Here is a 121,896-nt window from a genome sequence, read left to right on the forward strand (position 1 = left end):
GCCATGGAAGCAGTTCCCTTTGCGCAGTTTCATCTGCGCCCACTTCAATGGGACATTCTCCGCCAATGGGACGGGAAGTCAACGTCCCTGGACAGGAAAGTCTCGCTTTCCCAGACGGCCAAGGACTCTCTACAATGGTGGCTCCTTCCCACCTCATTATCTCAGGGAAGATCCTTCCTGCCCCCATCCTGGGCAGTAGTTACGACAGATGCGAGTCTGTCGGGGTGGGGAGCAGTGTTTCTCCACCACAGGGCTCAGGGGACGTGGACTCCGCAGGAGTCCACCCTTCAGATCAATGTTCTGGAAATCAGAGCAGTGTATCTTGCCCTACTAGCCTTCCAGCAGTGGCTGGAAGGAAAGCAGATCCGAATTCAGTCGGACAACTCCACAGCGGTGGCATACATCAACCACCAAGGAGGGACGCGCAGTCGGCAAGCCTTCCAAGAAGTCCGGCGCATTCTAATGTGGGTGGAGGACAGAGCATCCACCATATCCGCGGTTCACATCCCAGGCGTAGAAAACTGGGAAGCAGACTTCCTCAGTCGCCAGGGCATGGACGCAGGGGAATGGTCCCTTCACCCGGACGTGTTTCAGGAAATCTGTCGCCGCTGGGGAGTGCCGGACGTCGACCTAATGGCATCCCGGCACAACAACAAGGTCCCGGCATTCATGGCGAGGTTGCGCGATCAAAGAGCTCTGGCGGCAGACGCCTTGGTTCAAGATTGGTCGCAGTTTCAGCTCCCTTACGTGTTTCCGCCTCTGGCGCTCTTGCCCAGAGTGCTACGCAAGATCAGATCCGAGTGCAGCCGCATCATACTCGTCGCCCCAGACTGGCCGAGGAGGTCGTGGTACCCGGATCTGTGGCATCTCACGATCGGTCGACCGTGGTCACTGCCAGACCGACCAGACTTACTGTCCCAAGGGCCGTTTTTCCATCAGAATTCTGCGGCCCTGAACCTGACTGTGTGGCCATTGAGTCCTGGATCCTAGCATCTGCAGGATTATCTCAAGGAGTGATTGCCACAATGAGACAAGCTAGAAAGTCGAATTCTGCTAAGATCTACCACAGAACGTGGAAGATTTTCTTATCCTGGTGCTCGGCCCAGGGAGTGTCTCCCTGGCCATTTGCATTACCCAAGTTTCTTTCTTTCCTGCAATCGGGGTTAGAAAAGGGCTTGTCGCTCAGCTCCCTTAAAGGGCAAGTTTCGGCACTTTCCGTGTTTTTTCAGAAGCGTCTAGCACGTCTTCCTAAGGTGCGCACGTTCCTGCAGGGGGTCTGTCATATTGTGCCCCCGTACAAGCGACCGTTAGATCCATGGGATCTGAACAGGGTACTAGTTGCTCTCCAGAAGCCGCCCTTCGAGCCTCTGAAGGAAGTTTCCTTTTCTCGGCTGTCGCAGAAAGTGGCGTTTCTTGTTGCCATCACATCGCTTCGGCGAGTGTCTGAGCTGGCAGCTCTGTCATCCAAGGCTCCCTTCCTGGTGTTCCACCAGGACAAGGTTGTGCTGCGCCCCATTCCGGAGTTTCTTCCTAAGGTCGTATCCTCTTTTCATCTCAATCAGGATATTTCCTTGCCTTCTTTTTGCCCTCATCCGGTTCACCGGTATGAAAAGGACTTACGTTTGCTAGATCTGGTGAGAGCACTCAGAATCTACATTTCCCGCACGGCGCCCATACGCCGTTCCGATGCACTTTTTGTCCTTGTCGCTGGTCCGCGCAAGGGGTTGCAGGCTTCTAAAGCCACCCTGGCTCGATGGATCAAAGAACCAATTCTTGAAGCCTACCGTTCTGCGGGGCTTCCGGTTCCTTCAGGGCTAAAAGCCCACTCAACCAGAGCCGTGGGTGCGTCCTGGGCATTACGTCACCAGGCTTCGGCTCAACAGGTGTGCCAGGCAGCTACCTGGTCCAGTCTGCACACTTTCACCAAGCATTATCAGGTGCATACCTATGCTTCGGCGGATGCCAGCTTAGGTAGAAGAGTCCTGCAGGCGGCAGTGACACCCCCATAGGGGAGGGCTGTTTTGCAGCTCTAACATGAGGTATTTATTTACCCACCCAGGGACAGCTTTTGGACGTCCCAATCGTCTGGGTCTCCCAATAGAGCGCTGAAGAAGAAGGGAATTTTGTTACTTACCGTAAATTCCTTTTCTTCTAGCTCTTATTGGGAGACCCAGCACCCGCCCTGTTGTCCTTCGGGATGTTTTTTTGTTGTTTGCGGGTACACATGTTGTTCATGTTGAACGGTTTTTCAGTTCTCCGATGTTATTCGGAGTTAATTTGTTTAAACCAGTTATTGGCTTCCTCCTTCTTGCTTTGGCACTAAAACTGGAGAACCCGTGATACCACGGGGGGGTATAGCCAGAGGGGGAGGGGCCTTGCACTTTTAATGTAGTGCTTTGTGTGGCCTCCAGAGGGCAGTAGCTATACCCCAATCGTCTGGGTCTCCCAATAAGAGCTAGAAGAAAAGGAATTTACGGTAAGTAACAAAATTCCCTTCTTTTTACTCAACGATTTTGTCAAATATTTGGCATCCAAAACGGTGCCTAAGGCCTCTTTCACACGTCCTTGTCTCCGGTACTTGTTTGGTCCTTTTCCTCACGTACCGAGACACGGGCACACGTAGACCCTTTAAAATCAATGGGTCTGCGCTCATGTGCGTGTTCTGCCATGGACCGTGTATACGTGTGGAGCATTTGTGTGTCCGTGTGCTCCACACGTCAACATGTCCGTTTTTCCCCGGCATCACGGGTGTCACACAGAACGCAAACGGACCACACGGAGGTGTTCTGTGTGACACGCGCCGGAGAAAACCCACGTGTCTCAGAAAAAAAAACTTGACTCACCTTCTCCAGCCCTCCTGTCTCTGCTGCTGCTGTCACTTGCTTCCGACTGCCGCTCATTATGCTCATTGCATATTCACTTCACTGCGGCCGGAAGCTGCAGCAGCGGGGAGGCGGCAGGACCAGAGACCGAAGATCAGCACCACGGACAGCGATGCCAGGGACAGGTGAGCAGAAAGTTCCCGTTCTCCGTGTGTTATCACGGATAACACACGGAGAACACACGTATGCCATAAACACGGTTCACGGAGGGGAAAACGCACCTTTCGCACGTCCGTGAAAAACGTGCGTGATTTTCACAAACGTATGAAAGAGGCCTAAAAAAAAGCAACGTGCGCATGGAATTTGCTGACTTCTCATAGACTTTGCTGGGGAAGCAAAACACATGCATTTTGTCAATGACAGTGCAGTTTTAAACGCAGCCAAAATGCAGGAAAAAATGCAACGTGCGCACACAACCTTACTGTTTCCCTATAATAGTTTACTTTATGTTTACGCCTCCTTGCCATGGCGACCGGCCACTGCTGCTAGAAGTTGTCCAGGATCACTGGATCAGGCTGTTACTACGTTTTCCTGGCCAGCTTCAGCGCAGTAATTGCAAGCTAAACAACCGCGGTGGTCAGCCTCCTAGGCAAAAGAAGTGTTAATATCTCATGAATAGCTCCCAATCTTAATAAGTAAAGTGCTCATTATTACAAGCACTATTTGACAATAGCCATCTTGTATCTGTTCATTTCAATAGACTCCTGACAGTAAGAAAATGGATGGAGTTCCTTTCAAAACACGTCTGGAAAGAAGCCAGCACAACTTTCACATACGAATGATGGCCATATATGAGAAGGTTAGTATTTTTTTTTCCCTCATACCACAAATGCAGGCCTCAAAAATTAAATTCTTTGTTTTAGAAACTATGAAAAAGGGGAGAAAAAGATGTTACACAAGCACAAGACAGTATAATGTGATAATACAAAAACCATTATTGAACAACAGTAAAATCAATTAAAATACAAGACTACACACCCTGTAACCCATGGTCTCAAATAACCTCATATGGTAATATTATCACGGTGCAAAACAATCAAGTGTTAATAATAGATCACAGAAGTATCGAACCCCAGTATGACACATCTATGACCGGCAATTATATTATTCAACCCTGTAGCCAAATGACAATACAATCACAATTCGAATAACGAGACAAAAGCTATGCTGGTCATTAGTACCTACATAAATGGTAGTGCAATCATAAGATTAGAGCAAAACTAGAGAATAGAAGATTGAAATAACAGAAGGCTCTGGGAATTACCCGCAAACCTGGAGGAAAAAGTGGCCAACCAGGAACTCTGCATAAGAATTGATAGGGACACAGGGACGCCTGGACGGCTGCAGAGCGAGATGGAGAGAAAGCCTGGTAAGAACACCGATGCAAGAGCAGAGCGGCCAGGGGAGGGAGCTCCTGTGTCATGAGACCAAGGTGGGTAAGCGGGTGTGCAGCCAAGCCCCATGCGTATCGCTGTTGCTGCAGCTTCGTCAGGGAAAGTGTGGGGATGTAAGGTTCAAGAGGCTTATATATATGTTTATAACAAAAGATAATATTATAATCACCTGTTTGTGGACGCTGGCACAGCCCGAGCCATGGAACAGGAAGTGCGGGCACGTGCGCAGTAGCAGGTGGACGGAGAGCAGGATAGGACAAAAGCATGGGATCACAGCGACCGTAATGGCACAGGGCAGGATGCAGGCACAACTACCGCATATACACAAGGGAAAGTGTCAGTGTGTATGGCAGAGGTCAGCTTGGTGCTGAAAGATGTAGGAGTGTGTAGCTCATTAGATGCCATAAGAAACAAATAAGGCAATATATTGCATAAGTGTTGGTAGATAAAAAATTGAACACTAGCAACATATTACAACCATCCTAAGATGGACAATAATTAAGATGGTTGTAAATTGGAGGATAGTGAGCATATTCCCACACGTGCAGAGTAGCATTGATCTGCACATGAAGGAAATGCACAAAAAACAAGAAAGCCCCGGGGCGGAAGACATTGGAAAAAGCAATGGAACATAAGGGGGTACACATGATTACTACCCCTGTATATGTTGAGGAAACTTATGCATCTGAGAACTGTGAGAAACTGTGCCTAGGTGGTCAAAAGGACAATGGAAAAGGTACACCAAGGTTCACTCAGAAGTCAAGTAGAACCCATATGTATAACCGGGAGGAAAATGCAAACCCTAGAGAAACCATGTGTGGCCGCACATCACAAGGGTACACAAAACAATAAAGGGGATTGAACTCTGAAAGGTTCAGAATGCGGAACCAACACCACACAACATGGAGAGAAAAAAAACACAAAGGGTAAACACAAAACCGGTTAAGGATGAACATTATGTTAGAAAATGTATTTATCAAAACATAAAAGAACCGGAATAGGGCATACAGTTGAAGGGAAGTCCTAAAGAGGACATGAAATCATAGGGGCATCCAAATGGGTGAGCAGGGCTAGCTGAAATCCAAGCAGGAAGCAGGGCACAGATGAACAGGCACAGTCCATAGCATGTAGTTTCCAAGGCAAAAGGATCCGACGACAACAGATCCAATGTTGATAATACGACACGGCATAATTCATATTTGTTGATGAGACAAGATATCTTCTAAATTAAGAAATCATTTTCTTTAGAACACCGAGGGTAACTTGATGCCAGGAAAGGTGCAGAGACCTAGGGATGGCAAAAAAGTGGTCTTTATTAATATTATAGTAATAAGAGATCAGTACCAAAAGTCAAAGAGCCAGGTTATCCAAGGAATCCTGTGAGCAAAAGTTCTTTGTTTAAACTGCAGGGGCAACCGTGCGTAAAAGCAAAATCCATTTGGATTCATGTTGCTGTAGCCACTTATGGCATGAGCCTCCCCTGCCATTCCCGACAAACTTCTGTAGGCCAAACACCCGAATGTCACGTGTGCTTCCCTGGTGGTGAACTAAGAAATGGGTAGCCACCGAAGTAACAAACTTGCCTTTTTTCAGGTCAGACGCAGCCAAATTGATGTTAGAAAAGTGTTTCTGAATCCTTTTGCGACATTCTTGCATTGTTTGTCCCACGTAGACCTTATCACAAGGACATAAGAAACAGTAAATCATATCCCTGGTCTTACAATTTATGTAGCTGATAATGGCGTAATCCTTGGAGTCTTGTGGGTTTCTAAAGACATTGGGTGTAGGGTGCATGAAACTGCACACATTACATTCCCCACAGGGAAAAGACCCTCTGAGGACAATGCCCCGATGAAGTCTGGTCAGCGGCCTAACAAAGTGACTTCTAGTAATGAGGTCTCTTAAATTGGGTGCCCTGCGTGCTGTAATCTGGGGATATGAGCATACCACATCTGATGTTTGTATATCCGTGGTCAGAACCGGCCACCGATTGTGTAGTATGTTCTTAATTCTGTTCCACTGATCATTAAAAGTGATGATGAATCTGGCCTTACCGTCAGTCCACCCAGTAGTACCAACAGCAAGAGAAGCCTGTGTCTCCAAAGAAGCACGTTGATAAGCTTTAGACAAAACCCTTTTAGGGTATCCATGGGCAAGAAACCTGTTGGTAAGCAATTTGGCCTCTTGACGAAAGTCACTATCTTCGGAACAGTTACGTCTGATACGAAGAAACTGACCTGTGGGGACCCCGTTCTTAATATGCTGTGGATGAAAACTGTTATATTCCAGGAGGTTATTAGTTGCTGTCTTTTTCTGGAACAGGGTAGTAGACAAACCATCTTCCTTCACCTAGACTTGTAAATCCAAATAGGACACACTGATGCGTGAACTGTTGTGGGTCAAAAAGATGTTAATTACGTTATTATTGAGGGATGAAATAAAGTCCCCACATTCATCTTCCGTCCCAAGCCAGATAAAGAAAATGTCGTCGATATATATCGACACCAGTGGCGAACCAGACTTTGCAACCGTTCAGAGGGGAACACAACAGTAGCCTCCCACCATCCTAAGAACAGGTTGGCGAAGGCAGGCGCACATCGCATACCCATCGCCACGCCTGAAGTTTGTCTATAGAACTCTCTGTCAAACAGGAAATAATTATGATTGAGCATGGAGTCCAGAATGTCAATCAGAAAGGAATCGTGCATTCGGTCAGAGTGTCCCTGTGCATCCAAAAAGTACGTGACCGCATGCATTCCCTCATCGTGCCTAATGTTGGAATATAAAGACTCCAGGACGTTGCTTCGGCCTCGCGCCTTGTTTGTAATGTGTATATTTCCGATTTCTGGTGGTTCTTCCTGCGGAAGCCCCTATTGCGTCCCCCTCGTCTGGTCCTGTGTCTGGATCGCTGCCGGTTGTAGACAAAAAAAATCACTGGAACTGGCATCCCTGGAGATGGCGTGTCCCTGGGAATTTGCCAGATAGGTCCTAGCGGGTTTAGTCTGACGATTGTTCCCCTTATTTCTTCGGCGCTCCATTGGGAGACCCAGACGATTGGGTGTATAGCACTGCCCTCCGGAGGCCACACAAAGCATTACACTAAAAAGTGTAAGGCCCCTCCCCTTCTGGCTATACACCCCCAGTGGGATCACTGGCTCACCAGTTTTCTGCTTTGTGCGAAGGAGGTCAGACATCCACGCATAGCTCCACTGTTTAGTCAGCAGTAGCTGCTGACTATATCGGATGGAAGAAAAGAGGGCCCATACTAGGGCCCCCAGCATGCTCCCTTCTCACCCCACTTTATGTCGGCGGTGTTTGTTAAGGTTGAGGTACCCATTGCGGGTACGGAGGCTGGAGCCCACATGCTGTTTTCCTTCCCCATCCCCCTGAGGGGCTCTGAGGAAGTGGGATCTTACAGGTCTCCAGGCACTGAGACCGGGCTCTATCCACAGACCCAGAGACCCTGCTGGATACGGAGCTGAGTATCGTCAGGGACAGGACCCTGCTACATTAAGGTACTCTGTGTCCCCGTACACATCGCGCACACACACACCAGCATTGCTGGGAGTGCTAGTGCGCCGGGGACAACAGCGCGGAGCGCTCGTGCTATTATTCACGGCAGCTTTGCTGTGTGAATTTATGTTTTGGGAACTGCCGCGCCGGGCCGCTGCTGGGTGTTTTTACACTGTGGCGCGGCTGGGACTTGTGGTGCGCCGGGGACTCCGCGCTGGCCGTGCACATAGGACGGCCGCGCTTATTACTCGAGTCCCCGGCTTTGCGGCCTAGTTTCCGTTTCGTTCCCGCCCCCAGCCCTGCCAGTCAGGGGAGAGGCGGGACGCTGTACAGAAAGTCAGCGCCGAGGGCTGGAGTCTGCTTTGCATTCTCCAGCCCCCTTCACTGGACACAGTGGGACGCCGGTTTCCCGCTCTTGCCTTGGGCACGCCCACGGCCCGCCCCTCGTCACACGAGCTGGAGAAGGACGCCGGCAGCCATTCCTGCAGTCCGAGCTGGAGAACGGAGACAAGCTCTGGGCAACCAGTCACAGGACTCTGGCGACCACACACCCGCCTATAGGCGGGCGGTAAGCAGCACCTGAAGTGCTGACCCCACTAAATACCGCTGTGTCCATTTGTATTTTAGCTTACACTGCACTGTAGGTCGCTATTTTTGGCTATATGCCCTCTTAGATGGCGAGACAACAGCAGCAAAAAGCAGGGGTGCTAAGGCACAGGCTTTCTATGCTGCTTGTATTGCATGTGCTGAAGTGTTCATTTGTACTTATGCTTGTATGCTATACATTGCACTGTACGGTCGCTATTCTTGGCTTTATTCTCCTAGAATGGCTAGACTACAGCAGCAAAAAAGCAAAGGTGCTAAAGCACAGGCTTTCTATGCTGCTTGTATTGCATGTGCTGAAGTGTTCATTTGTACTTATGCTTGTATGCTATACATTGCACTGTACGGTCGCTATTCTTAGCTATATTCTCCTAGAATGGCTAGACTACAGCAGCAAAAAAGCAAAGGTGCTAAGGCACAGTTTTTCTAGGCTGCTTGTATTGCATGTGCTGCAGTGTTCATTTGTACTTATGCTTGTATGCTATACATTGCACTGTACGGTCGCTACTCTTGGAGATATTCTCCTGGATGGCTAGTCTACAGCAGCAAAAACGCAAGGGTGCCAAGGCACAGGCTTTCTAAGCTGCTCATATTGCATGTGCTGAAGGGCTCATTTGTACTTTATGCTTGTATGCTATACATTGCACTGTACGGTCGCTATTCTCGGCTATATGCTCCTAGCTGGCTAGACTACAGCAGCAAAAAAGCAACACAGGCTTTCTATGCTGCTTTTACTGCATGTGATACTGTTCCACCGACAAGTTCCACTGGCCCCCGTTGTGTGCAATGCTCCTCTGTAGCACTTGGTCAGCCGGGGTCTCTACTAGAGGTGGCCAAAGGAACCACCTGTGAATCCTGTCCATGGACAGGGACGGTGTTGCAGTTTCGGCTTGTGAATTGCAGTCCAGACAGGCCATGGGCAATCTTGCCAGGGTGAAGGCTCTGACACGGACGACAGTCCCAGACAGCCTAAGCGAGCTCGCTGGGAGCGGCACTCGGCCTCATCACTAGTCAGGGTCACAGCAGAGGACTCTCTGTATGATGAGGCAGACGTAGCTGATCAGGACTTTGATCCTGACACCGCTCTCAATCCGGATACACCGGATGGTGACGCCATGGGGAATGATCTTATAGCGTCCAGCAATGGCATGTTGGATATCTCTCCCCCAGCTACTTCAGTGGAGGAGTCAGCTTCCCAGCAGGAGAAATCCCATTTCAGTATCTCAAGCGTACATTGAGTACTTTTCTGGCCACGCTGACTTCAGAGAAGCAGTTCAGGATCACCACGCTTACCAGATAAGCGTTTCTCCAAATGTATTAAGGATACATGTTATCCCTTTCCCCCTGACGTGGTCAGGCGCTGGACCCAGGGTCCAAAGGTGGATCCCCCAATCTCCAGGCTTGCGGCTAGATCCATAGTTGCAGTGGAGATGGGACTTCACTTAAAGATGCCATTGACAGACAGATGGACCTCTGGTTGAAATCTGTCTATGAAGCTATCGGCGTGTCGGTTGCTCCGGCATTCGCAGCCGTATGGGCACTCTAAGCTATGTCAGCTGGTCTTGCGCAGCTGGTCTTGAGCACAGGTACATCTGTGCCGCAGGTAGCGTCCTTATCCTCGCAATGTCTGCATTGCGAAGTACCCTATTAATGCTGTCCGAGAGAGACAGTCGAGGTTTCGGTCCTTCCCAGGCTCGGGCAGGTCCAAATTGTCCTAGTCCAAAAGGGCTCAAAAGGCTCAGAGGGGCTCAAATTCCAGGCGGGCTCAATAACTCCCAAGGAAGGCAGCCAGAGGAACCGCTTCCAAGGCGGTCTCCTCATGACTTTAAGCTCTCTCTCTCCGCATCCGCGGTTGGTGGCAGACTCTCCCGCTTTGGCGACATTTAGCTGCCACAGGTCACAGACCGGTGGGTGAGAGACATCGTGTCTCACGTGTACAGGATAGAGTTCTGTTCTCGGCCTCCGGCTCGATTCTTCAGAACTTCCCCACCTACCCACCGAGCCGATGCTCTTCTGCAGGCAGAATGAGTGGTAATTCCTGTTCCTCTTCAGGAACAAGACACAGTTTTTCCTCCAATCTGATTGTGGGGGACCTAAAACTGCTCAACAAGCACGTGAAGGCCAGGCGGTTCCGGAGGGCATCCCTCCGCTCCGTCATTGCCTCAATGTCTCAAGGAGATTTCCTAGCATCAATAGACATCAGGATGCTTATCTCCACGTGCCGATTGCTCCAGAGCACCAACGTTTGCTACGTTTCGTTATTCAAGACGAGCCTCTTCAGTTCGTAACCCTGCCCTTCGGTCTGGCGACAGCCCTACGGAGTTTGAACATGTTCAGGGCAGCAGTGGGAGCAGTCCCGCACTCTCAGGGTCACTCGGTGATCTTTCCTTGGACGGTCGATTTGTCAAGGCATCCTCTCAAGAGGCATGCCAACACAGCCTGAGCGTAGCGCTGGAGACTCTCCAGAGTTTCGGGTGGATCATCAACTTCTCAAGGTTAAATCTGACACCGACCCAATCGCTGACATATCTGGGCACGGAGTGTCACGCTCCCTCAGCGATAGTGAAGCTTCCGCTGGACAAACAGCGTTCACTACAGACGGGGGTGCAGTCTCTCCTTCACGGCCAGTCACACTCCTTAACACGCCTCATGCAGAGGCAGTCAATTTCGCGCAGTTTCATCTGCGTCCACTCCAATGTGGCATTCTTGGCCAATGGGATGGGAAGTCGACGTCCCTAGAAGAAACGTCCCCCTTCTCAGACGGTCAAGGACTCTCCTCAGAGGAGTCCATCCTTCAAATCAATGTGCTGGAAATCAGGGCAGTGTATCTAGCCCTACTAGCCTTCCAGCAGTGGCTGGAAGGAAAGCAGATCCGAATTCAGTCGGACAACTCCACAGCGGTGGCATACATCTACCACCAAGGAGGGACACGCAGTCGGCAAGCCTACCAGGCAATCCGGCGGATTCTGATGTGGGTAGAGGAAAGAGCATCCACCATATCAGCAGTTCACATCCCGGGCGTAGAAAACTGGGAAGCAGACTTCCTCAGTCGCCAGGGCATGGACGCAGGGGAATGGTCCCTTCACCCGGACGTGTTTCAGGAAATCTGCCGCCGCTGGGGGGTGCCGGACGTCGACCTAATGGCGTCTCGGCACAACAACAAGGTCCCGACCTTCATAGCGCGGTCTCGCGATCAAAGAGCTCTGGCGGCAGACGCCTTAGTGCAAGATTGGTCGCAGTTCCGGCTCCCTTATGTGTTTCCACCTCTGGCACTCTTGCCCAGAGTGTTACGCAAGATCAGATCCGATTGCGGCCGCGTCATACTCGTCGCCCCAGACTGGCCGAGGAGGTCGTGGTACCCGGATCTGTGGCATCTCACGGTCGGCCAACCGTGGGCACTACCAGACCGTCCAGACTTACTGTCCCAAGGGCCGTTTTTCCATCGGAATTCTGCGGCCCTGAACCTGACTGTGTGGCCATTGAGTCCTGGATCCTAGCGTCTTCAGGATTACCCCAAGGGGTCGTGGCCACCATGAGGCAGGCTAGGAAGTCCACTTCTGCTAAGATCTACCACAGAACGTGGAAGATTTTCTTATCCTGGTGCTCTGCACAAGGAGTATCCCCCTGGCCATTCGCGTTACCTGTCGTTCTTTCCTTCCTGCAATCTGGGTTGGAAAAGGGCTTGTCGCTCGGCTCCCTTAAAGGGCAAGTCTCGGCACTATCTGTGTTTTTTCAGAAGCGTCTAGCGCGACTTTCTCAGGTGCGCACGTTCCTGCAGGGGGTGTGTCATATCGTACCTCCGTACAGGAGACCGTTAGATCCGTGGGATCTAAACAAGGTCCTTGTTGCTCTCCAGCAGCCGCCTTTCGAGCCCCTGAGGGATGTGTCACTTTCTCGACTCTCACAGAAAGTGGCCTTTCTGGTAGCGGTCACGTCTCTTCGGAGAGTGTCTGAACTAGCAGCGCTGTCATGCAAAGCTTCTTTCCTGGTGTTCCACCAGGACAAGGTAGTGCTGCGTCCCATTCAGGAGTTTCTCCCTAAGGTGGTGTCCTCTTTTCACCTTAATCAGGATATCTCCTTGCCTTCCTTTTATCCGCATGCAGTGCATCGGTATGAAAAGGATCTACATTTGTTGGATCTGGTGAGAGCACTCAGAATCTACATTTCCCGCACGGCGCCCCTGCGCCGCTCGGATGCACTCTTTGTCCTTGTCGCTGGTAAGCGCAAAGGGTCGCAGGCTTCCAAAGCCACCCTGGCTCGATGGATCAAAGAACCGATTCTTGAAGCCTACCGTTCTGCTGGGCTTCCGGTTCCATCAGGGCTGAAGGCCCATTCTCCAGAGCCGTGGGTGCGTCCTGGGCATTACGACACCAGGCTACGGCTCAACAGGTGTGCCAGGCAGCTACCTGGTCGAGTCTGCACACTTTCACCAAACATTATCAGGTGCATACCTATGCTTCGGCGGACGCCAGCCTAGGTAGAAGAGTCCTGCAGGCGGCAGTTGCCTTCCCGTAGGGGAGGGCTGTCTTTGCAGCTCTAACATGAGGTATTTCTTTACCCACCCAGGGACAGCTTTTGGACGTCCCAATCGTCTGGGTCTCCCAATGGAGCGCCGAAGAAGAAGGGAATTTTGTTACTTACCGTAAATTCCTTTTCTTCTAGCTCCTATTGGGAGACCCAGCACCCGCCCTGTTGTCCTTCGGGATTTTTGGTGGTTTTTCGGGTACACATGTTGTTCATGTTGAATGGTTTTCAGTTCTCCGATGTTACTTCGGAGTGAATTTGTTTAAACCAGTTATTGGCTTTCCTCCTTCTTGCTTTTGCACTAAAACTGGTGAGCCAGTGATCCCACTGGGGGTGTATAGCCAGAAGGGGAGGGGCCTTACACTTTTTAGTGTAATGCTTTGTGTGGCCTCCGGAGGGCAGTGCTATACACCCAATCGTCTGGGTCTCCCAATAGGAGCTAGAAGAAAAGGAATTTACGGTAAGTAACAAAATTCCCTTCGTTTCCATCTAAAGATGGTTTTGAAGTCAAAATCAGAACGGTCCCTCTGGAATTATTTACGCTTTTTGTCAATAATATCATGCTCATAGCGATCAACAGACTCATTAAGTTTGCTCTGAAAAGCTGAAACCATTGATTGATCATCCAATTTACTAAGCTTGGCTTCCAGATCTTTAATATTGGTCTTGGTGGTGGCAAGGAGCGTCCGATCATGTTTGATTACTATGTTGGAGCATCTGAGGAGGCCCTGTTCCCAAGCCGGAAAGATGGAAACTCTTAACCCCTGTGGTAGAATACCAGCCCTTAGGTACTCCTCAAGGCTGCATGTATTCCACCATAATCTCACGCCTGTTTTGTGAGCCGTAGTCAAATCTTATGTAAGTATGGAGAACTCATCAGATGCATGGGAGGGCGTACTCCCTGATAAAAACACGCTACCTGATTCCTCGATTGCTGATTCCTGATACCCGAGGGTTAAGAGTTTCCATCTTTCCGGCTTGGGAACCCTCGGTTGCGTTTCAAGACACTTGGGAACAGGGCCTCCTCAGATGCTCCAACATATTAATCATGAAAACGGTACGAGAGAGAAAAATAGTGAATTTAGAAATTATAGGGCATCATCAATTCATTACGAATCGACACCTTGCATACAGAAATGCTATGATATGAAACCTATGACCCGCCCCTAAAACATTGAATGCTGGTCACGCATATGGCGCTCATTTAACTTTGATGCTCAAAGTGGCCGCCGTCAGCTACAATGCACATCTGGACAGCATACTGTATCTTGCTGCACGTTGTGCAATATGGTAGGTGACACGTTTGTACAAGCATCTATGATACGTTGTCTTAGGTCCTGCAATGTTGGTGGAGGGGTCGCATACACCTGCTGTTTCATGTGACCTCACAGAAAAAGTCCAATGTGGTTAGTTCAGGTGAGCGTGGAGGCCACTCCACGCAGCCACCATACCCAATGACATGTAGGAAGGTCTCCATGAGGTATCGCTTCACGTCCGCAGCCTTTTGAGTTTTACATGTTCTAATCATAGCATTTCTGTATGCAAGGTGTCGATTAGTATTGAATTGATGATGCCATACAACTTTGTAATTCACTTTTTTCCTCTATCTCGTTCCATTTTCGAGATAAAAATGCTAACTCCGGAGTTTTTCTTCGGCGCTCCATTGGGAGACCCAGACGATTGGGTGTATAGCACTGCCTCCGGAGGCCACACAAAGCATTACACTAAAAAGTGTAAGGCCCCTCCCCTTCTGGCTATACACCCCCAGTGGGATCACTGGCTGCTCAGTTTTCAAGCTTTGTGCGAAGGAGGTCAGACATCCACGCATAGCTCCACTGTTTAGTCAGCAGTAGCTGCTGACTATGTCGGATGGAAGAAAAGAGGGCCCATACTAGGGCCCCCAGCATGCTCCCTTCTCACCCCAGTATATTGGTGGTGTTTGTTAAGGTTGAGGTACCCATTGTGGGTACGGAGGCTGGAGCCCACATGCTGCTTTCCTTCCACATCCCCCTGAGGGGCTCTGAGGAAGTGGGATCTTACCGGCCCCCAAGCCCTGAGGCCGGGCTCCATCCACAGACCCGTAGAACCTGCTGGATACGGAGCTGGGTACCGTTCAGGGACAAGGCCCTGCAACATTCAGGTACTCTGTGTCCCCGTATGTACAGGCCGCGCACACTCCAGACTTGCTGGGTGTGCTAGTGCGCCGGGGACAGTAGCGCTGCGCGCTGGGGTTACAGTCTCTGCAGTTTCTCTGAGGGACTTTATGTGTTGGGGACTGCCGCGCCGGCCGCCCCTGGAGCGGCGGCGCGGCTGAGACTTGTAGTGCGCCGGGGACTTAGCGCCGACCGTGCTTTTACGACGGCGGCGCTTATAAATCTAGTCCCCGGCTTTTGCGGCCTAGCTCCGCTTCGTTCCCGCCCCCACCCTGTCAATCAGGGCAAGGGAGAGACGCTGTACGATAGTCAGCGCAGAGGGCTGGAGTCTTTTTTACATACTCCAGCCCCCTCACTGAGCACAGTGGGACGCCAGTTCCCGCTCTTTGTCTGCAGCACGCCCAGGGCCCGCCCCTCTCCACAGGACGCCGGCAGCCATTCCTACATGCAATCTGGCTGGAGAACGGACACAGGCTCTGGGAGACCCAGACAAGGGATTTCTGGCGACCACACACCCGCGTTAAGCGGGCGGTAAGCAGCACATTAGTGCTGGCCCCACTAGTGCCACAGTGTTATATTGGTGTATTTTTTTCTCTATACCATATATATCGATATATTGCACTGTAAGGTCGCTTCTTGGCTGTATACCCTATATTGCTCTGAGGAGACGACAACATGTCATCCGCAAAACGCAAGGGTGCCAAGACACAGGCTGTATATGCTGCTTGTGCCGCTTGTGGGGCTGATTTACCGGCAGGTTCCAAAGACCCCCATTGTGTGCAATGTTCGGTCCCTGTGCCACTTCGTCAGCCGGAGTCTATGGTGGTAGTGGCCCAGGCAGAGTCACCGGTGAACCCTGTCCCGGTGACGGGGACAGAGTTTGCAGTTTTTGCTGACAGGATGTCTGTCACTATGACAAAAATCCTAGAGACCTTGCAGGCCAGGCCAGTTACTCAGTCCATGGACACTGCTGCGTCAATGTTCCCAGGTCCCCCTCAGTTGGAGTTAATCCGTGCTTCAGGGGGGTCCCAGGCATCTCAGGCTGAAGGCTCTGACTCAGATGACAGTCCCAGGCAGCCTAAGCGAGCTCGCTGGGAGAGACCCTCCACGTCATCACGTGGATCAGGGTCTCAGCGAGAAGAGTCTCTGCGGGATGAGACAGAGGAGGGTGATCAGGAGTCTAATCCTGAGACCGCTCTCAATCTGGATACTCCTGATGGTGACGCCATGGTAAATGACCTTATAGCGGCCATCAATAGACTGTTGGATATTTCTCCCCCAGCCCCTTCAGCAGAAGAGGCAGCTGCACAGCAGGAGAAGTTCCATTTCAGGTATCCCAAGCGTAAACTGAGTACTTTTCTGGACCACGCTGACTTCAGAGAATCAGTCCAGAAACACCATGCTTATCCAGACAAGCGTTTCTCCAAACGTCTTAAGGATACACGTTATCCCTTTCCCCCTGACGTGGTCAAACGCTGGACCCAGTGTCCAAAGGTGGATCCCCCAATCTCCAGGCTTGCGGCTAGATCCATAGTTGCAGTGGAGGATGGGGCTTCACTTAAGGATGCCAATGACAGACAGATGGACCTTTGGTTGAAATCTGTCTATGAAGCTATCGGCGCGTCGTTTGCTCCAGCATTCGCGGTTGTGTGGGCACTCCAAGCTATTTCAGCTGGTCTGGCACAGGTGGACTCTATCATACGTCCAGCAGTGCCGCAAGTGGAGTCCTTAATTTCGCAAATGTCTGCGTTTGCGACCTATGCTATCAATACTGTCCTGGACTCTACGAGCCGTACCTCAATGGCGTCGGCCAACTCGGTGGTTTTGCGCAGAGCCTTGTGGTTAAAAGAATGGAAAGCGGATTCTGCTTCCAAAAAATGTTTAACCAGCTTGCCACTATCTGTAGACAGACTGTTTGGTGAGCAATTGGCTGAAATCATTAAACAGTCCAAGGGTAAAGACTCCTCCTTACCCCAGCCCAGATCAAGCAAACCTCAACAAAAGAGGTGGCAGTCGAGGTTTCGGTCCTTTCGAGGCTCAGGCAAGGCCCAATTCTCCTCGTCCAAAGGGACTCAGAAGGAGCAAAGGGGCTCAGATTCCTGGCGGACTCACTCACGCCCCAAGAAAGCAACCGGAGGAACCGCTTCCAAGGCGGCTGCCTCATGACTTTCGGCCTCCTCCCTCCGCATCCTCGGTCGGTGGCAGGCTCTCCCGCTTTGGCGACATTTGGCTGCCACAGGTCAAAGACCGGTGGGTAACAGACATTTTGTCTCACGGGTACAGGATAGAGTTTAATTCTCGTCCTCCGCCTCGGTTCTTCAGAACTTCCCCACATCCCGACCGAGCAGATGCCCTTCTGCAGGCGGTGGGCTCTCTAAGAGCAGAAGGAGTGGTGATCCCTGTTCCTCCTCAGGAACAAGGGCAAGGTTTTTACTCCAATCTCTTCGTGGTTCCAAAAAAGGACGGCTCGTTCCGTCCTGTTCTGGACCTAAAGCTGCTCAACAAGCATGTGAACGCCAGGCGGTTCCGGATGGAATCCCTCCGCTCCGTCATTGCCTCAATGTCTCAAGGAGATTTCCTCGCATCAATAGACATCAAAGATGCTTATCTCCACGTGCCGATTGCTACGGAGCACCAACGTTTTCTACGTTTTGTGATAGGAGACGAACATCTCCAGTTCGTAGCTCTGCCATTTGGTCTGGCGACAGCCCCACGGGTTTTCACCAAGGTCATGGCGGCAGTGGTAGCAGTCTTGCACTCCCAGGGACACTCGGTGATCCCTTACTTGGACGATCTACTGGTCAGAGCACCCTCTCAAGAGGCATGCCAACACAGCCTGAATGTTGCGCTGGAGACTCTCCAGACTTTCGGGTGGATCATCAACTTTTCAAAGTCAAATCTGTCACCGACTCAATCACTAACGTATCTTGGCATGGAGTTTCATACTCTCTCAGCGATAGTGAAGCTTCCGCTGGACAAGCAGCGGTCACTACAGACAGGGGTACAGTCTCTCCTTCATGGTCAGTCGCACTCCTTAAGGCGCCTCATGCACTTCCTAGGGAAGATGGTGGCAGCAATGGAGGCAGTCCCGTTTGCACAGTTTCATCTGCGCCCACTTCAATGGGACATTCTCCGCCAATGGGACGGGAAGTCTACTTCCCTGGACAGGAAAGTCTCCCTTTCCCAGACGGCCAAGGACTCTCTGCAATGGTGGCTCCTTCCCAACTCATTATCACAGGGAAGATCATTCCTGCCCCCATCCTGGGCAGTGGTCACGACGGACGCGAGCCTGTCAGGGTGGGGAGCAGTTTTTTCTCCACCACAGGGCTCAAGGGACGTGGACTCAGCAGGAGTCCACCCTTCAGATCAATGTTCTGGAAATCAGGGCAGTGTATCTAGCCCTACTAGCCTTCCAGCAGTGGCTGGAAGGAAAGCAGATCCGAATTCAGTCGGACAACTCCACAGCGGTGGCATACATCAACCACCAGGGAGGGACACGCAGTCGGCAAGCCTTCCAGGAAGTCCGGCGGATTCTATTGTGGGTGGAGGACAGAGCATCCACCATATCAGCGGTTCACATCCCGGGCGTAGAAAACTGGGAAGCAGACTTCCTCAGTCGCCAGGGTATGGACGCAGGGGAATGGTCCCTTCACCCGGACGTGTTTCAGGAAATCTGTCGCCGCTGGGGGGTGCCGGACGTCGACCTAATGGCGTCACGGCACAACAACAAGGTCCCGACGTTCATGGCACGGTCTCGCGATCAAAGAGCTCTGGCGGCAGACGCCTTAGTGCAAGATTGGTCGCAGTTCCGGCTCCCTTATGTGTTCCCACCTCTGGCGCTCTTGCCCAGAGTGCTACGCAAGATCAGATCCGATTGCAGCCGCGTCATACTCGTCGCCCCAGACTGGCCGAGGAGGTCGTGGTACCCGGATCTGTGGCATCTCACGGTCGGCCAACCGTGGGCACTACCAGACCGACCAGACTTACTGTCCCAAGGGCCGTTTTTCCATCGGAATTCTGCGGCCCTGAACCTGACTGTGTGGCCCTTGAGTCCTGGATCCTAGTGTCTTCAGGATTATCCCAAGGAGTCGTTGCCACCATGAGACAGGCTAGGAAGCCCACTTCTGCTAAGATCTACCACAGAACGTGGAGGATTTTCTTATCCTGGTGCTCTGCACAAGGAGTATCCCCCTGGCCATTCGCGTTACCTACTTTTCTTTCCTTCCTGCAATCTGGATTGGAAAAGGGCTTGTCGCTCGGCTCCCTTAAAGGGCAAGTCTCGGCTCTATCCGTGTTTTTTCAGAAGCGTCTAGCACGACTTTCTCAGGTGCGCACGTTCCTGCAGGGGGTTTGTCATATCGTCCCTCCGTACAGACGGCCGTTAGATCCATGGGATCTAAACAGGGTACTAGTGGCTCTTCAGAAAACGCCTTTCGAGCCTCTGAAGGATGTTTCACTTTCACGACTCTCACAGAAAGTGGCCTTTCTGGTAGCGGTCACGTCTCTTCGGAGAGTGTCTGAGCTAGCAGCGCTGTCGTCCAAGGCTCCCTTCCTGGTTTTCCACCAGGACAAGGTAGTGCTGCGTCCCATTCAGGAGTTTCTCCCTAAGGTGGTATCCTCTTTTCATCTTAATCAGGATATTTCCTTACCTTCCTTTTATCCTCATCCACTTCATCGGTATGAAAAGGATTTGCATTTGCTAGATCTGGTGAGAGCACTCAGAATCTACATTTCCCGCACGGCGCCCCTGCGCCGCTCGGATGCACTCTTTGTCCTTGTCGCTGGTAAGCGCAAAGGGTCGCAGGCTTCAAAAGCCACCCTGGCTCGATGGATCAAAGAACCAATTCTTGAAGCCTACCGTTCTGCTGGGCTTCCGGTTCCATCTGGGCTGAAGGCCCACTCTACCAGAGCCGTGGGTGCGTCCTGGGCATTACGACATCAGGCTACGGCTCAACAGGTGTGCCAGGCAGCTACCTGGTCGAGTCTGCACACTTTCACCAAACATTATCAGGTGCATACCTATGCTTCGGCGGACGCCAGCCTAGGTAGAAGAGTCCTGCAGGCGGCAGTTACCTCCCCGTAGGGGAAAGCTGTCTTTGCAGCTCTAACATGAGGTATTTCTTTACCCACCCAGGGACTGCTTTTGGACGTCCCAATCGTCTGGGTCTCCCAATGGAGCGCCGAAGAAGAAGGGAATTTTGTTACTTACCGTAAATTCCTTTTCTTCTAGCTCCTATTGGGAGACCCAGCACCCGCCCTGTTGTCCTTCGGGATTGTTGGTTTTGTTCGGGTACACATGTTGTTCATGTTGAACGGTTTTCAGTTCTCCGATGTTACTTCGGAGTGAATTTGTTTAAACCAGTTATTGGCTTTCCTCCTTCTTGCTTTAGCACTAAAACTGAGCAGCCAGTGATCCCACTGGGGGTGTATAGCCAGAAGGGGAGGGGCCTTACACTTTTTAGTGTAATGCTTTGTGTGGCCTCTGGAGGCAGTGCTATACACCCAATCGTCTGGGTCTCCCAATAGGAGCTAGAAGAAAAGGAATTTACGGTAAGTAACAAAATTCCCTTCTTCACCAGGTGGCGAAATAGGTGGTTTCATTGCGTAGCGCATGGCTACTTTACTATACCTAGACACCACTTTTATGCTTATAGCAGCCGCCATTCTCAAGTTAATGGCGGTGAACAGGATATGGGTGGACACACTGTGTGCGTGAATGTATGTATGTATGTATGTATATATATATATATATATATATATATACAAACACTATGTAATAAACTATGTGGCAAAAAAACCAGTTTTTAACAAAATATCCTAAATAATATTGTGCAGTCTATGAATTTGTTCTAAGAAATAGAATAGCCTCCATCAGATCCTCCTTCATAGATGACCTCAAATCTGACCTGATAATTTTAAGGCTAGAGAACAACCTCTTTACACTAACTTGGGTTGGAGGCAAAAGGCAAAGCCGTAACCACATGGGCAACATCTCTTAACAATTTCCGAGTATAAAGGAATTGCCTCATGCAGTCAGTTTTGATGAACGGTTGAATTTTTCTATTATTTGAGAGCAAGTGAAAAATGTTGCTGAAATATGGTCAATGTGCTTGCTATAGGAGACGGAATTAAATATTTTTCCTTGTGGCAACGCTTTGCCTGCTCCTTGTCCAAATAGTTGTCAAAGTTAAACTCCTCATCTGATGAGGATGAAAATATGGCAGCAGTAGCACTGTCAGGACCCAAGTCCTCTTGCGCCTGGGACTCCTGTAGGCCACTCATGCTAACTGCTACCTCAGTCAGAGCTTCTTTTCCTTTAGTAAGCTGTTGATCATTAAGCAGTAAACGATGACTTGGGTCTACATAAACAGCTGCCAGAAGAGTATTATTTTCCAATAGCTGTGTCTCTCCATTTCATTAAAGCAGAAATGCCATCTGGGATTAAATCTCTTTGGGACAGGCAAAATAGCAAGTTCTTCCACTGCCTTATAAAAATGCCAGGAGTTAAATCCTCGGCTTGTAATTTTTAGTCACAGTAAATGGGTGGTTAAGCAATTCCTTCAATTCAGCCACCTGTGTCCATTGACCTTCATTTAGTGTTACCTGAAGGTTCGCCATATCTATAAGAAACGGTTTTAGTTCAAGCAATCACTCAATCATTAAATAAGTGCTGCCCCACCGTGTGGCTTGATCAACAATTGCCCCTTTCCCAGCACGTCTCTTCAAAATGGAATCAATTTTAGGGGTTCTGGCGGCAATAACCAATTTCCTCACTTTTCCAATCAGATTTCCAGCATTACCCTCTTGCAGACTATGGGGTACTTTGCACGCTGCTACATCGCTAGCGTTCTCGTTAGCGATGTGAAATGCTAGATCGCAAGTGCGATCTTTCGAGATCGCACATGCGTAAAATGACCTATGTGCGATCTCGAAAGATCGCACTTGCGATCTAGCATTTCACATCGCTAACGAGATCGCTAGCGATGTCGCAGCGTGCAAAGTACCCCTATCTCTTATTGCCAGCTGCAGTGTGTGAACAACACAGCGCATGTGATGAATATGAAAGTGTTTTGAAGCAGCTTCAACAAGATCATCTAATTCTAAAGTATAATTTTGCTGTTCTTCTGTTGTAATATCTGTTTGTTCCTCAGTTACATGAACAGCACTGTGGCCTTCCGTCTCAAACATTCTGAATCCTACATTTTCTTCTAGCTGTTGTTCATTACTCTCATTCATTAGTTTAATTGTACTGATCATGTTTGAAGCATTGTTTTGTGAGGATCCGTTTTTGGGCTCATAAATGGATCCTCACGAAGAATGAGCATGTAGGTTTGTGTATCGTTTTTCTAATCTGCTTTTGCTATTGAAAACAATATCTATTAGCTCAAAAATCTTTCAGGTGATGCGGTTTTTTAAAAAAAACGCTGTGTGTGAAAGTACCCTTATTGGCACTTTACACGCAGCGATATCGCTAGCGAGCATACCCGCCCCCGTCAGTTGTGCGTCACGGGCAAATCGCTGCCCATGGCGCACAACATTGCTAACACCTGTCACACTACTTACCTGCCTAGCGACGTCACTGTGGCCGGCGAACCGCCTCCTTTCTAAGGGGGCGGTTCGTGCGGCGTCACTAAGCGGGCGCCCAATAGAAGCGGAGGGGCGGAGATGAGCGGGACAAACATCCCACCCACCTCCTTTCTTCCTCATTGCAGGCGGCCGCAGGTAAGGTGATGTTCCTCGTTCATGCGGTGTCACACATAGCGATGTGTGCTGCCGCAGGAACGACGAACAACATCATACCTGCAGCAGCAACGATAATCGAGAATGGAACGACGCGTCAACGATTAGGTAAGTAATTTTGATCATTAACGGTCGTTCGTGCGTTTCACACGCAACGACGTCGCTAACGAGGCCGGATGTGCGTCACAAATTCCGTGAACCCAACGACGTCTCGTTAGCGATGTCGTTGCGTGTAAAGCGGCCTTTAGATCAGGCATAGAACAGCCATTTATAGGACATTTCATAACTTTCCCAAATTCCTATGAAAAAATATTCCGCACATTCTGCATTGAATTACTGTACGCAATTCTGGCCAATGCCAGATTTGCCAGTCCCTGTGGTGGGCCGGAGCCTGTAGTGGGCCGCTGTATCTGCAGTCACCGCCACGCTCCTCAACAGTCTGTGCATGCCGGGCACACTAGCTGCAGCAGGACCAGGAGGCAGCGCTGCGCTTTCCCTGCTGTGTGCCCGGCATGCACACACTGCTGAGGAGCTCGCCGGTGCCGGTGACCGCAGATACAGCGGTCCACCACAGGGACCGGCCCATCTTTCAGACGTAAATACATTTGAACAGTGCACCGGGACTGGGCCCCGCCCCTGACGTGCAGCAACGTGATGAGATCAGCATCTTGCTGACATCATCACAGTGCTGCGGGCGCCACACAGGAGACATCAGGGAGCGGTAAGCGCTCCATGGAGGAGCCGAAAATGGCAGGTTTAATTATTGAGGATGAGTGGGGAGGGACTGAGGACACATAATGGGGAACATTTGTGAAGGAACACAGCTTTGTGACAGGCAGAGGGGGAGTGCTGTATTCCGAGGGAGGGGGGAGGCAGGAGTGTGTAGTGATGGGGTAGTGTAATTTGTGTGTGTAAGGGGTGATGGGGGGTGCATTGTATTATGTCTGGGGAGGGGGTAATGGAGGGTGCATTGTATTGTGTGTGGGGCGGAGGGATAATGGGGGCTGCATTGTAGTGTCTGTGTGTGTGTGTGTGTGTGTAGAGGGTGATGGGGGGTGTATTGTATTGTATGTGGGGGGAGGGGTAATGGAGCGTGCATTGTATTGTGTGTGTGAGTGAGGGTAATGGGGGTGCATTGTATTGTGTGTGTGGGTAATGGGGGTGCATTGTATTGTGTGTGGGGAGGGGTAATGGAGGTGCATTGTATTGTGTGTGTGTGTGTGTGTGTGTGTGAGGGTAATGGGGGTGCATTGTATTGTAGGTGTGTGTGTGTGTGAGGAGTGGTAATGGGGGTGCATTGTATTGTGTGTGTGTGTGTGTGTTGGAGAGTGGTAAGTACTCACATAATGCCATACGGTGCTCACTTAATGCCATATAGTACTCGCATAGTGTCATACAGTACTCACATAGTGCAATACAGTACTTACAATGCCATACAGTACTCACATAATGCCATACAGTACTCAGTGCCATACAGTACTCACATAATGCCATACAGTACTCACATAATGCCATACAGTGTCAAATAATGCCATACAGTGCTCACATAGTGCCATACAGTACTCACATAGTGCCATACAGTGTCACATAGTGCCATACAGTGTCACATAATGCCATACAGTGCTCACATAGTGCCATACAGTGCTCACATAGTGCCATACAGTACTCACGTAATGCCATACAGTACTCACATAGTGCCATACAGTGTCACATAGTGCCATATAGTGTCACATAGTGCCATACAGTGTCACATAATGCCATACAGTACTCACATATTGCCATACAGTGTCACATAATGCCATACAGTACTCACAGTGCCATACCGTACTCACATGCCATACAGTGTCACATAATGCCATACAGTGCTCACTTAGTGCCATACAGTGCTCACATAATGCCATACAGTACTCACATAATGCCATACAGTACTCACATAGTGCCATACAGTACTCACATAGTGCCATACAGTACTCACATAGTGCCATACAGTGTCACATAGTGCTATACAGTGACACATAGTGCCATACAATGCTCATATAATGCCATACAGTACTCACATATACAAGTGCAGAAATATATCACACATTCACCATGCGAAAAGTGGGCCTGTGCACCCCCAAATGCCTGGACTGAATTTTAGTCCCAGTCCGGCACTGACCCAATTTATTATATATTTTAGGAGTCGGACCATTTTATACCGACTCCGACTCCAAAGCCCTGGTTCTAACAGGCCAAGTGTCAGTGTAAAATGGAGAGGTCTTGTGTCCTTCCCTGAGGTTTTCCTGCAGTAGGCAAAGCCACCTGTCTTTTTCTTAAAAGTTTTTTATGGTGGTCTTGCCATAGTTTTTACAGCGTCTCCACCGCTGGCAACTTATAGGCTAAATTGTAAACAAAAAATATCTAGCAGCTTCCTAACAGAAGTCACCTGGAAGGTTAGCACGCTACTATTAGGCTGCTTTCACACTACGTTTTTCTTAACATTTTTTTTAACGCAAAAACGGATCCAGTGCAAATGCATTTTCATTTCAATGCATTTGCAATGGACTCGCGTCAACATGCGTTCACATGCGTTTGCGTGCGTTATAGTGAGGATCCAGCGACTTGCAGTTTTTTAACTTTTTTCAAAACCGCTACTTGTAGCATTTTTGAGCTGCGTCCAAATACTGTTTTTCACTGGATCCTGACTATACTGCACGCAAACGTATGTGAACGCTGGCATGCTGATAGACAGGATCCTGCTTGCTCTACTGAGCATGCCCAGAAACCAGCCTGGCGTGATCAGTCTCTCTCTCTCTCCCCCTCCCTCTCTCTCTCCCACCTCTCTCTCCTGAGAGCGGCGGACGCTCGTAACCAAGGTAAATATCGGGTAACCAAGCAAAGCGCTTCGCTTAGTTACCCGATCTTTACCTTGGTTACGTGTGCAGGGAGCAGGCAGCCCGGCTCCTAGCAGCTGCGGACGCTGGTAACCAAGGTAAATATCGGGTATCCAAGCAAAGCACTTCGCTTAGTTACCCGATGTTTACCTTGGTTACCAGCGTCCGCAGCTGTCAGATGCCGGCTCCCAGTCTATCACGTTCAGTTCCCCCCCTCCCGATCATATGACTCCAATGCCCGCCCATAAACTTCAAGTGACAGGATCCTGCAAAATAACACATGCGTTTGCATGTGTTTTTCTTTGTAAAAACAGGATCCACTTTTACAACAAAAAAACGTTCTAGACGCATGTTAAAAAAACGTAGTGTGAAAGCAGCCTTAGAAGTTTCTCAGTTTCCAAACAGAAGCGATTAAAAAGTAAGTTACAAATGCTGAACTTGCGCACGCAATGTTGTTTTTACATTGCTGTGCATTATTTCTTTTTTGCTGAGCATTTTCACCTGAAAGACATGCACACATCTATCCTGTGCTCTACCCTGAGCACCTACATCTGGGTTACGTTCCAAATCCCCTTAAAAAATTGATTCATACAAAACCCCTGATTGAGCCATTTATTATAATGCGGCAGATGGTGTCACTTTGGACTCCCTCAGGCCTCTATATCATTAGTGTGACCTCTTTTTACTGTATTTTTGCATGCACCTAAAATAGATGGGAAAACACCTGGAAACAGAGACCAGACAGTCCAAATTGATTACCAGTCTTATTATAGTGATTTGTTCTGTCTGGGGTTTTATATGAATCGCATTTTTTGGGGGGATTAAGACAGTCCGATGTAAGCGCTCAGCAGGGAGCACAGTATGTATACCGTAAATATGGACTAAGCCTTATACTGATATTTATTCCAAAACTGTGGGTTTCCACTTTACTGGTAGTCCAAAGTCTGCATAAAAGCAATATAAACTCCACTCCCCCAAAAAATAAATAAAAAATTATTCTGTAGAATTGTGCTCCCAAATGCCCAACTCCCATCTGATCTTCCCAATGAGCCTAATCCACCATTAACTCCATATTTCTGCCATAAAGAACCCACCTGACTATATACATGATGCATGTTTCTAAAAGCACAAGCTGGGCACAATGTATGGGTAGTAAGCTGGCATATATGCAATTATATCTCTGAAATGTCACATCATGAGTAGTGATGGGTGGACCCGAACTGTAAAGTTCGGGGTCCGTACCGGATACCTAGTGTCCGTGCACAGACCCCGAACAATGACTTCTCAGGGAAATCTGTGTAGCTGTTCAAGTTCAGCTACCCAAATAATGATAGAAATTTAAAAAAGAAAATCAAAATAAGGAATAAAGCAGGAGCGTTATACTTACCCACTTTCCCCACAGCTGTCACAGTGCTTCTGGGTCTGCTCATTAGCCCTCAGACATAGCCACTGCTTCCACCACGCGTCTCTGATTGGTTGCAGTCAGACTGCGCCAACACCCTGTGTGACAGCGTCTGGTCGGTTGGAATCCTACACGCTGTCTGCTTTGTGTTTGCTAAGAAATGCAGATTTGTGCTGAAATTATACACCAAATTCCTGCACCAAATGTCCACCTCCTGGCAAAAAAGTCACTTCAAAACTGCATCGCATTGTTTAGATATATATCTATATATTATAAAAAAAAATAGGTATTTGATTCTTCCCAGCCTAAAAATAGCAGCCCACAAATGCCCCAGAGGTGGCACATGTATTAGATGCGCCAAATCTGGCTCTGTACTTTTCTCTTCCCATAGCCCTGGTGCGGTGGACATCTATAATAAATGGGGTTGATGCTAGTTGTGACTTGCCATCTGGCATCAAGCTTTTGTATTAGTAGAAATATTAAACATTTTCTTTCCGCCTTCTAACTCACATCCAGTTGAGCAAGGCAGGGACTGGGGTACCACGGCGATCTCCCGCTCCTGTCTTCATCTCACGGAGCGCTTACCTTTCCCCTCCTAGCTGCTGCGTCCTCACCACCTCCATGGCTTTGCGTTGCCTTTAGCAGTGTGATGAGATTGCAAAGTGATAATCTCATCACACTGCTGAACATTGGGCCACGAGATGGCACAATGCTCTGCTCCACTGACCTTGCCTCCTCCACATGGCTAATTTGCATGTGATGCCCCTGAAGTGCTTTGCATACAAATTAGCCACTGTAGTGACCAAAGCAAAATGGCCGGGCCCCTCTACTGTGACGAGGGTCCTGTAAAGAGGGGAGCCTGCGGCTTAATAAAACTAAGGAATTACCCCAGTCCCCCCTCTTCACCATATACCAGTCATGGTTGTCATGCCCTGGTTTTGAGGTACTGTGAAAAACTCCAGCTGTGACCACACATAAACTCAATGACGTCACAGCTACGGCTCAGTCAGTCTCTGCCTGCAGCCACAACGGGCGGTCATGTTTTGTGCCTGTTCGCTATGACTTCAGGATGTAGCAGAGCTTTGTCAGACCTGTGTGTTTTGGGAATTAATAAAGGGGTGAAAGAGTGGTGTTTAATCTTTTATTTCAAATAAAGGATTTTTTCTACAGGATTAGTAATGGGGGGAGGAGGGTCTCATAGACCCTACTCATTACTATTCTAGAGCTTATTGGCATCTGTGAGCTGTCATTAACCCTTTTATATTAACCGAATTGCCACATCACCAGGGCAATCTGGATGAGCCTGGATTGTCCCATCTAATGGATGTTACATTTCTGTGTGGCTGCAGGCTGCTATTTTTGGGCTAGGGGGCCCAATAACCATGGGTCTCCCAAGCTTAATAACACCAGCCCGCAGCTGTCGGCTTTATCTTGGTGAGTATCAAAATTGAGGTGGAAGGGGGCTGCATGCCGGTTTTAATTTATTTAAATAATTAAAAAAAAAAACAACAACCCGCCTAGGGTCCCTCTTATTTTGATAACACAGCCAAGATAAGCACACGGCTGGGGGCTGCAGCCTGTAGCCTTATGCTTTATCTGTGCTGGGTGTTATAATATGGGGGAACCCTACGCATGACAGCGCGATCAAAATGGTTAACAGGCGCAAGTCACCCTCACTTGTTAGCTACACATGTGGACTGATCTGATTAGAACATGTCGACTGATCCCCGTGTCAATGGGAGGGAGGCAACCTACGATGTCTATTTACATCCTAGGTCGTTAAGGGGCTTTCCAATGAACAATGTCAATTTTAAAATTTTATTTAAATCTGTGGATCTTGGCATAGTAAATTCCATAATTGGATATTTAAAAAAAAATTCCTGTACTGAGATTATTATGATTTCCTACTATGCTGTGTAATGGATGTGTCTGACTGAGCAGGGATATGGTCTGATCATACCACAGCTCCTGAGCAGGGGAGGACAGAAATCAAGAGTATTCAGACAGCACAACAGAGGATCATAGCTGATTCTGTTTGTGATGCAAACCATTTCCCTGTGTGGAGTGGGGTTTGTTTTTTTTTGTTTTGTTTTTTTTTCTTTCTTTTTACATAAAATCGCAAATATTTTTTTTTTATGCTGTAATGTCTGTATACATTAAGTTATAATTAAGTTATAAGTTCCTCCCTGGTCCAGGAGATGTGGTATGATCAGATTTTGTCAGTGTACGGTCAGACACAGCCATTACACAGTACATGGCAGGGACACATTTATGAGATTACCTCAACACAGGAACATTTTATTTATTTATTTGTAAAACACATTCAACTGTGGAACTTATTATTCCTAGATTTATTGATTAAAATGAACTTTGTTCGTGAGAAAACCTCTTTTTAAAGGCATCAGTCAGTAGGTTTTTGCAATGTAAGCTGAAGACAGCACGCTGCAAGGGTTACAGCATAGAATTCAAGGATTCGTGTCTTGTCATGTTCCGTCCCATTGTTTATTTGCTTAAGGCCCCGTTACACGGGACGATATATCGTGCGATTGCAAAAGCGATCGCAACCGTCATTTGTGCGTCATGGGCAATTAGTTGCCCGTAGCGCACAAAGTCGGTAACACTCGTCACACGTACTTACCTCCCGGACAACGTGTCTGTGGGCGGCGAACATCCTCTTTCTGATGGGGGAGGGACGTTCGGCGTCACAGCGACGTCACACAGCGGCCGGCTAATAGAAGCGGAGGGGCAGAGATGAGCGGGACATAACATCCCACCCACCTCCTTCCTTCCGCATAGCCAGCGAGACGCAGGTAAGGAGATGTTCGTCGTTCCCGGGGTGTCTCACGTAGCGATGTGTGCTGCCTCGGGAACGATGAACAAATGACGCACAGAAGGAGGGACGATATGAAAATGAACAACGTGTCAACGAGCAACGATAAGGTGAGTATTTTTGCTCGTTCACAGTCGTTCGGTGGTGTCACACGCTACGATATCTCTAAAGATGTCGAATGTGCGTCACGAATTTTGTGACCCCCAACGACATATCGTTAGATATATCGTCCCGTATAACGGGGCCTTTAAACATCAGGATTGATTGTTGCTCGGACCACACTGTCATGCACGTGGCAGTCTGCACTTCCCCTCTTCTGACTGAGCATTGACTTTCAAGATGTCAATCTGTATAGAGTCTGGTATGAGCGGGGGCAGCTTTCTCAGCTCAGCTACATGGCTAAATCTAAAATTTGCACCCAATAATCTAATTGATATATTGTTGGATTCAGGGTGTCTGCTATCTCATCTGAGAGCAGCATGATGTAGACAAAAAGCTGCTGACAGATTTTAATTGGGGTCCTGGTGCTGAGACCCCCACAGATCACGAATACTGCACAGTGGAACTATTCACTACTCTCCTCATAGACTGACGACTGCTTCCCTAGAATCCTCTTCAGTCTGGGAGGAGAGACTGAGACTGTTCCTCAGTTTTAGTGATCACTGGAGGTCTCTGTACCACAACCCAAAGCAAACATGACTTCCCTGTGGTTGCCCTTTTAAAGGGATTGTTTGTGCCATGTCCCCTAAGTTATGGTGTTGTTTTGGTAAAGTTTGGGTAACTCAAAGATTCCTTTTATTAATTTGGGACTTAAAACCTTTTATGCTTATGACCAACTCTACAGCCTTCTGTGCTGGAGCTAGATAATGCACATTCTGCCCATCTGTTCTATACTGGTTTTCACTGAATGTCATATCTGATAATGAGTGTTATGCCACTTACATACAATGTTAATTTGTTCTTATGTTTCCTAAATTTAGTACGACCGACCCTTTGAGGATGATATTGTTGTGAGCATGGAAGATCTGGCTTATGACACCCCCAGAGGTAAGCAAAGTTTTTGTGCTTTAAAAAAAATAAATAAATGAAAAAAAGTTTTATTTTGGGGGGGTCCAATTTCATCTTTACCATTTTTCACTATGTTTATAATTGATGCAACATTTATTGATATGTAATAACATTATAGGATTGCATTTTAAAGGGAACCTGTCACCAGAACGTTCGCTATTAAACTAAAAGAATCCTCTTCTGCAGCTCCTGGGCTGCATTCTAGAAAGGTTCATCTTGCTACTGGCCCCCCTTTCAGACCTAATAACAACTTTATAAAATATTACCTTTTGCTATGGTAATGAGGTTTGCTGGCCCCGTGGGCGGGCTGTATTTTACCTGTTATCCCACCTCCTGCCACTGTTTGCCGTCCCCCAGTGTTCATTTACATAGATGAGGCCGCCGCCCTCATGTTCCGCACAGTACTCCTGGAGTCTCACGCATGCGCAGCAGGACTGAGCACTGTTTTCAAATCGCGAGCGCCGTTGATGTTATTGCGCAGGCTCGAGATTATAGGTGGGTACTTGGATGACGCTGGTGATGACATTCACAGCGCCGCCCATAATCTCGCGCCTGCACAATAACATCACCGGCGCTCGCGATTTGAAAACAGTGCTCAGTCCCGCGATAGTGCCACTGCGCATGCGCGAGACTCCAGGAGCACTGTGCGGAACATGAGGGCGGCGGCCTCATCTGTGGAAATGAACACTGGGGGACGGCAAACAGCAGCAGGAGGGGGGATAACAGACAAAATACAACCCACCCACGGGGCCAGCAAACTTCATTACCATAGCAAAAAGGTAATTTCTCTATCGCTTTCATTGGGGGACACAGGACCATGGGTGTATGCTGCTGTGACTAGGAGGCTGACACTAAGTAGAGATAAAAAAAAGTTAGCTCCTCCCTAGCAGTGTACACCCTGAGCCGGAGGCGGATCTATGCCAGTTTTTTGCAGTGTCGTAGGAGGCTGAATTGGGCCCATATCTCTGTGGGCCAACCTCAGCCTAGGCTATTCCTATTCGTTTTTTTTGTGCTATACGGCGCCGCTCAGCCTTCTCATCTTTCTAGGTTTTCTTTGTCGCTCCATTGGGAGACCCAGACAATTGACAATTGGGTGTATAGGCTATGCCTCCGGAGGCCGCACAAAGTATTACACTTAAAAGTGTTAAGCCCCTCCCCTTCTGCCTATACACCCCCCGTGCTCCCACGGGCTCCTCAGTTTTTTGCTTTGTGCGAAGGAGGTCAGACACGCACGCACAGCTCCACAGATTGGTCAGCAGCAGCTGCTGACTATATCGGATGGAAGAAAAGTGGGCCCATATAGGGCCCCCAGCATGCTCCCTTCTCACCCCACTCTTGTCGGCGGTGTAGTTAAGGTTGAGGTATCCATTGCGGGTACGGAGGCTGGAGCCCACATGCTGCTTTCCTTCCCCATCCCCCTCAGGGCTCTGGTGAAGTGGGATCCTATCGGTCTCCAGGCACTGAGACCGTGCTTCATCCACAACTCCTGGGAGACTGCTGGATAGGAGCCGGGTATCGTTCAGGGACATGGCCCTGCTACTTGGAGGTACTCTGTGTCCCCGTGGGGACCGCGCACAGCAACACTCCAGCATTGCTGGGTGTGCTAGTGCACCGGGGACCGCGGCGCTGACCGGGTTAATATGTGCCATTACACACTCAGCGCTGCTGAGTGTGTTTATGTATAGGGACTGCCGCACTAACCGCCGCTGCCAGGGAAACACTGCGGCGCGGCTGGGACTTGTAGTGCGCCGGGGACTTTCGCGCCGGCCGCGCTTTTACAGCGGCCGCGTTTATTACTAGAGTCCCCGGCTTTTTGCGGCCTAGTTTCCTTTCCTCCCGCCCACAGCCCTGACAGGCAGGGGAAGGGCGGGACGCTGCACAGAACGAGCAGCACTGAGGGCTGGAGCATGCTTTGCATACTCCCCTCCCCTCACTGTGCACAGTGCAGGCACCAGCTCCCGCACTTTCTGAGCCACGCCCACGGCTCCCACCTCTCCTCAGGACGCCGGCAGCCATTCCTGTCAGCTCCTTGGACGCTACAGAGGGGGACAAAGTCTGGGAGACTCAGGCAGGGACTCTGGTGGCCTCACAACCGCTTTAAGCGGGTGGTAAGCAGCACCTGTGGTGCTAGCCCCATTGTGCAGTAGTGTAACATTATATGTTTATGGTATACATATTTTACACTGTATGGTGCACAGTTGATTTCTGGCTATATACCCTATTGTGTTACTCAGGGAAGATAATAGCATGGCGCCCACGAAAGGCAGGGGTGCCAAAACACAGGCTTATTATGCTGCCTGCGCCGCATGTATGACCCCGCTACCGGCAGGTTCCACTGACCCTCATTGTGTGCACTGTTCGGCCCCTGTGGCACTTACTCAGCTAGAGCCTCTGTTAAGGGGGGCCCAGGGGGAGCCACCTGCTGACACTGTTCAGGTGACGGGGACAGAGTTTGCAAAACTCTCTGAGACTATGGCTAAGATACTAGAAGCCTTGCAGTCCAGGCCGGTATCTCAGCACAGGGACTCTGTTGAATCTTTGTCCCCTGGCCCACCTCAGTTGGACCAACAATGTCCTCCTGGGGTGTCTCATGGATCCCAGGCTGAGGGTTCTGACACAGACCCCGGCCCCAGACCGACTAAGCGAGCTCGCTTGACAATTCCCTTGACATCCTCATATTGTTCAGGGTCTCAGCGGGGGGAATCTCTAGTTGATGATGCGGACACAGCTGATCAGGATTCTGATCCTGAGGCCGCTCTCAATCTTGATACTCCGGACGGGGACGCCATAGTGAACGACCTTATTGCGTCCATCAATCGTATGTTGGATATTTCTCCCTCAGCTCCTCCGGTGGAGGAGTCAGCTTCACAGCAGGAGAAATTCCGTTTCAGGTTTCCCAAGCGTACACCGAGTATGTTTCTGGACCACTCTGATTTCAGAGAGGCAGTCCAGAATCACCATGCTTGTCCAGATAAGCGTTTTTCTAAGCGCCTTAAGGATACACGTTATCCCTTTCCCCCTGACGTGGTCAAAAGTTGGACTCAGTGTCCCAAAGTGGATCCTCCAATCTCCAGACTGGCAGCTAGATCCATACTTGCAGTGGAAGACGGGGCTTCACTCAAAGATGCCACTGACAGGCAGATGGAGCTCTGGTTGAAATCCATCTATGAAGCTATCGGCGCTTCTTTTGCCCCAGCATTCGCAGCCGTATGGGCGCTGTAAGCTATCTCAGCAGGTCAAGCGCAAATCGACGCACCCACACGCACGTCCGCGCCACAGGTGGCGTCCATAACCACACAGACTTCGGCATTTGCGTCTTACGCTATTAATGCTGTTCTGGACTCTGCGAGCCGTACGGCGGTTGCAGCCGCCAATTCGGTGGTACTCCGCAGGGCCTTGTGGCTACGGGAATGGAAGGCAGATTCTGTTTCCAAAAAGCGCTTAACCAGTTTGCCAATTTCTGCCAACCGATTGTTTGGCGAGCGTTTGGATGAAATCATCAAACAATCCAAGGGAAAGGATACATCCTTACCCCAGCCCAAACCGAAAATACCCCAACAGAGGAGGGGGCAGTCGAGTTTTCGGTCCTTTCGGGGCGTGGGCAGGTCCCAATTCTCCTCGTCCACAAGGCCTCAGAAAGATCAAAGGAACTCTGATGCATGGCGGTCTAAGTCACGTCCTAAAAAGGCCACCGGAGGTGCCGCTACCAAAGCGGTTTCCTCATGACTTTCGGCCTCCCCACTCCGCATCTTCGGTCGGTGGCAGGCTCTCCCGCTTTTGCGACACCTGGCTGCCACGGGTAAAAGACCGTTGGGTGAGAGACATTCTGTCTCACGGTTACAAGATAGAGTTCACCTCTCGTCCCCCGACTCAATTCTTCAGGTCATCCCCGCCTCCCGAGCGAGCCGAGGCTCTTCTGCAGGCGCTGGGCACTCTGAAGGCAGAAGGAGTGGTGGTCCCTGTTCCTATTCAGCAACAGGGTCACGGTTTTTACTCCAACTTGTTTGTGGTCCCAAAGAAGGACGGGTCTTTCCGTCCTGTCCTGGACCTGAAACTTCTCAACAAACACGTAAAGACCAGGCGGTTCCGGATGGAATCCCTCCGCTCCGTCATCGCCTCAATGTCCCAAGGAGATTTCCTTGCATCGATCGATATCAAGGATGCATATCTCCACGTACCGATTGCTCCAGAGCACCAGCGCTTCTTGCGCTTCGCCATAGAAAACGAACACCTGCAGTTCGTGGCACTGCCGTTCGGCCTGGCAACAGCCCCACGGGTTTTCACCAAGGTGATGGCTACTGTAGTAGCGGTCCTCCACTCTCAGGGTCACTCGGTGATCCCGTACTTGGACGATCTGTTGATCAAGGCACCCTCTCTAGAGGCATGCCAACACAGCCTCGACGCTACCCTGGAGACTCTCCAGAGTTTCGGGTGGATCATCAATTTTCCAAAGTCAAATCTGACACCGGCCCAATCGCTGACATATCTTGGCATGGAGTTTCATACCCTCTCAGCGATAGTGAAGCTTCCACTGATCAAGCAGCGGTCACTACAGACAGGGGTACAATCTCTCCTTCAAGGCCAGTCACACCTCTTGAGGCGCCTCATGCACTTCCTGGGGAAGATGGTGGCAGCAATGGAGGCAGTTCCGTTCGCGCAGTTTCACCTGCGTCCACTTCAATGGGACATCCTACGCAAATGGGACAGGAAGCCGACGTCCCTCGACAGGAACGTCTCCCTCTCTCAGGCGACCAAAGCTTCCCTTCGGTGGTGGCTTCTTCCCACTTCATTATCGAAGGGGAAATCCTTCCTACCCCCATCCTGGGAAGTGGTCACGACGGACGCGAGTCTGTCAGGGTGGGGAGCGGTTTTTCTCCACCACAGGGCTCAGGGTACGTGGACCCAGCAAGAGTCCTCGCTTCAGATCAATGTTCTGGAAATACGGGCAGTGTATCTTGCCCTGAAGGCGTTCCAGCAGTGGCTGGAAGGCAAGCAGATCAGAATTCAGTCGGACAATTCCACAGCGGTGGCATACATCAATCACCAAGGCGGCACACGCAGTCGGCAAGCCTTCCAGGAAGTCCGGCGGATTTTGATGTGGGTGGAAGCCACGGCCTCCACCATCTCTGCAGTTCACATTCCAGGCGTGGAAAACTGGGAAGCAGACTATCTCAGTCGCCAGGGCATGGACACAGGGGAATGGTCCCTTCACCCGGACGTGTTTCAGGAGATCTGTTGCCGCTGGGGGGTGCCGGACGTCGACCTCATGGCGTCCCGGCACAACAACAAGGTACCGGTGTTCATGGCACGGTCTCAAGATCCCAGAGCTCTAGCGGCAGACGCCTTAGTTCAGGATTGGTCGCAGTTTCAGCTCCCTTATGTGTTTCCTCCGCTGGCACTGTTGCCCAGAGTGTTACGCAAGATCAGGGCCGACTGCCGCCGCGTCATCCTCGTCGCTCCAGACTGGCCGAGGCGGTCGTGGTACCCGGATCTGTGGCATCTCACGGTCGGCCAACCGTGGGCACTACCAGACCGACCAGACTTGCTATCTCAAGGGCCGTTTTTCCATCTGAATTCTGCGGCCCTCAACCTGACTGTGTGGCCATTGAGTCCTGGATCCTAGCGTCTTCAGGGTTATCTCAAGACGTCATTGCCACTATGAGACAGGCTAGGAAACCAACGTCCGCCAAGATCTACCACAGGACGTGGAAAATTTTCCTGTCGTGGTGCTCTGCTCAGGGTTTTTCTCCCTGGCCTTTTGCCTTGCCCACTTTTCTGTCCTTCCTTCAATCTGGACTGGAAAAGGGTTTGTCGCTCGGCTCCCTTAAGGGACAAGTCTCAGTGCTCTCTGTGTTTTTCCAGAAGCGCCTAGCCAGACTTCCACAGGTACGCACGTTCCTGCAGGGGGTTTGTCACATCGTTCCTCCTTACAAGCGGCCGTTAGAACCCTGGGATCTGAACAGGGTGCTGCTGGTTCTTCAGAAACCACCATTCGAGCCAATGAGAGATATTTCTCTCTCACGCCTTTCGCAGAAAGTGGTTTTTCTAGTAGCAGTCACTTCACTTCGGAGAGTGTCTGAGCTAGCAGCGCTGTCATGCAAAGCTCCTTTCCTGGTTTTTCACCAGGACAAGGTGGTTCTGCGTCCGGTTCCGGAATTTCTCCCTAAGGTGGTATCCCCCTTTCATCTCAATCAGGATATCTCCTTACCTTCTTTTTGTCCTCATCCAGTTCACCAATGTGAAAAGGATTTGCACTTGTTAGATCTGGTGAGAGCACTCAGACTCTACATTTCTCGTACGGCGCCCCTGCGCCGCTCGGATGCACTCTTTGTCCTTGTCGCTGGCCAGCGTAAAGGGTCACAGGCTTCCAAATCAACCTTGGCTCGGTGGATCAAGGAGCCAATTCTCGAAGCCTACCGTTCGGCTGGGCTTCCGGTTCCCTCAGGGCTGAAGGCCCATTCTACCAGAGCCGTGGGCGCGTCCTGGGCTTTGAGGCACCAGGCTACGGCTCAGCAGGTGTAAATAATTCACAAGTTTTGCCTACTGTAACATACTTCCACCACCGAGGTGGTAAAGCTTCTATTACAATTAAATCACACAAAAATCTGTTATGGGTATACAGATATTAAAGAAGCTCAAAGAAGCCAATAATAATAAAAATACTTTTTATTTATTATTTATTAAAAATACATATATGAAAAAACTCCACTATATAGTACCCAAGGACTAGGTTAACAGGTCAGAAGGTTTAATTAATAGTCCCACATTAACATATGGATTCAAGGCTTCATAGTGCCCTATAGTTGATTATATATAAGGCTAAAATAAAATTCAGACCTCCGTTTTCCCAAATGCAGAACCAATTGCATAAACCATAATCATAGCAGCATACTGTGTGGTGACCAATAGCTGGGTGCAAAGTACCAAATACCAATTCTCTAGGTCACTAAGGGATTCTCAGTTAGCATTAATGTGTATCCTGCTATGTGGGCATACAACCGGAGCACCATTCCAATAAGGTTACCCCATAATGCACCGCATAGCTAATCAGTAAGGATAGTAACCCTTAATCCCCCAGGGAGACCACTAGCATGCATTACCTGTTAGAAGACCTGATATCCACGTCCTGCGACCCCATTTCTTCATGCAGCGCAGGAGCGCTCTGCAGCGTTCCCCAAGCTCCCCAGCGCTTCCCCCCTGGTGTCTCCCAGAGGCAGACTGGACTCACCGGCAGCCGCAGCATCAGAGGATGGGGCCGTGGATCAGAGCGACGCCGCCAGGACGCAGGTAGGATCTTCTCCGCGCGCAGCGCTGCGCTCCCGGCGGCCGCTCAGTAATTTAGCCCCCGGCTTCGGGCCTACCTCAGGCTGGAGCGACCGCCCCCCTGTTTGCGCGCGCGCTTTTCCGGCCACCCCCCCCTCTCCTTCTGCCCGGAGACAGCCAGCTCAGTCCTGCAGCACGCCCCCCCATTCCTCCCAGCGTCCCCTACGATGCAGGATCCATGGGGAGGATCACAGCTGCAGCGCAGGAGCGCTCAGCAAATCCAGGCTTCCCCAGCGTTTACTTTTTCCCTGGGCCCAGGCAGGGGATCGTGGTGACCACAGCACAGTAGCGCTCGGCAGTTCTCCCCAGGCACCTTTCCGGCAGGCAGGATGGGGCCGAGGATCACAGCGACGCCGGCACAACGCAGGTAAGACTCCTCTGCGCTGCGCTCCCGGCGGGCCGCCCACTACTCTAGCCTCCTGTTTCGGCCTGCCTCAGGCCTTCAGTCCTCCGCCTCCCCGTTTACGCGCGCGTCTTTTTTTCCCAAGCTGTACCCCTGCATTTCCTGCCCGGTCCTAAGCCGGCCTGCCCCCCCTACTGTAAAAAAAAAAAATGAATGAAGGGCTGCGTTTTTTCTCCAGCAATGCTGTCCCCGCAGTTTCTGAGACCTCTGCTGACCTTAACCCTAGCCTCTCCATCCAAACCGGGGCCCCTTTATAGTTTCTTATGCATGCACAGCCTGCTAGGTAAATTCCTCCCAAGCCAGGCTACGCCCCCCGCTCGGCTTGCACCCCAAACCATCCTGTCACCTCCAGCACCCGAGCTCCGCTGCGCTCCCTTACCCCGAGTGGTAGACCCCCTATCCCAGTCTGTGGACTCTCTGCCAAGGGCGTCTATGACCATCGCGCAGGCGTTGCAGTCGCTCCCTCCGCCCGGGACATGCTCCCCCGGTCCAGCTGGCTCTGGACTGTAGTCGGTCTGATCCAGACCTACTACTGGAGCGCAGAAGGGGACCGGCTGGGCCTCCTCTCAACCCCTCCCAGAGATCTCTATCACCTCCAGGCCCCGAGTGCTCCTCGTCTCCGCGACCGGCCGACCTTTTCTCAGGAGAAGAGTCGGATGCAGCCTCGATGCTGATTCCAGATCAGAGGGCTGATGTCAGAGGTAGGGTGGATAGTCCGGTCAAAGTGGTAAGTCATACACAAAAGCCCCAGACGGGCTCCGTGACTACCCAGTGCTTGCATGTCTCCTTCTAACTGGTTAAACGGGCACACAGGCAATTCGGTAACCATTCAGACTTTGCTGAAATTCTATACAAGTACAGATGACAACCGGTCAAGATATTCAACAATGGTAGGTCGTTTGATTTACTTTTCCCCTTCCCTGAGGCTCCCAGGAAGTAATGGGCAGGCTCGCCTATGGTCGTCCTTCGTTTTTTTTCCGTCTGTCATCTTCCAGTACTATCTTCCCCGCACGGGGCATCGTTCCAAGACGCCACGGATCAAAACACCGAGAGAGTTGCCTGTTCAGTTTTTTCTTCACACGGCAGGCACGGTTCCCCTACCGCCTTCGCCGCCATCCGGCTGGCAGCATCCATGATGTCCTGGGACGATAACCTCCACAACGGTCTTCGCGCGGGATCGAGCAATCCGAAGTTCACAACATGGCTACACAGATTGCTCTAGTGGATGAGTACATACTCATCGCAGCTCTGTCAGCAACCAACTGCGCACTGCAGTCGGCTAGCAGCAAGGGGGGCCATCTGTCGGGCGATCTGGCTCAGCCTGGTATGCGGACGCGGCTTCTAGGATATCACTTACAGCCCCTCCCCTTTACAAAAGGTCGTCTGTTTGGGGACTGGCTGGATCAGATTATCGACGAGATCACAGGAGCTTCGGTTCCACACACACAAGAAAACCAGGTCCCCGCAGAGGAACAGGAAGATTCTGTCCCTCAATACATACCTTTTCGGGCATGTCTCAGCCACGCCAGCCGTCAAAGACGACGTCCGGATCACAGCGCTATCCCGCTAGATGACTCTTGTCGTCGTGCGCGGGCGCAGACCTGGTTGAGGTGGGCCTGTATCATCTCAATCAAGTCTGGCGGACTTGGATCACGGACGCCTGGGTCGGAGAGATGCTGGTCGCAGGGTACACAATAGAGTTGTTCCGCAAGTCTATCGTCGGACATACGGGGCACACCTAATTTGCCAACAGAACAGATGTTTCCTGCGTTTCGCAATAGCAGACGATCATTTTTGGTGATTCCGTACCTGGACACCTTGCCGATCAGGGGTTCTTCTTTTTGGCGACTGTCTCCTAAGTGTTCAGGTCACCATCGATATCCTGTCCCGACTCGGCTAGCTCATCAATCAGAAGAAGCCCTCTCTGACCCCGGCCAGCAGGATTACCTGTCTAGGCATGGAGTTCGATACCATCCAAGGATGCGTGTCCCTCCAAAGAGACCTCCAGATCCTCCGTCACTCCAAGCTGGAGAGTCCTCAGTCGGATGGTGGCGGCAATAGAGGCGGTTCCGTTTACCGCTTCCACCTTCGTCTCCTGCAGCTGACTTGGTCGAACAGATGGGACAATTCTCTATTCACCTTGAATCGCAGGATCCAATTGTCTCCGGGAACCCGCTGCTCGCTTCTATGGTGGGCCAGCGGCCCTCATCGGTCCAGAGGAATGTTCTTCATACCAGTACACTGGCAGGCAGTCACCACGCTGACTGGGGAGCGGTGTTCCGAACCACACGGCTCACGGTCGGTGGTCCTCCCAGGAGAGCCGTCTGCCTATCAATTCTTTTTTAGGGATCAGAGTTTTTTCTCCGAGCCCTACAGATTTTTCAGCCCTTCATACAAGAATCGCCATCCAGGATCCAGTCGGACATCACCTGGGCGGAACAAGGAGCGTCATGGCGATGACATAGGTGAATAAGATCTTACAGTGGGCATGACCTCACCTCTCCAGAATTTGTCCGCAATCATTTTTCCGCCGTGGAGAATTGGACAGCAGACAATATCAGCAAGGTCTGGCGGCAGGCCGAATGACCCCTCAACAGAGAGGCTTTCGAATGGATCTGCCTAAGATGAGGTATTCCGAATGTGGACCTGATGCCCTCTCGATTCAACAATCAAGTCACACAGGTCATCTCCCTTTACCACGACCGGCAAGCGCCAGGAGTCGACGCTTGCATACCTCTGGGGAATCAGTTTTCAGGTTTCCCTTCATTCTTCTTCCGCTTCCACTGATCCCAAGAGTCCTCAGGAAACTCAGGGGGGTATCCCAGTGTCTCTCATTGCCATGGATTGACCCAGGCAAGCGTTGTTCGCAGAGCTCACGCAGCTTATCAGACACCCCATGGTAGCTTCCAGATCGTCTGAACTTCCTGTTGTAAAGTCCTCTTTTCCATCAATGTTTAGGGGGTTCTCGTTTCCACCGCATGGCTGTGGAACCATGACTACTAGCCCAGGCAGGCTTTATCCCACAGGTGATACAGACTATGGTCAGAACTCAGAAGTCTCCATCTTCAAACAGCTACTACCACACCAGAAAGGCCTTCTTTCAAGAGTGTGAGTTCAACGTCAGCTCATCTCCACTGGTTCTGTCACTCCCAGCGTTACTGGCCTTCCCACAGTCAGGCTTACAGGCGGGCTCTCGCTAGCAACCTTCAAAGGGCAGGTGGCGGCTCGATCTGTCTTTCCAGAGAAATCTTGCATCTCGGCCGCAAGTCAGGCCGTTCATCCAAGGAATCGAGCATCTGGCACCTCTAGATCGTTTCCCGCTAGAACCATGAGACCTCCAGCTGGCTGTAGTGTCTCTTCAATTAGCCCTGTTCGATCCTCAATCTCACGCCTATCTGGGAAGGTGGTTTTTGTTGATGGCAGTCACTTCAATCAGTGGAAGGTCTGAACGGTCAGCCCTCTCATGCGGGTCTCTTTTTTCTTGTTTCCACCAAGACAAGGTTGTTTGGCACCCATCTCAGGTTTTTTCCTAACGAAAGTAGTATCTGAATGTGGTGATCGTGCTTCCATCCTTCGGTCCAGCCTCCATTCGATCCTCGGAGAGGTCACGGCTTACATCGGATCTAGTGCGAGCTCGGAGGAGTTACGTTTCGAGATCCGCGCCCTTCTGCAACTCAGACGACCTATTCGTCCTGCCTACTGGGCCCAGGAGGGGCATGCCGGCGTCCAGGGCTACCATTGCAAGTTGGATCAGGCCGACCATATCAGAGGCCTGCAGGATTAGAGTCAGGTTTTTCTCCGAGGGGTGTAAAAGCCTTTCCTCCTGTACAATTGTGGCGTCTAGGACAATCAGACGCAGGCGTCAGCCGAGCAAGTCTACAGAGCCGCCGCGTGGTCAAGCTTTTCATACCTTTCTTTGTCGCTCCATTGGGAGACCCAGACAATTGAGTGTATAGGCTATGCCTCCGGAGGCCGCACAAAGTATTACACTAAAAGTGTAAAGCCCCTCCCCTTCTGCCTATACACCCCCCGTGCTCCCACGGGCTCCTCAGTTTTTTGCTTTGTGCGAAGGAGGCAGACATGCACGCATAGCTCCACAGATTAGTCAGCAGCAGCTGCTGACTATGTCGGATGGAAGAAAAGAGGGCCCTTAACAGGGCCCCCAGCATGCTCCCTTCTCACCCCACTGTGTCGGCGGTGTTGTTAAGGTTGAGGTATCCATTGCGGGTACGGAGGCTGGAGCCCACATGCTGTTTTCCTTCCCCATCCCCCTTAGGGCTCTGGGTGAAGTGGGATCCTATCGGTCTCCAGGCACTGAGTCCGTGCTCCATCCACAGCCCCTGGGGATTCTGCTGGATAAGGAGCCGAGTATCGTCAGGGACATGGCCCTGCTACTTTGAGGTACTCTGTGTCCCCGTGGGGACCGCGCACAGAAACACTCCAGCATTGCTGGGTGTGTTAGTGCGCCGGGGACCGCGGCGCTGACCGCACTTGTGCCATCACACGCTGCAGCGTGGCTGGGTGTGTAGTGTATTGGGGACTACCGCGCTGACCGCCGCTGCCATTGTTATACATGCGGCGCGGCTGGGACTGTTAGTGCGCCGGGGACATCCGCGCCGACCGCGCTTATACGGCGGCCGCGCTTATAACTATAGTCCCCGGCTTCTGCGGCCTAGTCTCATTCTCTTCCCGCCCCCAGGCCTGCCAGTCAGGGGAAGGGCGGGACGCTGTACAGAATGTCAGCACTGAGGGCTGGAGCATGCTTTGCATACTCCTCCCCCCTCACTGTGCACAGTGGGGCACCAGTTTCCCGCACTTTCTAGGGCACGCCCACGGCCCCCTCCTCTCCTCAGGACGCCGGCAGCCATTCCTGTCAGCTCTTCTGACGCTGGAGAGGGGAGACAAGCTCTGGGAGACCCAGGCAGGGATTCTGGTGGCCACACAACCGCTTTGAGCGGCCGGTAAGCAGCACCTCAGGTGCTGGCCCCACTTGTGCAGAAGTGTACTTATAGATTATATGATTATAGGCTATACTTTACACTGTATAGTGCACGGTTGATTTTTGGCTATATACCCTCCTGGGTTGCTCAGGGGAGACAACAGCATGGCGCCCACAAGAAGCAGGGGTGCCAAAACACAGGCTTACTATGCTGCCTGCGCCGCATGTACGGCTTCACTACCGGCAGGTTCCACTGACCCTCATTGTGTGCACTGCTCGGCCCCTGTGGCACTTACTCAGCCGGAGCCTCTGCTAAGGGTGGCCCAGGGGGAACCACCTGCTAACACTGTCCAGGTGACAGGGACGGAGTTTACAGTTTTTACTGAAAGGCTTTCTGAGACTATGGCTAAGATACTAGAAGATTTGCAGTCCAGACCGGTATCTCAGACCATGGGCACTGTGGAATCATTGCCCCCTGGTTCCCCTCAGTTGGAACAACCATGTCCTCCCGGGGTGTCTCATAGATCCCAGGGTGAGGTCTCTGACACGGACCGCAGTCCCAGACCGCCTAAGCGAGCTCGCTGGGAAATTCCCTCGACATCATCACATTGTTCAGGGTCTCAGCGGGAGGACTCTCTGTATGGTGAAGCGGAGGTAGCTGATCAGGATTCTGATCCTGAGGCTGCTCTCAACCTTGATACTCCTGATGGGGACGCCATAGTGAATGATCTTATCGCGTCCATAAATCAAATGTTGGATATTTCTCCCTCAGCTCCTCCAGTAGAGGAGTCAGCTTCTCAGCAGGAGAAATTCCGTTTCAGGTTCCCCAAGCGAACAACGAGTATGTTTCTGGACCACTCTGACTTCAGAGAGGCAGTCCAGAAACACCGGGCTTGTCCAGATAAGCGTTTTTCTAAGCGCCTTAAGGATACACGTTATCCCTTCCCCCCTGACGTGGTCAAGGGCTGGACTCAGTGTCCCAAGGTGGATCCTCCAATCTCCAGACTGGCGGCTAGATCCATAGTTGCAGTTGAAGATGGGGCTTCACTCAAGGATGCCACTGACAGACAGATGGAGCTCTGGTTGAAATCCATCTATGAAGCTATCGGCGCGTCTTTTGCTCCAGCATTCGCAGCCGTATGGGCACTCCAAGCTATCTCAGCGGGTCAAGCGCAAATTGACGCACTCACACGTACGTCTGCGCCGCAAGTGGCTTCCATAACATTTCAAACGTCGGCATTTGCGTCCTACGCTATTAATGCTGTCCTGGACTCTGCGAGCCGTACGGCGGTTGCAGCCGACAATTCGGTGGCAATACGCAGGGCCTTGTGGCTACGGGAATGGAAGGCAGATTCGGCTTCCAAAAAAGTGCTTAACCGCTTTGCCATTTTCTGGCGACCGTTTGTTTGGTGAGAGATTGGATGAAATCATCAAGCATTGCAAGGGAAAGGAAACATCCTTACCCCAGGCCAAACCAAACTTACCCCAACAGAGGAGGGGACAGTCGAGGTTTCGGTCCTTTCGGGGTGCGGGCAGGTCCCAATTCTCCTCGTCCAAAAGGCCTCAGAAGGATCAGAGGAACTCCGATTCATGGCGGTCTAAGTCACGCCCTAAAAAGACCGCCGGAGGTGCCGCTACCAAGGCGGCTTCCTCATGACTTACGGCCACTTCACACCGCATCCTCGGTCGGTGGCAGGCTCGCCCGCTTTTGCGACACCTGGCTGCCACAGGTAAAAGACCGTTGGGTGAGAGACATTCTGTCTCACGGTTACAGGATAGAGTTCAGCTCTCATCCTCCGACTCGATTCTTCAGGACATCTCCGCCTCCCGAGCGAGCCGATGCTCTTTTGCAGGCGCTGGACACTCTGAAGGCAGAAGGAGTGGTGGTCCCTGTTCCTCTTCAGCAACAGGGTCACGGTTTTTACTCCAACTTGTTTGTGGTTCCAAAGAAGGACGGGTCTTTCCGTCCTGTCCTGGACCTAAAACTGCTCAACAAACACGTAAAGACCAGGCGGTTCCGGATGGAATCCCTCCGCTCCGTCATCGCCTCAATGTCTCAAGGAGATTTCCTTGCATCGATCGATATCAAAGATGCTTATCTCCACGTTCCGATTGCTCCAGAGCATCAGCGCTTTCTGCGCTTCGCCATAGGAGACGAACACCTTCAGTTCGTGGCACTGCCGTTCGGCCTGGCGACAGCCCCACGGGTTTTCACCAAGGTCATGGCTACAGTAGTCGCGGTCCTCCACTCTCATGGTCACTCGGTGATCCCTTACTTAGACGATCTGCTGGTCAAGGCTCCCTCTCAAGAGGCATGCCAGCACAGCCTCACCGCTACTCTGGAGACTCTCCAGAGTTTCGGGTGGATCATCAATTTTCCAAAGTCAAATCTGACACCGGCCCAATCGCTGACGTATCTTGGCATGGAGTTTCATACCCTCTCAGCGATAGTGAAGCTTCCGCTGAACAAGCAGCGTTCACTACAGACGGGGGTGCAATCTCTCCTTCAAGGTCAGTCACACCCCTTGAGGCGCCTCATGCACTTCCTGGGGAAGATGGTGGCAGCAATGGAGGCAGTTCCTTTCGCGCAGTTTCACCTGCGTCCTCTTCAATGGGACATCCTACGCAAATGGGACAGGAAGCCGACGTCCCTCGACAGGAACGTCTCCCTCTCTCAGGCAACCAAAGCTTCCCTTCGGTGGTGGCTTCTTCCCACTTCATTATCGAAGGGGAAATCCTTCCTACCCCCATCCTGGGCGGTGGTCACGACGGACGCGAGTCTGTCAGGGTGGGGAGCAGTCTTTCTCCACCACAGGGCTCAGGGTACGTGGACCCAGCAAGAGTCCTCACTTCAGATCAATGTTCTGGAGATCAGGGCAGTGTATCTTGCCCTGAAAGCGTTCCAGCAGTGGCTGGAAGGCAAGCAGATCCGAATTCAGTCGGACAACTCCACAGCGGTGGCTTACATCAACCACCAAGGAGGAACACGCAGTCGGCAAGCCTTCCAGGAAGTCCGGCGGATTTTGATGTGGGTGGAAGCCACGGCCTCCACCATCTCCGCAGTTCACATCCCAGGCGTGGAAAACTGGGAAGCAGATTTTCTCAGTCGCCAGGGCATGGACGCAGGGGAATGGTCCCTTCACCCGGACGTGTTTCAGGAGATCTGTTGCCGCTGGGGGATGCCGGACGTCGACCTAATGGCGTCCCGGCACAACAACAAGGTCACGGCATTCATGGCACGTTCTCACGATCACAGAGCTCTGGCGGCAGACGCCTTAGTTCAAGATTGGTCGCAGTTTCAACTCCCTTATGTGTTTCCACCTCTGGCACTGTTGCCCAGAGTGTTACGCAAGATCAGGGCCGACTGCCGCCGCGCCATCCTCGTCGCTCCAGACTGGCCAAGGAGGTCGTGGTACCCGGATCTGTGGCATCTCACGGTCGGCCAACCGTGGGCACTACCAGACCGACCAGACTTGCTGTCTCAAGGGCCGTTTTTCCATCTGAATTCTGCGGCCCTCAACCTGACTGTGTGGCCATTGAGTCCTGGATCCTAGCGTCTTCAGGATTATCCCAGGAGGTCATTGCCACTATGAGACAGGCTAGGAAACCAACGTCCGCCAGGATCTACCACAGGACGTGGAAAATATTCCTGTCATGGTGCTCTGCTCAGGGTTTTTCTCCCTGGCCATTTGCCTTGCCCACTTTCCTGTCCTTTCTTCAGTCCGGATTGGAAAAGGGTTTGTCACTCGGCTCCCTTAAGGGACAAGTCTCTGCGCTCTCTGTGTTTTTTCAGAAGCGCCTGGCCAGACTTCCACAGGTACGCACGTTCCTGCAGGGGGTTTGTCACATCGTTCCTCCTTACAAACGTCCGTTGGAACCCTGGGATCTGAACAGGGTGCTGATGGTTCTTCAGAAACCACCGTTCGAGCCAATGAGGGATATTTCTCTCGCACGCCTTTCGCAGAAAGTGGTTTTCCTAGTAGCAGTCACTTCACTTCGGAGAGTGTCTGAGCTGGCAGCTCTGTCATGCAAAGCCCCCTTCCTGGTGTTTCACCAGGACAAGGTGGTTCTGCGTCCGGTTCCGGAATTTCTCCCTAAGGTGGTATCCCCCTTTCATCTCAATCAGGATATCTCCTTACCCTCTTTTTGTCCTCATCCAGTTCACCAATGTGAAAAGGATTTGCACTTGTTAGATCTGGTGAGAGCACTCAGACTCTACATTTCTCGTACGGCGCCCCTGCGCCGCTCGGATGCACTCTTTGTCCTTGTCGCTGGCCAGCGTAAAGGGTCACAGGCTTCCAAATCAACCCTGGCTCGGTGGATCAAGGAACCAATTCTCGAAGCTTACCGTTCTGCTGGGCTTCCGGTTCCCTCAGGGCTGAAGGCCCATTCTACCAGAGCCGTGGGTGCGTCCTGGGCTTTGAGGCACCAGGCTACGGCTCAGCAGGTGTGTCAGGCGGCTACCTGGTCGAGCCTGCACACTTTCACGAAACACTATCAGGTGCATACCTATGCTTCGGCAGATGCCAGCCTAGGTAGGCGAGTCCTTCAGGCGGCAGTTGCCCACCTGTAGGACGGAGCCGTTACGGCTCTATTATGAGGTATTATTTACCCACCCAGGGACTGCTTTTGGACGTCCCAATTGTCTGGGTCTCCCAATGGAGCGACAAAGAAGAAGGGAATTTTGTTTACTTACCGTAAATTCCTTTTCTTCTAGCTCCAATTGGGAGACCCAGCACCCGCCCCTGTTTTTTTGTGTACACATGTTGTTCATGTTGAATGGTTTCAGTTCTCCGATATTCCTTCGGATTGAATTTACTTTAAACCAGTTTATAATTTTTTTCCTCCTTCTTGCTTTTGCACCAAAACTGAGGAGCCCGTGGGAGCACGGGGGGTGTATAGGCAGAAGGGGAGGGGCTTTACACTTTTAGTGTAATACTTTGTGCGGCCTCCGGAGGCATAGCCTATACACCCAATTGTCTGGGTCTCCCAATTGGAGCTAGAAGAAAAGGAATTTACGGTAAGTAAACAAAATTCCCTTCTTTCCAGGGTTTCCAGGATACAGCAAGCGGCTGTCGCACACCTATGATAAGTCGGTATACTTTTGCACCGAGCATTCTTACAGAGTTTTGGATATGTTTTGAATCTGTATGATTGCTCCTGTTCCCACCCAGGGACTGCTTTTGGACGTCCCATGGTCCTGTGTCCCCCAATGAAAGCGATAGAGAAAGAAGGATTTTTGTGTACTCACCGTAAAATCTGTTTCTCTGAGTCTTCATTGGGGGACACAGCACCCACCCTGTTTGGATATTGGGTTGCTCTTAGTTTGCCGGATGTTACTGGTTCTTTATGGGAACACGTTCTTCTGTACCCGGCTTATTTATGTCTTTATATATATATATATTTATATACAGTATAGGTTTAGATAAGATACTGTGTGTTTCTTGTTATTACCTTGATTAGTTATGGTTGTTCAGGTTTCTCCTACTACTGCTTGTACACTAAAATGGCATAGATCCGCCTCCAGCTCAGGGTGTACACTGCTAGGGAGGAGCTAACTTTTTTTATGTCTACTTAGTGTCAGCCTCCTAATCACAGCAGCATACACCCATGGTCCTGTGTCCCCCAATGAAGACTCGGAGAAAGAGATTTTACGGTGAGTACACAAAAATCCTTGTATTTTATAAAGTTATTTAGGTCTGAAAGGGGGGCCACTAGTTCACACTGTACTTGTTCTTTATCTTGTGTCAGTGAAAAGCTGCATCCTCTTCTAAGTGTGACAGAAGACAGAATGAATGAATTATTTTGCTACTGTACCATGATCATTTACTGAAGCTGAAATCCTTATTGTCTCTGCCTCCTTCCAGGGGAAATTTTGCATTGGATTTAGTGAATTATCAGTTCAATGGGAACGATTGTGGGGAGACGAGTATAAAATGATGAGATGTGGAGAAATTAGTAAAAAAAAAATTCTCTGATATACCTCCAAGTTTTTTATACTTTTGAGTATTATTTAACCTCTTTAAAGCAGTGATCCCCAACCTTTCTGACCTTGAGAGCCACATTCATATCTGAAGGAAGGTCACGAGCCACATCTAGCTGCCGCCCCTCACAGAAGTGACACCAGAGCCCTGAGAACCAGTATAATGAGAGCCATAGCTTTACCACAGATATCGCCACACACAGTATACAAGTATCCAGGGGTTCTTACCTCCATTCCGATTTGTTCTTCAGTGTATGGCTACTCACATGTCACCATCTGGAGGCTGCTCTAAATAGCTGTCTGCAAGATCTGGTGCTAATGCAATAGCTGACAGCCGGGAGCCACACATCATGGGCCCGCAAGTAACGTGACTCCTGAGCCTCAGGTTGGGGACTCCTGCCTTAAAGGGAACCAACTAGCAGAATTTTGCTACATAAAGTAAAGCCATTGCCACACTGGTGCTAGGAAGCTGAATGCAATGATACCATTACTTCACAGATTGCTGAAATATCTTTAATCCAAGTCCCAGAAATGCACTGCTCGTTTGTTTGGGGTGGGACTATGTGGGTCTATTCATGCTTTCTCTTTGCCTGGACTTTCTTCCCTGTCGCCGACATTTCCTACGTTGGCAGTATCATTGTGAAGTATTTTAATCAACTTCACTAAGATGGAGTCTGCGCCTGCGCATAGCACTATCCCCTGCACCATCTTATTGAAGATGTCTCCTCCCGCTTCGTACTCCTCTGATGCTGTTGCCAAGGACAGCACATGCTCCCTCGCCTCCTTTTCCCTCTTCAAGACCCCTTGAGTGCATGTGGTCACAATAGAAGAGGAGCCATTACCACAACTAAAGCCAACAGGATGGCAACAGTCTTGAAGAGGGAAAAGGAGGCGAAGGCGCGTGTGCTGCCCTCAGCAACAGCATCAGATAAGTAGGAAGCCGGAGGAGACGTCTTCAATAAGATGGCGCTATGCACAGGGGCTGACTCTAACTCCATCTTAGTAAAGAGTTGATTAAATACTTCACGATGATATTGTGTGTGTGCACAGGAAATAAATGAAATGGCAACGATGGGGGAGAAAGACCAGGCAAAGAAAATGGGGCTGATTAAGAATGCTGGACCCGACCCACGTAGTCCTGCCCCGATGCACACGCCAAACAAACGAGCAGTGCATTTTTGGGACTTGATAAGATATTTCAGCAATCAAGCATGGAATCTGTGAAGTGAAGGTATCATTGCATTCAGCTTCCTAGCACCATTGTGGCACTGGCTGTACTCTATACAGCAAAATTCTGCTGGTTGGCTCCCTGTAAGGACTGGGAGTTTTTTGGGGGGATTTTTTGCTCGTTTTTTTTTTCCCCTCCCCTTATTCCAACAGGATTTGTTTATTTACATGATGAGTTCTACCTCTGAATGTCACAATACATTTCTTTGTCACTCCATTGGGAGACCCAGACAATTGGGTGTATATCTTCTGCCTCCGGAGGCCACACAAAGTATTACACTTTAAAAAGTGTAACCCCTCCCCTCTGCCTATACACCCTCCCGTGGACCACGGGCTCCTCAGTTTTATGCTTTGTGTGGAAGGAGGCACACATCCACTCATGCATTCTCATAACTTAGTTGTCGGTTGGAAGAAAAGAGGACCCCCACGGGGCATGCTCCCTTCTCACCCCACTAAGTCGGCGGTGTTGTTAAGGTTGAGGTACCCATTGCGGGTACAAAGGCTGGAGCCACATGCCGTCTCCTTCACCATCCCTTATGCGGCTCTGGGAGAAGTGGGATCTTGAACGGTCATCCATTTACTGGGACCGTGCTCCATCCGCAGCCCCTGGTGGAACCTGCCGGACCGGAGCCTTTTCAACCCCAGGGACCGGGCCCTGCTACTTAAAGGTACTCTGTGTCCCCATTGGGGACTGTACAGGGAGCGCACCTTCTTCCCGGAAGCCGCGGTAGTCGTATAACTGAGGAGGCAGATGGACTTCCGCGCCGACCGGGCCTGCTTGTCGGGCGCGGCCTCAACTTTAGCCCCCGGCTTCACCGCGGCCTAGTCGCGAAAATCCTGCCCCGGGGCCTGCCTGTCAGGGGTAAGGGCGGGATTACCGACATGATGTCGGATGTGACGGCTGGAGCATCTTGCATGTCTTCCTCCCCCCTCACTGGCCACTGTGGAGGCCCCAGATGGTACCCATTGCGGGTACGGAGGCTGGAGCCACAGGCCGTCTCCTTCACCACCCCTTATGCGGCTGGGAGAAGTGGGACCTGAGCGGTCATCCATTTGCTGGGACCGTGCTCCATCCGCAGCCCCTGGTGGAACCTGCCGGACCGGAGCCTCTTCAACCCCAGGGACCGTGCCCTGCTACTTAAAGGTACTCTGTGTCCCCATTGGGGACTGTACAGGGAGCGCACCTTCTTCCCGGAAGCCGTGGTAGTTGTAAAACTGAGGAGGCAGGTGGACTTCCGCGCCGACCGGGCCTGCTGGTCGGGTGCGACCTCAAATTTAGTCCCCGGCTTCACCGCGGCCTAGTCGCGAAAATCCCGCCCCCGGGCCTGCCTGTCAGGGCTAAGGGCGGGATTACCGACATGACGTCGGATGTGAGGGCTGGAACATCCTGCATGTCTTCCTCCCCCCTCACTGACCACTGTGGGGAACCCAGACTCCCGCTCTTTGCTGGCGCCGCCCTCGGCCCCGCTCCTCCCCTGAGAGCTCCGGCGGCCATTTTCTGGCATTCTGCCGGTGGGTGCTTCTCAGGGGAGCTCAGGGTGAAACAGCACCCAGTGCTGGTCCCCCTAGGGTGCCGGATACATATGTATATATTATATATATTTCGGTTCGGACAGACTGTATACCTTTTGTTCACATTTAACCTTCAGTGGTCACTCTCCTAGGAGACAACAGGCACAGGTTTTTCTCGCGGTCTGTACCTCTTGTGGGGCTATGTTACCGGCGGGATACACCTACCCTCACTGTGAGCAATGCTCGACTCCTGCCTCGCTTGCTCAGCCGGAGCCTCGGGCACTGGTGGGCCCCTCGGCTCATGTAGACCCCCCTGCTCCCCCTGAGCAGGCTGCAGGGACAGAGTCACCGGTGTTGTCCCTCAGTCGTTTTCATATGATCAAATGGTCTTCTAGGCTCCTTGAGACATTGCAGTCCAGACCGGACCTTTCACAGGCCCTGGCCCTGTTAGCTTGTCTCATCCAGGCCCCGCTTGGTTAGCGCCGCAGCGCGCTCCCAGGTTGAGCCCTAGGTCTCAGGCGGAGGACTCCTGCCCGGACCGCAGTCCAAGACCGGCTAAGCGGTCTCGCTGGGACTCTTCCCCGACTTCCTCACGCTGCTAGGGATCCCAGCTTGAGGACTCTCAGGAAGACGAGGCAGACGGGGGAGCTCAGGGCTCTGGCCCTGACTTCACCCTTAACCTTGATACTCCTGAGGGGGACGCCTTAGTAAATGATCTTATCTCGTCCATCATCCAGGTGCTGGTTCGCTCTCCTCCTGTAGAGGAGTCGGCTTCTCAGCAGGAGAAACACCAGTTTCGGTTCCCCAAACGTACACGCAATACGTTTTTTGATCACTCTAACTTCAGGGATGCTGTCCAGAAACCCGGAGCGGTCCCGGACAAGCGCTGGGTTAAACGTCACACTGACACGCGTTACCCCTTTCCATCTGAAGTCGTTAAGAGTTGGGCTCGTTCTCCCAAGATGGATCCTCCAGTCTCCAAATTGGCTGCTAGGTCCGTGGTGTCTGTTGCAAATAGCTCATCCCTGAAGGATGCAGCTGACAGACAGATAGAGCTCTTGGTGAAGTCCATCTATGAGGCCACGGGCACGTCTTTCGCCCCGGCCTTTGCAGCCGTGTGGGCTCTCCAAGCAATCTAGGCTTGTCTGAAGGAGTTTAATGCTGTCACACGGAATTTTGCTCTGCATGTCCCGTCTTTGACTCTCGGGCATCAGCCTTTTCGTCCTGCGCCATGAACGCCGTCCTGGACTCCACTAGCCGCACGGCTGTAGCATATGCTAACTCCGTGGCAGTTCGCAGGGCCATGTGGCTGCGCGAATGGGAACCAGACTCGGCTTCAAAAAGGTTCTTAACTGGTTTGCCTTTTTCTGGCGACCGTTTATTTGGCGAACGATTGGATGATATTATTAAGGTATCCAAGGGAAAGGTCTCCTCCTTACCCCAGTCCAAACCTAAGAGACCTCAGCAAAGAAAAATCCAATCGAAGTTTCGGTCCTTTCGTCCCTCCGCCAAGCCACATTCTTCTTCGTCCAACAGGCCGGAGAAAGGCCAGAGGAACTCATATGCGAGGCGGCCCACGTCACGACCCCAAAAGGCCGCAGGGGCACTGCCTCCAAAACGGCCTCCTCATGGCTCTCAGCCTACCCTAGCCGCATCCCCGGTCGGTGGCAGGCTCTCCCGCTTTAGCGGCGCCTGGTGGCCACAAGTTCAAGATCGATGGGTGAGAGACAGTCTGTCTCATGGTTACAGGATAGAGTTCAGTTCTCGTCCTGCGGCTCGTTTCTTCACCTCTGGGCCCCTTCTCAGGTGGCGTGTCAACAAAGCCTTGCCGTCGCTCTGGCGACTCTCGAGGGACAAACAGCTTTCTCTGCAAGCGGGGGTGCAATCACTTCTTCGGAGTCAGTCACACCCCTTAAGGCGCCTCATGCACTTCCTGGGGAAGATGGTTGCAGCTATGGAGGCAGTGCCATTCGCGAACCAAGGCGGCACTCGCAGTCGTCAAGCCTTCCAGGAAGTCCGGTGGATTCTGCAGTGGGTGGAAACCACAGGCTCCACCATCTCTGCAGTTCACATCCCGGGCGTAGAAAACTGGGAAGCAGTTTTTTTCAGTCATCAGGGCATGGACGCGGGGGAATGGTCTCTGCACCCAGAAGTGCTTCGAGAGATCCATCGCCCCTGAGGAACGCAGGACGTTGATCTCTCAAGGTCCCGGCCTTCATGGCACGGTCTCAGGATCACAGACCTCTAGCAGCGGACGCTTTAGTCCAGGATTGGTCGCAGTTTCGACTGCCTTATGTGTTTCCCCCTCTGGCGATGCTGCCCAGGGTACTACGCAGGATCAGGTCCGACTGCCGTCGCACCATTCTCGTCGCTCCAGACTGGCCGAGACGGTCGTGGTATCCGGATCTGTGGCATCTCACGGTGGGTCAACCGTGGGCACTTCCAGACCGCCCAGACTTGCTGTCACAAGGCCCGTTTTTTCCATCTGAATTCTGTGGCCCTCAACTTGACTAGGTGGCCATTGGTCCCTGACTCCTAGAGTCTTCAGGGTTATCTCAGGATGTCATTGCCACCACGAGACAAGCCAGGAAGCCAACGTCCGCCAAGATCTATTACAGGTCTTGGCAAGTCTTTCTATCCTGGTGCGCTGATAACGGCTTTCCTCCATGGCCGTTTGCCTTACCCACATTCCTTTCATTCCTACAATTTGGAATGGACAAGGGTTTGTCCCTCGACTCTCTCTCTAGGGCCAAGTATCCACGCTCTCCGTGTTTTTCTTTCAAAAGCGTCTAGCCAGGCTTCCGCAGGTCCGCACGTTCCTGCAGGGGGTCTGCTACATGGTCCCACCTTGCAAACGTCCGTTGGAACCCTGGGATCTTAGCAGAGTCCTGACGGCTCTTCAAAAGCCGCCTTTTGAGCTGCTGCGGGATGTCTCTCTCTCCCGTCTTTCGCAGAAGGTGGCCTTCCTGGTGGCAGTCACATCACTTCAGAGAGTGTCTGAGCTTGCAGCGCTGCCATGCAAGGCTCCCTTCCTGGTTTTCCACCAGGATAAGGTGGTTCTTCGTCCTGTCCCAGAATTTCTCTCTAAGGTGGTATCTCCTTTTCATCTAAATCAGGATATCTCCTTGCCTTCCTGTTGCCCTAATCCAATTCACCAGTGTGAAAAGGTTTTGCACTCTTTGGATCTAGTGAGAGCACTCCGGCTCTACGTGTCTCGCACGGCGCCCCTGCGCCGTTCAGATGCGCTTTTTGTCCTTGTCGCTGGCCAGCGTATGGACTCTCAGGCCTCCAAGTCGACCTTGGCTCGGTGGATCAAGGAACCGATTCTTGAGGCCTACCGTTCTTCGTGCCTTCCGCTCCCTTCAGGGCTGAAAGGCCATTCTACCAGAACTGTAGGTGCGTCCTGGGCATTGCGGCACCGGGCAACGGTTCAGCAGGTGTGTCAGGCAGCTATGTGGTCTAGTCTGCACACTTTCACGAAGCACTATCAAGTGCATACCTATGCTTTGGCAGACGCCAGTCTAGGTAGGCGAGTCCTTCAGACGGCGGTTGTCCACCTGTAAGAGAAGGCCGTTTTCGGCTCTTCTTATTGAGGTATTCTTTTACCCACCCAGGGACTGCTCTTGGACGTCCCAATTGTCTGGGTCTCCCAATGGAGCGACAAAGAAGAAGGGAATTTTGTTTACTTACCGTAAATTCCTTTTCTTCTAGCTCCTATTGGGAGACCCAGCACCCACCCCTGTGCCCTTTGGGCTGGTTGTTCTTTCGGGTTATGGTCTTCAGTTCTCCGAACATCCTTCGGATTGAATTTACCCTAGACCAATTTATAAGTTTCCTCCTTCCTGCTTTTGCACCAAAACTGAGGAGCCCGTGGTCCACGGGAGGGTGTATAGGCAGAGGGGAGGGGTTACACTTTTTAAAGTGTAATACTTTGTGTGGCCTCCGGAGGCAGAAGCTATACACCCAATTGTCTGGGTCTCCCAATAGGAGCTAGAAGAAAAGGAATTTACGGTAAGTAAACAAAATTCCCTTCTTTATCATATGATGTAATGGTAAGCGGGGAAAAAAATCCAAATGTGGCAAAATGGCAAAAGTGAATTTCTGCAGTTTAAGTGGTGAAAAAATATAAATTTTGAAAAAAAAAAAATCTTGCTTGTCATGACTTTCTGAGAGCTTTAACATGTTCAATTTTTGTCATATGGAGCTCTGTGAAGGCTTATTTTTCGTGCCCCGAGCTGATGTTTTAAATTTATTATTTTCGAGTATATCCATGGAATGTTTGATCTTATTGTAGTTTTTATTTTTTTTCTGTTGTAGTTGTCAAAAAACTGAAATTCTGTCATTTTTTTTCTTGTTACTGTTTACCGTTTACTGATCAGATTAATTTATTTTATATTTTGATACATCATACTTATACGAACACAGTTATACCACATGTGTACATTTTTTTTACTTTTAATGTGGTAAAAAGTGTACTGTGTTTAATTTTGAACCTGCAATAGTTTCATCACTTGTCCTATATTGGTGTGTGTGTGTGTGTGTGTGTGTGTGTGTGTGTGTGTGTGTGACACAAGGGTTGTCACAGAAGACAACACATCGGCGTCATGGGCACACGATGAGGGGTCAGAACAGTGCACCCTCTGTCAGTGTCATGTTAAATGCTGCTCTCAGAGATTGACAGCTGGATTTAACATCTTAAGAGCTGTGTGCAGGGAGGCAGTTGAAGGCTGAATCATTCAGCCATCATCTGCAGGGAAAGATGTGGGCTTGGCCTGCGAGCCCGCATCAATGGCTGGGAAACGACATATGATGTGTATAGCACGTCATGGGTCCTTAAGGGCGTTAAAGTAGTCATGTCAAAAACAGTGCATATACAGAATTAAGTACTAAGTATAATTTTTATCATTTTTATTCCAGGTCGACGACGGTCATGGATAGGTGAAAGATTGAAGTCAAAAAAAGTGGTACATGTTCTTTATTCATATAACTGTAAAATGTTTTAGCTTTCACACACATAAATGCAGCTAACACATTATTTTTCATTAGTAAGACAATAAAAACTGTTTTCATTGAGACATTTTAACTCAATATGTGCTCTTCTATTTCTGAATATCTTATGCACTATAACTTCGCCACCAAAACTTGGGATTGGAATCTACCCTTTCTTCGTCGCTCCATTGGGAGACCCAGACGATTGGGTGTATAGCTACTGCCTCCGGAGGCCACACAAAGCATTACACTAAAAAGTGTAAGGCCCCTCTCCTTCTGGCTATACACCCCCAGTGGGATCACTGGCTCACCAGTTTTCGGCTTTGTGCGAAGGAGGTCAGACATCCACGCATAGCTCCACTGTTTAGTCAGCAGTAGCTGCTGACTATATCGGATGGAAGAAAAGAGGGCCCATATAGGGCCCCCAGCATGCTCCCTTCTCACCCCACTGGTGGTTTGTAAGGTTGAGGTACCTATTGCTGGTACGGCGGCTGGAGCCCACATGCTGTTTTCCTTCCCCATCCCCCTGAGGGGCTCTGAGGAAGTGGGATCTTACCGGCCCCAAAGCCCTGAGGCCGGGCTCCATCCACAGACCCATTGAACCTGCTGGATGTGGAGCGGGAGTGCCGTTCAGGGACATGGCCCTGCACCATTCAGGTACTCTGTGTCCCCGTACACACAGGCACAGCACACTCCAGACTTGCTGGGTGTGCTAGTGCGCCGGGGACAGTAAAGGGTTACAGTCACTGCAGCCTAGCTGAGTGACTTTATTTATTGGGAACTACCGCGCCGGACGCTCCGGGAGCGGCGGCGCGGCTGGGACTTGTAGTGCGCCGGGGACTTAGCGCCGACCGCGCTTTTACGGCGGCGGCGCTTATAAATCCAGTCCCCGGCTTTTGCGGCCTAGCTCAGCTTCGTTCCCGCCCCCACCCTGTCAATCAGGGTAGGGGAGAGACGCTGTACAATCAGCAGCGCCGAGGGCTGGAGCCTTATTTACATGCTCCAGCCCTCTCACTAGACACTGTGGGACGCCGGTTTCCCGCTCTGACTTGGGGCACGCCCACGGCCCGCCCCTACTCATACGAGCTGGAGAAGGACGCCGGCAGCCATTCCTGCAGCCCGAGCTGAGAGAACGGACTCTGGGCAAACAACAGGACTAGGGCGACCACACACCCGCTTATAGGCGGGCGGTAAGCGGCACCTGGGGTGCTGACACTAAATACCGCAGTTTGTCTATTTGTATTTTAAGTACACTGCATAGGTCGCTATTTTGGGCTATATGCCCTCTTAGATGGCGACACATCAGCAGCAGGAAAGCATGGGTGCTAAGGCACAGGCTTTCTATGCTGCTTGTATTACACGTACTGAAGTGTTCATGTGTATTTATGCTTGTATGCTATACACTGCACTGTACGGTCGCTAGTCTTGGCTATATTCGCCATAGAATGGCTAGACTACAGCAGCAGAAAAGCAAGGGTGCTGAGGCACAGGTTTTTTTCTATGCTGCTTGTATTGCAGGTGTTGCAGTGTTCATTTGTACTTATGCCTGTATGCTATACATTGCACTGTATGGTCGCTATTCTGGGCTATATTCCCCTAGATGGCTAGTCTACAGCAGCAGAAAAGCAGGCTTTCTATGCTGCTTGTATTGCATGTGCTGCAGTGTTCATTTGTACTTTATGCTTGTATGATATACATTGCACTGTACGGTCGCCATTCTTGGCTCTATAAGTCGGCAGCAGCATATAAGCAACACAGGCTTTCGATGCTGTTTTTGCTGCATGTGATACTGTTCCACGGCACTGCTCCCCATTGGGTGCAATGCTCCCCTGTAGCACTTGGTCAGCCGGGGTCTCTACTTGACGTGGCCAAAAGAACCACCTCTCAACCCTGTCCAAGGACAGGGACGGAGTTGCAAGGGGATAGAGACTTGCAGTCCGGACAGGCCATGGGCAATCTGGATCATTGCTCCCTGGCCACCCTCACTTGGAATAAAATCGGTGCTCCGGGGGGGGTCCCAGGAGGCTCTCTGTATGATGAGGCAGACGTAGCTCATCAGGACTTTGATCCTGACACCGCTCTCACTCCGGATACACCGGATGGTGACGCCATAAGGCATGATCCTATAGCGTCCATCAATGGAATGTTGGATCTTTCTCCCTCAGCTCCCCCAGCGGAGGAGTCAGCTTCACAGCAGGAGAAGTCCCATTTCAGTAGCTCAAACGTATATTGAGTATTGTTCTGGCCACGCTGACTTCAGAGAAGCAGTCCAGGAACACCACGCTTCCCAGATAAGCGTTTTCTCCAAACGTATTACGGATACACGTTATCACTTTCCCCCTGACGTGGTCAGGCGTTGGACCCAGGGTCCAAAGGTGGATTCTCCAATCTCCAGGCTTGCGGCTAGAGCCATAGTTGCAGTGGAGATGGGACTTCACTTACAGATGCCATTGACAGACAGATGGACTCTGGTTGAAATCTGTCTATGAGGCTATCGGCGTGTCGGTTGCTCCGGCATTCACAGCCGTATGGGCACCCTAAGCTTTTCAGCTGTTCTTGCGCAGCTGGTCTTGAGCACAGGTACATCTGTGCCGCAGGGGCGTCCGTAACCTCGCAATGTCTGCATTGCGACTTACCCTATTAATGCTGTCCTGGAAGGACAGTCGAGGTTTCGGTCCTTCCCAGGCTCGGGCAGGTCCCAATTGTCCTCGTCCAAAAGGGCTGAAAAGCCTCAGAGGGGCTCAGCTGCCGGCCGGGCTCAATCACGCCCAAGGAAGGCAGCCGGAGGAACCGCTACCAAGGCGGTCTCCTCATGACTCTCAGCTCTCTCATCTTTCCGCATCCGCGGTTGATGGCAGACTCGCTCGCCTTTGGCGACATTTAGCTGCCACAGGTCACAGACCGGTGGGTGAGGGACAGTGTGCACAGGACAGAGTTCTGTTCTCGTCCTCCGACTCGATTCTTCAGAACGTCCCCACCTCCCCACCGAGCCGATGCTCTTCTGCAGGCATAAGGAGTGGTTATCCCGGTTCCTCTTCAGGAACAAGACACGGTTTTCCTCCAATCTGGTTGTGGTGCCAAACAAGGATGGCTCTTTCCGTTCCGTTCTGGACCTAAAACTGCTCAACAAGCACGTGGAGGCCAGGCGGTTCCGGATGATACCTTCCGCTCCGTCATTGCCTCAATGTCTCAAGGAAATTTCCTAGCATCAATAGACATCAAAGATGCTTATCTCCACGTGCCGATTGCTACAGAGCACCAATGTTTTTCTACATTTCGTGATAGGAAACGACCATCTTCAGTTCGTAGCTCTGCCATTCGGGCTGGCGACAGCCCCACGGGTGTTCGCCAAGGTCATGACGGCAGTGGTAGCAGTCTTGCACTCACAGGGACACTCTGTGATCCCTTACTTGGACGATCTACTTGTCAAGGCACCCTCTCAAGAGGCATGCCAACTCAGCCTGAATGTTGCGCTGGAGACTCTCCAGACGTTCGGGTGGATCATCGACTTTTCAAAGTCAAACCTGTCACCGACCCAATCACTAACGTAGCTTGGCATGGAGTTTTCATACCCTGTCAGCGCTAGTGAAGCTTCCGCTGGACAAGCAGCGGTCACTACAGACTGGGGTGCAGACTCTCCGTCTAGGTCAGTCGCACTCCTTAAGACGCCTCATGCACTTCCTCGGGAAGATGGTGGCGGCAATGGAGGCGGTTCCGTTTGCGCAGTTTCATCTGCGTCCTCTTATTGGGACATTCTCCGCCAATGGGACGGGAAGTCAACATCCCTGAACAGGAAAGTATCCTTTTCGGAAGGACTCTCTGCAATGGTGGCTTCTTCCCACCTCATTATCACAGGGAAGATCCTTCCTACCACCGTCTTGGGCGGTAGTCACGACAGACGCGAGTCTGTCAGGGTGGGGAGCAGTTTTTCTCCACAGGGCTCAGGGTACGTGGACTCAGCAGGAGTCCACCCTTCAGATCCATGTTCTGGAAATCAGAGCAGTGTATCTTGCCCTACTAGCCTTCCAGCAGTGGCTGGAAGGAAAGCAGATCCGAATTCAGTCGGACAACTCCACAGCGGTGACATACATCAATCACCAAGGAAGGACACGCAGTCGGCAAGCCTTCCAGGAAGTCCGGCGGATTCTGACGTGGGTGGAAGCCACGGCCTCCACCGTATTCGCAGTTCACATCCCCGGCGTAGAAAACTGGGAAGCAGACTTCCTCAGCCGCCAGGGCATGGACGCAGGGGAATGGTCCCTTCACCCGGACGTGTTTCAGGAAATCTGTAGCCGCTGGGGAAGGCCGGACGTCGTCCTAATGGCGTCCAGGCACAACAACAAGGTCCCAACCTTCATAGCACGGTCTCGCGATCACAGAACTCTGGCGGCAGACGCCTTAGTGCAAGATTGGTCGCAGTTCCGGTTCCCTTATGTGTTTCCACCTCTCGCACTCTTGCCCAGAGTGCTACGCAAGATCAGATCCGACTACAGCCGCGTCATACTCGTCGCCCCAGACTGGCCAAGGAGGGCGTGGTATCCGGATCTGTGGCATCTCACGGTCGGCCAACCGTCGGCACTACCAGACCGACCGGACTTACTGTCCCAAGGGCCGTTTTTCCATCGGAATTCTGCGGCCCTGAACCTGACTGTGTGGCCATTGAGTCCTGGATCCTAGGGTCTTCAGGATTATCCCAAGGGGTCGTTGCCACCATGAGACAGGCTAGGAAGCCCACGTCCGCTAAGATCTACCACAGAACGTGGAAGATATTCTTATCCTGGTGCTCTGCTCAGGGAGTGTCTCCCTGGCCTTTGGCATTGCCTACCTTTCTTTCTTTCCTGCAATCTGGGTTAGAAAAAGGTTTGTCGCTCGGCTCCCTTAAAGGGCAAGTCTCGGCGCTATCCGTCTTTTTTCAAAAGCGTCTAGCACGGCTTCCTAAGGTGCGCACGTTCCTGCAGGGGGTTTGTCATATTGTACCCCCGTACAAGCGGCCGTTAGATCCATGGGATCTGAACAGGGTACTAGTTGCCCTCCAGAAGCCGCCCTTCGAGCCTCTGAGGGAGGTTTCACTTTCTAGACTATCACAGAAAGTGGCTTTACTAGTAGCGATCACATCTCTTCGGAGAGTGTCTGAGCTAGCAGCGCTGTCATCCAAGGCTCCTTTCCTGGTCTTCCACCAGGACAAGGTAGTGCTGCGCCCCATTCAGGAGTTTCTCCCGAAGGTGGTATCCTCTTTTCATCTTAATCAGGATATCTCTTTGCCTTCTTTTTGTCCTCATGCAGTTCATCGGTATGAGATGAATTTACATTTGTTAGATCTGGTGAGAGCACTCAGAATCTACATTTCCCGCACGGCGCCCCTGCGCCGTTCCGATGCACTCTTTGTCCTTGTCGCTGGTAAGCGCAAAGGGTCGCAGGCTTCCAAAGCCACCCTGGCTCGATGGATCAAAGAACCAATTCTTGAAGCCTACCGTTCTGCTGGGCTTCCGGTTCCATCAGGGCTGAAGGCCCATTCTACCAGAGCCGTGGGTGCGTCCTGGGCATTACGACACCAGGCTACGGCTCAACAGGTGTGCCAGGCAGCTACCTGGTCGAGTCTGCACACTTTCACCAAACATTATCAGGTGCATACCTATGCTTCGGCAGACGCCAGCCTAGGTAGAGGAGTCCTGCAGGCGGCGGTTGCCTCCTCGTAGGGGAGAGCTGTTTTGCAGCTCTAACTTGAGGTATTAATTTACCCACCCAGGGACAGCTTTTGGACGTCCCAATCGTCTGGGTCTCCCAATGGAGCGACGAAGAAGAAGGGAATTTTGTTACTTACCGTAAATTCCTTTTCTTCTAGCTCCTATTGGGAGACCCAGCACCCGCCCTGTTGTCCTTCGGGATTTTTGGTTTTTTTCGGGTACACATGTTGTTCATGTTGAACGGTTTTTCAGTTCTCCGATGTTACTCGGAGTGAATTTGTTTAACCAGTTATTGGCTTTCCTCCTTCTTGCTTTTGCACTAAAACTGGTGAGCCAGTGATCCCACTGGGGGTGTATAGCCAGAAGGGGAGGGGCCTTACACTTTTTAGTGTAATGCTTTGTGTGGCCTCCGGAGGCAGTAGCTATACACCCAATCGTCTGGGTCTCCCAATAGGAGCTAGAAGAAAAGGAATTTACGGTAAGTAACAAAATTCCCTTCTTTTCTTAAATGGGTTGGCCACTTTATCATTACTGTAACTGATGTGTTAGGGGACATGATTGATTTATTAATTTTTTAAGCACTTACTAAAATAGAGAGGCATAGGAGCATTTTCCTTACGAGATGGGTGGTCTTATGTCAAAGTAACTTTCCTCCTAAAGTGTTATCAGGGGCAGAGGTTGCATCCTGTGCCACCTCCCCTCTAACAAAGCATCATCAGTGAAGCTCTTTTCAGGAACTGGTTTAGTTCCACCTGGCTGTGCACATTGACCATGCGCTCTTCTTTTTTTTTTTTTTATTATTATAATATTGTGGGCTCAGCTCAGTCGTAGAGAGCCAGCAACAGAGCTGTGTCAGAATAACCGGCGTGCACAGATCAGAGCCGCCTCCACAAGTGACATCACTAGTCTCTGCACACTAGGTAACCAAACACCGCTCTGTTGCCCGATTGTTTCTCCTGATCTGATCCAACAACAGAGTGTGCGCTGGTATCGTAGACCAGCCCCAGAAACGATCACCACTGAAGACGCCTAGTCTCAGAGAGGGGGCAGTGGCTGCAGCAGTGACCAGTCTATGGCCCCTGATGACCGCTCTTTTGCGTATCCCAGCATGCACTGAAATTCTTAAAAGAAACCTAATCAAAAAGGGGAAAAAAAATACAATAGCAGATTTTTAGTTAGGGAATTTTTAATGGTACAGTAATGGCTGAAACTGTTGGCACCCTTGAAATTGTTCCAGAAAATGATGTATTTATCTGAAAATTATTGAAATGACACGTTTGTTTCCTTTGTGTGTATTGGAATAACACAAAAAGCTGAAGAGGGGGAAAAGCCAAATTAAACATAATTTTACACACAACTCCAAAAGTTGGCCAGACAAAATGGTTGGCACCGTTCCAAATTTGTGCGTAAACAACTTTGTTTCAAGCATGTGATGCTCTTTCAAACTCACCTGTGGCAAGTAATAGGTGTGGGCAATATCAAAATCACACCTGAAACTAAATAAAAAAGGCAGAAGTTGACAGTCTTTGCATTGTTTGTGTGCCACACTAAGCATGGAATTCTGAAAGAGAAGACAACTGTCTGGGGACTTAAGAACTAAAATTGTTGGAAAATAAATCGGCAATCTCAAGAGTACAGAGCCACTTCTGGAGAGCTTGATGTTCTTTTGTCCATGGTTCGCAACTTGAATTTTACAACCCATGACACTATAGCTAATCTCCGTGGATGTGGACAACAGAGAAAAATTGAAAGGTTGGAACGCAGGATAGTCTGGATGGTGGATAAGCAGCCCCAATTAAATTCCAAAGAAATTAAATGAAGGTCACCATATGTTCGTCAGAACCACAAATTTTCAGCAGGTGCACGGATCCTTGTAGCTGATGTCCGGAGGAGCAGAGAAGAAAAATTGGTAGAGGATCTGGCACTTTATTTTCAACTAGAAGGTGGCCCGATTCTACGCATCGGGTATTCTAGAATTTACGTATTGTGTAGTTCATGTATGATTTTTGTTATATATAGATAGATATATATATATATATATATATATATATATATATATATAGATGTTGTTGTGTGTAGTTACCAAGTGTTTGTGTAGGGCGCTGTACATGTTCTGGGTGTTGTCTGGGTGTGGCGGGGGGTGAGAGCGGTGTTGTATGTGTGTTGCGTTGTTTGTGGAGCGCTGTGTGTCTGTAGCGTTGTGTGTGTGTGTTGCGCGGTTTGTGTGGGTGTGGTGTGTTTTGGGGGGAGGTATGTTTTGTGCAATGTGTGTGTTGTGCGGTATGTGCGTATATTTATGTATGCCGCGGTATTTGTGTGTTGAGTGTTGTGTGTGTGCGGCGTTGTCTGTGTATGGCGGTGTTTGTGGTTCCCAGTGTGTGTGTTGTGTGTGTTGGAGGGAAGTGTGCACCTCCCATCGCGCTCCATCCCCCATGCTGCGCATCCCCCATCGTGCTCCATCCCCTATGCTGCGCATTCCCCATTGTGCTCCATCCCCGATGCTGCGCACCCCCCATCGTGCTCCATCCCCCATGCTGCGCACTCCCCATCGTGCTCCATCCTCCATGCTGCGCACTCCCCATCGTGCTCCATCCCCCATGCTGCGCACCCCCCATCGTGCTACATCCCCCTTGCTGCGTACCCCATCGTGCTCCATCCCCCATGCTATAATAGTTCTCCTATTATACTCAGAGAGGAGTATAATAGGAGGACTATAATAGGAGGAGTAGTCCTGGGGGGAGAGGAGTATAATGCCGGCTCCCTGCACATGTGTACCGGGAGCCGGTGTACGCTGGTAACTATGATACACATCGGGTAACTAAGGGACCTTAGTTACCTGATGTGTATAATGGTTACCAGCGTTCACCGGCTCCGTCAAGATCCCAGCATCGCAAGGTTATGTCTGGCGCTGCTGGGATCGTGACGGAGCCGGTGTACACTGGTAACTATGATACACATCGGGTAACTAAGGGACCTTAGTTACCCGATGTGTATAATGGTTACCAGCGTTCACCGGCTCCGTCAAGATCCCAGCATCGCAAGGTTATGTCTGGCGCTGCTGGGATCGTGACAGAGCCGGTGTACACTGGTAACTATGATACACATCGGGTAACTAAGGGACCTTAGTTACCCGATGTGTATAATGGTTACCAGCGTTCACCGGCTCCGTCAAGATCCAAGCATCGCAAGGTTATGTCTGGCGCTGCTGGGATCGTGACGGAGCCGGTGTACACTGGTAACTATGATACACATCGGGTAATTAAGGGACCTTAGATACCCGATGTGTATAATGGTTACCAGCGTTCACCGGCTCCGTCACGATCCCAGCAGCGCAAGGTTATGTCTGGCGATGCGTGCGGAGGGCCGGGGCGAGTGGCCAATCCATGCGGAGGGCGGGGCCAGGCCGAGGCGAGCGACCAATCCGTGGGGGGGGCGGAGGCGAGGCGAGCGGCTAATCCGTGCGGGGGGGCGGGGCCATGGCGAGCCCAGCGGCCAATCAGCTTTGTGTCACCGTAAGGACACAATTTTGGAGCAAGACATACAGACAGAATAAGGCAATTGTATATATAGATAAAATAATTTCTTTTATTGGAACTTCTTAAAAACAGTGACTTAAAATCACATGTGCATGAGCCGCTGAAATCTCCTGCCTCATGTGTTTCGGACATATGTCCTTACTGATAGGCATGGTATAATAAAAGAAACATATACAAAATCATAGTGACATGCCCCAATGGAGACTGATAATAAATTCATTATATTGCACGAGACAGAACCTATATGGCAAGGTGTTGAATGGGCTGCATTTTGAACACGCCCCTCTATCACGTGACAAATGACGTCATACCTGGAAGGAGCTCGTACATTCTAGCATCTACCATACCAGGATGGGGACATATATATTTATATATAAATTTGGCTTTTATGTTTTGTATCAATAAAAGCCATGTTTAGATCTAAATTGCTGGGTGTGCACATTTTTTTTTTCTATCCAGGTTTTTTCCTCATGTTCCAATCCTTTTTTTTTTTTGTGTAGCTTTTGCTAGCACCCTTTGTTTATATTCACTACCCTGTGATGCCCACTACTTTCTTAACAAAGTGCTGTGAGGAGCAGTGTGTGTGGAATAGTATACAGAAGGGCAGTGTGTGTGGGAGGATATTGTAAAGAGGGGCGATGTATTATCATGTCTGAGGGAAATGCTTCCTTTTCTAGAACAACTTCAAGGGTGCTAACACCTTCAGCCGTGCGTGTGTGTACACACATCCTCTATTACATATACTGTATATATATATATATATATATATATATATATATATATATATATATATATATATATATATATATATATATATATATATATATACAGCCAGCAGATGGTGTTTGATGTAAACTGTTAATGTGTGATTTGGTGAGTATGTAGTGCAGAAATTGAGTTTTTCCAAGAGTGGCGGTTGGAGTCGGTACTGTGAAAGGTTTGAGGGGTGGAGGCTGGGCTGAGTCTCAAGGGGGCCAGTGTGGTGTTCTGAAATTCCTGGTGGCAGCCCTGCCAGAAGCCCAATGATTTTAGGACACTGGGTCACAGTACATCATAGTCCATCAGTATCACACTTCTCTCTGTTTTAGAGCCAAGTGCCGAGTGGTATACATGGACAAGGCCTTAAAGTATAGCGGCACCGAAAACTTCTATGGCCCCAACAGCAACACACACATTTTCTTGTCACGGCACTAATCCTGTGTTCTCTGCTGGAACCAGAGAGATCACGCTGCTCAGGGCAGATGGATCACTTCTGTAATGAGGATCCTCTAGGCATGCTGGGAGCTTCCATTCCAGATGCCTTACTTCAACTGTCAGTAAATAATCATTACTTTGCATACCATTTTATTCAAATGCCTTTAACTAATGATTTTTTGTTTCATTTATGTTTAGAAAAAATATTTTTTCTAAACATAAATGAAACAAAAATTTATATTACTCATTACTATTCAGAGCCTAAATAAATCAGTTAGCGACACTACTGCCCCTTCTGTTGTTATATCTTGCACATTGTGTAGATGGAAAGCTGGGGGTATGGAGGAGGTGGCTTCTGTTCTAAACGGTTTACAAAATTTATTAACCCCTTTAACCCCCATGCGATTTTTCGTTGTTTTTTTGCTCCCCTTCTTCAGAGAGGCGTAAATTTTATTTTTCCGTCAATCTTGCCATATGAAGGCTTTGCTTTTTGCCGGACGAGTTGTACTTTTAAGTGAAACCATGAGTTTTACCATATAATGTACTGGAAAACAGCAGAAAAATTCCGAGTGCAGAAAAATTGCAAATAAAGTGAGATTGCACAATTTGGTTTTGTGATATTTTATTCACTGTTTACTATATGGTAAAACTGATGTTGATGTGATTGAGGTCAGTACAAGTTTGTAGACAACAAACATGTATAGGTTTACTTTTATCTACAGGGTTAAAAAAAATTCAAAGTTTGTCCCAGAAAAGTGGCACACTTTTTGCGCCATTTTCCACCACCAGTAGCGTTTTCATTTTTCAGGCTATGGGACTCAGTGATGGCTTATTTTTTTGCGTCTTGGGCTAACTTTTTTAATGGTATTATTTTTGCGCAGATGCTACATTTTGATCGCTTGTTATTGCATTTTGCACAAAATTTGCGACAATTGAAAAAACATAATTTTGGCTTTTGGAACATTTTTGCTGCTACGCCGTTTTCTGATCAGATTAATTAATTTTTATACTTTGATAGTTCAGGCATTGCTGAACGCGGTGATACTAAATGTGTGTGTTTTTGTTTTTTTAACCCTTTAGTTTTCAATGGGGGGTGATTTGAACTTTAGGTTTTTTGTTTTTTCTTTATCGTTCCTTTGGGAGACCCAGACCTTGGGTGTATAGCTTCTGCCTCCGGAGGACACACAAAGTACTACACCTAAAAGGTGTAGCTCCTCCCTCTGAGCCTATACACCCCCTGGTGAACCAGTCACAACCAGTTTTTCGCTTTGTGTTCAGGAGGCATACATCCACACATGCGTTCTCATATGATTTTTTTTTTTTTCCTTTTTTTGGAAGAAGATTGAAGAAATGCGGGTCCACGTCTGGACTCCCGGCATGTCCCTTCTCACCCCACTGTGTCGGCGGTGTTGTAAGGTTGATTTCCAAGGCTGGAGCCTTACATGCCGTGCTCCTTCACCATCCCTCCTGGGCTCTGGATTGAAGTGGGAGCCAGCGTGGTCTCCATGCTTGGCAGGAGACCGGTCTCCGGCCACAGCCCCTTGAGGACCCTGCTGGACCGGAGCACTCACCCCCAGGGACCTGGCCCTGCGTCTCAGCAGCTAAGTACCTTGAGACGTTCATATGTTGGGGATCCCTGTCATTTATTGTGGGGGGAGAGTGTGTTTACTGTGTTTTTTAGCATTTCCGGCCGGTCCTCTGGCTTTTCGCTCGAGAACCGCGCCGATGGTGCCTGCGCGTCGGCCTCGCTGCTTAAATTTAGGCCTCGTCGGAGGCCTAGTTTCTGTTACCTGCCCTCGCATGTCACTCATGCTGAGGGACAGGCATGGCCCCTCCCGGTGGCCGTCCTGCACAGGGGAGGGATCCTCCTCACTGCTTGTGTGTGACTCCCCCCCTGCAGGCCTCTATGGCCCTCCAGATTCCGCCCTTCCTACAGGGACGCCCAAGGTTCCGCCCCGTCTCTTCGCTCCGGCGGCAGGTTTCACTCTGTTCTGGCCCGTCCTGCACTCTGCATCCCTGCTGAGGTGCTGTGCATTGGGGGTCCGGGCTTCGGGATCTGGAGGGCACACAACACCGCTTCCAGCGGTCTGGTAAGCCACAGCCGGTCTCCGGTTGTGGACCTCTGCTATATTCTCCCTGAGATTCCCTTTATAGAAGCTGTTTCCCCCCACTCAGGCAGCATGTCTCACACAAGGAGCAAGGCTCCAAAGCTTCCGCTGCCTGAAGCGAGCACCTATCCACATTGTGAGGTCTGCTCTAACTTGGAGGTGCCACGGCCTGGGGTCTCGGCCCCAGTGGTCTCTCAGGCTGCTCCTGCACATGTGGCTGAACCCCCGGCCTGGGTAGAGTCCTTTTCTAGGTCTATCTCCCAGTCATTTGCTGAGTCCATGGGACTTCTGTCCAGGACTTTGATGAATATGCATCAGCCCCCTTCACAGGGTGCCTCTAATGCTCTTGCTAAGGGGCTTTTAGGACTGGAGCTCACAGAGGATTCATCATCAGGGCATGGACCCCGTCCGTCTAAGAGGCTCCGCACGGTTCCCTCTCCCTCCTCATCGCGTGGCTGTGATTCAAGGGCTGAGGACTCGCAGGATGAGGAGGATGCCTATACAGGGGGCACGGAGACTAACTCCATGTTCCCCATTGCTCCTTCCAAGGGTGACTCAGAATTTAGTGACTTGATTGCTTCCATTAATTCTGTACTGGATCTCAATCCGCCAGTATCAGAGGAGCAACCCTCTCTGGCAGAAAAGCACCAGTTTACCTCGCCTAAGAGAGTAAAGAGTGTGTTCTTTAACCACTCCAGTTTTCAGGCCGCTGTGACCAAACCCAGGGCCTGTCCTGACAAACGCTTCCCAAAGCGTGGTTCTGATGACCGTTTTCCCTTTCCACCTGAGGTGGTCAAGGAGTGGGCTCACTCCCCAAAGGTAGACCCTCCGGTGTCTAGGCTCTCAGCCCGGACCGTTGTGTCGGTGGCTGATGGCACTTCCCTTAAGGATGCCACTGACCGTCAGATTGACCTTCTGGCCAAATCCGTGTATGAAGCGGTGGGGGCGCGTTTTCTCCAACTTTTGCAGCAGTGTGGGCCCTCAAAGCCATCTCTGCTAGTCTGGAGGAGATGCATTCCCTCACCAGGGAATCTATGCCCGAGATTGTTGCCTTAACTTCTAAAGCTTCAGCTTTTTCTTCTTATGCCATGTCTGCCATGCTGGAGGCTTCTCACCGCGCTGCGGTGGCTTCGACTAATTCCCTCGTTATCCGCAGGACCTTGTGGCTTCGAGAGTGGAAGGCAGATGCTTCTTCAAAGAAGTACCTTGCTGGGCTCCCTTTTGCTGGTTCCCGTCTGTTCGGTGAACAGCTGGATGAAATTATTAAAGAGGCTACTGGCGGGAAGAGTACTTCCATGCCACAAACCAAGACCAGGAAACCTGCCCAGGGTAGGATTCAGTCGAGGTTTCGCTCCTTTCGTTCCTCCAACTGGTCGTCCTCTAAGCCCTCCGCCTCGTCCGCTAACTCAGCCAAGGACCAGAAATCCAGCTGGCGCTCCAGAGCGCGTCCGCAGAAGACCGCAGGAGGTCCTGCCACTAAGGCAGCCTCCTCGTGAATCTCTGTCCGATCCAGCCACGTCCTTAGTCGGTGGCAGGCTCTCCCACTTTGGCGACGCTTGGTTTCAACAAGTCTCCGATCAGTGGGTGAGAGATATCATCTCTCACGGCTACAGGATAGAATTTTCTTCCAGCCCGCCAAACAGATTTTTTCTCTCAACTCCCCCCTGCTCCAGGGCCGCCGCCTTTTCACAGGCCGTGGCAGCCTTGCAGGCCAACGGAGTAATTGTACCAGTTCCCGCCCGGGAACGGTTCAGAGGTTTCTACTCAAACCTCTTCCTAGTTCCCAAAAAGAACGGTACCTTCAGGCCCATCCTGGATCTCAAGCTTCTCAACAAGCATGTTCGGGTACGGCACTTTCGCATGGAGTCCCTGCGATCAGTCATTGCCTCAATGACCCAAGGGGATTTCCTGGCATCCATCAACATCAGAGATGCCTATCTGCATGTGCCCATTGCGGTTTCACACCAGCGTTGGCTACGCTTTCAAATAGGAGACGATCATTTCCAATTCGTGGCTCTCCCCTTCGGGTTAGCCACGGCCCCTCGGGTATTCACCAAGGTCATGGCAGCCGTGATTGCGGTTCTGCATCTTCAGGGGTTGGCAGTGCTCCCCTACCTGGACGACCTTCTAGTCAAAGCGCCATCCAGCGCAGACTGTCAGCGGAGTGTCTCGCTCACTCTCAGCACTCTAGCCCAATTCGGGTGGCTTGTCAATCTTCCCAAATCCACTCTGACTCCGACCCAGAGTCTCACGTACCTAGGGATGCAGTTCGAGACTCTGCCGGCCGGCACTTGTGAAGTTGCCCTTAGACAAACAGCTGTCACTCCAGTTGGCGGTGCGCTCTCTCCTGAGGCCCCACCGTTATACCCTCAGGCGTCTGATGCAGGTACTGGGTCAAATGGTGGCGTCCATGGAGGCTGTTCCCTTTGCCCAGTTCCATCTGCGCCCCCTGCAGCTTGACATTCTCCGCTGTTGGGACAAGCGGCCTTCCTCCTTACACAAGTTAGTGACTCTGCCGCCACGGACCAGGAGCTCTCTTCAGTGGTGGCTTCGGCCCCTCTCCCTGTCCCAAGGGCGCTCCTTCCTGGCCCCGTCCTGGGTGATTCTCACCACGGATGCCAGTCTATCCGGCTGGGGAGCGGTATGTCTTTACCACAGAGCACAGGGCACTTGGACTCCGTCCGAGTCAGCCCTTTCAATCAATGTGCTGGAAATCAGAGCCACACTTCTAGCTCTCCTAGCATTTCACCATCTGCTGGCCGGCAGGCACATTCGAGTCCAGTCAGACAACGCGACAGCGGTTGCCTACATCAACCATCAAGGCAGGACACGCAGCCGCCTAGCAATGATGGATGTACAACGCATTCTTCAATGGGCGGAGGACTCCAGGTCCACCATATCCGCAGTCCACATCCCAGGCGTGGACAACTGGGAGGCAGATTATCTAAGCCGTCAAAGCGTGGACGGTGGCGAGTGGTCCCTGCACCCGGCAGTATTTCAGTCGATCTGCCGCAAATGGGGCACTCCGGACGTGTACCTAATGGCATCCCGTCACAACAACAAAGTTCCTGTCTACGTGGCTCGCTCCCACGATCCTCAGGCCTTCGCCGCGGACGCTCTGGTTCAGGACTGGTCCCAGTTTCGTCTGTCCTACGTGTTTCCCCCTCTAGCCCTCTTGCCCAGAGTCCTGCGCAAGATCAGAATGGAGGGTCGTCGAGTCATCCTCATTGCACCGGACTGGCCCAGGCAAGCTTGGTATCCGGACCTGCTCCAACTGTCCGTAGAGATGCCGTGGCCTCTCCCGGACCGTCCAGACCTACTCTCGCAAGGCCCTTTTGATAAAGCGTGGCGAAACGTACGTCAGGGGTGGAGGGACGCATGGCCAGATAATCTAACGTACAATGTAAGTACTTCTGCCTTTGTGATGTTAATGATGTCAACTATTTTATAATTGGCGGTATTGGATTACTGTGCTTAATTCCATAGACAGTGTTATAAATTGCCATAACCGGATGATGTTTTTTCTGGTGCTAAATGAAGGTGACATGATGGGATTAATTATCAAGGGTGATGGAGGATGGCGTGGTATATAGGATGATGGCATTGGCTAAACACTATATAATATGTAATATGCTTGTGCTGAGGATTCACAAGTAATAGGTAGCTGATTTAGCCATATGTTTGTAATCTTAGGCCACATATCATTGCCCTGGATATAAATAGACCTTTTATCCCATGTTGTGTCACACTGCAGTAACTGGATAGTAGATGGTGTAATATATGGTATATGTCACTGGTCTGTACGATAATTTAAACATCTGTTATAAGGGATAGGAAGGATATTTAAATTCTGGAACCATGTGCCCCCCCCCAGGTGGCTCTCTTGTTTGATAATTAAATGTATTTATTGAAAATAAAATAAGAATTTACAGTAAATTGTATTGATTCACTTCATTCTTGGTCGGTATTCCGATGTCAAGTTGTGTTAGTTAAGCTTGGTATCCGGACCTGCTCCAACTGTCCGTAGAGATGCCGTGGCCTCTCCCGGACCGTCCAGACCTACTCTCGCAAGGTCCGTTCTTCCGCCCGAATTCTGCGACCCTCAAATTGACGGCGTGGCTCTTGAGTCCTGGATTTTGACGGCTTCTGGTATTCCCCCTGAAGTCATCTCCACTATGACTCGGGCCCGTAAGTCTTCGTCCGCTAAGATCTATCACAGGACTTGGAAAATTTTCCTGTCCTGGTGTCGCTCTACCGGCCATTCTCCTTGGCCATTCTCCTTGCCGACCCTTCTGTCTTTTCTACAGTCCGGTCTGCAGCTAGGTCTGTCCCTCAACTCTCTCAAGGGACAGGTTTCGGCCCTGTCAGTCCTGTTCCAGCGGCGTCTCGCTCGGCTGGCTCAGGTCCGCACCTTCATGCAGGGCGCGTCTCACATCATCCCGCCTTACCGGCGGCCCTTGGACCCCTGGGACCTTAACTTGGTTCTCACGGTCTTGCAGAAACCCCCCTTTGAGCCCCTTAGGGAGGTTTCTTTGTATCGTCTCTCACAGAAAGTGGCCTTTCTGGTTGCTATAACTTCTCTCAGGAGAGTTTCTGATTTGGCTGCGCTCTCCTCGCAGTCACCCTTTTTAGTCTTTCATCAAGACAAGGTGGTTCTCCGTCCGACTCCGGACTTCCTTCCTAAGGTGGTCTCTCCTTTCCATCTTAACCAGGACATTACCTTACCTTCCTTCTGTCCGGCCCCTGTTCATCGCTTTGAAAAAGCTCTACATACTCTAGATCTGGTGCGTGCTCTCCGGATCTATGTGTCTCGCACCGCTGCGCTTAGGCGGTGTACCTCTCTTTTTGTGCTAACCACAGGTCGGCGCAAGGGCCTCCCTGTTTCTAAGCCGACCTTAGCGTTGGATTAGGTCGACCATTTCGGACGCCTACCAAAGTTCGCAGGCTCCTCCCCCGCCGGGGATCAAAGCGCACTCGACCAGGGCTGTCGGTGCCTCTTGGGCTTTTCGGCACCAGGCTACGGCTCAGCAAGTCTGTCAGGCTGCCACTTGGGCTAGCCTGCATACCTTCTCGAAGCACTACCAAGTGCATGCTCATGCTTCGGCAGATGCGAGCTTGGGCAGACGCATCCTTCAGGCGGTGGTCGCCCATTTGTGAAGTTAGGTTTCTGCCTACTTCTTAGTTTTTTTGTTTATTTCCCACCCAGGGACTGCTTTGGAACGTCCCAAGGTCTGGGTCTCCCAAAGGAACGATAAAGAAAAAGAGAATTTTGTTTACTTACCGTAAATTCTTTTTCTTATAGTTCCGTCTTGGGAGACCCAGCACCCTCCCTGTTGCCTGTTGGCTATTTCCTTATTCCGTGTGTTTTCACATGCTGTTGTCGTGGACAGAGTCTCCGGTTGTTCCGGCTCTTGCTCTGTTCTACTTGTGGGTGGCTATTCTCCTTCAGCTTTTGCACTAAACTGGTTGTGACTGGTTCACCAGGGGGTGTATAGGCTCAGAGGGAGGAGCTACACCTTTTAGGTGTAGTACTTTGTGTGTCCTCCGGAGGCAGAAGCTATACACCCAAGGTCTGGGTCTCCCAAGACGGAACTATAAGAAAAAGAATTTACGGTAAGTAAACAAAATTCTCTTTTTTTACTTAGTTCCCCTAGGAGCCTTTAACCCCTTCACGACCATGGATGGAAAGATCCGTCATGATGCCCTGGGCCTTAAAGACCAAGGACGGATCTTTCCGTCATGGCGGAATCGCGGCACCGGAGCCCCCAGTGACTGCGATCGGTTAACACAAAGCGCAGATTCGGGGAGGAAGGGACCTGTACCTGACCTCAGGAGGGGTGGTGCCCCCTCCCCGGACCTACGGAGGCTGTGATTGGCTGACGAACGCCGCTCAACCAATCACAGCCACTGTAATGTTCCAGCCATTTAAAGTGACTGAAACATTGAAATCCAGCCATGATCAGTGCAGCTGTAGCACTGGCAATTGGCTGGAGCTGGGTGACCTCACTGCATCACCCTCCCCCAGCTCCAGTAGCTCTGATTGGAGAGATCGGCCTTGTGACCGATCTCTCTAATCACAGTGGACCTGTTGCCGGTGACCTCCCCCATCAGCTTCACTTGTCGGTCCCTGCAGCACGCCAGCACAGTGAGTGTATACAGTGCAATGGCAGGGCGACAAGCTCCAGTCTCATGCTGTTATGTGACGGGAGCATGGGACCCGGAAGTTGCCGCGCTGCCATTGCACTGTATGAAACTGGAGAAAAGCCTCCCAATCCGCCGCCGCCCTCCATCTGCCACAGTGCTACCGCTCCCCCCGATCTGCTGCCCGACCCCTCCCCCTCGTGATCGGTGCCCGCCCACTCTCCTCCGTTATGTGCTGCGCGCTCCCTCTCCTCCGTTATGTGCTGCCCGGCCCCTCCCCCTCGTAATCGGTGCCCGCCCCCGCTCCTCCGTTATGTGCTGCTCGCCCCCTCCTCTCCGTGATGTGCTGCACGCTCCCCCCCACCTCTCACCCCCGTGATCGCCTACCCGCCCCCTCCCCTGTCACCCCCGTGATCTGTGCTCCCTCTCCTGTCACCCCCGTGATCTGTGCTCCCTCCCCTGTCACCCCCGTGATGTGTGCTCCCTCCCCTGTCACCCCCGTGATGTGTGCTCCCTCCCCTGTCACCCCCGTGATGTGTGCTCCCTCCCCTGTCACCCCCGTGATGTGTGCTCCCTCCCCTGTCACCCCCGTGATGTGTGCTCCCTCCCCTGTCACCCCCGTGATGTGTGCTCCCTCCCCTGTCACCCCCGTGATGTGTGCTCCCTCCCCTGTCACCCCCGTGATGTGTGCTCCCTCCCCTGTCACCCCCGTGATGTGTGCTCCCTCCCCTGTCACCCCCGTGATGTGTGCTCCCTCCCCTGTCACCCCCGTGATGTGTGCTCCCTCCCCTGTCACCCCCGTGATGTGTGCTCCCTCCCCTGTCACCCCCGTGATGTGTGCTCCCTCCCCTGTCACCCCCGTGATGTGTGCTCCCTCCCCTGTCACCCCCGTGATGTGTGCTCCCTCCCCTGTCACCCCCGTGATGTGTGCTCCCTCCCCTGTCACCCCCCGTGATGTATGCTCCCTCCCCTGTCACCCCCCGTGATGTGTGCTCGCTCCCCTGTCACCCCTCGTGATGTGTGCTCCCTCGCCTGTCGCCCCCGTGATCTGTGCTCCCTCACCTGTCGCCCCCGTGATCTGTGCTCCCTCACCTGTCGCCCCCGTGATGTGTGCTCCCTCCCCTGTCACCCCCGTGATGTGTGCTCCCTCCCCTGTCACCCCGTGATGTGTGCTCCCTCCCGTGTCACCCCCGTGATGTGTGCTCCCTCCCGTGTCACCCCCGTGATGTGTGCTCCCTCCCCTGTCACCACGTGATGTGTGCTCCCTCCCCTGTCACTCCCGTGATGTGTGCTCCCTCCCCTGTCACCCCCGTGATGTGTGCTCCCTCCCCTGTCACCCCCGTGATGTGTGCTCCCTCCCCTGTCACCCCCCGTGATGTGTGCTCCCTCCCCTGTCGCCCCCGTGATCTGTGCTCCCTCACCTGTCGCCCCCGTGATCTGTGCTCCCTCACCTGTCGCCCCCGTGATGTGTGCTCCCTCCCCTGTCACCCCCGTGATGTGTGCTCCCTCCCCTGTCACCCCGTGATGTGTGCTCCCTCCCCTGTCACCCCCGTGATGTGTGCTCCCTCCTCTGTCACCCCCGTGATGTGTGCTCCCTCCCCTGTCACTCCCGTGATGTGTGCTCCCTCCCCTGTCACTCCCGTGATGTGTGCTCCCTCCCCTGTCACCCCCGTGATGTGTGCTCCCTCCCCTGTCACCCCCGTGATGTGTGCTCCCTCCCCTGTCACCCCCGTGATGTGTGCTCCCTCCCCTGTCACCCCCGTGATGTGTGCTCCCTCCCCTGTCACCCCCGTGATGTGTGCTCCCTCCCCTGTCACCCCCGTGATGTGTGCTCCCTCCCCTGTCACCCCCGTGATGTGTGCTCCCTCCCCTGTCACCCCCGTGATGTGTGCTCCCTCCCCTGTCACCCCCGTGATGTGTGCTCCCTCACCTGTCACCCCCGTGATCTGTGCTCCCTCACCTGTCCCCCCCGTGATCTGCTGTCCGCTCTCCCTCCACCTCTCACCCCCGTGATCTGTGCTCTGCTCACCTGTCACCCCCGTGATCTGCTGTCCGCTCTCCCTCCATCTCCCACCCCCGTGATCTGTGCTCTGCTCACCTGTCTCCCCCGTGATCTGCGCTGCGCTCCCTCTCCCACCTCTCACCCTCCCCGATCTGCTGCCTCCTTCATCTCCTGTGATCCTGCTGCCTAGATCCATCCTGTAGGGTAACTATCCCCAATCTCACCTCCCACTCCCCTTCCCTCCCATCCCCCCTTCCCCCCATCCTCTGCCGCTCCTGCATCCACTGCGCCCTCTCCCATCTGCCCCACCCTATCCCAGCCGCCGCCGTCTCACATTCACAGATGCTCCCTTTATATGCCGCTGCCCCCCCATCTGCCGCCCCCCCATCTGCCGCAGTTCTGATCCATCCTGTAAGTATTCTTCGTGGCTCTTTTCTAACTATCTCCAATCGCATCTCCCACTCCGTCTCCCCCCCTCCTCCCCCACCTGCTTGCCACCAAGTGCTGATCAGCTACGTGATTGGCTGATCAGGTACGTAATTGTTGCTCTAGTTTTTGCTTTTTTTGTGCACCCCAAATAAAAAAAAACAAACAAAACAAAACTTGAACAATTATGTACCTGATCAGCAATCGTCCTGCAGTCATACTCGACTTTGGACAGGACTTCTTTTTTCCATCCCACCTAGTCCCCCCCTTTTTTTGCAGAACATTTGTGCATGCGCCCTATTTTTTTTCTCTATGCCATGGGGGTCTAGTTTCCAAAATGGGGGCACATGTGGGGGTGCTCCACTGTTTCGGCACCTCGGGGGGTCTCCAAACACAACATGGAATACGCTAATTATCCCAGACAATTTTGCGTTTGAAATGTCAAATGACACTCCTTGTATTCTGAGCCCTGCTGTGCGCCCAAACATTTGATCTCCACCACATATGAGGTGTCTGTGTACTCAGGAGAAATTGCACAATACATTTTATGGTGCAATTTTTCCTGATACTCTTGTGAAAAAAAAGCTACCTGGTTGAAGTAACAATTTTGTGGAAAAAAAATTTTTATTTTCACGGCTCAACTCTATTAACTTTTGTGAAGTCCCCAGAGGTTCAAAGTGCTCAATAAACATCTAGATAAATTCCATGAGGGGTCTAGTTTCCAAAATGGGGTCACATGTGGGGGAGCTCCACGGTTTCGGCACCTCAGGGGCTCTCCAAACGCAACATGGTGCGGTTAACGATTCCAGCTAATTTTCTGTTCAAAAAGTCAAATGACGCTCCTTCCCTTCCGAGTCCTGCCGTGCGCCCAAACAGTGGTTTTTCGCCACATATGAGGTATCTACATGCTCAGAAGAAATTGCCCAAGAAATTTTGGGGGTTCATTTAATCCTGTTACCCTTGTGAATATGCAAAATTTGAGGCTAAATTAACATTTTTGTTGCAAAAAGTAAAATGTTCATTTTTTCCTTCCACATTGCTTTAGTTACTGTGAAGCACCTGAAGGGTTAATAACCTTCTTGAATGTGGTTTTGAGTAGCCTGAGGGGTGCCGTTTTTGGAATGGTGTCACTTTTGGGTGTTTTGTGTCATGTAGATCTTTCAAAATTGCTTCAAATGTGATCTGGTCCCTAAAAATAGTGGCTTTGTAAATTTTGTTGTAAAAATGAGAAATTGCTCATAAACTTTGAACCCCTCTAACTTCCTTAAATTTTATTTTTTTTCCCCCAAAATTGTTCTGATGTAAAGTAGACATGTGGGAAATGTTATTTATTAATTATTTTGTGCCATATGTCTCGTTAGTTTTAGAGCATAAAAATTAAAAGTTTGAAAATTACAAAATTTTCACAATTTTTGCGAAATTTCCATTTTTTTTACAAAGAAACGCAAAAAATATCGGCCTAAGTTTACCACTAACATGAAGCCCAATATGACACGAGAAAACAATCTCAGAATCACCGGGATCCGTTGAAGCGTTCCAGAGTTATAACCTCATAAAGTGACACTGGTCAAAATTGCAAAAAATGCCTTGGTCTTTAGGGTCAAAATAGGCTTGGGGCTGAAGGGGTTAAGGTTCAGTAGTCTAATCTCTCATTCATTTCTCCTTATCAGAGCTGCACAGCTCAGAACAGGCAAAATACTCGCCTTCTGTTACAGCTGCTGCTCTGCCGGCTGTAACAGAAAGTGAGTTATGATAGCGACAAGAGTTACCACATGATCCTGTGCTACCATGGCAACCATAGGCTCCCCGTTATCACGTCACGGGGCCCCCGATGGCGGCGGGTAAGTGCGTATTTTCCACTGCGGCCATTTAAATCATGTCACATTTTGACAGCGCTATTTAAGGGGTTAACAGGTCCAGGTGGATCGCAGATCCACCCGCACCTGTAAGCCACACGTCTGCTCTACAAATCCTCAGACATGTGCTGGAATCACTACCGGCTCACCCCTTCATGATTTAGGACGTACCGGTACATCCTCGGTCGTGAAGGGGTTAAGTAAAATATAATGGTTATATACTTCTTGGAACTTAAAGCAAATTAAGAAATAAAGTCTCACTGACAACCCATGCAACTTAGGGACGACCACTTACGATGATTCAATAAATAATCTGAATTATGTAAATTGTACAAATAGTCACAGCAGCGGCTCTGCCTCTGTGCACAGCTGCAGAACATGCTGATGCTATACAAGCAATGGGAAATATATCTAGCTGCTGTGTGTAAATGGACTTTTAGCTTCCTGATCAATATGTGATACTGATTGTAAAATTCTATGCAATTCTCTAACTTTCTACAACGTTCCTTTCGTTACTTGTTTTTGTAACTTGTGTTTTATTTTTTTTCAAGAAATCAGAAGTTGTCGATGACAATATCAGTGGTAATGATTATTTATTTTATTTATTTTTGCGCCATAAACCTAAGTATTTAGGGCTAGTTCTACATCAATGCTTTTTGCTCTTGCAACATCCGGTTGTAAACAGTGTATGGAGATGGGACAACACCGCTCCAATTACTAGTGGTGTAGTGGCTTTTCCATACTATTTCTTTCCTATGTACTGCAGCTTGGCTCTTATAAATGACATTTGCTACTCTGGCTCTGTATACTGTTTACATCCGCCTGCTACCAGCACTACAAACTGTTAGTCTGTGAGGGTGTCTGTCCCCACGTATCCTAAAGATAGGTTGTCAATATATCAGTGGTGGATTATCCCTTTTTAAACTAACTCCAGATTGTAATTTATTTTTCTCTTGTCAGTAGTCCTATCTGAAAATTTGTGGATATTTTCTGATCAGGTCCACTGCGATCACAGTTACTTATGTTGATTAAACAGCTCCTTTGAGAAAGTTATGACAGCTCAATCTCAATAACTGTATATTTATACTCCTTTATCCTACTTAAGGGATTATAGAAAGGATAATAATAATTCTATATCACAGCATGAAGAAATGGCACAGTCCATGTAATTTGTGATGTCCAAAAATCATCAGTCATTAATTTTTAAAACTATCTTGTGTATTGTGCTGGTTAAGATGTCAGTATCCAAAATTCATAGCGTACTATTCAATTTATAGCTTTGTTTAGTAAAGATAAAGTGTTGAATATATTAGGTTTTCAGTAGTTTTTATGAAAGTCGTTATCCACTACTTAAACAATCGTCCCGAAATGAAACTGTTCCATGTCAATTAAAAATTGTATATACTGATCTGGACCGTTACTGTCACTGTAGTGTTGGAGTCTTGTCTATGGGTGTTGTTACCAGGGCTGTGGAGTTGGAGTCGGTATAAAATGGACCGACTCCTATAAAATATATAATAAATTGGGTACAGCGGTCCAATGCAGAATGTGCTTAATATTGTTTCACAAGAGTTTGGGAAAATTATAAAATGTCCTATTAATTTCTGTTCTATTCCTGATGAAAGAATCTCTCTTTTTTGGTTGAGATGAATCTGTGCTGCACTTTAGCTACATTATATAAGTAGTGATGTTACCATTTTACTACAGTAAATTTATCACAAACATGAGTCATGTATACACTATAAAGACACATCTGCATGTTTTTCTAACTATCTGACATGAAATCAGAATGAACCTTTCCCGTTTTAGGTCAATTAGGAACCAAAATTATTTCTATTTGCCAAATGCCAGAATGAGAGGGCATGTTTTAAGACATTTTTATTATTTTCTGCAAAGTCAAAAGTTTACATACACTAATAGTACTATACCTTTAAACAATATGGAACAGCCCATATGATGATGTCATGTCTTTGGAAGCTTCAGAGTTAGAGACATACATGTGGATGTATTTTACTGCACACCTGAAACACACTGCTTCCTTGTGTAGTATCATGGGAAAGTCAAAAGAAATCAGCCAAGATATCATGAAGAGAATTGTGGACTTGCACAAGTCTGGTTCATCCTTGGGTGCCATGTTCATCTAGAAAAAATTATACCATTAAACAAGATGGGAATGTCCAGCCATTATACGAAGGAGACCAGAGATGAACATGCTTTGCTCAGACATGTGCCTATTAACCCAAGAACAAAAGTAAATTACCTTGTGGAGATGCTGGCGGAAGCTGGTAAGCTTTTGTCATTATCCACAGTGAAACGAGTACTATATCAACATGGGCTTAAAGGACACTCTGCCAGGAAGAAGCCATTACTCCAAAAGAAACATAAAAAAGACAGATTAATGTGTGGACAGGAACAAAAACCTTAATTTTTGGAGACATGTCCTGTGGTCTGATGAAACTAAAATTGAACTATTTGGCCATAATGACCATCGTTATGTTTGGAGGAAAAAGGGAGAAGCTTTTAAGTCTAAGAACAGCATCCCAACTGTGAAATAGGGGTGGCAGCATCATGCTGTGGAGTTGTATTGCTGCAGGAGGGACTGCACTTCACAAAATAGATGGCATCATGAGGAAAGAAGATTATGTGGCAATACTAAAGCAATATCTCAAGACATCAGCTGGGAACTTAAATCTTGGGCGGAAATGGGTCTTCCAAATGGACAATGACCCAAAGCATACTGCCAAACTGGTTACAAAGTGGCTTGTGGATAATAGTCCGTGTTTTGGAGAGGCCGTCACAAAGCCCTGATTACTGATGTGTGGAAAGCGCTATGGAATTAATAGCGCTATATAAGTGAATAATTATTATATAATATTATTTCAACTCTATTGAAAATTTATGGGCAAAGCTGAAAAGGTCGGTGCGAGCAAGGCGACATACAAACATGGCTCAGTAACACCACTTCTTTCAGGAGGAATGGGCCCAAGTTCCTACCAATTATTGTGAGAAGGTTGTGGAAGGATGTCCAAAGTGTTTGACCCAAGTCTTAAGCGGGCTTTACACGCTACGATATCGTTAATGAATTATCGTCAGGGTCACGGTGTTTGTGACGCACATCCGGCGTCATTAACGATATTGCAGTGTGTGACACTTATGAGCGACCTTAAACGATCGCAAAATTGGTCAAAATCGTTTGCCGCGGAGAAGTCGTCCTGAAACAAAAAATCGTTTTCTGCTTATTAACGATGTTGTTCCTCATTCCTGCGGCACCACACATCGCTGTGTGTGACACCGCAGGAGAGACGAACATCTCCTTACCTGCGTCCACCGGCAATGTGGAAGAAAGGAGGTTACGTCCCGCTCATCTCCGCCCCTCCGCTTCTATTGGACGCCTGCCGTGTGACGTCGCTATGACGCCGCACGAACCGCTTCCATAGAAAGGTTCGCCGGCCAGAGTGACGTCGCAGGGCAGGTAAGTGCGTATGACGGGGTTAAGCGAGGTTGTGCGGCACGGGCAGCGATTTGCCCTGTCGTACAACCAACGGGGGCGGGTACGATCGCTTGCTATCTCGCGTGTAAAGCCCGCTTTACAGATTAAGGGCAATGGTACCAAATACTAATGAAATGTAAGTAATACAAATGCCTTAAAACATATTCTCTCACGCGCTCTCTCTCGGGTGCGCTCGCTCATTTTGGTTCCTAATTGACAAAACTAGAAAGGTTTATACTGATTTCATGTCAGATATTGAGAAAAACCTGCAGATGTGTCTTTATAGAGAGCGAAGGGAAACTAAGGGTTTCCACTGTATGAGGGAGATGGAGTCGGAGGTTTGGCCTACCGACTCCGCAGCCATGGTTGTTACATGTGTAACAGTGCATGATTGGCGTCAGCTTTCTGGTTATATAACAATGTAACGCATGCACCCACAAACACAGCGCCAACATGTCTAGGACAGTCATGGCGAACCTTTTACAGGCCGAGTGCCCAAACTGTAGCCCTAAACCCAATTTTTTTTCCGAAGTGCCAACCAATCCTATTATGTAAATAATTGATTGCAACCTTACCTTTGACGTCTTCCCTTCTCCTCAGCAGGGGGCATCACGCTCATGCATGCTTACCACACATTGAAGCTGAGCCCTTTCCAGACACAGCAGTTGATCTTTCTGGAAAAAAATTGCAGCATATTAGACAGAGATTTTATCCTGGAATGCAATCAGATTTCACCCTGTGATCCACATCTACATTTCAAAGTCTGAACATCTTGAAATCCCATAAAGACGTACGAGTTGCTCCCCTCCCCATCATTGTGTAGTTATGTCCCCTTCCTGGGGCACTTCTTGGTAAACATGTCCCCCATCCTGATATATATTTCTTACATTCTGGTATATTTGTCCCCATCATGGCCCCATCCTGGTAAATATACCTCATCCTGGTAAATGTCCTCCATCCTGGTAAATGTACCTTACTCTGGCATGTTCCCCCATGCTGGTAAATGTACCCCATCCTGACATATTGCCCATCCTTGTAAATGTTCCCCAATCCCGGCATGTACCCCATTCCTGGTAAATGTCCTCCATCCTGGTAAATGTTCCCAATCCTGGTTAATTTACCCCCATCCAGGTAAATGTACCCCTTCCTAGCATGTACCCCTTCCTGGTAAATGTTCCCCTTCCTGGTAAATGTACCCTATCGTGGCATGTTTCCTCCATCCTGGCATACATGTTTCCTCCATCTTGGCATGTATGTTTTGCCCATCCTTATGGGGAGATAAGGTATGCACACCAGTGACTATGTAAGGGGAATACATGAAATAGCAGAAACTGCTGTGTGAATACTGACTTGAAAAATCCAATAGCTATATGCAAGAGTGAAAATGTGAAAAATGGAATCTGCATTACTGCCATGAACATATGAATAAAGAGAAATTTAGCTACTGAATTGATCAATGCAATAGAGCCCCAACACTACGCCAAAGTATTTCTCTACGTTGGGGTCCCTAGCTTGTGTGTGTCCTCTCATGCAGTTAAAAAACTTACCGTGTATGGGAAGCTGAGACCCAGGCTATTTATGCGTATGATATGGATTGGCAATAGGTGTGGTTGGGGAGGGTTCACAAACGAAAAAATACTAACAAATAGGAATAACGTTTGGAACACCATTCTAAGTCCGAACTGGGTGCAAAAACCTAAAAAAACATCACTATGGGGAGATAAGGTAAGCACACCAGTGACTATGTAAGGGGAATACATGAAATAGCAGAAACTGCTGTGTGAATACTGACTTGAAAAATCCAATAGCTATATGCAAGAGTGAAAATGTGAAAAATGGAATCTGCATTACTGCCATGAACATATGAATCAAGAGAAATTTAGCTACTGAATTGATCAATGCAATAGAGCCCCAACACTACGCCAAAGTATTTCTCTACGTTGGGGTCCCTAGCTTGTGTGTGTCCTCTCATGCAGTTAAAAAACTTACCGTGTATGGGAAGCTGAGACCCAGGCTATTTATGCGTATGATATGGATTGGCAATAGGTGTGGTTGGGGAGGGTTCACAAACGAAAAAATACTTTTTGCCCATCCTGGCATGTATGTTTTCTCCATCCTGCCATGCATGTTTCCTCCATCCTGGCATGCATGTTTCTCCCCATCCTGGCATGCATGTTTCCCCATCTTGGCATGCATGTTTTCCCCATCCTGGCATTCATGTTTTCCCCATCCTGGCATGCATGTTTTCCCCATACTGGCATGCATGTTTTCCCCATCCTGGCATGCATGTTTTCCCCATCCTGGCATGCATGTTTTCCCCATCCTGGCATGTATGTTTCCTCTATCCTGGCATGCATGTTTCCTCCATCCTGGGATGTATGTTTCCTCCATCCTGGGATGTATGTTTCCTCCATCCTGGCGTGCATGTTTCCTCCATCCTGGCATGCATGTTTCCTCCATCCTGGCATGCATGTTTCCCCATCCTGGCATGCATGTTTCCTCCATCCTGGCATGTATGTTTCCTCTATCCTGGCATGCATGTTTCCTCCATCCTGGGATGTATGTTTCCTCCATCCTGGCATGCATGTTTCCCCATCCTGGCATGCATGTTTCCTCCATCCTGGCATGCATGTTTCCTCCATCCTGCCATGCATGTTTCCTCCATCTTGGCATGTATGTTTTCCCCATCCTGGCATGCATGTTTCCCGATCCTGGCATGCATTGTTCCCCATCCTGGCATACATGTCATTCCCCCCATGCTGGCATGTGTGTGTCCCCCCCCCATGCTGGCATGCATGTTTCCCCCCCATGCTGGCATATGTGTTTCCCCCCATGCTGGCATGTGCGTTCCCCCCCATACTGGCATGTGTGTTTCTCCCCCACCCCATGCTGGCATGTGTGTTCCCTCTCCCCCACCCCATACAGGCATGTGTGTTTCTCCCCCACCCCATGCTGGCATGTGTGTTCCCCCTCCCCCACCCCATGCTGGCATGTGTGTTCTCCCCCACCCCATGCTGGCGCTAGCACTGCCCCCTCCCATCCCCACCTTGGCACAGCAGCACACGAGTTATAAAAAAAAAAGCAACACACAACTTACCTTCCTGCACACGCTCCCCCGCTGCGCGCCGCTGGGTCCTCAGTTCCCACGCGGCCAGAAGACCTCATTATGTCGGCGCCGCTCGCTGACGCTCTTCCGTCTCCTAGGCAACACACCTGCAGCCTGGGGGAGGAGTGTCAGAGCCAGGAGAAATGTCTCTTCCGCTCCAACAAAGCTTTGATCTGCCGGAGCGACTGCACCAGCAGATCAAAGCGGCAGGATCAGGCGACAGCACGCGTGCCAGCAGAATGAGCTCTGCGTGCCCCAGGTTCGCCATCACTGGTCTAGGAGGTATTTGCCATTTTTATTTTACATTGGACATTGTTGATTTTAAGAATGACTTGTCTAAGTATAGTACAACCCTTATAAAAGGGATCCATTTAACTCCCCTGATGTGATTTGTGCATTTGGTAAGTTCTTAAGTTTTTTTCTATTGGACTCATTTAGACACGAATGACCGTCAAGAGAGAAAGCGGACAGTGTTTACGGTAAATGCGAATATTGTTTTGCATGTGATGAAAGAAGGGTTTCTCAATGAATTTCAGTAACACATACACTGCTAATATTGTGTCACGCTCCCGATGCCTCAGCACCGCTCCTTACCCACTGACCCGGTCGCACCATCCCGGCACCGCTCCGTGACCACTGATCCTGTCCACATGTCCACCAGTCATGGCTACCGCCCCCGCTCGTGCTCTCCTGTGTTCTGCTCCTGGTCTCAGGAGTCTGACTCTGACTAATGCCTCTGTATAGGACCAGGCCGCGCCCACTCTCCTGGTCTTATAGGCCCAGCACACCTGAAACAGGAAATGACATAGGGCTGTGCTGGGTATATAAGACTTGCCTTTCCATGTGGGCGGGGCCTGATCAACGTGTCTTGAAACTTAGTTTTGAAAGCTAGGTGCTCAGGTCCCCTTATGCTGTGTCCCGTTACCTGGACTCTTGCTTGTCTTTTCTACCCGGCCACGCCAGTGCCCTGGAACCCCGAGACCCCAGTGACTGTGTTCTTCCCGTCCCCTGTGGGACACGGTTCCCGTTCCGGCCACGCCAGTGCTCCGGCTGCCGTGTACTCTGCCCCTGGTGGGGTGCTCGGTCCAGAGGATCCACCACCTGGGTCCACCAGTCCTCCCGGTCCTGACATATTGCCATCTATTTAGGTGGTCTTAAGTAGAAAATGGGTAACTGCCATTGACTATAAAACTGGTTGGTACTGTTTAGGATTTTTGCAGTCCATTTTGTACTAAAGTAGCCGAATAGGCCCTGTAGCACCCGGCTAGTAATGTGATTGAATGGTTTTTATTCAGGACCATCTAAATGTTGTTTTCCTTTTTCTATTTTATTTTATTTTTTTTCTTCTAGAAGCCAAATTCTGAACGTATAGCAGTTTTGAGTAATGTTTGTGCTATTTAGGGGTTGTTTGGGGTGTTTTGTTGCTTAGGATAGGCCTAGACCTGAAAACTGTCATTAGAAAGCCTAGAAGATTCCATTATGACCAGCTTAATTCTTCACCCAGATCTACCTACTAATACATGGAGCTTAGCAGACAATGGAGCTATGGAGGGTACAGTAAAGATATTGGGGTCTCTCCCCTCATTCTGATTCAGCATAGTAAATACAGAGTGAGAAGCAGCAATCCATGATCAGACAGTGTAATTCTATCATCTGCGCCATACACATAGGAAAGTGCCGTGTCAGCCATGTTCAGCGATTAAATCAAGTTGCCTAAACTATTCTTCTCTTTTTGTCCAGATGATTGAATAGTTCAGGATCTCCAGTATGTGTAATACTCTAATGACTGTGCTGCTCTCTTTTAGGCTAAACCTTTCTCTGGTGAAACGTCTACGGCCTTAATGGAATATAAAAAAGAAAATTCTGATAATGATGGTAAGTTTTCAGGTTTGTGTAATACGTTGCGTATATTGTAATGCACTGTGTGTATTATGTGGAATAAAATGTTTCCGCAGTTGGTTGTAATTGTATTTTAACAGATTTTCCCCAGCTGCTAACATTTCTCCCAATACATTGCAAGCTGCCGGATTCCTTTCAGCCTTAACCACTTAGTGACCAGGCCAAATTTATCAAATCTGATGTCACTTTGTGGCAGTAGCTCTGCAATGTGTCAACAGATCCCAGGGATTTTGAGACAGTTTGGGTTTTTTTTGGAGGGGGTTTGTGTGACACATATTTTATGATGTATGATAACGATAAATGTAGGTCGATATGTTTGTGAGTTTTATTTATTTAAACAAAATCAGAAATTTGTAAAACTTTTAAAAATGTAACAATATTCAATCTTATAGATGATTAATCCTTGAATCCAGCATCATCTGTAAAAAAAAAATGTTTTATTTTAGGTCATGAAGGGGTTAAAGCTTTTATGACATACTGGTACTTCACTTTTCACATGTTTTGTTCCCCTTTTTCCGAGAGCTATAACCTTCTTTTCTTTTTTAATTTTTATTTTTTTTTTATTTTTTGTTCAGTCTTTCCATATGTGGGCTTATTTTTTTTTTGGGACGAGTTGTACTTTTGAATGAAACCATAAGTTTTACCACATATAGTACCTTGTGAAAGTATTCGGCTCCCTTAAATTTTTCAACTTTTTCCCACATTTCCAGCTTCAAGCATAACATTTTAATGTTATGGTGAAGAATCAACAACAAGTGGGACACAATTGTGAAGTTGAACTAAATGTATCCCTTATTTTCAACTTTTTTAAAAATAAATAACTGAAAAATGTGGCGTGCAATATTATTTGTCCCCTTTAAGTTAATACTTTGAAGCGTCACCTTTTGCTGCGATTACAGCTGCAAGTCGCTTGGGGTATGTCTCTATCAGTTTTGTACATCGAGAGACTGAAATTCTTGATCCATTCTTCCTTTGCAAACAGCTCGAGCTGAGTGAGGTTGGATGGAGAACGTTTGTGAACAGCAGTTTTCAGCTCTTTCCACAGATTCTCGATTGGATTCAGGTCTGGACTTTGACTTGGTCATTCTAACACCTGGAGACGTTTATTTGTGAACCATTCTATTGTAGATTTTGCTTTATGTTTGAGATAATTGTCTTGTTGGAAGACAAATCTCCGTCCTAGTCTCAGGTCTTTTGCAGACTCCAACAGGTTTTCTTCAAGAATGGTCCTGTATTTGGCTCCATTCATCTTCCCATCAATTTTAGCCATCTTCCCTGTCCCTGCTGAAGAAAAGCAGGCCCAAACCATGATGCTGCCACCACCATGTTTGATGACAGTGGGGATGGTGTGTTCAAGGTGATGAGCTGTGTTGCTTTTACGCCAAACATATCATTTGGCATTGTGCCCAAATAGTTTGATTTTGGTTTCATCTGACCAAAGCACCTTCTTGCACATGTTTGGTGTGTCTCCCAGGTGGCATGTGGCAAACTTAAACAACAATTTTTATGGATATCTTTGAGAAATGGCTTTCTTCTTCCCACTCTTCCATAAAGGCCAGATTTTTGCAGTATACGACTGATTGTTGACCTATGGACAGACTCTCCCACCTCAGCTGTAGATCTCTGCAGTTCATCCAGAGTGATCGTGGGCCTCTTGGCTGTATCTCTGATCAGTCTTCTCCTTGTTTGAGATGAAAGTTTGGATGGATGGCTGGGTTTTGGTAGATTTGCAGTGGTATGATACTCCTTCCATTTCAATATGATCGCTTACACTGTGCTCCTTGCGATGTTTAAAGTTGTGGAAATCTTTTTGTAACCAAATCCGGCTTTAAACTTCTCCACAACAGTATCACGGACCTTCCTGTTTTGTTCCTTGGTCTTCATGATGCTCTCTGCGCTTTAAACAGAACACTGAGACTATCACAGAGCAGGTGCATTTATACGGAGACTTCATTACACACGGGTGGCTTACCGTATATGCCGGCGTATAAGACGACTGGGCGTATAAGACGACCCCCAACTTCTGCCCTAAAAATATAGAATTTGGGATATACTCACTGTATAAGACTACCCCGCTCCCAAATGAAAAAAAGTCTGCTTTGATTGCAACATGTTAATTTTAATTTCCACGAGAGCCGTACAATATGTTTTTAAAGGGCCATTGACAAATCAATCGCTCCAATGTTCACTTAGTACAGCAAGGAATGCTCCTCCCTGCTGTATAAAGCCACAACTGGACTGAAACAATGGTACTACACTCTGCTACAAACAGACACACACAACTCTGCTACAAACAGACAAACACACACAACTCTGCTACAAACAGACAAACACACACAACTCTGCTACATACAGACAAACACATACAACTCTGCTACATACAGACAAACACATACAACTCTGCTACATACAGACAAACACATACAACTCTGCTACATACAGACAAACACATACAACTCTGCTACATACAGACAAATACACACAACTCTGCTGCTCTGTGGGGCCTGCACCCGCGGCTCGGCGGGTACAGCACCCGCAGCATCGGCGGGGGGGGGGATTGGCAGGGCATACATCTGGGAGGTTAGAAGCAGCTCACCGGGGCCCATAATGGGGAGGCGGGGAGGGCATTTACCCGATTAGGTCACGGTGGAGAGGGGGCCCACTCAGCACCGGACAGAAACTCGCCTCCTTCATCTGTGGGACTGAGAAGGCGGTAGCTCCACATGAAATTCAAAACAGGATGTCTGCGCGCCTTAAAGTGACGGCGCCGCAGATTGCTGCCGAGGACTGTGGCAGCAGAACTATAAAGGCGAGTGGGCCCCGGCCAAGGGACAGGAGAACTGACGAGGCCGAGTGGGCCCCCCCCGGCTCTCCAGGGCCCCGGCATTTGCCCATAGACAGGTAGGAGCCCTGTCTGCGAGCCAGATACGGCCATCAAAAGAGCCATATCTGGCTCGCGAGCCATAGGTTCCCGACCCCTGCTGTATGATATATACCGTATTTTTCGCTTTATAAGACGCACCTGATTATAAGACGCACCCCCAAATTTGGTGAAGGAAAAGAGAATTTTTTTTTTTTAATGTTAAATGGGGTCCATCTTATAATGCCAGTGTCCCTCTAACAAATCATATAGGGTATATGTCCCTCATAGCCCCCCATCCTAAAATTAGCCCCCTTAATCTGGATATGGCCCCCTTATATTGAATATAGCCCCCTTGTGATGGCACACGTTCCCCTGTGCTGCCTATGGTCCCCTATGGATTGCACACGTTCCCGTGTTAGATAACGCCCCCATGCTGCTGCCCATGGCCCCTATAGATCGCACAAGTCCCCCTGTGTTAGATATCGCCCCCATAGTGCTGCCCATGGCCCCTATAGATCGCACAAGTCCCCCTGTGTCAGATATGGCCCCTAGGCTGCTGCCCAAAGTAAAATAAAACACTCTTTCCTTATCTCCTCCAGCGCTGAGCTCCCTCCTGTCTGGCTCCGTGCTTCTGTTCTCCCATGGCTCCTATATAGATCGCACAAGTCCCCCTGTGTTAGATATCGCCCCCATAGTGCTGCCCATGGTCCCTATAGATCGCACAAGTCCCCCTGTGTTAGATATCGCCCCCATAGTGCTGCCCATGGTCCCTATAGATCGCACAAGTCCCCCTGTGTTAGATATCGCCCCCATAGTGCTGCCCATGGCCCCTATAGATCGCACAAGTCCCCCTGTGTCAGATATGGCCCCTAGGCTGCTGCCCAAAGTAAAATAAAACACTCTTTCCTTATCTCCTCCAGCGCTGAGCTCCCTCCTGTCTGGCTCCGTGCTTCTGTTCTTCCACTTCCTGGTTCTCAGTGCGGTCATGTGATCGGCACAGCAGGCTGAGCTCTCTGCCTGCCTGATCACAGTGGAAGCAGGGACACGGGGAGAAACGCTGCAGGGGTAAGTAAAGCTTTTTTATTTTAGAATGAGCAGCAGCCTGGGGGCCAAATCTAACACAGGGGTGGGCATGTGCGATCACACTGGGACGCAGGCTCATATAATATGCACCGCTGCCCCAGCCCCTCACTGCGTGCGATTTCAGCACCATTGGAGATGGACAGCGGCTGTGCATATTATATGAGCGGGTGCAGGAGATCAAAGGCTGCAGCCCGCAGCGTTCCCCTGTGCTCCAGAGCTGCTGCCCCCACCTCCCCTGGACGCTGCAGTGTACATATATATATACACAAACACCCCCCCCCCCCCCCCGTATATCTGGCGTATAAGACGACCCCCCACTGTAGCCATTATTTTAAGGGGGTAAAAAGTCGTCTTATACGCCAGTATATACGGTATATTTATCATCATCAGTCATTTAGGACAACATTGGATCATTCAGAGATCCTCAATGAACTTCTGGAGTGAGTTTGCTGCACTGAAAGTAAAGGGGATGAATGATATTGCCCAATTTTCAGTTTTTTATTTTTTACAAAAAATTAAAATAAGCAATAAATTTCGTTCAAATTCACAATTGTGTCCCACTTGTTGTTGATTCTTCACCATAACATTAAAATTTTTATCTTTATGTTTTGAAGCCTGAAATGTGGGGAAAGGTTGAAAAATTCAAGGGGGCCGAATACTTTCGCAAGGCACTGTAGTGTACTGGAAACTGCAAGCAAATATCAGTGTGTGATGAAATTGCAAATAAAAGTGCAATTATATTTGGACTATTTTATTTAGTGTTCACTAACATGTCAGTATGATGAATCAGGTCTGTACGAATTCGTAAATACCAAACTTGTATAGTGTTATAAGAAAAAGGATCCAGCATCCCACGTAAAATGTAAATGTAAAATCCACGAACGTTTATTCAAAAGAATTTAAAAACATTACAAGAAAACTAAAAAAGACCCGGTAAAAACAGATATATCTCAGGTCAGGGCAAACATGTTTTGGACAAACCTTTGTGATTTTACACATGTGGGATGCTGGATCCTTTTTCTTGTATCATTGGACTTTGCACGTGAACCATCAGTGACGTCTCCTGCTGTGGAGTGTGGTGAGCTGACTTTTTTTGCTTGTGGTATTGCTTTTCATATGTATACTTTTACTCTTATCTAAGGGGTTAAAAGAAAATTCAGTGCCTTTCGCGCCATTTTCCTAGATCCTTAGGGTTCTCATTTGTCGACATCTGGGGCTTAGCGACAGCGTATTTTTTGCATCTTGAGCTGAAGTTTTTAAGTACTCCATTACTTACAGTACATCATTGGTTGTGAAGGGGTTAATGCGGGCTCTTGGGACTAGCCCGCATGTTTCCTCACACATGTGCAAACAACACGTGTGGGTGACGCTCTGATCCACCTGCACCTGTTAACTATTTGAATCCCGCTGTATAATCTGAGTGTACAGCCCAAGTGATAAGATCACAGCTTCAAGTCCCCTAAGGGAACTAATAAAAAAGAATAAGGCTAGGTTCACACACTGCGTTTTTTTGACACTGCGTTTTTGTGCGTTTTTTGCGGCAAAAAACGCACCCGCGTCAAAAAAACACGGCAATAAATGCACGCGTTTTTGCCGCGATTTGGTGCGTTTTTTGCTGCGTTTTGCTGCGTTTTTGCTTACTGCGTCTTTATGCGTTTTTTATCAGTGAACAAAAAGAAAAGGTCTGATGTCATTTCCTTCTTCAATATGTTCTTCATTCTCCACTAATGTATGCAGGAGAGCAGACAGCTGCAGAACTACAAGGCTCAGCATACTCCATCCAATAGTGTATGCAGGAGAGCAGACAGCAGCTGCAGAACTACAAGGCTCAGCATGCTCCATCCAGGACTGTATGCTGGAGGGAGAGTCAGGCTCAGCATACTCCATCCAATAGTGTATGCAGGAGAGCAGACAGCAGCTTTCGAACTACAAGGCTCAGCATCCTCCATCCAATAGTGTATGCAGGAGAGCAGACAGCAGCTGTCGAACTACAAGGCTCAGCATCCTCCTTCCAGGACTGTATGCAGGATTTCTTTGCCCCCCCAAACAAAAAAATTACGTGGGCTTCGCCATATTTTTGTATGCTAGCTGGGTACAGCAGGCAGGTACGGGCTGCCCCCAACCCCCAGCTGCCTATTTGTACCCGGCTGGGAACCAAAAATATAGAAAAGCCCTTTTTTTTGTAATTATTTCATGAATTTCATGAAATAATTAAAAAAAAAATGACGTGAGCTTCGCCTAATTTTTGTGTCCAGCCGGGTACAACTAGGCAGCTGGGGATTGGAATCCACAGTGCAGGGTGCCCATGCTTTCTGGGCACCCCCGCTGCGAATTGCAGTCTTCAGCCACTCCAGAAAATGGCGCTTTCATAGAAGCGTCATCTTCTGGCGCTGTATCCAACTCTTCCAGCTGCCCTGATGCCGGGTGGCTCACTGGGTAATAATGGGGTTAGGGATAGCTGTATATTATCAGCTGGCCCTAAGCCCGAAATTCATGGTGTCACGCCAATATTAGGCATGGCCACCATGAATTTCTAGTAAAGATAAAAAAAACCACAACACACAGAAAAATATTTTTATTAGAAATAAAACACAACACAATTAGTGACTCCATCTTTATTGAAATAAAGAACCCCCCTCCGCAGTAATCCTGGGTCAAGGGTCCTGTGCCGTCCAATCCAGATCCAATATCATCTGATCGGTTTGCTGGAAGGCAAAGCGATCAGATGATGTGTCAGCTTCAAGTGCCTGAATCACATCACACATCAGCTGCTTGTATAAAAGCCGTTTATACAATCAGCAGATGCATCGGTGCAAAAAAAAATAAATACTTATGTGCTGATTACTGGCAGCTCCTGGAGCAATTGGAGGAGTCTGATTCCGTCCGATCGCTGCAGGAGCTGCCGGTAATCAGGGATGAAGTCTCCTGACGCATCCGCTGATAGGTTAAACCGGCCGGCCGCTGGCATCACCCCGAGACTTACGATCAGCTGATGCGTCAGGTGATTGCATCAGGTGATCCATCCCAGGTCCTGCATCCTGCAGGCATACGTACCCGGGGAGACTGCACACACCCGGAGCGGCGGTACCGGGAGGAGGAGCTGGGAGCGGGCATGGCACCGGGAGTCTGCAGACAGGTGAGTATGACATTTTTTTTCTACTGTTCACTTTTGTTTTCGCAGCCACTTCCACTTCCTGCCTGTACATGACGCCGCATGGCAGCAGACATGCACAGGACGGGAGGTGGAAGTGATGGTACCGGGAGGATTCACGCTTCTGTGTTTACTGACAGAAGGAATCCTCTTCCTGTACATGTCACTTTACTACCCACCTCCTGCGTTTATAGCTGCGTTTTTGGTCTTAGAAACGCACCAAAACGCACCTATTTGCGTTTCTCATTGCGTCTTTCAACATCCCATTGCACTCAATGGATGAAAAGCGCAGTGAAAAACGCGGGAATAATTGACATGCTGTGTTTTTGTGGCACCACAAAAACGCAGCTGAAAAAAAAAGCTGTGTGCAGACAGCAAAAATGAAAACTCATAGACTTTGCTGGGGAAGCAAAGTCATGCAGTTTTCTGAGCAAAAACGCACCCGAAAACTGCGCAAAAACGCCGCAAAAAACGCACTGTGTGAACTTACCCCTAAGGGTATGTGCCAACGATCAGGACTCGCTGTGTCCTGGACGCAGCGGGTCCAGACCTGCAGCGCCGCAAGTCTCCTTCGCAGATAAACGCAGCTGCTCGTACCCATAATCAGGGTTCAGTGCACTACAGTCTCTCGCTTGTGTCTCCCTACGGAGGACGCATGCGAATCCGCAGCAATCAATTGACATGCTGCAGTCTGGAAAGCCATACCGCAGGTCCGTGTTTGCTGCGGAAAAAACAAGAATAGTGGGCATGGGATTTCTAGAAATTCTGTCCACTATGCTTGAACTGTACACCGCAGCGTTTTGGACGCAGCTGAAGCATGCTGAATCTAAAACACTGCAAATACTGATCTTGGCCACCACCCTTAAAAGCGTTAAAGAAAGGTTTGTTTGTTTTTTTTAAATTAAAAAATTAAATCACATTCAAATCACCCCTTTTACCCCATTGAAAATAAAACAATTTAAAATGAATGTTTAGTATCATCACATTCAGAAAAGCCTGAGCTATTAAAATATAAAACAAATTAATCTGATCAGTAAAGGGCGTAACGAGAAAAAACATCAAAACACCAAAATTACGTTTTTATGACCTATTAATTAAATCCGGTTTTTGTGTTTAGTTTTGGCAATGTTTTTTTTTCTTTTTTGATATGACTATCTGTAATACAAATACATATCTCCCAACCGTCCCAGATTCTGCGGGACTGCCCCGATTTTAGAGGTGTGTCCCGCACTCCCGCGGCTCACAGCTGATGTCCCGGCTCCTCTCCTTAGTGCAGTGAATAAATTAAATTATCATCAGCTCTGGATTATAGGGGCGACTGGGACGCAAACCCGTGAACCATGAGAGCTCATTGTTCCATAGGCAGCAGCTCTACCACTGAGGCACTGCCTGTATTGAAAATCATAGGCAGTTTTGGTTATGTTGACCTCTATATTGCTGTTGAGAAACCAGAAGCAGATTATTCAGCTGCAAAGATGGATGGAGGGATGGATGAATGGAGGGAGGATAGAGGGATGGATGGATGATAGAGGGATATATAGATACATGACAGATAATAGATAGATGGATAGATACGATACACTTTATTGATCCCGTGGGAAATTATGGTATCACAGCAGCACAACTTAAATCATAACATGAATTACTTAATTGACAAGACAGTAGAGTTGACAGAAGAACATTATACATTAGATTAGGACATACACAGAGGGTGAACTGAAAGTAGAAGAAATAAAGTAGACATAATAGATAGATATATATAATTGATAGATAGATAGATAGAAGGATAGATATAATTGGTAGATAGATAAAACTTAGATTCGAACCAGCAAACTACAGCTTTCCTAGCTGCTATAGCTGTTGAGCCACTAGGAATTGATGATGTAAGAGGGTGGATTTTATATGAATAAACCTACAATACAGCCTCTTACACAGCAGATTACACAGGACACAGCTCCATTGTACACAGCAGTGTCTCTATCTCCTGTATTCTAGAGGGAGAGGAAAAGAGGGGTTTTTTTCTTCTAATAAAAGTACTAAAAATAATTAAAAAAATAGAATAATGTAATTTTTATTACACTTTTTTATAAAATAATAAACATCACAAATCAGCAAATAACATGGACATATTTGGTGTCCCTGTAATCGTAACGACCCGAACAAGACAGCGATCAGATTATTGATGGGGATCGGTAAATGGTATAAAAAAAATGTCGCAATTTATTATTTTTCTTTATTAAAACCCATAAAAAATGTAATAAAAATGTATCACTGATGCCGTGTTCACACGGAGCGTAAATGCTGTTTTTTTCTGCCGCTATCCGCACCGCGAGCGCAATAACATTCTTCTCTGATTATTGCGTGTTTGCGGTATTTTTTATGCATTGTCTCTTTTTTGATACATGTTTGGGGCAGATGTGAATCCTGAAGATTATAAAAGAAAAAAACCCTCCAAATCCACACAGTTCAGCGGCGAGTTTAGACACCAGGGGCGGAGATTTCATGATGTCTCATCCACTTTGCTTGGACATTTAGTCTGTGTTCACATGTAGTGTAAATGCTGCATTTTTTTTCTGCTGTTTTTTTTGCATATTTATTCTGCTGTGTTTAATTATCCAAGTAAAGTGGGTTCCATGAGAAGACGCCGCTGAACTGTGCGGTTTTGATGCTTTTTTTTCTCTGGAGGTTTCTATGTGGAGCGTAAAAAAACCCAGGAAAAAGCTTCTCAGTACAATAAAAAAAGCAGATTCACATCTGAACCAAAAACACATTAAATAATGAAGAAAAGGCAGAAAAAATGCAGCAAAAATGGAATAATCAGAGAAGATTATTATTGTGTAGTTTGGTGCCGACAGCGGCAGAAACAAAAATACCTGAAATTATGCAACGTGTGAACACGGCTTTATGGGCACAAATAAGCAACATGTCATATAGTGACACATATAAATATAAGAAAATTCTGGCTGCTATGACTATTAACGAACAGTCCGGGACATCTGCTAAATTACCCTTACTGACAAATGGGTGTGGCTAGGGCGTGGTCAAAATTTGTCGCACCGCGCTGTGCGCGCCGCTTACTTTGTCCCTCTTTCCTTTCTTCAAAATTTGGGAGTTAGGCAAATAAAAAATGGAAACCTTGTAATTTTAACATTAGCTGTGGAGAATGTTTTTTAGATTCATACATACTTTTGTTTCAAGAAACACCACCTATACATGGCCACAATAGTCAGATCCCGACCCTTTTTTTTTTTTGTATTGAGAGCAGTTTAGTCGGACAGGCCCTTCTCATTTCCCATTTTTGTCCCTTGTAAAATAAAAAAACTTAAACAGTGGAACCTCGGTTCCCGGGTAACTTGGTGTTTGAGTATTTCGCTATATGAGCAAAGCTTGCTGTAAATTTGTAACTCAGTTTACGAGCAATCTTTGCTGCACGAGCAAATATTCACCGCACACACTTATGGGTCCGTACTTTCACCGCACTCTGACTTGCTCTTGCAGACTGCACAAACACATACGCACACACACATATTATGCTCACCTTACCTTTTGTTCCCTCACTGGCCTCCTGGTTCTTATAGTCCACATGTACAGTATGTATATCCGGTAACCATCGCGACGATGGAGGAACTTCCGCTCTCAGCCGCTTCTCAAAGGCAGCGCGCTGACCAATCAGAGGCAAGCAACTCATGCCTTTGACGTCAGTGTGCTGGCCAATCAGAGGCAAGCGGATCCTGCGTATGACATTATGACATCTACTGCTGAAGCTCTGAAAGCGGAAGGTCTGGCATCGGTCGCTATGGTTACCGGATACACATACCTGCAGACTACAAGAAACAGGAGGCCAGCAAGGGAATGGAGGGTAAGGTGAGCATTTGCGTGAGTGTGTGTGTGTGTTTGTGCATGTGTGGAATGGCACAATAGGGGACCAGGATGGGACATTGAACAAGTTGTGGAACGAATTGTCTGAGCTTCCATTATTTCCTATGGGAAATTTTGCTTTGCTAGACGAGAAACTTGGTTTACAAGCACACTCTCAGAACGGATTGTTCTCGTAAACCAAGGTTCCACTGTACTTTCTTCAAGTGCCAACGCCATTCCAGCAGTGTTGGCACTCGTGTTCCCATGTCTCATTTGATATTGTTACATCAAGTGAGCCTGACACCAAATCACCACCAGCTTCACTCACTCCGCCTTCGGACTTATTAAGTAATCAGGAAGAAGCAATCACTGGAGAAGCTGTATACAGAGCTCGTCCCTGCACAGCGCCCGGGAATCTGTCCTCTGATATAAAGCTCTGTCAGCGGCAGTCCCTGATGCTGCTTGCTGCGTGTAGGCCCTGCAGCCCCCTTGCTGATCGTTGCCTGTGCAGGGGCCACCGCTGACAGAGCTCTATATCAGAGGACAGATTCCCAGGCTCTGCGCAGGGACGAGCTCTCTGTACAGCTTCTCCATTGATCAGCCTCTGACCTTTTGATTGTCCGGCGACTGATCATTGCAGTAGCTGTATAAAGAGCTCATCCCTGCGCAGCCCCCGGGAATCTGTCTTCTGATATAAAGCACTGTAGGCAGCGGCCTCTGATGCTGCTTGCAGGGTCGTGGCCCCTTTGCTGGTCACTGCCAGTACAGGGGTTGCCACTCACAGAACTTAATATCTGAGGACAGATTTCCAGGTGCTGCGCAGGGATGAGCTCTGTATACAGCTACTGCAATGATCAGCTGCCAGCCAATCAAAGGTCAGCAGCTGATCACTGGAGAAGCTGTACAGAGAGCTCTTCCCTGCTAAGCACCCGGGAATCTGTTCTCTGATCTAAAGCTCTGTCAGTGTGGCCCCTCCACTGGCAGCGTTACAAAAACAGGACACCTAGTGAACGAGGATAGGTGAGAAGAATTTGTCTTTTGTTTTTTTTGCGTGTGCGAAGAATGGCACAATATGGGACACTACTACAGGATGGAGCATTGCTACAAGGAGAGGACTAGGAAAAGGGACATTACTACAAGATGGGCACAAGGATGGGGCACATTACTATATTATGGGGATAAGGATGGGCACATTACTACATTATATGTGGGGTGAGGTGAAGTGATTGTGCTGTCACAGATGAGATGTAGTATCCAGTGGCGTAACTAGAGTTTGATGGGCCCCGGTGCAAAGTTTGGACCTGGGCCCCCCCCTCTACGTACACCGACACTTGGGGTACGGGACGATGACACTGGTACTCGGGGTACGGGATAATGACGCTGACACTTGGCTCTTACCCTCAGCACCCAGCTTTCCTATGTTCTGAAATCCCTCTATCAGCACCCAGCTTTCCTATGTTCTGATATCCATCTGGTCATCGGCACCCAGCTTCCCCATGCTCTGCTATACATCTTTCCCTCAGCATCCAGCTTTCCCATATCAGAGCATGCGAAATCTGGGTGCTGAGAGATGTATAGCAGAGCATGGGAAAGCTGGGTGCTGAGGGAAAGAGCCCTTTTCCCTCAGCACAAAACGTTCCCATTTCATGCTTGTATCTTTGTCCCCCTTGTATATACTTCTGCAAATACTATAATGGCCCCCACATAGCCTTTCATATTGTATAAAGGGTCCCACATAACACTTCATATATTAGAATGCAGCTCCATAGTCCTCCATGTATTATAATGCATTTCCCAGAGTTCTCCATATACAGTGGAACCTTGCTTAACGAGAACAATCCGTTCTGGGACTGTGCTTGTTAACCAAGTTACTCGTTTAGCAGAGCAAGATTTCCCATAGGAAATCATTGCAAGGCAGACAATTTGTTCCACAACTAGTTAAATGTCCTATCCTGGTCCCCTATTCTGTCATTCCACACATGCACAAACGCACACAAACACACAAGCATGCACGCGCACACATATATGCTCACCTTACCTTCCGTTCCATCGCCGGTCTCCTGGGACTTGCTGTTCTCCGGTGCGGGCCGTGTATCGGGTTACCATAACGACGAGGGAGGAACTTCCTGCCAGAGCGCTGACGTCAAAGGCAGAGCCGCTTGCCTCTGATTGGCCAGCGCGCTGCCTTTGAGTAGCGGTGACAGGAACCAGGAAGTTCCTGCTTCGTCGCTATGGATGCCGATGCACAGCCTGGAGTGGAGCGGCGAGGCGAACTACAGGACCCAGGAGGCCGGCGATAAAACGGAAGGTACACATATTATATGCTCACCTTACCTTCCGTTCCACCGCCGGCCTCATGGTAGCATGTCGCGATGTACCCGGGAACTACAAGAACCATGAGATCGGCGGTGGAACGGAAGGTAAGGTGAGCATAATGCTGTATGTGTTTGCGTTCTTGTGTATGTTTGTGTGGACTGCAAGTGCGGGTCAGAGCGCGGTGGATGGACGGAACTGGAAGTGTGTGAGGTGAGGGTTTTGCTCGCACAGCAAAGCTTTCTCGTAAACCGGGTTACAAATTTACAGAAAGCTTTGCTTGTTAAGCGAAATTCTCGTTAAGTGGGTTACTCGTTACACGAAGTTCCACTGTATTATAATTCACTCCATAGTACTCCATATATTATAATTCACCCCAGGCCTCCATGTATGATGCAGCCTGCCCCCCATGCTTCATGTACAGTGCCTACAAGTAGTATTCAACCCCCTGCAGATTTAGCAGGTTTGATAAGATGCAAATAAGTTAGAGCCTGCAAACTTTAAACAAGAGCAGGATTTATTAACAGATGCATAAATCTTACAAACCAACAAGTTATGTTGCTCAGTTAAATTTTAATAAATTTTCAACATAAAAGTGTGGGTCAATTATTATTCAACCCCTAGGTTTAATATTTTGTGGAATAACCCTTGTTTGCAATTACAGCTAATAATCGTCTTTTATAAGACCTGATCAGGCCGGCACAGGTCTCTGGAGTTATCTTGGCCCACTCCTCCATGCAGATCTTCTCCACGTTATCTAGGTTCTTTGGGTGTCTCATGTGGACTTTAATCTTGAGCTCCTTCCACAAGTTTTCAATTGGGTTAAGGTCAGGAGACTGACTAGGCCACTGCAACACCTTGATTTTTTCCCTCTTGAACCAGGCCTTGGTTTTCTCGGCTGTGTGCTTTGAGTTGTTGTCTTGTTGGAAGATGAAATGGAGGAGCGGAGGTTCTTGGCCAAAATCTCCAGGTAGGCCGTGCTATCCATCTTCCCATGGATGAGGACCAGATGGCCAGGCCCCTTGGCTGAGAAACAGCCCCACAGCATGATGCTGCCACCACCATGCTTGACTGTAGTGATGTATTCTTGGGGTCGTATGCAGTGCCATCCAGTCTCCAAACGTCACGTGTGTGGTTGGCACCAAAGATCTCGATCTTGGTCTCATCATACCAGAGAACCTTGAACCAGTCTGTCTCAGAGTCCTCCAAGTGATCATGAGCAAACTGTAGACGAGCCTTGACATGACACTTTGAAAGTAAAGGTACCTTATGGGCTCATCTGGAACGGAGACCATTGCGGTGGAGTACGTTACTTATGGTATTGACTGAAACCAATGTCCCCACTGCCATGAGATCTACCCAGAGCTCCTTCCTTGTTGTCCTTGGGTTAGCCTTGACTCTTTGGACAAGCCTGGCCTCGGCACGGGTGGAAACTTTCAAAGGCTGTCCAGGCCGTGGAAGGCTAACAGTAGTTCCATAAGCCTTCCACTTCCGGATGATGCTCCCAACAGTGGAGACAGGTAGGCCCAACTCCTTGGAAAGGGTTTTGTACCCCTTGCCAGCCTTGTGACCCTCCACGATCTTGTCTCTGATGGCCTTTGGAATTCTCCTTTGTCTTTCCCATGTTGACCAAGTATGAGTGCTGTTCACAAGTTTGGGGAGGGTCTTAATTAGTCAGAAAAGGCTGGAAAAAGAGATAATTAATCCAAACATGTGAAGCTCATTGTTCTTTGTGCCTGAAATACTTCTTAATACTTTAGGGGAACCAAACAGAATTCTTGTGGTTTGAGGGGTTGAATAATAAATGACCCTCTGAATAAACTTTTCACAATTTAAAAAAAAAATAAAAAAAGAAATAACATTCTTTTCTTTGTCGCTCCATTGGGAGACCCAGACAATTGGGTGTATAGCTTCTGCCTCCGGAGGCCACACAAAGTATTACACTTAAAAGTGTAAAGCCCCTCCCCTTCTGCCTATACACCCCCCGTGCATCACGGGTTCCTCAGTTTTCATGCTTTGTGCGAAGGAGGCAGACATCCACGCATAGCTCCACAGCTTAGTCAGCAGCAGCTGCTGACTATGTCGGATGGAAGAAAAGAGGGCCCATAACAGGGCCCCCAGCATGCTCCCTTCTCACCCCACTCTTGTCGGCGGTGTTGTTAAGGTTGAGGTATCCATTGCGGGTACGGAGGCTGGAGCCCACATGCTGTTTTCCTTCCCCATCCCTTTAGGGCTCTGGGTGAAGTGGGATCCTAATCGGTCTCCAGGCACTGAGACCGTGCTCCATCCACAGCCCCTGGGGACTCTGCTGGACAAGGAGCCGAGTATCGTCAGGGACAAGGCCCTGCTACTTTGAGGTACTCTGTGTCCCCGTGGGGACCGCGCACAGAAACACTCCAGCATTGCTGGGTGTGTTAGTGCGCCGGGGACCGCAGCGCTGACCGCGCTTGTGCCATCACACACTGCAGCGTGGCTGGGTGTGTTAGTTTACTGGGGACTACCGCGCTGACCGCGCGCTGCCATTTCACACTGCAGCGCGCCTGGGAGTGTTAGTACGCCGGGGACTACCGCGCTTATACGCCGGCCGCGCTTATAACTTTAGTCCCCGGCTTTTGCGGCCTAGTCTCACTTTTTTCCCGCCCCCAGGCCTGCCAGTCAGGGGAAGGGCGAGACGCTGTACAGGACGTCAGCGCTGAGGGCTGGAACATGCTTTGCATACTCCACCCCCCTCACTGTGCACAGTGGGGCACCAGATTCCCGCACTTTCTAGGGCACGCCCACGGCCCCCCTCCTCTCCTCAGGACGCCGGCAGCCATTCCTGTCAGCTCTTCTGACGCTGGAGAGGGGAGACAAGCTCTGGGAGACCCAGGCAGGGATTCTGGTGATCACACAACCGCTTTGAGCGGGCGGTAAGCAGCACCTGAGGTGCTGGCCCCACTAGTGCAGAAGTGTACATATAGATTATATGCTTATAGGCTATACTTTACACTGTATGGTGCACGGTTGATTTTTGGCTATATACCCTCCTGGATTGCTCAGAGGAGACAACAGCATGTCGTCCGCAAAAAGCAAGGGTGCCAAAGCACAGGCTTACTATGCTGCCTGCGCCGCATGTACGGCTATACTACCGGCAGGTTCCACTGACCCTCATTGTGTGCAATGCTCGGCCCCTGTGGCACTTACTCAGCCGGAGCCTCTGCTAAGGGTGGCCCAGGGGGAACCACCTGCTAACACTGTCCAGGTGACGGGGACGGAGTTTGCAGTTTTTACTGATAGACTTTCTGAGACTATGGCTAAGATACTAGAAGCCTTGCAGTCCAGACCGGTATCTCAGACCATGGGCACTGTGGAATCATTGCACCCTGGTCCCCCTCAGTTGGAGCAACAATGTCCTCCCGGGGTGTCTCATAGATCCCAGGGTGAGGTCTCTGACACGGACCGCAGCCCCAGACCGCCTAAGCGAGCTCGCTGGGAAATTCCCTCGACATCATCACATTGTTCAGGGTCTCAGCGGGAGGACTCTCTGTATGATGAAGCGGAGGTAGCTGATCAGGATTCTGATCCTGAGGCCGCTCTCAACCTTGATACTCCTGATGGGGACGCCATAGTGAATGATCTTATCGCGTCCATCAATCAAATGTTGGATATTTCTCCCTCAGCGCCTCCAGTGGAGGAGTCAGCTTCTCAGCAGGAGAAATTCCGTTTCAGGTTTCCTAAGCGTACAACGAGTATGTTTCTGGACCACTCTAACTTCAGAGAGGCAGTCCAGAAACACCGAGCTTGTCCAGATAAGCGTTTTTCCAAGCGCCTTAAGGATACACGTTATCCCTTCCCCCCTGACGTGGTCAAGGGCTGGACTCAGTGTCCCAAGGTGGATCCTCCAATCTCCAGACTGGCGGCTAGATCCATAGTTGCAGTGGAAGATGGGGCTTCACTCAAGGATGCCACTGACAGACAGATGGAGCTCTGGTTGAAATCCATCTATGAAGCTATCGGCGCGTCTTTTGCTCCAGCATTCGCAGCCGTATGGGCACTCCAAGCTATCTCAGCTGGTCAAGCGCAAATTGACGCACTCACACGTACGTCTGCGCCGCAAGTGGCGTCCATAACCTCTCAGACGTCGGCATTTGCGTCCTACGCTATTAATGCTGTCCTGGACTCTGCGAGCCGTACGGCGGTTGCATCCGACAACTCGGTGGCAATACGCAGGGCCTTGTGGCTACGGGAATGGAAGGCAGATTCGGCTTCAAAAAAGTGCTTAACCAGTTTGCCTTTTTCTGGCGACCGTTTGTTTGGTGAGCGATTGGATGAAATCATCAAACAATCCAAGGGAAAGGATACATCCTTACCCCAGGCCAAACCAAACATACCCCAACAGAGGAGGGGACAGTCGAGGTTTCGGTCCTTTCGGGGCGCGGGCAGGTCCCAATTCTCCTCGTCCAAAAGGCCTCAGAAGGATCAGAAGAACTCCGATTCATGGCGGTCTAAGTCACGTCCTAAAAAGACCGCCGGAGGTGCCGCTACCAAGGCGGCTTCCTCATGACTTTCGGCCTCCTCACACCACATCCTCGGTCGGTGGCAGGCTCTCCCGCTTCTGCGACACCTGGCTGCCACAGGTAAAAGACCGTTGGGTGAGAGACATTCTGTCTCACGGTTACAAGATAGAGTTCAGCTCTCGTCCTCCGACTCGATTCTTCAGAACATCTCCGCCTCCCGAGCGAGCCGATGCTCTTCTGCAGGCGGTGGGCACTCTGAAGGCAGGAGTGGTGGTCCCGGTTCCTCTTCAGCAACAGGGTCACGGTTTTTACTCCAACCTGTTTGTGGTTCCAAAGAAGGACGGGTCTTTCCGTCCTGTCCTGGACCTAAAACTGCTCAACAAACACGTAAAGACCAGGCGGTTCCGGATGGAATCCCTCCGCTCCGTCATCGACTCAATGTCCCAAGGAGATTTCCTTGCATCGATCGATATCAAAGATGCTTATCTCCACGTACCGATTGCTCCAGAGCATCAGCGCTTCCTGCGCTTCGCCATAGGAGACGAACACCTTCAGTTCGCGGCACTGCCGTTCGGCCTGGCGACAGCCCCACGGGTTTTCACCAAGGTCATGGCTACAGTAGTTGCGGTCCTCCACTCTCAGGGTCACTCGGTGATCCCTTACTTAGACGATCTGCTGGTCAAGGCACCCTCTCAAGAGGCATGCCAACACAGCCTCAACGCTACTCTGGAGACTCTCCAGAGTTTCGGGTGGATCATCAATTTTCCAAAGTCAAATCTGACACCGGCCCAATCGCTGACATATCTTGGCATGGAGTTTCATACCCTCTCAGCGATGGTAATGCTTCCGCTGAACAAACAGCGGTCACTGCAGACAGGGTTGCAATCTCTCCTTCAAGGTCAGTCACACCCCTTGAGGCGCCTCATGCACTTCCTAGGGAAGATGGTGGCAGCAATGGAGGCAGTCCCTTTCGCGCAGTTTCACCTGCGTCCTCTTCAATGGGACATCCTACGCAAATGGGACAGGAAGTCGACGTCCCTCGACAGGATCGTCTCCCTCTCTCAGGCAGCCAAAGCTTCCCTTCGGTGGTGGCTTCTTCCCACTTCATTGTCGAAGGGGAAATCCTTCCTACCCCCATCCTGGGCGGTGGTCACGACGGACGCGAGCCTGTCAGGGTGGGGAGCAGTCTTTCTCCACCACAGGGCTCAGGGTACGTGGACTCAGCAGGAGTCCTCCCTTCAGATCAATGTTCTGGAGATCAGGGCAGTGTATCTTGCCCTAAAAGCGTTCCAGCAGTGGCTGGAAGGCAAGCAGATCCGAATTCAGTCGGACAACTCCACAGCGGTGGCTTACATCAACCACCAAGGCGGAACACGCAGTCGGCAAGCCTTCCAGGAAGTCCGGCGGATTTTGATGTGGGTGGAAGCCACGGCCTCCACCATATCCGCAGTTCACATCCCGGGCGTAGAAAACTGGGAAGCAGACTTTCTCAGTCGCCAGGGCATGGACGCAGGGGAATGGTCCCTTCACCCGGACGTGTTTCAGGAGATCTGTTGCCGCTGGGGGATGCCGGACGTCGACCTAATGGCGTCCCGGCACAACAACAAGGTCACGGCATTCATGGCACGATCTCACGATCACAGAGCTCTGGCGGCAGACGCCTTAGTTCAGGATTGGTCGCAGTTTCAACTCCCTTATGTGTTTCCACCTCTGGCACTGTTGCCCAGAGTGTTACGCAAGATCAGGTCAGACTGCCGCCGCGCCATTCTCGTCGCTCCAGACTGGCCGAGAAGGTCGTGGTACCCGGATCTGTGGCATCTCACGGTGGGCCAACCGTGGGCACTACCAGACCGTCCAGACTTGCTGTCTCAAGGGCCGTTTTTCCATCTGAATTCTGCGGCCCTCAACCTGACTGTGTGGCCATTGAGTCCTGGATCCTAGCGTCTTCAGGGTTATCTCAAGAGGTCATTGCCACTATGAGACAGGCCAGGAAACCAACGTCTGCCAAGATCTACCACAGGACGTGGAAGATATTCCTATCTTGGTGCTCTGATCAGGGATTTTCCCCCTGGCCATTTGCATTGCCCACTTTTCTTTCCTTTCTTCAATCAGGATTGGAAAAAGGATTGTCGCTCGGCTCCCTTAAGGGACAAGTCTCAGCGCTCTCTGTGTTCTTTCAGAAGCGTCCTGCCAGGCTTCTCAGGTACGCACGTTCCTGCAGGGGGTTTGTCACATTGTCCCTCCTTACAGGCGGCTGTTAGAACCCTGGGATCTGAACAGGGTTCTGATGGCCCTTCAGAAGGCACCTTTTGAGCCTTTGAAGGATATTTCTCTTTCTCGCCTTTCGCAGAAGGTGGTCTTCCTAGTAGCAGTCACATCACTTCGGAGAGTGTCTGAGCTAGCAGCGTTGTCATGCAAGGCTCCTTTCCTGGTGTTTCACCAGGACAAGGTGGTGCTGCGCCCGGTTCCGGAATTCCTTCCTAAGGTGGTATCCACCTTTCATCTCAATCAGGATATCTCCTTACCTTCTTTTTGTCCTCATCCAGTTCATCAATGTGAAAGGGATTTGCATTTGTTAGATCTGGTGAGAGCGCTCAGAATCTACATTTCCCGTACGGCGCCCCTGCGCCGCTCGGAGGCACTCTTTGTCCTTGTCGCTGGTCAGCGTAAGGGGTCACAGGCTTCCAAATCCACCCTGGCTCGGTGGATCAAGGAACCAATACTCGAAGCCTACCGTTCTTCTGGACTTCCGGTTCCCTCAGGGCTAAGGGCCCATTCTACCAGAGCCGTGGGTGCGTCCTGGGCTTTACGGCACCAGGCTACGGCTCAGCAGGTGTGCCAGGCGGCTACCTGGTCGAGCCTGCACACTTTCACCAAACACTATCAGGTGCATACCTATGCTTCGGCGGATGCCAGCCTAGGTAGACGAGTCCTTCAGGCGGCGGTTGCCCACCTGTAGGAACGGGCCGTTTTACGGCTCTATTACGAGGTATTATTTTACCCACCCAGGGACAGCTTTTGGACGTCCCAATTGTCTGGGTCTCCCAATGAAGCGACAAAGAAGAAGGGAATTTTGTTTACTTACCGTAAATTCCTTTTCTTCTAGCTCCAATTGGGAGACCCAGCACCCGCCCTGTTCCCTTCGGGCTGTTGTTTTTTCGTGTACACATGTTGTTCATGTTGAATGGTTTCAGTTCTCCGAAATTTCTTCGGATTGAAGTTACTTTAAACCAATTTATTTGCTTTCCTCCTTCTTGCTTTTGCACTAAAACTGAGGAACCCGTGATGCACGGGGGGTGTATAGGCAGAAGGGGAGGGGCTTTACACTTTTAAGTGTAATACTTTGTGTGGCCTCCGGAGGCAGAAGTTATACACCCAATTGTCTGGGTCTCCCGATTGGAGCTAGAAGAAAAGGAATTTACGGTAAGTAAACAAAATTCCCTTCTTTTGCTGCAGTGCATTTCACACTTCCAGGCTGATCTACAGTCCAAATGTCACAATGCCAAGTTAATTCCGAATGTGTAAACCTGCTAAATCTGCAGGGGGTTGAATACTACTTGTAGGCACTGTATAATGGAGCCAGCCCCCCATGCTCCATGTATAATGCAACCAACCTCCAAGGCCTTCATGTATAATGCAGCCAGCCCCCCATGCTCCATGTATAATGCAGCCAGCCCCCCATGCTCCATGTATAATGCAGCCAGCCCCCCATGCTCCATGTATAATGCAGCCGGCCCACCATGCTCCATGTATAATGCAGCCAGCCCACCATGCTCCATGTATAATGCAGCCCCCATGCTCCATGTATAATGCAGCCCCCCCATGCTCTATATGTAATGTAGCCAGCGCCCCATGCTCCATGTATAATGCAGCCCCCTATGCTCCATGTATAATGCTGGTAGCCCCCCATGCTCCATGTATAATGCAAGTCCCCAATGTTCCATGTATAATGCAGTCAGCCCCCCATAGTCCATGTATAATGCAGCCAGCCACCCATGTTCCATGTATAATGCAGTCCCCCATGCTCCATGTATAATGCAGCCCGCCATACTCCATGTATAATGCAGTCCGCCATACTCCATGTATAATGCAGCCCCCATGCTTCATGTTTAATGCAGCCCCCATGCTTCATGTTTAATGCAGCCAGGCCCCCCCATGGTCCATGTATAATGCAGCCCCCCCATGCTCCATATGTAATGCAGCCAGCGCCCCATGCTCCATGTACAATGCAGCCCCCTATGCTCTATGTATAATGCAGCCCGCGCCTCATGCTCCATGTATAATGCAGCCCCCCTATGCTCCATGTATAATTCTGGCAGCCCCCCATGCTCCGTATGTAATGCAAGCCCCCCCATGCTCCATGTATAATGCAGCCAGCCACCCATGTTCCATGTATAATGCAGCCCCCCATGCTTCATGTATAATGCAGCCAGCCCCCCCCATGCTCCATGTATAATGCAGCCCCCATACTCCATGTATAATGCAAGCCCCCCATGCTCCATGTATAATGCTGTCAGCTCCCCATATTCCATGTATAATGCTGGCAGCCCCCCCATACTCCATGTATAATGTTGGCAGACAAACCCCCCCCCACCCCGTCCACTGTGTACGCACTGATTTTTTAAAAAACAACAAACAAGTTCTTACCTCTCCTCCGTTCCCCCTCTGCTCCGGTCGGCGTCCTCCTGTCTTGCGCTCTGTTCTCTCAGCACAGCAGTCGCACGGGGCTTGACGTCACCGCGCAGGCACAGAGGGAGAATGATGAAGCGTGGAGCTGCACGGGCTGCTCCACGCTTCATTGTTGCTGTGTGTGATGACGGGGAGGGGGGCCCAGTGCCGCCGCTAATAACGGGCATATAGCAGTCGCGTGGTCTGCGACAGATCGGGGCAGCTCCTCTCACAGAAAGGAGCTGGCTGCTGATCTGCAGAACGGGCCCCTAAGCTGCCGAGCCCGGTCGCAGCCGCGACCTCGGTAGTTATGCCCCTGGTAGTATTACTGCTCTGTATTACCAATGCTGGAGCGATCAGTGCTGAGCAGAATACTAACTGCCTATGAGTGTGCAGAGGGCTGAGCTACACAGTGAGGCCGGGTGGTGCCAGCTCTGACTGTGAGGTTTAGCAAACAAGGAAAGGAAAAAGTCAAGTTTGCTTGAGCTACAGGTCAAAAAAGTGGCTGCAGAGAATAAAGTGATAACTCAAGAGAAATAAAAGTTAGAAAACAAAAGAAAACCAATGTAGGAATGTTTTAATGACAATACAGCAAATATTAGCTTAAAAAAAGTTTGGAGTTTGTCAGACAACTTCTTTAATTTATTTCAGTTATTCAATTCAAAAAGAGAAACACATAGATCACTCTATTCGTAATGAGTCTATATAATATATTTCAAGTGTGTTATTTCTGTTAATGTTGATGATTATGGCTTACAGCCAACAAAAACCCAAGTCATTCTCAAAAAATTAGAATAATCACCACAAAACACCTGTGAAGGCTTCCTAAGCGTTTAAAATGGTCCCTTAGTGTGGTTCAGTAGGCTACACAATCATGGGGAAGAATGCTGATTTGACATATGTCCAGAAGGCAGTCATTGAAACACTCCACAAAGAGAGTAAGCCACAAAAGGTCATTGCTAAAGAAGCTGGCTGTTCACAGAATGCTGTATCCAAGCATATTAATAGAAAGTTGAGCGGAAGGAAAAAGTGTGGTAGAAAAAGGTGCACAAGCAACCGGGATAATTACAGCCTTGATAAGATTGTGAAGCAAAGGCCATTCTAAAATCAGGAGACAGATTCTCATGTAGATCTGTGTCTGGCTCTTAGCCTGGAACAGCTCATTTACATATAAGAAAAGCGTAGTTTTCTCTGGAATAAGTAATTGGATCGCAGATATCAAAGTATCATTTTATTCAACTTTCAATGACCTACATGCCCATATAGACAGCTTAGAAGGGCTGATCCTACTGACAGTTTTCCTTTTAAATAGATAATTATCTGGTGACTGCTTCCCTTTTAATTGTGTGTATGCTGTTTTTTTTGTTGTCTTAGTTTAACTTTTGATTTAGAAGCATATTAAAGTAACATTTCACTGAGTTATTCACTACATTGATATGTTTCCATTTCCAGACTGCAAAGGATTTCCATCAACCCCATATAGTGCTGTGCCAAACAATTTTATCAACATGAACAACAAACAAGTCTTATTAAAGTCTCCTAGAAGGTCCAATGTAGCGGAAGCCAGCTTCTCTAGGCCAGGGAATGCAACCATTGAAGAGCTTTACCCACAAATGATTGTGCGCATGAACAGGGCTCGGAATATAAATTTTAAAAACAGAGCTGCTGGTAATGTCCGGAGTGAAAGACACCAACTTTGGTGTAAAAATAAGATGGAAGCCATGAAAATGATCAGCAAGTGTCTTAAGACGACAATACGCTCTGCACCAAATTTAGAGGATACTGTGAGTGTGATTAAATAATGTCCAATTATTTTTTTTTCAAGTAAGTTAGATAGATCTTAAATACCTGTTTACCCCAACATCCCTATTACCATGCATATTCAGCTTTTAGACTCGGCATATTCTGTGCCTTGAACATTTCAATGCAGTATGTGGATCTCTGAGAATTTCCTACTATGTGCATTCGATTCCTGACATAGGAGTTGCCTCTACACTGTTTGACCCTCCTGAAATATGTTTGGCAAATACCGTATGAGACGCACCCCAAATTTAGAGAAGAAAGGGGGTATGTCTTACGATCCGGTGGTCTCTTACCGGGAGTAGGATGGCAGCGGTGGTGGAGCGGGGCCACAGGAGGCAGGGGCAGTAGTGGGGTGGGTCAATGTTGCGGATGGTGCGGCTGGCGGGTGTCCCAGATGCTGTGAGGTAACTTCAAGAAACTGTCGGTGGTGCGAGCTTTAAACAAAGGAAGCTCAGAGTCGGCGCGTGCGCAGATTGAGCTATCTTCTCAATGACAAGCCGAGATCTCATCTGTGCACGCGACACCTCCAGGCACCATTTTCCTTAAGTCCGCTGGTCCAGAAATGGCGCTTGCGCAGATGAGATCTTGAGCGTAGAGCGAGCCTGCGTGCACAGCCGCCTCCGGGCACCATTATTTGAAGCCCACACCTTTGACATTTTCAGGATGCTCCTGCCTTACCGGTGGCAGCAGCGCACCCAGCACAGCACCCCGCAGGATCCCTCTCCACTACCTCCCGATAAGGTGCATTTGGGTTATAACCGGCACCCCTCCTTTTCCTCCCAAATTTATGGGAGGAAAAGTGTGTCTTGTAATTTGAAAAATACGGTACTTTAGAAGCCATATTTCATCATTTTATTCTGTTAGATTTATTTTTCTCTTACAGTATTTGCTGCTGTTTTTAATTTGGATAACCTCTTTAAAACATTTTTATTTTCAGGTTGTTGCCTCAGGTCATATGTTCCATCACAGCCCAGGGTCACAGAGTAAGTAAACTTTGAATCTTTTAGGCATGAAAAAAATCATCTTAATGCTTAAAAGATAAGAATAAAAGTTTATTTTTGGTTTAAAAAAAAAAAAAAATCTCTATATATATTTTCTTGTTATTGAGAACAATAAAATTGTTATAATAAAATTGGGTTAATAGTTAACTCTTATAGATATAATAAATGTTTGCAGTTTGCTTTCCATTTTTGCTCAAGGTTGGGTTTTTCCTCCATGGGGTACGATACATTTGAGATTGCAAATACAGGGTCCAATTCACCAAAGTCTTTACCTATTGCGTGTTCAGAAAGAATAACATAGTGTAGGTAAAAGAAAAATGCAAGGAAAAAGCAGAAGTGCACGATAGTTTAGAAATCTCGTTCATTGTGATGTAACAGTAAAATGCTGTGTTTTATGTAGGGTTTTTCTGTTTTTCTTTTTACAGAGTCCTATAACTCAGGAAGGAATGCTGGAAGTCCTAAAACACATGCATGGTATAGTATTGATATATATGTATAGTTCATCTTTTTAGAAATCGTTTTGCTGACCGCGAGGAGCAGGGGAGTGTTTAGATGACGCATCCTGATGTGGAAAAAGTGCTTCAATAGTTTTTATTGGAGAAAAGCTCTTAAATTGATCTTGTATGTAGTAGATAAATACATGTCTCTTTATTTGGGGCCTATTCACGTTTGCTGACATAAACTGGATGTGTTTCTTTCAGAAATCAATTTAATCCCTTCATATTCTAAGCTGCTCTGGAAAATTAAACCCAGTGACATGATTTTATTGCTAAGAGTACCACCGCTATTTGTGTATTGCACCATTATTATAGATGAAATACATTACAATTCATAGAACAATAGTCCGTGTGTGGGAGCAGAGCCCATTATGTTAGGCCTCATTCACACTGTGTATAAAGCCTGCTTTACATGTTACGATTTTGCATACAATATCGTATGCGATCGTAACCGCCCCCATCGTATGTGCGGCACGTTCAATTTGTTGAATGTGCCGCACAAACGATTAACCCCCGTCACACGTACTTACCCGTCCATACGACCTCGATGTGGGCGGCGACCGTCCACTTCCTGGAGTGGGAGGGACGTTCGACGTCACGCAGCAGCCGGCCAATAGAAGCGGAGGGGCGGAGATGAGCGGGACGTAAACATCCCGCCCACCTCTTTCCTTCCGCATTACCGGCCTGGAGCCGCAGGACGCAGGTAAGATCTGTTCAATGTTCCCAGGGTGTCACACACTGCGATGTGTGCTGCCTTGGGAACATTGAACAACCCGACGTGCAATTCGTCAGGATTCAACGACGTGTATGCGATGAACGTTTTAACGTTCAATCGCACGTACCTGTCACACACTACAATGTATCTTACGATGCCGGATGTGCGTCACGACGTGACCCCGCCGACACATCGTAAGATATATTGTAGCGTGTAAAGCGGGCTTTATGCTCACAAATCCCACACTGATTGCAATTCTACCAACTTGCGCTATTGGCACGTAGATCTCTACGATACTGTTAGTCCAGGTCCTTGATTTGGAGAATGTAACTCATTCCTGAAGATTATTCTCTTAGAAATCTGCTGCACACACTCATATTTGTAACAGGTTTATCTTGGTCTTGGTTTTCTCATTTCTCTCTTATGTTGCTAACTTGTCATTTTATTTCTTTACATAAAACGTGTGCAGGAAACGGATTTGCCAAAAAGACAACAACTAAAGGAGTCTCCGCTAAGTCATCTCTATGCAACTGGAAAGAAAAAAAGCTTGTTCACTGGTTTTACATGTTGTGTTTGTGGAATATTCCTGTGATACCGTATCAATATCCTAACTTACAGGGAGTCTTTTAGTCACAAGATGCATATTAAAGTACATAAGTAGTTATGTAGTGGACCCTCTGTAGAAATCATCATACAAGCAGTATACATTTGCATGTTTTCTATGTGACATGGAAATGAGGGAGCTTCGTTTCATCCTTTGTGTGACTAAGGGCTCTGAACTTACTGCCCTTCAATTTGCATTATGAGCGTATATTCTGATTGACAGCTGTCGCTTGCCTGAACTTTCCTCGGCACACTGACACTGAAAGAACCCAGTGGCACGCACACAGTGTGAATGCAGGTGTACCCTCATTCCTGGCTCTTGTCTGTAAAATTAAAGTCCATTTCTCAGTCACAAAATACTAAAATGTATACTGTTGGTATGATCTTTATATTGGCCAGGTCTCCATGTAAGGGTTTAAATGGGTGGTTCACTACTCTTTAATAGTGGCCACATCCCTTTAAAACTGATAGAAAAGGCTTTTTCTAAATTCTAAATACCTTGTTCATCCAATTCTGCCTCTGAGTGGCGCTATTGTGGTCCTCTCATCCCCATGAAGTGACCCCCACCCCCGAGCTCCGTGATCTGGTGATGTTATGTCAACTTCCAGTTGACCCAAGGTCACCAAGCCCGGGCCTGGTCTTCCTGAGTTTCAGGGCTGTGAGCGGAGTTTCACCACTCGTCACAGCCCAGTGTGTTCGCTGTAGAGCGCCACAATCGAGAGTAATGCTGGGCTGTCACGAGCAGTGAAACTACACACACAGCCCAGTTACTCAGGGAGACTTCGGCCCACCTCGGTGATGTTGGGTCAACTGGAAGTTGACGTGACATCACCGGATCTCAGAGGTCACGGAGCCCCGAGGGTCACTTCATGGGAATAAGTGGAGCACAATAGCACCGCTCAGAGGCAGAATTGGCTGAACAAGGTATTTAGAAAAAGCCTTCCGTATCAGTTTTACAGAGATTTGACCACTATTGCAGAGTAGTGAACACCCCTTCAATATGCATTTTGGGGGTGACAGGTTTTCTTGTTTTTATGTCATGCCAAATCAAACACTGGAGACATAGATAAATGTTACAGGTCTTGTTTTAATTCCTTGATGTTAATGTTTCTATATTTGCATTTATTACTGTAAAAGAGTTTTTATCCAAAACCTAATAATGGCTATAATAGTGAGAAATCTTAGGTTGGAGCAGCTACCCGAGGCTTACAATTGTTTCCTATTATTGCAGTGGTCCATTCTAGTAACAATAATTGCAGCATGAGTTGCTGAAAAGCAAATCCATTAGTGACACTAAATGTGGCGGCACTTCCAAAGTTCCGGCCAAAGTTGCACAATTATTGGCTACTGCTATAAAATCTTCTTTCTGTGGCCATCTCTCAAATGAGTCAGGAAATTTTACTTAATGGTGTCCACAACTCTGACAACCCCTTCTCAATTACAATATTCCCTCAAATAAATACACTGTATTGTCCTTAGGTGCTGGCGTCATTCCAGCGATGCCTGGCTTGTGTGACATTGCCAAGTGAGTCCTGCAGCCAATCTGCAGTCGCTAATGGGCTGCTTCACTGTCATTTCCCACAGATGGCCGTTTCTTCTTAAGGAAGTGAGAGTGAAGCAGCCTCTGATTGGCTGCAGGACTCTCACATGACTTAATGTCACTCGAGACCTGTAACGGTGCCAGAGTTGACAAGGAGTTGTCTGAGTTGTGCACAGCCCCTCGAAAGATTTTATGTACTACTACCACATGGGTTGTTTTATTTTATGTTTTACCATATTTACCCAACCATTTCCCCCACTGCAGTTGTTCTGCCATTCTTACTGTTAAACATTAACACGTGAAAAACACCAAACACCACCTGAATTTTGAAAATTCATAGGAGGGCACAGGAAATCTATGATGTACCCTTATTTCTTCATGTCATCATTTTGGAATTGGAAAACTTTGCTTAGGACCCGTCTCTCCCTGAGTTCTCAGGTTTTGAATTTGGTTGGGTTTTAGGCAATTTTAGAGCAAATTGTTGCAAAAATAAAAAGTTTTATTGTTTTCCACTGTTATTTAGTATGTAATAATACCATGTTTTACAGAAATATTTGATGTTTTAAGAAGAAATAAATACTTTCAATAGTTTGTGTTTGTCTCTTTTGTCCACCTGACACAAAAGCATATCGGATATGGAATGGCGGAAATATTTTTGGTTTTCTTCACCCTGTTCGGATCAGTCTGGTTTGAGTTAGACAGAGGGAAGAAGAGAGTTTTGCTTAGCAAAATAGCCACAATCAAGCCCACTTCTGTGTATTATGCATCAGTACTGATGCAGCGTCAGCCCAAATTTTATAACTGGTGGATGGTTTATAGAGATGAAGTAGTACCGTAATATTCGTACTCGCTATACTCGTAACGAGTACTTTGTAATATGCGTGCATTCGTTCCGAAGCGAGTACAATGCAAGTCAATGGGAAATGCATGTAATTTTCCGCTGGACCCAACAAAGAGATCTGGGGGCGTAAGGAAAAGGCTGAAATGGATGGGAAAATGATGAAACTGAATGAGAAGAGCCTGGAGAATATGCCTGCATGCATTCCTAACTCATATGGTTTCTAGGAATGAGGATGTCACAGTATTACGCCACTTTTACAGATGCACAAGAACACCTACCTAACCTAAATTGCATTTTACAAGCCAAAAAGGTTAGCACTGTTTTTCCTGCATAATTGCTTGTATATATAAGCAACATCTGAATATAAATGGGGACGTGAAAATGACCCACAGTGTAGGTCAAGACTCACCCTAAATAATGAGTATAATACCAAAATATGTGATAGAGGCCCTGAAATATTTAATTCAACCTATAAACCAAAAAGAGCCATGCAACTACCAGGTTGAATACAGAAAATAATTTTCTTTATAAAATGACCATAGAATAATAACACCACAAAATAAAAATAGAAGAATTAGTGCTGATGAGGATAAGAAAAGGGATACCCAGACACAAAAAATTAATTGGAGGTGGGTATAAGGTGCCAATGCACAATAGCAGCCAGATTGTAAATATTGCACAAAAAAGAAGGGGAGTCCAGCCATGCACTTCAAAAATATAGTAACCAGTAAACAAGGGCAATGCTGGAAGTACACAATCCAAATAAAGTGCATATGCATAGTGCTGCAAGATGTATTCAGCCGCCTATAAATGAACACTCACCCATAATAACTCCTTGTCTGTGAGGGGATGTACCTCCAGGACCACGACGTGTGTTTCGCGCGGGCTTCTTCGGGGGAGCCATAAAGGTGAGTGTATTCCCAAGGGTATATATAGCATACACTCCCTAAGTCAACGTGTACTGCCGTCCAGTGCGGCGCATGTGTTGTCTGCTGAAGCGCCAGACGGAAGCCATGTAAGCACTACAGGGACAGGGCTGAGGAGGGAATACGCCTTCAGACTTCATGCCCAGACCATCGCTTGTAGGAGACGTCAGCAACCTGCGTCTACATTTTGTAGGTCACTTTGTTATACATAATTTCTAGTTAGCTATTCCCCAGCACTTTATAAGGCCAACTAGAACGTGCCCGTTGGTATGTTGATCTTTGATCTGAGGGGCCTCAAGCGGTCCTGTAACATACTTTTTGAGGGACTGCTGTTACTTATACATTTGGACGTTCCCTCCCTCATTTAGAGTCAGATAGTGGAATACATATTCCATAGCAGTGTACAGTGTGCCCATTGTGGCAGTGGTCTTTATCCTCCTCTTCCACCATGTCATTCTGCGGCCCTCAATTCAAGTTTTCAGAGGGCCATTAGTTGTTCATCAGTTATCAACAATCATTGTAAATTGCTATCGAATTTGTATCCCCTATCTCAGTTACAATGTGAGACAACCCAGGGATGTTTTTTTGGCACCTATAGTGACTGACAGTAGATTTCTATTGAATATGTATCCCGTATTTCAGTCACAATGTAAACAACCTCTGACATGGGTCTCCAATGACAAATATTAGTTTGGTAGGACTACTGTCCTTTTTTTGTCCACCACTGCACAATGTGCCTAGTGTTTACAAAAATTCGCCCTATGACCTGAGTCATGGTTGTTGCAGGAATGAAACACTTTATATGGGAAGGGGTGGATGTTTACAGCAGTAGTAAAAATCAACAATTTGGGGGAATTTACTTTGGCTTGCTCTCATCTGGAGGGATTACAAACTAGAGAAATCCAGTCCTTTTTTAATTTAATCAGAGTAACACTGCCTGCTTTTTCTGTGAAAAGACATGTGTGCCTATCAGAGATGATTGCCTCAGCAGAACTGACAACACGCTCTGACATCACACTAGTAGCCGGGCAGGCCAGCACCTCCAAGGCATATAAGGAGAGGTCGGCCAAGTGTTCAGCTTGGACACCCAATAATTAAAGTGAACTGACATGTCAGAAAGGACGCAGGTATGGTCACTTAAGTACCCCTTGACCATATTGTGCAACTTCTCCCTGCTTGACATTGTTACAGGCACAGATAACCCTTGCTGATGTGCTGGTTTATTGAAAATGGCCCAGTTTGCGCACATTTTCCTCCCACCTCTGTTGGACTTGGTGTTGGTGTCTCTCCCCATACTCCTTTGTGTTGAAAAGACCCTCCAGCGTTGTCTGAGGGTGATGTTTTCAGGAACGAATCTACAATGACCCTCTTAAAGGCTTTGTTTTTAATGGGCCATAATTTACAGTGATGCAATCCAAGTTATGTATCTACCTTTACCCCATCTGCATCCAAATCATGAGTCATTTTTCATTAGAATGCTATTCATCCACACTGGACCAGTAAGAAATGGTACACTAATCGAGGTAGAAGATATGACTGACTTTATTGCGGATGTTAAGATACATTTAAAGAAATCCATTGGCTAGGAGACAAAAATACGTAACACGTCTCCTATTGGGTAAAGTGTAGAAGAGCTTATTCTGTGATATATATATATATATATATACATATATATGTGTGTGTGTGTGTGTGTATATATATATATATATATATATATATATATATATACATACATACTGTATAGTGTTTCCTCATTTATATTAAGCTAAGTCAGCATAATTCAATTAAAATAGGAAAGTCCCAGAATGAGTCTTATGATGTCTGCTGAATGCAGATATATGTGTGGTACACAGTTCAAGCTTCAATCACCATCTTAAATTCTGTTTTTGAATATCTTCATATAATTCCTAATGCTCCATAACAGTTCATAATTATGTCCATAACATTCCCCCCTTTTGGAGATGGCCAAAAATCTTTCCTTACTTTCGTCGAGTCTATCGATCTGTCTTTGTGTCGATGGTTACCTCACTTGCCTACGAGATAACCCATCTGTCACTGGGAGTATGGTTTATCCAGGGTCTCCTGTGCTGACCCTGTGACTGGGGACCCTGTGCTCTCCCTCATCCCGACAGTAGACCTAATGGTGGTCAGGGCTGAGCCTCAAGAGTATTCCTATCTCCTGACAGACCCTGGCTTAATTCCCCTTGATTGACCTTTTGGCTATGTTCCACACTCTCGTACAGCTTCTGGGGGGAAGGAGGTGGTGGTCCTCTCATCAGTTCATATTCATCGGGGTTGGTTGCACTCAGAGCCTCATTTTCCTCAGGCGGTGATGGTGGGACATCATCAAAGGCGCGATGCACAGTCATCTTCTGGTCCACAAGCTTGGGTAGAAGAGGGAAGACAGCCATCTCCTGGGTCCAGGTCCGACAGCATTTGTAGTGGGATGCATGGATCTTTGACAGAAAGGAAGAGAGAGAGTGAGAAAGGAGAGAGAGGGGAATATGGAGAGCGAGTGAAGAGAAAGATCTAGATCTGGTTGGATCTGGAGGAGAAAACTCAAGCACATATATTAGTGAAATGTTTCAGTTAAAGGAGTTGTCTGACATAAACTCAAACATTTTTGTTAAGCTAATCTGTGCTGTATTGTCATATAAAACACCCCTACATTGTTATTTTGTTTTCTAACTTTTGTTCCTCTTGAATTATCCCTTTATTCTCTACAGCTCTTTGTTTAC

At 49.2% G+C, this 121,896-nt stretch overlaps 1 protein-coding gene across 2 annotated transcripts; it reads left to right on the top strand.

The window, feature by feature from the left end:
• Positions 1-3,582: 3,582 nt before the first annotated feature.
• Positions 3,583-117,958, top strand: LOC142289848 (uncharacterized). 2 transcript variants are annotated; one of them, XM_075333790.1, is made up of 10 exons: positions 3,583-3,681; positions 30,895-30,961; positions 57,287-57,333; positions 80,857-80,887; positions 87,340-87,380; positions 88,707-88,776; positions 112,685-113,016; positions 113,973-114,018; positions 114,462-114,510; positions 115,718-117,958. In XM_075333790.1, the coding sequence occupies exons 1-10, from the start codon at positions 3,601-3,603 to the stop codon at positions 115,746-115,748; spliced, it is 795 nt and encodes a 264-aa protein (XP_075189905.1). In that variant the 5' UTR covers positions 3,583-3,600; the 3' UTR covers positions 115,749-117,958. The 2 variants fall into 2 exon arrangements, with proteins under 2 accessions (XP_075189905.1, XP_075189906.1); XM_075333791.1 differs by lacking the exons at positions 80,857-80,887; positions 87,340-87,380.
• Positions 117,959-121,896: the final 3,938 nt, after the last annotated feature.

Source organism: Anomaloglossus baeobatrachus, chromosome 2 (genome assembly GCF_048569485.1).
Source record: "Anomaloglossus baeobatrachus isolate aAnoBae1 chromosome 2, aAnoBae1.hap1, whole genome shotgun sequence".
Taxonomy (NCBI): domain Eukaryota; kingdom Metazoa; phylum Chordata; class Amphibia; order Anura; family Aromobatidae; genus Anomaloglossus; species Anomaloglossus baeobatrachus.

Bases quoted from the DNA above. Each gene is read 5' to 3' on its own strand.
- LOC142289848 (XM_075333790.1), top strand. From the start codon at position 3,601: ATGGATGGAGTTCCTTTCAAAACACGTCTGGAAAGAAGCCAGCACAAC. The intron at 80,888-87,339 runs GTAATGATTATT...GGACTCATTTAG, and splicing joins TGTCGATGACAATATCAGTG to ACACGAATGACCGTCAAGAG. The intron at 88,777-112,684 runs GTAAGTTTTCAG...TTCCATTTCCAG, and splicing joins AGAAAATTCTGATAATGATG to ACTGCAAAGGATTTCCATCA.